The sequence below is a fragment of the Cupressus sempervirens genome, chromosome 11 (genome assembly GCF_028749045.1).
Source record: "Cupressus sempervirens isolate cs-2001-9-10 chromosome 11, ASM2874904v1, whole genome shotgun sequence".
NCBI lineage: Eukaryota > Viridiplantae > Streptophyta > Pinopsida > Cupressales > Cupressaceae > Cupressus > Cupressus sempervirens.
This window is the reverse complement of record NC_143128.1, coordinates 20,809,308-20,953,486: the sequence shown is the minus strand read 5'-3', so window position 1 is coordinate 20,953,486 and position 144,179 is coordinate 20,809,308.

Below are 144,179 nucleotides of genomic sequence, written 5' to 3'. Positions count from 1 at the left end.
TGATTCTATATTGCTCGAAACTTACTAATTATTGATGCTCGACACATACTAAAATTCCGTCTGGCTTGGCACTTGAACTTTCTCAGCATCTATTAGTCACTTGGCACTTGAAACTTGCTTGACACTGTCTATTTGCTCGACATCTAAATGACTTGGCACTTGTTGAATTTCTAGCTCAACACATATTGCAACTCAACATCTATATTATACTCGGCATCAACTTAGAAAAATTCTTAAGTGTGTTGACACTCAATTGTCAAAACCAATTTGAGATCAACAGATAGCATATCCTTTCCCATAATGTTAATATATATGCGTTCATACTTGATGATCTCTTATTTCTTTTCTTTGTAAAGTAATTGTTCAACATTTTTGTCATTTGCTTCATTAGTTAAGGTGCCCCCACTCACAAAAGTATCAAAGATAGTAGTGGGAGGTGGTTCTAACTATTTTTTTTGTTATCAATGATCTTCCATATGACCTAGAAGACAAGGGTAATTCTGTGATACAAAAAGTTTTCCCCAAGGTATATTCTCCCATGCTTTATTCTTTGACATCAAATTTCACATTTGATGACTTGGAAGTGGATGCTATATTTCTAGGATCTTGACTGAGATAAGTGGATATAACTTGATTGTATGGTATTAGATAATTTGTTGATGACATCAGGGTATTGTAATACTGAAAAGGATTGGGATCCCCTTTAATTGTTATCTCTTGTCCACCATGAGGGAATTTTAGACACTGATGAAATGTTGAAGGTATTGCTTTCATAGAGTGAATCTAGGGACGTCCTAGAAGAATATTGTAGGCCAGTTCCATATCTAGGACTTGAAAAGGTACATCTTTGACCACATGATCACTCTGATAGGTAACACAAATGATCCTTTAGATGCCCTTTCTTGTTCATCATAAGATTTGATTGTGATTTTCTTTTTAGGATCTATTGCATTTTTGAAAAATCCCAGTGCAAGGACTAATTTTAAAGTATCAGATTCAATCCACCTCCTCCATCTATAAGGAATCTTCTGATCTTATGAATTTGTACAAGGACTTCAATGTGGAGTGGAGTATTATGAGGTTGGTGAATGACAAGATCATCATTTTTAATAAAGGATATCAAATGTGGCATAGTAAAATGTCCCACCATAGCTTGGAATTGATTTTGATCTAGATTGGTAGGAACTATAGTCTCGAATAGAGCTTTTTTGAGAATTTCTCTATGGGATGTTGATAACTATATAAGCTCTAATATGGATATATGGGCTGGTGTTTTCTTTAATTGGTCCAAAAGGTTGTATTATTTTGATGTTCTAGATGTAGACTTTGGTGCATAGACAATGTTTATTTGAGATACAAATGGTTTAGATGAAATACCTTGTAGTGTAACCTTAGCTTGATTCCTAGTGGTAGCATTAACTTGTTTGGAGTCATCCTTCTCATGAAAGGTAATGTCATTGGTATAATATTGAGAATGATCAAAATTAGATAGGTTTTTAATGTACGTAGAGATGTAGTATTGTAACTGGCTTTACTGCCAGTTTTTTCATTGGAGCAATTTCCTTTATCATGATCTAGAAGTGGATCTTTGAATGTGGCATGTGTCTCATTTGATCTATGTCCATCAACATTTACTTCACTGCTTTCAACTAAGTCTTGTATCACATTCTTTAATCTTTGACAATCATTCATTTTATGTCCTTTGACTCTATGGAATTCAAAATAGTCATGATCATTCTATTGGTGTTTCAAAATGTCACATTTCAAAATACCCAATGAGAACATAATACATCTAGGGGAAACTACTTCCCTTCTACAACATACTCATTCAGACACTAGGGCCAACTATAAGGTTAAAACTCTTCTTCTACTTTAGGCTCTGCAAAACCTAGGTGGGTGTACCTCATATTCATTTATATGGTACCAGTGTTCAAAGCATACACTTGAATTTAAAAAAGTAGATAATACCCTCAATCTTCTAATAATTATGTAGGCAACAAAGACATGAAACAACTAGAATCATGACATATGAACTAGATAAGCTAAGTGAGGGTAAAATTTTTTAGCTCTTCAACAAAAAGGAAAAGAATTTTGACTATATAGATTGATTTCAACAAAACCATGATATGAACAACAAAAAACTTTGATCCTGTAGTTGATTAGTGCCTTATCTATTGGGAAATTTCACAAATCCTTGACATACATCTCTGGAAATCATTGAGACATTTCATGTATCAGGACTTCCTGATCTATCCATTCACCTTGTGGATCAGACATCTGCATCTTTCTGACTCTCATACTCAACCCATCCCTTCATGAAATCTAAAATCCTATGATGATAGACTAAGAATTTACATGACTCCTGGAATCACAAGAAAACAATGTCAACACATACAACCTAGAGCAGAATGTAATTGAGTTTTATGCTCTTTGTTCATAAAATACAAAAGATTATGAACTACATGAATAGGAGACAAGATTCAGGCTGAAGATTAACTTGTTGTTGCACATTTTATTCATTTCCTTGAAACAAATACATAAAGGATGCATGAAAAAAACTTCTAAAACCACTAAATAAACTAGAACTATCTGTATATCACTACTTGCTATTCATTACATGAGAGAAATGTTGAATGGTGGAATCACAGTCATGACAGAGATTTCAACCTAACTGGAACCATCCTTGTGGTATCACAGTAGTGAGAGATGTCCAAGAATTGGAACCAACCATGGTATCACGACAATGAAATTTTTTTCTCTGGAACTAGAACCAACCATGGTATTACAACAATGAATTTACAACAATGAATTTTTTTCTCTAGAACTGGAACCAACCATGGTATCACAATAATGAATTTTTTTTCTTAAGAACTAGAACCCTTACAATGAGAGAGAAAGAGAAAGATATAGGAAAGGAAGAAGAAGGTAGATCTAATCTAGAAGTGACACATGTCCACTTGGATCTCCATCCCCTACTATTGCAAAGCATCTCTCGTCTCTCTACAACCAAAATTTGATAAGAATCTCATCATTGTGCTCCAACAAACCCAAAATATCTTCTCCAACTAATAAGAAACCTTATACACACAAAAATATTAGGTATGCATCAGAAATGCTGATAAATCCCTCATTAAATTGATTTAGAGGTGAAAGAACCATCATAATTTCACCCTTACTGCCTCTGGTGCACACCCAATTCATCATTTTTCCAAAAACCAGCTATGAATTGCTATTCCTGAATGTGGTTGAAAAATGAGCATATGGTACAAATCCCTGAATAATTTGAACATATGGCTTCTTGTACAAAAACAAACTACAAAAATGGAAAGCTCATTCTGAGACCTTTCCGATGGTGTATGATAGCCTTATACCTGTTCATTAGAAATGCCCAAATCCCCATTTGAAAATCAAGTTCCTGACATAACTCATAGGACTGTATTTTTATACAAAAATTTAATTTCCCCTCAAGTCATGACTTTAGGTTATAACCCTATATTTATCTAAAATACCTTGCACCTATTTTCTTGAAGAAAATAATATAAAAATTATTTTTCTATGTATTTTTGCGTCTATTATCCAATCTGGGTCAAACCTATTCGACTTTTTGGTGACACGTGTCACCACGTGATTAGTTGGGCTCTGCACCATCATCTGCCACCTAGGTGCCACATGGCACCTTCTGATTGGTCCATCAATCTACCAACTTTCATCTAACACATGCCATGTGGTAGTCTCCTATTTGATCTCCTTGCACGGTCAACTCACCACGTCATCCGCTTGTTGGGTGCCTTGCCACATCATCGCCACATGGCACTCCTTGATTGGTCAAATCTATCACACCATCAAGTGGGCCCATTGCCATGTGTCAACATGTCACTTTCCCACATTCCTTAATGATCGAGCAACTTCGTAATATAGGAAAGTGATGTTTGTCTGATCTACCATGTGGTGCAATCTGATGCCTCAGATTTTGAACCTACCATGTCACCATCGACTGCCACATGGTGCAATGTTACTTTTTCGCATGCAAAGTCAGTAATTGCCACATCGCTTGTGGGAATGCACAAGCTACCATGTGTCTAGCTTTACCAAATTACCACCTCGTAAAGTGTTCCAAGCCCAGAATAATCTGCCACATGTCACTTTATGAATGGTCCTTGGGCTGTTACTTATTAGTTTCTAGTTTGTCCAGATATCCACATCATCTGTGCACTTTTGCATCCTTGATCTATGTGTCCTATCAAAAGATCTTTACTTCTCCCCTCTAGCCATATGAGTGGGCCTTGCAGGGCAAAGTCTTCTTGTCATAAAGCGTGAAGCTTTAGAAATTTTACTTTAGTGTGTGTATAAGAAAACAAGAAAAGTTCTCTCCACAATGAATATGGGATAAAGCTTAGAAGCTATATCCTAGACTTTGCACTTCTTTTCTCGTAAAACTTTTCAAGTATCTGGTCTTGCAAATTAAAAAGCTCACCCTTGGAAGACATGTCTAGTTCATTTTGTATGCATACACAGGCTCGCCATATAGCACTTATAGATTGAGAATAAGCATGATGAAAGGAGGTCACTTGGACCCCTACAAGAACAATTTATCATGATTAAAAGAAAACCATACAAAGATTTTCCTTTCCATGGGCATCGAGCTCCATTTAACTAAAGATGGTGATAAAGGACGATTGGAATATTTGATTTTGACACTCTAAATTTTACGACTAGGAGATTGGTGTAAAAGAAAAGTGTGTGCAATCCTACTTGCCCTGCCAAACATAAGCTCTGCCATATTCAAAATAATGCTCTTACCTCTTTTTACATTTTTTATCACTGCAAAACTTGATACTGCAGTCCTCTAGCATTACTAACACATATCATACATCTTTTTGTAGGTGGGTGCCCTCAACTAGATACTATAGGATGGGGTGCTAGAAGTCAAGTGCCATGTGTTGTTGTGTGAAATATGTTGGGGCAAGCTACCTACTCCTGTGCTCCTTTTTTTACATCTCCTTTGGTATTCAAACTAGATCCGTACCATTTCCACATGCTATGAAGACTTTGGCTGTGGATTACCTATTAACGACTCCTTCAAATTCTGGCACTCAACACACATCTCCTCAAGGTTCATCTTCCCTTTGAATGCAATTTAAACATTTTATCTACTCCATACCATGGAAATAGCCATTTTTCTCTAATACATGATTTATTTGCTTGTCTTTAACTATGATGGCCAACACCATACTTAGATTCTCTACAAAGGAAGAACACTTTGACTAGATATCACATACTAGCAAGAGGATAGCAAGCAAAGGGGAGTCACAATCTTTTCTAGTAGCCTTGTCAAATTCTATGCTCCATTCACATTTAGCACTTCACTTCTTATAGTCTTTCATTTATCTCATAAAAATACATAACAGAAGATACAATGCATTATGGTCTCGAGTGATATAGGCTTCAGGCTTCAACCCGCAAGTGTTGAGTCTTTAACATATTATCTTAGACAAGAAAAATCTTTGAAAACAACTTTAACAATTATTAACCTTGGGGCCTCTCAAGTGTGGTTAGTAGTTTCTAGAATATCAACTCCCCAACTTAAATTTGTAGTCTACACCTCTTTTGTGTGCAATCATAGTGGTAGTGATGAGATAGAGCCCCATTTTCACTATGGGCATTACATATATATCCAATTTTCTTTGAAATGGTATGTGCATGTGCTGAGACATCAACATGAATAGTATCATTATAATATCTTTTAAAAAACCTTCATTCCTTGATGTCTCATCAGTCTGACAGAATTAGCCGGGCCCCAAAGTGGGTTTGGCTATTTTTTTTTTTCAAACTCAAACACCTAATCTTTTAGACTGACTCACTAAACAATTGGTACTAATCAACATTAAACTCCATCACTAAAATACCAATTAAAATTCATTTTACCATTTTCTACAAACTGTAACTTTCATGCCAAGGGATCACTTGACTGGCCTTAAAAACTGACCGAATCCAACAATTGGGCTTTGAAAACTAACATGTCGACTGTATATTCCATATTTTCTTACCTTTCCAAATCATGTGTCATGATGAAACCCAGGTCAAAAGATATTGACCGTCAAATTTTCCTTTGTGAAATTGCCTACAAGCAAACATGTCAAAAAACATTTAAATGCATTCGATTTTGGCTTCGAAAATAGGTCAAATTGACATGGGGGGGCATGAAAACTGGGGTATTAGTTTACTACCATGAGGAGAGTATGAATCTATGATATGGGATCATGAGGAATAACAGGGTGCATTTGGAAAGTGGTCAAAGTGGGCTACTTGAATTTACAGAACTCGGAACAGTGGCAGAAAAGTGATTTTTACAAACAAAATGGACCTAGAAAAGTGTGCAAATGGATTCGTCAAGACTTGTAAACTAGTAGACTTAAAGTATTTTCAAAGTATAATAAAGGGGTATAATCCATTTGGTATGAGCTATCATAGATTCAAAATTATGATATCTCGAACAAGGGTACTGACCAATCTGCATATCTTGACACTAGTAAAACTTCACAAATTGCAAATGGAATCGCATTTGAAAACTGATCAAACTAATTTTTCATAGGATCAAATATGAAACATAACAAGTCTTTGATCCCTAGAATTCAATATAAAAGGATTTTTCTCATTTTAGTGAACTGGGTTAGAGTTAAAACTAGTCAAACAAGGCCTCCCAGAATTCTAAACAATTAGCATCAGCACAACAATAGTAAATGACCGACTTTGAGGGATTCAAAACCTAGTAAAAATATATCAAAATGACTTGAAATATGAAAAAAAGGTTCTTTGATATGCGTACTAAATAGTCCCAAAGCAATGAGTCATGAAACATAACCAGGTGCAAGATGTTCAATTGGAAACTACACGTCTTGTCGCTGCTTGATGTTTAGGCAAAATGCAGATTTGAATGTTGCTCAAAATGAAACTTCATGGAATGACTTAGAATGGAAATTTATCTTCATGGTACACATGGATATACTGAATGCAAGGTATTAGAAATATTAAACACCTCTTAGGCCTCAAAAGGACAACCAGTTACACATGCATTAAATGCGCTTATAGGGCTTAGATTTTAGGATGGTACTTAAAATCAGGGATGCACTTTTGAGTCCCAACACATTCCACCCTGATGGTTTTACTTTTGGTTCATAATATTTTACTTTAGGAAGTGTTATAAGTTTTCAAGTGATTAACTTCCTCAAAGCTGATTCAAGAGATTCACCTGTAGGAGTAAATGTTTGTTTCTTAGGTATAAGAGATCTTCTCATGAAAGATTGATTATTTTGGACATCTTGAGCATTTTTATTTGTTTGAGGAGTAGTAGATTTGTTCCAAGATTCAGTACTAGTTGTGATGTTTTGACATTTAGATTATCTACTACTCCGTTGCTTACAATGTTTTTGTTCTTGTTCCAATATTTGGATTTATCATTGTTGTAATTAGAATTTTTGTTGTTGGGATTTTAGTTTTTGAGATCTAGTTTGAACTACCATAAATGGAAAATTGTGGATGTTGAAGAATTTTTCTGGATTGTTGATAATTTGGATTTGGACAATGAAACTCTAAGTTTATAGGAGATAGATACTCGCTATGATGTGGAGAAAGAGGTTTCAAAATATTAAATACAAGTAAAGTTTCTAGATAAAGGATGATAAATCTTGATAAGGAAACTCACTAGGATGGAATTTTCCAACAAAAGGAATTTGGTGATGGATGTTTAGGATTTTGATATCTAGACTAGAAGGATGAAAGTAAGGTTCAAACTGGTTTTTCATTATCTAAAAATTGCCAATTTTTGATAGAACTGGAAGGACAACTCAAATGGGTACCCAAGAATGTTCTTTTTTTCTTGAAAGGGTTTTAAAAGCTCTCTATCACAAGTGTGTAGTAATAGATACACAAATAGACTGAACAAATGTGGAGGTAGTAGTGACAAATGCGTATTATTGATTATTACAAATGTGCAAGTACATAAAGCAAATGCACATGCATAATAAACAAAAGTGCAACAATACAATCACATGCACAACTATACATAATAAAAGTGTAGGTATACAAAAAAAAAGTACAAGTATTCAAAACAAATACATAGATAATGGATAAAAGTGCAATTGTTTAGGACAAATGCGTGCCTTTGTTGAATTTTAGAGAATTTTGTTTTGATTTTTTGCAAGAAAAATATGCACATGCGTAAAATAGTATGAATGATTCCTAAAAGTTTTTCTAAAATGCAATGCACAAACACACCATAATTCTAAGTTGGCCAAGACGGTATTTGCTGAACTCCCACTTGGACTAGGTCTAGTTGTGCTAACTCAATGTGGATAGAATGGTAGCTTGGAGGCATAAGCTCCCCCTTACAGTGCACTCACTTCTTGGGCACACCAAGCTACAATTTCCAAGGGTGATGAAATCCCAAGGAACCACCACCCTATTGCAACAAAGCCACAAGAGGTTTGGGATGTCTTTAGGAACCTTTAGCTCCAATAAATAGAAGGTTTTTGGTTATTTACAAAAAAGGTTTTAGTAAGTGCATCCATTTGGAAGGTTATGCATTTGATAGCTTATACCCATTAAGGGTATCCCTTAGTCTATAGAGGTTACACTCCATAGAATTTTGATACACCACATGGGTACTAAGAGAGAATCACATCCCGACATAACAATATTATAACCACTCCATGAAAATTATGTCCCAGAGGATTTTTATTTATAGTGGATCAGAAGAGCTTGGTGTTAGCTTGTTACCACTTGGGTTGTTCTCTCTCACTGGCTCTACTAAAGAAACACTCAGGAGGTAGGCCCTCTAAAGATTAGTAAAAAATTTCTCTTACATCCAAGATCCATAAATGGTAAGGGGAGAGGATACTTCTTCATACTAAAATTGGGAAAACATAGAATGTGGCTACTCCATAAGATACAATTGGCATGATGATCTAATCTAAATAAGACACATGAAAATGAAAAGCATGTCATATTTTAAGCCCAAATGAAGGTTATGATTTTCATTCAACAACCCCTTAGAGAAAACTGCAAACAAAAGGGACAATCAAATATGTTTGAGGGGCCTTCAACACAACATCTTGCAAGACAAACCTAAAAAACTATCAAGAACGAACAACAACTTGTCAAATGTTAGCAATCTGAGATGCAACTAGAAAATTCTATCAAATTCTAACTACTGGAACATATGCATAGTTCTATATAACGAAAGCACAGTAATAAGAGACAAAAGTATAGAAATGAGTTGGGCATAATGAAAATGAACAAAAGCACAGATATACGAAATGAATGTGTAGAATAAATGGATGCACACTTTTATTGAATATATGTGTGTTTCTAGTGAATGGATGTACAAAATGAATGAATGCATAGGAGTACTAAACAAATGCATTTGATTATGAAACAAATGCGCATATATGGATGGGAGTGCAACAAAAATGGATAAATGCACGTGTCTATAGAATGAAAGCATTGAAATGACATGTATGTCACCTTTACACTTAGAAACTTCAAACAAAGATCAAGTTTTGGGGGCTAGGCCCCATGGTGGGTGCCAAAGATGTATACAAAATTATGTGAAAATGCCTAAACAACAAATCTAAGCAAATAAATGCATACACAATGAAGTATTACAAATCAAAAATGGAATTTTTACCTTTCCTTACTAGTTGGAACATGCCTCCATTGTCCTAGTCTTGGGTTTCCTGATTTTGTGAGCTCTCAAATTGTGATCAACTCCCTTCTTGAAGATGCTTCAAGGTGTTGGAGATTGTGAACTTCAATATAAGATCAAATGGAATGATCTTAAAATGACTAAATGAAGATGGAGATGGATGATGAGAGAATTGAGATGCAAATGGATCTATGAAATTGATAACTAGTTGCTTGAGAATGCTTCTAATGCTAATTTGAAATTATAAATTTGAGTATAATTCTAGATGCTAGAATGATGAGAGAGAGGTTCCTATTAGAGACATTGGGTAGACCCTAGCCTAGGTGGCAACATCTGACGGTAGAGAGATAATTAAGGACACATGGATAGATGAGATTGACTTGGTTGGAGAGGTGGAGGGAATCAAGGATTTAGTTGAGTTATGAGAGAAAATTTAGGGAGAGAGGAAATACACTTGGCAGACATATCATCAAGGCCTCTTGAGAGGACTCCATGGACAAGTGTCTCATGAGCTCTTGTTGACTACATGAGGTGGATTGACTGACTCAAAGTTAGTAGAAGAAGAGGGAGAAGACTTATTCATCCAAAGACATGTATTAGAGGTTGAGTTAATCAAGGCCACATCTCCCCTCTCCACCCCATGAAATAGGACAAATGGGTAAGGATAAATAAGATTTTTAATAATTAATTAAAATTAATTATTTGTGCAACTATGAGGTGGCACATGACATGGGTTGACTAGGTGGAGTATAAGAATCAGTCATTTGGGTGCATGGATAATTAAGAAATTTAAATAAATTACTTAATAAGATTATTTAGAAGACTTAGGATAGTGTAATTGACTTAGGTGAATTAGTTTAATAAATTAAATAATTTATTAATACTAATAGAGGAATAATATTAATTAAATATAAAAATATTTAATTAATTTATAAAAGATGAATTAAATTAATAAATTAAATACTTTATTAAAGTTAATAGAGGATAAATTATTAATTAAATATTAAAATATTTAATTAATAGAGAAAGAGATGAATTTAACTTAATAAATAAAATAATTTATTAAAGTTAATAGAGGAAATTTATTAATTAAATATTAAAATATTTAATTAATTAACTTGACAGTTTTTGGGTGTATATGCATCCCTACTATGTTAAGTAATTATTTAGTCAAGCCAAAATAGTTCCTTGACCAAAAAAACTCAATATACTGCCAGTTACTCTATTTCACTTTATCACGCCAATCTTTGAAAATCATTCCAAAACTCAACCAAAACTTAACAAAATCTTTAGTGGCCTTAACCACGTATTCTATATTGTCTGCACTAGCTCTCTCAAAGCCTGCATAAGTTGATATGCTCCCTTTGAAAGTTGTTAAAAAAACTATCTGCTAGTTCCCTCTTTACCAGTATTATACTTAGACAATTTTCTAAGTATACTTGTTCAAAACTTTGCCTCATCTTCTACCATCTTAAACTTAGTAATATGTTGCCATAAATGACAAACCTAACTAGCACCCTTAGCCAAACTTACAACAATCTCCCCCTTTGGCATTAATGGAAACATATGGGAAAAAATGGCTAAGTATGACAAAACAAAAAAATTGCAAATTATGGCCTTGTGAGAATTTATAAAATTGTGGTAAAATTGTGGATCATCTTATATTTATTCCTTCATAAATATATATTGTTCTCCCCTTAAATTCACACTCTTATATCTAATCTTCCCCTTATAATATACATAATAGACTATGCATAATACTTTCAATTTTTCTTCTCTCTCCCCCCTTTATATCAATGACAAAGGTGAGTCAAAACTTATGTACATGTCAAAATATGAGTGTCTACTTCTACCTCTTCAAGCTAAACAATTATTCAAAACTACTATACAGTTAGAAAAAATTGTCTTCAAGTTTGAAAATTCATTATCCCATGTGGTCTTTACTACTTTAGCAATACTGAAAACTCCACTTAATCCATAGGCTGCTAATTCAGTTGCATTAAGGTCAATATAAGAAAATTTCTCATAAGGTGCCTTAGCTTCTAAAAGAATGTCCAACTTCCTTTATATCAAATCCAACTTTGGTGTCAAGTAATCTCTAAGATAATTGAATATCTTCAATATTTTCTCCTTGTCGTGCTCTAGCATCCTTACCTCATTATATGCTTTACCTATCATTTGATCTATCTTAGTGATTTTCATATCGTTATTCTTCATCTTTTCAATCTCATCTTCTTCATCCTTAATATATTTGGTGGTGAAAAGGGTGTGCTCTAGCACATTCAACATACAATGTCTTCCCCTCATAAATACACCTTATCATCTCTTTGATACAAATATAAAGTATTGTTACATCACTTTTAATATTGTCAAAGACTATATTAAAAAGTTTAGCATCATATTTTGCTTGTACTTTGATATTTATTGCCTCCTAAAGAGTTAAATAGTAACAGTCAAACTCTTCAATCACTTTCTCTACTTTCTTCTCAATATTTGACTCAATCAACTATATAGGAAAAGGTAAAGTGTGTTGTATATTTTTAATAGTTAACTCTAACATCGTTTGTGCATTCTTACCCATCTTTCCTGATTTCTCTATTATCTTTCCAATTGAAAAAGGTAATATTTGAATGTATTTTTGAATATCCATATCTTTAGCATTCATACTAGTAACATCTAAAATATTTGCAACTAGTGCTTCAAATGAAGATTTTGAAGTACTACATGTATCCTTACCAACTTCCTTTGTAGGGGTCTTCAAGATTGTAATATGAGTGTCTTGGCTTACCTCCTCTTCTCTTTGTCCTGATTCCTCTCTCTATTCTATGACCTTTGTCCTTATTTATTCTACCTTTTGTTGATCCTCTATTTCTTCTCTTCCAATGCTTGCAGAAGGTGATTTTTTTATCTTGTCATCTTCTTTCTTTTGTTTTGACTCGGGTTGCTATTCTGCCATAACAACAGATATTTCCTTGTGCTCACTATTTTTCCTAAGGTTTGTAAAACTATTTTTTATGGCCTCAACACTAGGTTACAAAGTAATGATACTTGGTTGTGACCAAGTCAATAATGGTGTCACAGTTGTTTGCTCACCTTGCAAAGTGCCTTACTCCTATTTGGCTCTATATCTTCTATCATGAGATCCTTTTTATCACTGTTGTAGTCTTCCATATTGAGAATGATTGAGGAAAATTGTTAAAGAGGGAGATTATTGTATATGTTTCAATCATTATTTTGTCATTGGTGTCAAACCTGCTATTTTGGTAAGACAAGTGCTTAAATGATTTAAGTACTATCACTTAGTTGATTGATGAAGAGGATTTGATCAAAAGATGTAACAATAGCACCTAGAGAAAAGGTTGAGTTATGATATGCAAAGGTGTACAATAATCAGTTAAGATAATGATAACATAATGTATTAATAATCTACTTAAGGTTACAAAGGCTAGCTACACTAAGAAAGTATAGAAGAACAAGTTACACAAAGTTTTCCTACCAAGCTTGACCGAGTGGATAGTAGGTGCCGAGAAAAGTTAGTGCAAGTGGAGCTAAGTAAAAGAAAATTCTAGTGGATGCCAAGCACAATAGTGGATGTCGAGTAAAGTTTAGTTGATGTTGAGCACCAGTAAACTTTAGTTCATGCCGAGTGATTTTAGAGAGGATGCTAAGCAACGCAGTATGTGTTGAGCATCAGAAGCAAGTTAATGTCAAGTTTTTACATTATCTTAAAGATCGTGAATTCAATGAATCTGAGTTGACAAGTTTGTTTTCTTAGATTGTGTGAACTAGGTGGAAGATAAGGTTGATGAGTTGGTGGCATAGAATTCAAGGTAAACTATTTTGAGGCAAATTAAAAGAGGATTGAAGGAGAAGTTTCTAGAAGAGACATGGAATATGGGTATATTCATTGTATCCTACCTAAATCTAAATTGGATGATGAAGAATGAGTAGAAAAAGATCTTAATTTCCTATTTATAGGAATGACCGGTCATGAAGCAAGTTTGTCATGTGTGAGAACCTAAGGAAGAGAAGGAGTTAAGGGTTTTGCTTCATCAAGTGACCTAGAGAAAAGTCTGCATTGACATGTTAAGCAAGAAGGCTTAAGAGTATAAATGCTTGAAGGGTGAACAAGCTATCAAAGCTGGAATGCGTGAAGGCCAAGCAGAATGGAGGACTAAAACAAAGATCTGTAATCTGCAAATGGAGTTGTAAGTTGTTATTAGATCAATCCTTATTGTTACTCTCTAATAATTGTATCAGTCTAAGGTAAAATCCTTTGGATTAAGGTTGATTTAACAATCATTTATAAATCCTTTAACTGGGTGACATTCCAAGTGAATGGTCTAAAGTCCTCTAACAAGGCTGACTCCTAATAGGGTGATTGAAATCCTTTAACAGGGTCACATTTAACAGTGTGTATTGTAACCTTTATCAGGGTTGGCCTTTCACAGGGCATTAGTTTAGAAGAGTGAAAAATAGTAGCATGTTACTGGAGGGTTTTTCCAAATTGGGTTTCCAAATCATAGTGTCAAATGTGTTGTTGAATCTTTTATGTTTCATGTTTACATCTTTGCAAATTGATTTGATAGTAACCTACAAAGTTTTAAGTGATTGCATAATCTTATGGATGCATGCATGATGATAAATGTTTTATGGGTTCACTAAGCTGTGAAAAGTTTTATTTATACATCTAGACCTTGGATAACTGATCCACATTGCCTCTCAGTTATTCTAAAGAATTCCAACATTCCACATTATCTATAGCCAAATTATAATATTGTACTTTGACTGATCTTTGAAAGGGTCCTCTAATGTTTCAATGATGATTTAAACTCCATCAATACTCATGTCAAGCTGAGTAGCACCATTGTCCCCATTGGTAAAACATGTAGGACCTTCACTTGGTGCATCATTAATTGTAGGTTGTAAATTTTTTAGTTCACCAAGTACTTTAAGTATGCATTCTTTGTTTCCTTTATCACTTCCTCATTGAGTCCTCCCATAATCTGAATAGGTCTTGTTTTCTTTCTTAGGAGTGGTTTCAATCTCTTCAAAATATCTTTGTTCTTCTCATTATTATCTAATATACACAATTTATGTACTACATTTTCTCTTATCTTTTTCTCTTCTAATGCTCTTTGTTTCGTAGGCTTTAAACTATTCTATAGTTCTTGTGGAAAGTTCCCATGTATATAAATGAAATATTACTTAAAATTGATCATATATTTAACCATTTTATTCTCTAGTTTCTTATTTTGATTAGGATCACATAAATCTTAATACTTATTGAATTGCTCCAAGTTTCCATCATTTATCCTTCCAATCTTAGGTTTCCAAGATTTGCTCTTCTTTCTACTACTAGATTCAGACTTATCTTGTCGTGTAGTTATTTTCCCTCTCATCCTTGGTTTCTCTACTGGTACATCTTTCTCTCCTACTTGACTCTTCCTCCCTTTATAAATAATCTCAAGCTTAGGCTTTTTAGGTGATGAAGGGTGCTCCCCTTAATACCACAACACACAACATAAACATAGAAACAATGTAAATTAAGAGTACAAAATATGGGCTTCTTATTATCACTGCAAATGTGGAATTATAGAATTACAATATGCAAACCCACATGGGTAGCTTCTTTATAATAGTCTAAAAGAAAAAGTTGTGACTATCACCTATAACTTCCATAGACAACCTACATGCCTTCCTTATATAGGCACTTTTAACTACCTGAGAAGGTTCTAAACACTAAGGCCTAACACTTGAGGCCCACCAACCTCATATTATATCATTTCGTTACACTTTATTACATAAGATTGACTCAAGACAATTTACAAATTACATTTTTGGATGGGTCCACTTCTTGAGACCATAACCAACAAACTATTGACCTGATGGGCTATTATAACCCCATTTTGGAATCCTCGACTAGCAATATTCAATAGATTATGACACTAGCATCCATTAGTTAAGGTTTCACCTCATTTTAGAGAAATTTAGGCCTTTATCACTAGAATTGAAGTTTGGATAGCCAAAATTCATACCAAAAATTTGTAATGATTGCACCAATACATATGATATGACAATAAAACTCAATTGGCAGGTTGATATGTCTAAGATGAACCTCACATATGTAATTAGAACAATGTGAGAACATAATGCCAACTTACTAAAAATAGAAAGCTCCCTCAAATAACAAGATTGAATAGGAATAACTCTTACTAAAAACATAAAAATTGAAAATATAAATATTTTTGGGTGATGCAAGATTGCCCTACACCCAGGATGCTCTTGCATTTAATACCCAGGGTAATTTGAGAAGTGATCCTCTCAGTCAGAGGAAAACCAAGATGATCAACCTCCTCCAATGGTATCTATGATGAATCCTCTACTGGATTCCCTTTCCATTGAAAAGATACTCTTCATATGTTCATTTCCTTGTGCTTCTTCCCTCACGACTTTCCAATATCTCCTCAATCTCCTGCGTAGTTGAAGTAGATGCTAGAATACTCCATTGTGCTTCTGTAACTTCATCTCCATCACCTTACTCATAATATTTTGTCAAATTTGAAATGTTAAACATTAGTGAAATGTTTAGTTCTGTTGGAAACTCTACTTCATAGGCATTTTAAAAATTGTGACTTTTTACTATCTTGCATGGTCCAAAACTTCTTCATTTTCAAGTTATTATATGTACCCATTGGAAATCTCTCCTTCCTCAAATAAACCATGAATTCATCTCCAATCTAAAATTCCTTATACCTCCTTTTCACATCCACCTTAGCCTTATATTGTGTATTGATCTTTGTAATGTGCTTTCTCACCCTCTCATGGATATTCTTCAAATGTTCAGTAAAATCTTTTGCTTCAACACTACTTATTTCTCCTTTATCCAATTGATGAAGGGTGCTCCTCTTAATACCAAAACACACAACATAAATAGAGAAACAACACAAATTGAGAGAATAAGACACAACCTTCTTATTATCACCACAAATATGGAATAACAGAATTATAATATGCATGTTGAGATCTGATTGAAAAGATCATTATTGAGAAAGATTATTGAAAAAGGGAGATTGTTGAAGAAGACAATGTGTTTCAATCATTGTTTTGTCACTAATGTCAAACTTACTATTTGTTGGTAAGACAACTGCTTATGAGATTCAAGTACTATCACTTATTTGATTGATGAAGAGGATTTGATCAAAAGATGTAACAATAGCACCCAGAGGAAAGGTTGAGTTATGATTATGTAATGAAGTACAAGGGTTAGTTAAGAAAATGATGACATGATGTATTCATAACCTACTTAAGGTTACAAAGGTTGGTTACACTTAGAAAGTTTAGAAGAACAAGTTACATAAAGTTTGTCTACCAAGCTTGACCAAGTGGATAGTAGGTGCTGAGCAAAGTTAGTGCAAGCCAAGTAGAAAATTAGTTGGAGCCGAGTAAAAGTTCATTCTAGTGTATGTTGAGCAAAATAGTTGATGTTGAGTGCTAGTAAACTTTAGTAGGTTGCAAGTAATTTCATAGTGGATGTCGAGAAATGTAGTATGTGCCAAGCATTAGAAGGTTGATAATGCTGAGCTGTTGCATTATTTAAAATATTAAAGATTTGATGAATCTGAGTCGACAAGATTATTTTCTTAGATTTTGTGAACTAGGTGGAAGATAAGGTTAATGATTTGGTGGCACAAAATTTGAGGTAAGCCATTTTAAGGCAAATTCAAAGTGGATCCTAGGAGAAGTTTCTAGAAGAGATATGAGATATGGGGTAGATATATTGTATCCTACCTAATCCATTCGAACCCTAAATTGGACGATGGAAAATGAGCAAAAAAATTCTTAATTTCCTATTTATAGGAATGTTTGGTCATGAAGCAAAGTTGTCATGGTCAAGAACCTAAGGGAGACAAGGAGTCAAGGGTTTTGCTTCATCAAATGACCTAAGAGAAGAATCTATAATGGAATGTTAAGCAAGAAGGCTTAAGGAGATGAATGCTTTAAGGGTGAACAAGCTATTAGAGCTGCACAGTATGAAGGCCAAGAAAAATTGAGGATTGAACAAAGATCTATAATCTACAAGAGAAGTTGTACATTGTATTAGATCAAAGCTCTATTGTTACTCTCTAACAAATGTATCACTCTAGGGTAAATCATTTGGATTAAGGTTGACCTAACATTCATTTGTAAATCCTTTAACTAGGTGGCATTCCAAATGAATGGCCTAAAGTCCTCCAACAAGGCTCCCTTCTAATAGGGTGATTGAAATCCTTTAAGAGGGTTAAATTTAACAACGTGTATTGTAACCTTTAACAGGGTTGGCCTTTCATAGGGCATCACTTCAAAATAGTGAAAAGAGTAGCATGTTATTGGTGGATTTTCCCAAATTGGGTTTCCACGTAAATCATTGTGTCAAGTGTGTTGATGAATTTGTTATGTTTCATACTTTACATTTTTGCAAGTTGATTTGACAGTAACCTATAAGTTTTTTAGTGATTGCATAATCTTATGGATGCATGCATGTGTATAAATGTTTTATGGGTTCACTAAGCTGTGAAAAGTTTATTTATACATCTGGACCTTGGATAACTGATTCACCCCTCCTCTTAGTTATTCTAAAAGTATTCCAAAAATTGGTATCAGAGCCATCTGCTTAAGAGAACTAGCTTGAAAGCACTAGAAGCACAAAGATCGAGATGTCTAAAAGAGAAGTACCCAAGCTCAATAGAGACAAATTTCTTGCATGGAAAATTTTGATGAAGCTACACCTTAGAGGACTTGGAGATCATGCATAATATACTATTTCTATGGAACATATTGATCCTACTAGTGCCCCAACTATTGAAGATATGAGGAAGAAGAAAGAACACAACTAGGAAATGTTGGATATTGCCTCTGCCCTAAGGTATGCCAAATTTGATGATATCAAAGGTCTTGACAGTACAATGAAAATGTGGGATGCCTTAGCTACCATTTATGGAGGAGACACCAATGTTCTTAGAGCCAAAGCTGAAAGCCTCAGAGGTAAGTTTGATGAAATGAGAATGGAAAAAGGTGAGAATATTACTCAATATGTTGAAAGCATAAAAGAAGTGGTTAATGCAATAAGAGGAGCAAATGGAAAACTAGATGATGAAACTATTTTAAGCAAGGTTTTAAGAACGCTGCTACCTATATATGCTATTAGAGTTTATACAATTCAAGAACTAACATGTATTCCAGAGAATAAGCTATCACTTGAAGGTTTGGTAGGTAGACTCACTACTTTTGAGCTATCTAAATTTGATAATTGCAAATCTGAAAAGATTGAATATGCTTTCAAAGCTAAAGTGTCATTAAAGGAATCTAATGAGAAGAAGAAGAAGAAAAAGAAGAAGTACGTGTCTAGTGATAGTGATATAAATGAGGAGGATGTGGAACAACTTGAAGCATTATTGGCAAGAAGATTCCATAAAGGTAAAGGCAAGTTCAAAGGTAAGTTATCCATCATTTATTTCAATTGCAATGAAGTTGGTCATATTGTTGCTAGATGCCCAAAGAAGAAGAACTACAGAGGTGGTGATGAATACAAGAGTAGAAGAGATGAAGACAACAAAGATTACAAAGGCAAAGGCAAGAATTATTGCTACATTGTTGAAGAGAATGATTCTGATGAACATGATGATGAGGTGGTATATGTTACAATGAAGGATGAATTTGATGAAGATGATGCAACTACACTTATGACTTGTGTGAACAAGAATGATAAATGGATAATTGACTGTGGATGTTTACATCACATGATTGAAGACAAAAGTAAGTTCATTACCTTGAATTGTTATGATAGAAATAGTGTAAGATTTGGTAATGATGCACCATGTTTGATAAAAGGAAAAGGTTCTATCAAACTCACAGATAAGATTTCATTTGAAAATGCTTACTATGTTGAAGGACTAAACTATAATTTGTTGAGTGTGTCATAACTAAAAAATTTGGGATGTAAGGTTGAATTTGAAAATAAAATTGCTAAGATATATGCCACAAATGGGAAACTAATTGGAAAAGGTGATCAAACTAGAAGTAATCTATTCTATCTTGATATAGAGGATTCTAGTTGTCTTGTTGTAAAATTTGATAATGTATGGCTATGGCACAAGAGGTTATGTCATGTTAATTTTGATAACTTGGTTAGTATCAATAACATGAAGAAAGTTAGAGGTTTGCTTAAGTTGAAGAAGCTTGACAATGTAATGTACAAACAATATCAGTTAGGCAAAATGACAAAATCAAGTTTTAAGAGTAAAACTCATACCTCTAAAAGACTACTAGAGATTGTTCATACCAAATTGTGTGGACCAACTGGAGTGCAGAGCTACAAGGGAGATAAATACATAATTCTATTTGTTGATGATTATTTTAGGATGATGACAGTTATGTTTCTAAAATAGAAATCTGATGCTTTTCAAATTTTTAAGTGGTACTTAGCAAGAGTTGAAAAGGAAATAGGTAAAAGTCTAAAATTTTTGAGATCTGACAGAGGAGGATAATTCACATCAAATGAATTTGAGATGTCCTGTAATGATAGAGGAATCAAAAGAAAAACATCTACCTCTAGAACCCCTCCATAAAATGGAATAGTTGAAAGAAGGAACAGATCTATAATGGACTATGCGAGAACACTCATGATGGAGAAGAATGTTGCTTTGAAATAATGGAGAGAAGCTATAAGTACAATTGTCTATACCTTGAAACATGTGCAAATCAAAAAAGGTACTCATTCAACACCTTTTGAACTATGTTATGGATACTCACCCAATATAAAATACTTTAAGGTATTTGGAAGTAAATGTTACATTCTTAAAGATGTTAGGAATAACAAGCTTGATGCAAAAAGTGAAGAAGGTATATTCCTAGGATACTCTACAAGAAGTAAAGCTTATAAGTGTTTGAATACTAACACTAACAAAATTGTGGGAAGTGCAAATGTGAACTTTGGTGAATATATAGAAGTAAATGAGGCTGAACCTATGAAAAAGCCAAAAGAATACAAATCATTTATATACTTTTATGAAGGAATGCCTATTGAAGAAGATGCTACAAATCAACAACAAGTTTTAGTGACTGTCGAGTCACACCCTATGAATGTTGAGTTGCATTTAGGAACCGAGTTATATTCAAATGTTGAGTTACAATGAAGTAGATGTACATTCTAATTTTAAGATTAGTACACATGAAAGAGATTCTGAACTACCTGACATAGATATACACAGTGGTTCTAAAGTTGAGAGACAAAGTGAAGAAACAAGAGCTGAACCAAGATTGTCTAAGTATGTCAAAAGACATCATCTTATTGCTCAAATCATTAGAGATAAAGATGCAAGAACAATGACAAGAAATAGATTGAGAAGTGAAACATGTTTGTTGAGCATGAAGGAACCCAAAATAGTAAAGGATGCACTCGAAGATGTTGACTGGTACAAAGCCCTGGAAGAAGAGATTGAACAAATAGAGAAGAACAAAACATGGAGTCTAGTTCCTAGACCAAAAGATGAAAAATGTGATTAGTACCAAGTGGGTATTTAGAAACAAGCTAGATGAAAATGGTAAAGTCACACGGAAAAAAGAAAGATTATTTTGCAAGGGATATGCACAAGAAGAAGGAATTGACTATGGAGAGACATTTTCCCTTGTTGCTAGATTGGAAGGAGTAAGAACTCTACTTGCTTATGCTACATACAAAAGTTTCAAAGTTTATTAGATGGATGTTAAATTTGCATTTTTGAATGGTATATTAGAGGAAGAAGTTTACATAGAACAACTAGAAGGTTTTGTTGACGTTAACAATAAGAACATGATATGTAGATTGCACAATTCTCTATATGGTTTGAAACAAACACCAAGAGCATGGTATGAGAGACTTCATAACTATCTTGTGAAGATTGGATTTGAAAGGATTGATGATAACAACAATTTGTACATGAAGACAAAAAAAGGCAAAGGTATTTTTTTATCTAAAATATTTGTAGATGATATCATATTTGGAGGTCAAGATGCTTTATGCAAATATTTTGCAAATCAGATGAAGTAAGAATTTGAGATGTTTATGTTTGGAGAAATTAATTTTTTTGTAAGTTTGCAAGTATATCAAATGAAATACTTAACATGAAAACTTTAGATGTTGTCTATGATTACCATTACTTTAACTTAGTTGCAAACACATAAAATAAAATAGCATGAACACATTTGACACCAAGATTCAACATGGAAACCCAATTTGGAAAAAACCACCAATTGTAACTAGTTACTATTTTCACTCTTCTGAAGTGAGCCCTATTAGGAGCCAACCCTGTTAAAGGTTGCAAAACACACTGTTAGGTATGACCTTGTTAGAGGATTTAATCACCTTGTTAGGAGTGGCCTTGTTAGAGGTCTTGAGACAATTCAATAGAACTACCACCTTGTTAGAGGATTTGCAAATAATTGTTAAGCCAACTCTGTTAGGAGATTTAGATCACTGCTACAATGGTTAGAGAGTAACAATGAGATGACTTGATTTGAATGCAATTGAATTGCTGATTATAGATCTCTATTCTGGCTTGTACTTGATCCTTCTTGATTGAATATAGCTTTTCTACTCCATAAGGATATTCTGCTTATCCTTTACATTTGCTTCCTCTTCTCATTATTAAATCTTCAATAACATCTTCATACTTGCACACTTTGAAACCACATCTTGACCTTATACTTATATCTTTCATATTGTTAAGTCGACTCAAATACAACTTAGAATAATTAATATTCATCACCTTAGTCGACTAGAATCAATAGATAAATTAATTAAGTTTAATATGCCAAAATAAGAAAATCCTTCGTTAGCCAACCCAGCTCGGTAGAAACTAACTTAGAAATGATTTCTTGTGTTAACCAATAGAAGCTCAATTAATACTGTAGACTCACAAAAATCCCTCGACAACCAAGTGAGCTCGGTTAGCACTGGTTCCATCCAACTTTCCCTTATTAACCAAGTGAGCTGGGTTAACACTCATCTTCTGCAGTCTTTCCTTTGACACCTGAGTGAACTTGATAGACACTACCTTCTAAACTAGGTAATCACAGGAATGCTCGGTAGACATAGAAAAATGTCTTCATTGCCTGAGTGAGCTCATCATATACTGACTAATAATAATACGATATTTGTGTAACATTAAAGACAATAAATAATTAATCAATTGTATTCAACAATCTCGCTTGGCATTGATGGCGACACAATATGTCATAACATAATGAAATTTTGTATTTATTCTTGAGAACTCCCTCTGTCAGTATCAACTCTTCTTTTTACTAGATTCTTCCTTTGTTTGCAACAACTTCTGTCAAGTTCTTTCACATAACTTTCTCCCTCTTACAACAAACTTCTCCTTCTTTGAATGATAACAATTTCTATAAGATATGACAATAAACTTCTCTCTCTTTGACAACACATGCCAAAGACAATAATTTTGTTAATATTAATGTACCTTAAGTACTGATTCATTTGCAATATGCCCTTGTCAATTTTGCACCAATTAAATGATCTTCAACTTAGCTTTGTTAATGCATCACTAAATTTTGTTTAGTGAACTTCAGATAGGGGAATGACCCCTAGCTTACCTCTTAGACACATAAATGCATCCTTGGATAATGGCTTGGTAAATATGTCTACAATTTGTTCTTTTGTATTAACATATTCCAATCTGACTTCTTCATTTTGCACCAACTCTCTTAAGAAATGATATTTTATAGCAATGTGCCTTGTTTTGGTATGCATCACTGGATTCTTTGATATATTGATTGCACTGGTGTTATCACAGTATATGACTATTGGATCCTTGATCTCTATCTTCATTCCTTCCAATCAGATTAATTAACTGTTGCTGCCACATATTTTGCCTCTGCTATGGATTAAGATGTACAATTTTGCTTCTTGCTTGTCCAAGACACTAGTCTTTTACCAAGAAAGAATGCCCCACCACTAGTGCCTTTTTTTTCATCAATACTTTCGACCTACTCAGCATTAGTAAATAGCTTCAAGTCCAAATTGCCTCCAAGTTTATACCATAAGCCATAGTCTTCAGTACCTTTTAGATATCTCATGATTCTCTTGATTTCCATCATGTGATTTTCTTTAGGATGCACTGAGAATCTTGCCACCATTCCAACTACTAGAGAAATATCAGGCCTTGTATGTATTACATACTGCAATTTTCCAATCATTGATCTATATGTGGTCTGATCTACTTCTTTGGAATCATCATTTTTGGAAAGCTTATGTCAAGTAGACATAGGGGTTCCAACTGGTCTTGAATCTTCCATTCCAAACTTTTTTAGTATCTCCTTGATATACTTAGATAGAGAGATGTAGCTACCATTTTTGTTTTGTTGTATCTACAATCCAACAAAGAACTTTATTTTACCAAACATGGACATCTCAAATTCTTTACTCATTTCTTTTGAAAATGATTTGCACAAATCATAATTTCCTATAAATAGAGTATCATCAACAGATATTTTTGCCAACATAATCTTCTTGTTTGGTCCTTCCTTGATATAGAGACTACTATTATCATTTTTTCTTTGAAAGCCAATCTGTACCAAGTAGTTATGAAGTCTTTCATACCAAGCTCCGAAAGCTTGCTTGAGATCATATAATGCTTTGTGTAACTTGTAAACCACGTCTCTTTTTCTAGGATCTACAAAACCTTTTGGTTGTTCAATGTAGACTTCCTCATCAATAATTCCATTTAAGAATGTAGATTTAACATCCATTTGGTATACTTTAAATCCTCTATGTGCTGCATATACTAGTAAAGTTCTAACACCTTCTAATCTTGCTATAGGAGAAAAAGCCTCACCATAATTGATACTTTCTTCTTGAGAATAACCTTAACATACTAGTTTTTCCTTGTTTCTTTAAACTTTTCCATCTTCATTCAACTTATTTCTAAATACCCACTTTGTGCCTATTACATTTTTATCTTTGGGTCTAGGAACAAGGGTCCAAGTTTTGTTCTTTTCTATCTGTTATATCTCTTCATTCATTGCTTCAATCCAACTTTCATTTTCCAGAGCATCTTTAACATTTCTAGGTTCAAATTTAGCAAGTAAACATGTACCTTTTAATTTTCTTCTTGTCATTGTTCCATCTAATTTGTCTCCAATGATTTGATTAGGCACATGATGCCTTCTAACATATCTTGCTAACACAAGCTCTTTTGGCTTTGAATGAGTTCCATTGTCTTCATTATGAAATTTAGTTTCAAGCTTGAGTCCTGTCTGTGACTCAGGTCTTTAAGACTCGGTTTGAACTAGCTCGGTAGCCTCTGACTATGACTTAGGTTCTTCAAATTGTGACTTGGGTTGCACTGTCTCCAACTTGGTAACCATTGGAGATTTTGAGGATATAGGAGATGAAGCCTCCTTTCTTTTAGATAGTTTTGGCAGTGTATCAGGTTTATAGTAAACAAATCTTTTGTAATCCTCTGGCTCCTTGTTGCTTTCTTCTTCACTCTTTTCTATAAACTCATCAATTCTAACATGTGCACTTTCTATTATTTTATGAGTAGACAAATTCAAACATTTGTATGCTTTGATTCTATAGGAGTAACCTAGAAATATGCGTTCATCACTTTTTACATCAAATTTTCCTTTTCTAAACTCTTTCAAGATATAACATTTGCTACCAAATACTTTCAAGTAACTTACATTAGGTTTGTAGCCATACCATAGTTGATAAGGAGTTTTGTTTGAGTCTTTCTTCTATTGTACTCTATTCGAAGTATGAACTATAGTGTTGATAGCTTCCTTCCATTATTTGAGAACAACATTCTTTTCAATTATCGAGATTCTTGCACAATCCATGATAGATCTATTTCTTCTTTTAGCTATACCATTCTGCTATGGTATACCAGCGGTTGATACTTGTCTTTTAATTCCTCTTTTAATGTAGAAATTATTGAATTCATTGGAGATGAATTCACCACCTCTATCTAATCTTAAACATTTCAACTTCTTTCCAGTTTCTTTTTCTACTCTTGCTAGGTACCACTTGAACTTTTGAAAGGCTTATGACTTTTCTTTTAGATACATTACAATCATCATTCTAGAATAGTCATCAACAAAAAGAATGGATGTTTTTTCTCCACTTTAACCTTCTATTCCAATAGATCCACATAGGTCTATATGAACAATTTCTAAGACTTCTTTTAACTGATAGTTTTTGCTTTTGGAACTAGTCTTTCCCATCTTACTAATTTGGCAATTCTTGCATAAGCCCATATCAGGTTTCTTCAAACTAGGAATGCCTCTTACTCTTTTATGTTTGCTTATCTTGCCCAGATTATCAAAGTTTACATAACATAGCCTTTTGTGCCATAACCAACTTTCTTCTACTTAAGCAATAAAATATGAACAATTACTGAGATCAAGATAAAATAGATTACCTTTTGTTTGCTTGCTAGAGCCAACTAGATTTCTTTTTCCATCTAGTAGTTTGGCCTATCCATTCATGAATTCTACCTTGAATCCAATGTTATTCAATTGTGCCACACTAAGTAGATTATTCTTTATTCCTTCAACCCAATAAGCATTGTCACATACAAGTTCTTTAGTCAATGAAATACATCATTTTCCTTTTATGTTACAAGGTTCATTGTTTCCAAATCTCACACTACCTCCATCATAATATTCCATGTGCTCAAATTTTGTTTTGTCTCCAGTCATATGATGTGCACATCCACTATTAATAATCCATTTATCATTTTTGCTAACATGAGAGATAAGTGCCATCTTATCTCCTTCATCATCAGGTTCATCTTTTATAGCAATGGACACTATTTCATCTTCACTATTATCAGAATCTTTAGCTATAAAACAAGATTTCTTACCTTTTTCCTTGTAGTTCTTGGAATCCTTCTTAACTTTGTGCTTAATGCTTTTCTTTTCATCTTTGATTTCTTTATTTGGACACCTTGCAACAATGTGACCAACTTCTTCATAGGAAAAGAAGATAAGAGGAACTTTACCTTTATACTTTCCTCTGCCTTTGGAATACTTCCTTGCAACTAGGGCTTCAATAACTTCAAGATCACTGTCTAAACTTTCTTCTAATTATTATTCTTCACTTCCTGATTGACTAGACTTTAATTTCTTACCCTTTTCTTTTAGTGAGAGTTTAGCTTTAAAAGTAGATTCAATGACCTTTGAACTGGGAACATAGTTATCAAACTTATCTAACTCAAAAGCTATCAATCTTCCAATTAAAGCATCCAAAGATATTTTATTATTTCGATCACATCTCATTTCTTGAATAATAGATACTCTAATTGCATAAATAGGAATTAGAGTTCTAAGTACCTTTCTTACAACTATTTTCTCTTCAATATCTCCTCTAGATGCTTTAATTGCACTTACACTTGCTTTGATTCTTTCCACATATTTTGCAATGTTCTCATCTTCTCTCATTTTCATTTGATCAAAATGACCTCTAAGACTTTCAACCTTAGCCCTTCTTACATTTTCATCTCCTCCATATATGTCTTTTAGTTTGATCCACATCTCATGAGCAGTCTTGCAGTCTTTAGCTTCATTGAATTCAACATAATTAAGAGCAGATGCACTATCAATCATCATGCTATTATGATTCTTCTTTTCAACAATATCTTCAATAGACAATGTTCCAGTGGGAATCTTGTATTTAGTATCAAGATATTTGCATCCTGAGTCATTGATGGTAGCCAAGTGTAATCTCATAAGTCCTTTCCATGCTACAAAATTATATCTATTTAGCTTGGGGATCTCTCTTCTATAAGATATCTTAATCTTTAGCTTAGGTCCTTGAAACCTTCTCTGTAAGCACCAAAAGCTCCGATACCAATTATTGGAAATATAAGAGGAGTAAGTAAGAGGGGAGGGGTGAATTAGTGACTACTAAAATAAATCCTAGATCCCTTATATGTCAGTACAAACTACAAATTGAAAACTAAATACTACTGATGCTTAGTAAACATACATAAAATGCTATAACTCGATAATTACTAAAAGTGTTTGGTAAATATTTAACATGCAAAATTTAGATGTTGTCTGTGATTACCATTACTTTAACTTAGTTACAAACACATAAAATAAAACAACACGAACACATTTGACACTAGGATTTAATGTGGAAACTCAATTTGGGAGAAACCACCAATTGCAACTAGTTACTGTTTTCACTCTTTTAAAGTGAGCCCTGTTAAGAGGCAACCCTGTTAAAGGTTGCAAAACACACTATTAGGTGTGACCTTGTTAGAGGATTTAATCACCTTGTTAGGAGTGGCCTTGTTAGAGGTCTTGAGACAATTCAATAGAACTACCACCTTGTTAGAGGATTTGCAAATAATTGTTAAGCCAACTCTGTTAGGAGATTTAGATCACTGCTACAATGGTTAGAGAGTAACAATGAGATGACCTGATTTGAATGCAATTGAATTGCTGATTATAGATCTCTATTCTGGCTTGTACTTGATCCTTCTTGATTGAATATAGCTTTTCTACTCCACAAGGATATTATGCTTATCCTTTACATTTGCTTCCTCTTCTCATTATTAAATCTTCAATAACATCTTCATACTTGCACACTTTGAAACCACATCTTGACCTTATACTTATATCTTTGATATTGTCAAGTTGACTCAAATACAACTTAGAATAATTAATATTCATCATCTCAGTTGGCTGGAATCAATAGATAAATTACTTTAGCTTAATATGCTAAAATAAGAAAATCCTTCGTTAGCCGACCTAGCTCAGTAGAAACTAACTCAAAAATAATTTCTTGTATTAACCAATAGAAACTTAGTTAATACTAAAGACTCAAATAAATCCTATGGCAACTGAGTGAGCTTGGTAAGCAGTGGTTCCATCAAAATTTCCTTCATTAACTAAGTGAGCTCGGTTAACACTCATCTTCTACAGTCTTTCCTTCGACACCCAAGTGAACTCAATAGACACTACCTTTTGAACTAGGCAATCACAAGAATGCTCGATAGACATAGAAACTATCTTTACTGCTCGAGTGAGCTTGGAATATACTGACTAATAATGATATGACATTTGTGTAACATCAAAGACAATACATAATTAATCAATTGTATCCAACAAGAGGGAGAGATATCAATACAAGTTTTTCTTTTGGTATTGTCTTACTGTTTTAACCTAGTCAGTTTGGTTGATTTGGTTGATTAGTTTGGTTTTCCATCAATGCCAAAGAGGGAGATTGTTGAATGTGATTGAAAAAGGGAGATTGTTGAAGAAGACTACGTGTTTCTATCATTGTTTTGTCACTGATGTCAAACATGGTATTTGCTGATAAGACAATTGCTTATAAGATTCAAGTACTATCACTTATTTGATTATTGAAGAGGATTTGATCAAAAGATGTAACGATAACACCTAGAGGAAAGGTTGAGTTATGATTATGTAATGAAGTACAAGGATCAGTTAAGAAAGCGATGACATGATGTATTGATAATCTACTTAAGGTTCTACTTAAGATTACAAAGGTTGGTTACACTTAGAAAGTTTAGAAGAACAAGTTACACAAAGTTTGTTTATTAAGCTTGATTGAGTGGATAGTAGGTGCTGAGAAAAGTCATTGCAAGCCAAGAAAAAAATTAGTTGAAGCCAACTAAAAGTTCATTCTAGGGTATGCCAAGCAAAACAATTGATGCTGAGTAAAGTTTAGTTGATGCCGAGCACCAATAAACTTTAATAGGTGCTGAGTAATTTCACAATAGATGTTGAGAAACATAGTATGTGCTGAGCATCAAAAGGTTCATAATACTAAGCTACTGTATTATTTAAAAGGTTGAAGATTCAATGAATCTAAGCTAACAAGATTATTTTCTTGGATTTTGTGAACTAGGTGGAAGATAAGGTTGATGAGCTGGTGGCACAAAATTTGAGATAAACCATTTTAAGGAAAATTCAAAGTGGATTCTAGGAGAAGTTTCTAGAAGAGATATGAGATATGGGGTAGATACATTGTATCCTATCTAATCCATCTGAACTCTAAATTAGATGATGGAAAATGGGTAAGAAAATATCTTAATTTCCTATTTATAGGAATGTCTAGTCATGAAGCAAAGTTTTCATGTTCAAGAACCTAAGGGAGACAAGGAGTAAAGGGTTTTTCTTGACCTAAGAGAAGAGTCTACAATGGCATGTTAAGTAAGAAGGTTTAAGGAGATGAATGCTTGAAGGGTGAACAAGATCTTAGAGCTGCAAAGTATGAAGGCCAAACAAAATTGAGGACTAAATAGAGATTTGTAATCTACAAGACAAGTTGTAAGTTGTATCAGATTAAAGCTCTAGCATTACTCTCTAACAATTGTATCATTCCAGGGTAAATCCTTTGGATTAAGGTTGACCTAACAGTGATTTGTCAATCCTTTAATTAGGTGGCACTCCAAGTGAATGGCCTAAAGTCCTCCAACAAGGATCACTTCTAATAGGGTGATTGAAATCTTTTAACAGGGTTACATTTAACAATGTGTATTGTAACTTTTAATAGGGTTTGCCTTTCACAGGGCATCACTTCAGAAGAGTGAAAAGAGTAGCATGTTATTGGTGGTTTTTCCCAAATTGGGTTTCCACATAAATTATTGTGTCAAGTGTGTTGATGATTCTGTTATGTTTCATGCTTTACATTTTTGCAAGTTGATTTGATAGTAACCCATAAGTTTTTTAGTGATTGCATAATCTTATGGATCCATGCACGAGTATAAATATTTTATGGGTTCACTAAGTTGTGAAAAGTTTTATTTATACATCTAGACCTTGGATAACTGATTCAAAATTCCAAAAATGCAAGCCCACATGGGTGCCTTCCTTACAATAGTCTGCAAGACAAAATTTTGACTATCACCCAAAATATCCTAGACAACATGTAGGCCTTCCTTATATAGGAACTTTTAATCACTCAAGAAGGTTCTAGAAACTAAGCCCTAACCCTTGAGGCTGACCAACATCATATTATATCATTTCTTTACACTTTATTACATAAGATTAAATCAAGACAATCTACAAATTACATTTTTGGATGGGTCCACTTCTAGAGACCATAACTAGCAAACTATTGAGTTGATGGGCTATTATAACTCCATTTGGAAATCCTTAGCTAGTGAATCTAAAACCATTGGTAGCACAAGTGTCCATTAGCCAGTGTTTTGCCTCATTTCATGTTAGAATTGCTTAGAATAATTGAGAGAGAGGGGGGGAGGGGGGGGGGGGGGGGGGTGAATCAGTTATTCAAGGTCCAAATGTCTTATTCAAAATTTTCACAAAGTGTAGTGAAATTAGTCAACCATTCATCCATCCAAGCTTTAACTTATCTAATTAGAAAGTTACTGTAAATCAATAGACAAGTACAACACTCAAGAAATCAACACATGACACAGTGTTTTACGTGGAAACCCAATTTGGAAAAAACCACCATTAACACGCTATTCAATTTTCACCCTTCTGAAGTGATGTCTTGTGAAAGGCCTACCTTGTTAAAGGCTTACAACACATTGTTAAATGTGACCTTGTTAGAGGATTTAACTACCCTATTAGAAGTGGGCCTGGTTAGAGGACTTTAGAACATTCACTTGGAATGCCACCTTGTTAAAGGATTTACAAATGGCTGTTAGGCTAACCTAAGTCCATAGGATTTTTAGATCTAATACAATTGCTAGAGAGTATTAGAAAATCTTGACTTGACTACAACATACGACTTATCTTGCAAATCTCAAATCACTTCTCAGCTCATACCCTTACTTGGCCTTCAATCTCTGCAACTCTTAACAACTTGCCTTTTCCTTCAAGCTTTGTCTCCTTAAGTCTCCATACTCAATGTACTAGTGCAATCATCTCTTCATGAACACTTGTAGAAGCAGAGCCTCTATGCTCTTCCTTCTCCTAGATGTCTCCTTATTGACACTCTTTCAACTACTTCACAGATTTGGCACTTCAGCAGCAACAATATTAGCAGCTATGTGGTTCTTGGTCTATGACTTCTTAAATAGAAGTCTTGGAGTTCCTTTTCCCACTTGATTCTTCCATTTTCAATTTCAATTTGCATGGATTAGGTAGGATTCATTGTATCTAACCCATATTATGTTTCCTTTAGAAAGTTCTTGAATAATCTTTTAGAATTCACTAAAAATGGTTTACATAAGATTCAATGCCAACAACTCATCATCCTTATCTTCCAACTCGTTCACAAAATTCAATGCAACCACTATATTAGCTTAGATTTTGTGAATCTTCATCAATTAAAATAATGTAGCAGGTCGGCACTATTGAAATATTGGTGCTTGACGCATACTATGTTATCAACTATATTTTTCCTAATGCTCGACACCTAAAGATCACTCAGCACCAACTGGAATTTTTCTGATGCTCGACACTTGATCTTTACTCGGCACTTGAAGATCACTTGACACACACTAGAAGGTTCTATTACCTGGCTTCTACTAAGAATTTTCTTAGCTTCAACTAACTTGCTCGGCACCTACTGATGATCTTAGTTAAAGCTTTGCAGTCAACCTTGTTACAACTTCTTCCTCCAATGTATCTAAGTGTGACCAACCTCTATATCTTTGAGTATGTCATCAATACATTACTTAACAATTATCTTAACTGATCCTTGCACTTCACTACAATATCATAACTCAACCTTTCCTTTAGGTTCTCTTGTTACATCTTGTTGATCAAATCCTCTTCATCGATCAACTAAGTGATAGTGCTTGGATCTTATAAGAAAATATCATCCCTACAAATAGCAGGTTTGACATCAATGGAAAAATAATGATTGAAAACATTCTTTTACAACAATGAGCTTTTTAATTAGATTTCTAACAATCTCCCCCTTTGGCATTGATGGCAAACCAAATTGATCAACCGTCAGACTAAACTATTCCATCGAAAGCTTACTAGGTTAGAACTGTAAGTCAAATGCCAAAAAGTAAATTGTAACATCACATCTCCTACTACTATTTTGATTGATTGATTTCTCTTCTCCCTCTTTGCTGTTGTATCCTTTATCTTTATCTTTCTCCCTCTGTATTATTCATCTTCTGCTATTCTGATCAACCTCTGTATCTCCCTCTTCTTTGATCCTTTATCTTCAACAGTTGTTGATCAATTTTTCACTTCTCCCTCTTTGACAACAATGCCAAAGACATATTAGCATCTTAATATGTAGATGTAGCTCTTATAGGTTCATTTAATAGCTCCCTCTATTACCTTTCTTGTGACTAATTTGAAGTTTCATCACTTCTACTACTTTAGGCATGGATCCCAAAGTAAACATCATTTGCAGCAATGTGTAGAATCTTCATCATTTAGCTCATTTAATGCAGGGCATTCTTGCTTTTTGGTTCAAGTAGCCTTAGCTAGGGTTATCACCCCTAACTTATCTCTAAGGTAATCAAAAGCATTTTTAGGTAGTGCTTTTGTGAAGATATTAGCAATCTATTCCTTTGAGCTGACATATTCAATCTTCACTTGTTTGTCTTCCACCTACTCTCTTACATAGTGATACTTCATTGCAATATGCTTAGTTTTAGCATGCATTACTGGGTTCTTTGATATATTGCTAGCACTTTTATTATCACAATAAAGTGTCACAAGTTCAATTACTTCTTCCTTCATACCTTGCAGCATATGTTTGATCCACACAATAGTGGTGCAGTTTATAGCAGTTGCCACATATTTAGCTTCAGTAGTAGACTGTGAGGTGCAACTTTGCTTTTTGCTTGTCCATGTGATCAACCTCTTTCCTAAGAAAAGTGCTCCTCCACTGGTGCTTTTTCTATCATCAAGGTTACCTCCCCAATCTGCATCAGTGTAAGCTTTCAGTTCAAACTTCTCATTTCTCTTGTAGTATAAACCAAAATCATCAGTTCCTTTCAGGTATCTCAATCTTCTCTTCACTGCCATTAAGTGATTTTCTCTTGGATTGGCAGAAAATATTGCTACTATTCCAATAGCTAATGCAATGTTTGGTCTACTATGTACAACATATTGTAGCTTTCCAATCATTGACCTATACAATGTTTGATTTACTTCAGCAGATTCATCATTCTTGGATAGTTTATGACCTGTTGCCATTGGTGTGCTAACTAGTTTTGACTCTTCTAGCCCAAATTTTTTGAGTACTTCCTTGATGTATTTGGATTGGGTCACAAATATTCCATGCTTCAACTGATGTACTTGTAATCCAACAAAGAATTTGATTTCTCTAAATATTAACATCTCAAATTCATGCTTCATTTGGTCAACACAATCTTTGCATAAAACATCTTTTCTGCCAAATATTATGTCATCAACAAAGATTTCTGATATAAAAATGTCTTTACCTTCCTTAGATTTGATGTACAAATTGCTATTGTCATCTATTCTTTAAATCCTATCTTTACAAGATATTTGTGCAACCTTTCATACCATGCTCTAGGTGCTTGCTTTAATCCATAAAGTGCTTTGTGTAGCTTGCAGATCATGTCCTTGTTCTTCTCATCAACAAATCCCTCTAGTTGTTCTATGTAGACTTCCTCTTCTAGTATACCATTCATAAAAGTAGACTTCACATCCATCTGGTAAACTTTGAAACCTTTATATGCAGCATATGTAAATAATGTTCTTACTCCTTCCATTCTTGCAACAGGGGCAAATATCTCTCCATAATCTAGTCCTTCTTCTTGTGTATAGCCTTTTCAAACTAATTTGGCTTTGTTTCTTGTTATTTCACCATTCTCATCAAGTTTATTTATAAACACCCATTTGGTACCAATCACATTTTCATCAGCTAGTCTAGGAACTAGAAACCAAGTTTTGTTCTTCTCAATTTGATCTATCTCTTCTTTCATGGCCTTATACCAGTCATCATCTTGTAGTGCATCTTTGACTATTTTGGGTTCGAACTTGCTTAGTAGACATGATTCATTCCTCAGTCTATTCCTTATCAGCACCACGTTAAAGGGGAGGGGTCTACAAGAAAGAAGCATTAAATGCTCCACTAGACAACCCTTTTGTGCTTTCTAGAACTCACTAGTTTCTGAGTTGTGGACTCATTTTGGCTTGTGTGAGGGGTTAAATGTTCCACATCTTTGGACTCACCTTGCATTAGTTAAAGCATTAAATGTACCACCTTGTGCTTTTTGATTGCTTTTGGATAGATTTGCTTTGGGGAATTAACATCTATACACACATAGTAATTAGGCCCCCATGAACACTATTTGTGGATCTTGAGGGAGTGGGTTCCTAGTGAAACTCCTCTCTAAGATAGATTCCTTGTAGGTGGGGAGGGTACTTTGAGCATCTCACAGATAAATGAGTCTTCAACTTGTTGATTGAGGCATCCTTTCTTCGGAGAGGTTGATAGATCACTGGGAGTTGATATCATAGATCTTTAAGAGATATTCTTAGTTTAGCATGTCGAATTAATCTATCTTCTTTGATTGGGCTAAAAGTGAAATGGTGTCAAAACCTTGAATCTAGAAGCTAAGTCCCCTTGTGGTACACTATTGTGAGTCGGTCACCTTTAGAGAGGGTTAACCGTAGCAGACAATCCCTCTTCAGGGAAAATCGTGTTGACGAAACCTCGAGCGGTAATAGCCATTTTTGCCATGGTAGTGACAACCGCTATATAAATGTCCCTGTGGAAGAAATCTCCATGGGTGTGGTTCATTGTGGGTTGTCAGATCTCCCTAGCAGCTCTTGAAGATTAAGTTCTCGAATTGTGTCAAAACCTCGGTGTGCCGGGATTGGAGGTCACCCCTGTGAGTCATAAAAGTTGCAGAGTCAAACCATTACTAAAAACCTTAGAGAGGCCAACTTTTATTTTCTAGGGATGTATGCGTGATTGCAAAAATCTTTGAAAACATACACAATTAGCTCTCTTAAGAATTAGCACGTACTAAGTCACTTGATTGTTCATGCGCAAGGTTGCTTTTGCCCTTGCTCATTGTTTTTAGACATGCTTGATATCACCTGCTTGCTGTTCTACATGCCTGTTTATCTGCTTGCTTACTAAAACGATCAAATTTCCTGTCTGTTAAATTGAACTTGTCTCAAAAATCTGCCCAATCTGTTTGAAAAGTCCAAAAATCTTGCCAAAATCAGTCACTGTTCTAAAACTGAACTGCTTTCTCGCATGAAAAATTTTTTAGTCTCGCTCAAAATCATTTGGTCCTTGCGCGAAATCATTTTGTCCTTGTGTGAAATTAAAATGATTTCATGAGTCTTTGCACGACCCTATAAGCTTTCTTGTGCGAAATTAAAAACTGTTACTGAACTTTGCGCGAGACAGAAACTTCTTCGCGCGGCTTGTAAAATTTTTTTGCGCAACCCATAAAGGTTTCTCGCGCAAGATCTTATGTCAACATTTCCACTTTTGGTCTGATCTAGCTATTTGTGATCTGCACGCTGCCCTTTTTTGCGTCCTTTTATCACTCTCTATCTGCAAACAGTCCCAAATAGTGGCATCCTGCTTAGCTAATGACTTGCGATCCATACTTTAACTAGTCTTGTCTCTCAGTTATCTTGCTATTGTCCTTTAGTGCTTGTTGTACTCTGTGTCATGATAGTCATAATCTTTGGCTGTTCTAGCCTTCAAATAAGACTATTCATACCTTAGTATACTGCACTCTTATCTTGCTTTTCTGAGACTACGTTCTAGTGTGGTCCTTGTCTAAGCTGTTGCTTTTTGTCACTATCTATGACTGTGGCAACTTGACTTATGTTCTAAAACTTGGCTGTCACTACTTGAAACATAGTACATCAAAATGGCTAACAACAAATGTGCTAAATCTAATATTCCTAGTGAGGAAGAAGGGATTCTTATTGTAAACTTGAAGAAACAAATCCAATCAATGAGCACTCAACTTCAAAGACTGAAGGAGGAAGATGACACATCATCGAACAAATTCTCCTTGCGAGATTATTCACCTTCCTATAATGTTGAGTCCAAGCCATCTCAAAACATTCTGCAAATACCCAAGAAATCTAGAAATATTTTTTAAGAAAAACCTTGGGAACCTAAACCAAAGTGTGATTTCACCCCTTTGGGAAGATCTTATGAATCAACTTTGGAAGAACTTCTTCAAAAGAAACTCATTGTGTTACCTAAGGTCACTTTGGCAGGAGTTTCCTTTATTCATGAGTAACTATTGTTCCTATCACAAACATAATTTACATAAAACTTCCCATTGTAAGGAGCTGAAAAATGAGATCCAAGATCTCTTTGACAATGGCATAATTCAAAAATCTAAGCTCTTAGCTACTAAAGATTCTACTCTCAAGAAGGATCAACATCATGAAACCATGTCTGGTTCAAATGCAACTTCTACTTCCTCCAACATACATCCACCTTCTAAATTGTCCAATCTTTCCAACACATATTCACCAAAAGAACTCACTACTACCCCAGTTGACTATGTGTACCCTCAAGGACTACCTTTAAAGGAAACTCAAGCTAATCTTGACTTAGTTGCAAAGCTCTCCCATACTACACAAAGCAAAGATCCAAAACCTCCATGTGTTGCTCCTCCTATTATCCCCACTCCAACTATCCCTCCATTGTCTCTTCAAGAGCCTATTATGCAGCCTCCAGAAATATATTTGAATACAAATTCAGATACTCCCTTATCCTTGGATTTGGTTTCATGTCAAGAGGACCACTTAAATCATGAAGAAACAAGTGTTGATCAAGACCAAGATTCCTTCATCCCCTTTCAAATCTTCCTAAATCTCGTGCCTCCATCTCAAGAGCCACATAGTCCTCCATCTCCCATGTCATGCACCTCTACCAAGCAAGATCAAGATATTCCTTCTACCATCCTTAAGGAGATTATAAAAGACTAAGAGAAGGATACTTTTCCTATGTTACCCAAAATTCCTTTTGAAGAGAAAAGTGTTCCCTCGCTCTCTTATTCTACCTTGCTACATTCACTTCCAAACTATGCTCAAGCTTTAAATACTCCTGTCAAAGGTATTGCTCCTATAACAGTTCCTCATAAATCTATTGATGGATTTGGTCATTTTGCTCACTCTAAAGATGTTGATATCCATACTCATGGTCTGTTCACATCTTCTAAATCTATTCTTGGTCCTTATCCATCTAAGCTAAAACCTTCAAGTCTTCCATCCATATTGGGACCTTATGTTCCTCTATCTCTGACTTCCATGCTCAACTCATTACATGTTCCTCCTACCCTACCCAAATATCAACAAAGATACACATACTTGAACTCTTCACATTCACCTTTTCATGAAAACTAGTCATATTGGCCTCATTCATCCATAAATTCCAAGTCCTTTGGAAGCAATTTGGATGATCAACTCAAACACAAGTGCATGAATCCATCCTCAAAAGTTCACTATGTCTCCTCTAACCAACAAGTGAATGTCAAGAAGGAAAATATGCAAAAGAGACCGCAAAGGTCCACTATTGAAAGAGCTCAACCAAAGAAAGTATGGGTTCTTAAATCTGTTATTGAAGAAATGCATTCCAAAGCATCTAATGAAAAATCAAAAGCTATACGGATTCCCAAGTCTCTTTTGAAGGACTTGAATATTGAAAACAAATCAAAGTTGACATTCAAGCTTCCAAAGGCTTCCACTCCATCTTCTTCCCAACATCTTCCTAAAAAGGTTTCAAAACCTTCTACTCCACCCCTCTCCAAAATGGCTTTTCTACCTCATATATCTAAGCCTCAATCTATTTCATCCATATTTCCTCCATCATTCCACTACCCTTCAAGGTGTGTGTCAATGTTGATCTTGCCTAATATGTCATCCACCCTCATGAGATCGTCTAAATCTTATGCCTACTTTCCATCCTTGCTTGTTTTAGTCTTTCAAAACCAACAACCTTATCCTCCATCTACCTCTCATTTTTCTATCATTTCCCTTCCATTACCTTATCAACATCTTTGAGTGTACCTTGCTACGGCCTTGGCTTATCATAACTTATCTTTCTTATAGGAGCACTATTCAAATTGAAGAAGGCTTGAATTCTTTCCAAAAACTCTAAAAATCATAAAAAGGAAAAAAGAAAAAGAAAAAAAGAAAAATGAAAAAGTGCCTTGGTGAAAACCACTTCTTGTGGCACCTTGGTAGCAAAAGTAAAGATAAATAAATCTGTCCTATGGTGAAAACCACTTCTTGTGTCACCTTGGATAAGTACCATGATGAAAACCTGGTAAACAGGCATCATGCGTAATTCTTCCATCCATGACATCCTATCATGATCTTGCTTATCCTTCAGATGTCCTCATTCCTGAAGTTATTCACTCATAACCTCCATAACAAACTTTGCTATCCTATTCAGTTAACCCTTTGGTCTTGATCAATGAAAGAAAGAAGAAAACTTGGTTCTTAGCAATCTCTTGACATGGCCATTTTCTTGGATTACTTACCCGATACCCTTCATTACACCATGAGCTTATATTGTTATATCTTTTTCCCTAGCTTGGGTAATCTTATGAAGACTTTCCTTGAGGGTAACATTCACTTCTTCATACTCCTTGTCTTTCCATCTCTACTTATTCACTCGCTTGCTACTACATCTCATCCTACACCTTGCTAGACACTGGAACAAAATCAAGGTAATCCTTCTTGAGAGCTAGTAATCTCTGCAAAAAATCTAAAAATCAGAAAAAGTCCTGAAAAAATAAATTCTTACCTTGGTGAAAACCTAGCAATAGGCGCCTTGGTAACACCAAAAAAATTAAAAAATCAAAAATACAAAAAAATTCAAAAAAAGAAAAATGAAAAGAAAAATTGAAAAACAAAAAATAGTGCCATTGATGAAAACCTGGAAACAGGCATCATGGTAGCAAAGAAAAAAAAAACTTGCCAAGAAGGTGAAAACTTGGTAAACAGGCGCCTCTTGTTCCCAATGCTCTATCTTCCAGCACATATTCTGGCTATTCTGTACAGTCACTTTTATGCTTTTACTTTCTTGCTTCCTGCTCATGTATCCATGGATTGAGTCTTGTCATAGCTCGGGGGCATTCCCCTCTAGTGTCACTCATCTCGAGATTCTCCTCATAGAATCTCCTTCGCGACAGCCACCAGTGGTCCCCACTGTGTCTGCCTACTATTGCTAGTGTCACTCTTTTCGAGATTCTCCTCATAGAATCTCCTTCATGACAGTCACCAGTCATTCTGACTGCGTCTGCCTACTGTCGCCAGTATCACTCTCTTTTTGAGGTTCTTCTCATAGAATCTCCTTCACGACAGTCACCAGTCGTTCTAACTACATCTGACTACTGTTGCCAGTGTCACTCTTTTCAAGATTCTTCTCATAGAATCTCCATCGCAACAATCACTAGTCGTTTTGACTGCGTCTGACTACTGTCACCAGTGTCACTCTTTTCAAGATTCTTCTCATAGAATCTCCATCATGACAGTCACTAGTGGTCCTCACTGTGTCTGTCTACTGTCACTAGTGTCACTCTTTTCGAGATTCTTCTCATAGAATCTCCATCGCGATAGTCACCAGTCATTCTGACTGCGTCTACCTACTATTGCTAGTGTCACTCTTTTTGAGACTCTCCTCATAGAATCTCTTTTGCAATGGTCACCAGTTATTTCAACTGTGTCTGCCTACCGTTGCTTGGGTCATGTCTCAAGATTCCTTTACGGAAGATCTCTTTTGCATCAGTCACCAATCGTCCTGGCTGTGTCTGTCTACTGTCGCTTAGTCCTTCTTAGGTTCTTCATTGTGAAGATTCCTCTTTGACCTCAGTCACCAGTCGTTCTGATTGCGTTTGCCTACTGTTTTCATCCTACTAAAGAGATTTCTTTCTTACATGTTCTGGACATTGGCACTTGACATTAATCCCGAAAACATTGAACTCAACAAAAAAAAATACTTGTTTGGATATGCTGAGCATTTTCTTTGTTTGCTTTTTTTTGCTTTATTATATCTCCTCAAGCAACTTGATGATGTCATCTTTGACTAGAGAAGTAATGACTGGGAGGCATGATCTTTTTCTTTGCTTTCTGTTTGCGGTTTAGTTCCAATAAGTTGATCTGATCCTATAAGAGGGGTGTCCACTATAAGAGCCTCCATCTCGTATTGGATGGCCGTGTGTACATCGACTCCTTTTATATAGATACATCAATGACATTGGTTCTTCTCCTTGTTTGTTGGAGTGAACTCTTCATTGCTATAGTACATACTGATACTCGTCCTATTAAGTGAACGTATGGGTCACTACGAGTATATCTAGCACACTTCTATCTTAGGTTACGAATGCAAGGGTCGTTGCAGACAGAATGAATACTCAATTCTTAGCATAAGAGGGATCTCCCATGTGTTTGGTGTTCCTGTCATGCAAGCAACATTCAGGTCATCCTAGCGTTTATGCTCGAATGCTTATGTTAACTTGCCACATTAAAAGGGACACATGTTCTGGTCATTCTGGCTTCTTGTGCCTCGAATGCTTACATTTAATCCTGACAAACCAATAATGTATGTTATATTCATATTTCCATGATTGCAATGTCAGTGGGAATTGTATGACCTACGAGCTTTTTTCTATATCCAGTGATGATTAAATATTGAGGCTTGGTAACCAGACCTAGGATTGCATCTAGTTTATGGTTGCATCTAGCCTAGGGTTGTATTTAATATAGTCTTGCATTACATACTTCACTTGCATAAGCATGCGATTCAATTGTAAATCTACTTTCACCTTCTCTAATGAGGGATTGCTGATCTCTTCAAAGTATCATGTTCTTTCATGAACTGCACAAATGATTGATTAATCACCCTCTTGGCTACTTTGGTTTCTCTGAACCCATTTTTCGGGATCGAATTCAAAATCTGACACACTTAAGTGGCTCAAAATGCATTTTAAATTTTTTTTGTGCAATCCAAATCTTTCTGATACTTTGTAATTCTTGGAATCTTTTCAACTCAAACTTGGTCTTTTGGATCTCAAAATCACTTTTGATCTCTTCAAATTTCTTCAGATCATTCTGATCTCTTCATATTTCTTCAGATCATTCTGATCTCTTTATATTTCTTCAGATCATTCTGATCTCTTCATATTTCTTCAGATCATTCTGATCTCTTTATATTTCTTCAAGATCATTTTGATCTCTTCATATTTTGTCTGATCATTCTGATCTCTTCTTTATTGTTCAAATCATTTCGATCTCTTCTACATTTTGTTGAATCTCAGATTTCTTCTGTATCTATTGCTATATTGCTTCACATCTATTTCTGGTGTGTCATCTTTCGATTTTGCCTTCGAGGGGGCAGGATGATTACATCATTGAATACCTACTGCTTGGGGCATCTGGTTCCCATCTTATGTCCTTATCACTTGGGGCATCTCATCACTCGGGGCATTTTATTCCCTTCTATCTAGCATCTTTTCCATCTATCTTATCTTTTCATCAATTGATCAACCTTATAACAACTCTTCTCAGAGTTTGATAGACAGGTATTGGGACAGTTTAAACCTCGACTCCTGAGGATCAAGCCTCGTTCTAGGGTTGATTCTATGACTCATGATTGGACCTTGTTATCCTGTTTCAATCTCGGGTATCTAGGTGTTCTATCTAGATCCTTGAAGGTTAAGCTCTGTTCTGGAGATAATCTTCTAAATGCTATCAATTTCAGATATGTAGATGTTTTGTCTGGATCCTTAAAGATTACGCTTCATTTTGGAGATAGTCTTTTGAATGCTACTAATCTTAGGTATCTAGGTGTTCTATCTAGATCCTTGAAGGTTAAGCTCCATTCTAGAGATAATCTTCTAAATGCTTTCAATCTCAGGTATCTAGGTGTTCTATTTGGATCCTTGAAGATTACACTCTGTTTTGGAGATAGTGTTCTAAATGCTTTCAATCTCGGGTATCTAGATGTTCTATCTGGATCCTTAAAGGTTAAACTTTTTTCTAAAGAAACCTTTTAAATTCTTATCAATTTTAGGTATCTAGATGTTCTGTTTGGATCCTTAAAGATTACACTATGTTCTGGAGATAGTCTTTTAAATGCTACCAACCTTAGGTATCTAGGTGCTGTACTTGGATTCCTTGGGATTAAGCTCTGTTCTAGAGATAGTCCTTAAAAGCTTATCAATTGGTCTCCGTGTCATCACCTTCGGAACCAATCTCATGTTCGCATCATGCTTTCTGATTTTCTTTCAATTGAATGTGCTGCTCGCACATTCATTCAAAGAGGGGCAAAATGTAATACCCCAAAATTGGCTCATTGCCATTATACCAATTCTGGTCTATTTTTGATAATTTCTAAGTCCTATTCTAATAGGCAATTCTCATTCTGTTATTTGCTACTTGACTTAATTGTCAGATGCAGAAAACCCTAATCTGCATTCATCATATTTCTTATTTAATTCCTATAATACTTACTTATATTAGTCGCATTAAACCTACTCGATTTAATTATAATTTAATTATTAAGTATTTATACTTTAATTAAATTAAATTTTATCCTAAGGCTAATGTATTATGGAATTAAATTTATTTAATTTAATAAATACGCCTATCTTGATTAATTAAATTTAATTATTTAATTAAATGAGAAAGGTATTTCTAATTAATTGAGCAAAATTAATTAATTAAATGGAGTACTTACTTTTAATTAATTAAACAAAGTTATTTAATTAAATAGGAAGACATTCCTAATTAATTAAATGAAGTTATTTAATTAAATAAGAAAAGTGTTTCTAATTAATTAAAGATTATTTAATTAAATAGAAAAAGTAATTATGAGAGCATATCTCATTTTATTAAATTAAATATCTTAACAAAATCTCTCTTCAGTTCAAAAAGGGAAATTTCCAGTTCACTATTGATAAAAAATGAGTTAAATGAGTTAACTCCTTTTTCTACTCAAATTAAAATAGTTAACTCCTTATTTTACTCAAATTAAATCTGTTAACTCCCTTTAATTTGGGAATCTCCCTTTATGATTGAACCTCATCTTCAATCCTGACCGTTGATCTGAATCGATCTCAATCGTTGATGGATTCTAGGAAAGTCTATTTAAGAGACCCTCATCTCTTCATTTTGGAGAGGATGAATTTGGAGAATTTGCATCAAATCGCTGCTGGAATTCATACTCACATTTGCTCATATTTTTACATACATCTTGCATTCTTAGTTTAGATTCATCTAGCTTAATAATGCATACATTTTTAGCTTAATGTCTTTTATTTCTTAGATTAATTGCTTGCACTTCATCTAGATTACTTGCACATTCATATAGCTTAAATTGCATTCAAATCCTTCATTCTTACATGGTCTGGTTGCTTAAACACCTCGAATCTAAGGATATCTGACAAGCGATTCCCTTGAGATAGAAGGCAACAGTTCGCTTTGCAGGCTGATTTTCAGATGAACAATCCAATGTTCATTCCGGGATGAATCCGCATACAATGACTGTATTGAAGTGTGTTTGCTAGCAGAGAGCACATATTCACGCATACATCTACAACTTCATCCAATTTTTTCTTCATATCTTCTAAAGCTTCCTCAAGAAGCCTATTTATTTCCTTCTACTCTATGACCTCTTAAGCCAATTTAGCATTAGTCACCATAGTGCTCTTACCCACTGATTCAAACATAAATAATGCCTATCCCAAATCTTTTTGCTCTAATACCACTTTGATGGGGAGAATTCAACTCCAAGATCCAAAAGCACTCTTCCTTTGGGTCCACACTAGTCTCTCTCTCTCTCTCTCTCTCTCTCTCTCTCTCTCTCCCCCCCCCCCCCTTCTCTCTCTCTCATAGCTTCTTAAGGTTTATTTCCTCACCCTAAAACCAAGGGACAATCATTCTCCTATCCCTCTTACTCTTGGATCCTCACCAATCATTTAGAATACTCATTTACCCTTACAAACTCACCCTTTCTACTTAGGTGTTCAACTCCACTCTTTTTGATTATAGGTGACTCCCTAACTAGGTGAGCATTCAAGCCTTCTAAACTTGTTCCATCCAATTTAATTATGGTTTCCTTGGTGTTCATATCCTCCCCTTCATTATTGATATCTTCAATTTGCGTATTAAGCCTTGTAGCCTTTTAGCCCTAATTAGGCCTCCAATTAAGGTAATAAGACTTTAACCCCCCAAAACCTCCTAGCAAGCCCCCAAGATAACTTAGGATGTGGAAATCAATAATGTCCAATTTGGTACCTTATGACTTAGTGAGGAAATTTTACTTAATTCCACCCATTTTTGCTCTTGGTCAACCCCTTTTGACCAATTTTGCAACCCTGAGCAACTTTGGCTCAATTGGGTCCTAATTGAATCCAATTATCTCAAACAACTTGTCAACCCTTGAAAACCCCTCCTAACCTATTTATCTACATTCTATGAACTTTACCAAGTCCTTATTCTCTAGTGGTTTGGCTAAGACCACTTACAAGCCAAAATTTGTTAGGAAAAAGCCAATTTTCTAGGTGCTCCTACATCAAAATTCTTCTCTTGTCATTCCAATGTCTTTAATCATTTTCTTAAATTTTCTTGTTTCCACTTTCTTCTTAATTTCTTTACTATATAACTATTCTCTCACTTCACTATACTTTTCTTCATATGTTCTATCAGAATGAGTTACATCAATCAGGCGAGTGGTAAGTGAAGAACTGGCGCATTATGTTAGTAGGATGTGTTGTCAATGATTGGCATCTAGGTAACATGAAATAATAAAGCATTGCAAGTACAACCACTGGTAGATTGGTATATCAGTGATGATAAAAGAATAAAGGAAGGCATGAAAACATAGTTATCATAGCTCAGTGACCATTGATGTGATGATACAAGAGAAGGTCTGAATGTGACAAGACATTCAACAGAGAAAAACATTGAAATGCAACAAAAACATGTAAGATTCTAGGTCTAGGTGTAGACTTGGAGATGAACAAGATGGCTTATGAGCATAGGCATATATGGATAGGTAGTTACGTGTGTCTTGTGGCTATGTTCACTATGCAATTCAAATTTCAAATTATAGTTTGAGCAAGATAAATTTTAGGGTTTGCATTTGTAATTAGAGGACATGATTTAAAGATCACTTTAAAAAGTCATTTTAGAGGGGTTGGATGAGAAAAAGGAGAGAAGAATACTATTATTAGGAGTAAGAGCCAAATTTTTTTTTGTTTTTGTAGCTATGTAAACTAAGGAATATAGATAGACAAGAACTATTGTGAACAATGTGTAGCAACATACGGGTGCGAAGTGCATGAGAAGAAGAAGGGTAGAGAGTAGAGGAAGCTTACCCAAGCTAGAATAGTAGTGGATGATCTGAGCATCTTCAAGGAGCCACATCAGAGGATCTAATGGTAAAGGTATGCTAGATAGTTATATCTAATACTTTACTTTTCTTTCTAATCATTGCATCCATTATAAACCTTTGATAGGGAAGACTTGTAACAAGTCTTTGAAATCCTCTAACAAAGTGTCTCTTAGAAAGAGATCTAAATCATCTAACAAAGTGTCTCTTAGAAAGAGATCTAAATCCTCTAACAAGATAGCCTTAATAGGTTATTGTGATCCTAATAAGTTACTGACATTCTTGATAGGATACATTCTTAGAAGGAATAAATGTAAGCCTTTAACATGACACCCTTTTTCTTGCAAGGAAAGGCTAGTGGGTACATTAATCCCACCATGGTTTTCACCCTCACACCAAGGGTCTCCATGTAAAAATATATGTGTCATTGATTTATGTTTCTATGTGGGATATTGTGTGGTTTTATTACATAGCTTTCATTATTTCCTTAATAGTAAAAGAGGCTGTGACTAAATGTGTGATAAACCTTGCTACATTACCTAGTAGAATTTTTAAAAAAGTGAGTGTATTGATTAACCCCTCCTCTCAATACTAGTTGGGATCAACAATTGATATCAGAGCACATACCTTGATAGCCACAAGTCTAACAACTTAGGGGAAGATCCAATGGAATCACTCAGAAGACAGTTGGAAGAAGCACTAGAAACTATCAAAGATCTAAAGGAAAAACTAAGAGAATCCCTAGCTAAGAAAAAGAAGTGGATGAGAAAATTGGGAGAAAGCCAAGAGCTCATAAAGAAGCTTGAAGAACTGTTAGTTGGTGTTTTGACCCCAATTTTTGAACTTATAAATTTGTTCCCCTTTATGACCTTTTCATGTCTTGCTCTTCAGTCTCCCATATTCCATATTAAAAAATGATTTGTGGAGTCTTGTTTTATGAAGGAAATGTTTAGATTAATTATCATAACAATGAACCAAAGGACACATGTGCCAAAGTTTAGGTCATCTCACCAATTTTATAATAGCTTTGAAATAGTATGAAGTGGTTTTGAACCACTTTGTACCATTTGAAACTAGTTCAAAAGTTTAGAGGTTCAATGCGGAAGTAATGGTTTGAGGATCATCATTCAAGTTCAGATCCCAGTTGGTTTCAATTTCAGTTAAAGTTCAAAGACTTAAGGCTCAAAATTCTTGGCTGCTAATGAGCTAGCTAGAGCTATGGTTTTTTTTTCGGGATCAATATCAACAATGTAGTTCATATAGTGATAAAATTTATTACCAATGAGCATCTTTTATAATTGGGCAAATAGATCTCACCATATATGGGTATGATGGATGTTTTGATTATAAAAGTTTTTGACAATATTTCTAAGACATCAAAGATGATCATGGAAAAAATAATGCATTCCCTTCGAAACCATAGCAACAAAGAGACATCATGTGGTTTCTACTAGTCTGGTTTTTCACAATGTAGAAATTATGGAAAAATTTAGTGAAAAATAATTTGAATCTTAAAGTCTTGCAAAATAGGGTTTTGTTCCTTATATTTTGAGAATCCTTAGATTGCCCTAGTTCATAGCCTAGTCTCTATGTCTTTGAACTTCTATTAAATTCTCAAGGTTTTTCTTTAGAGAAATTCTCAGAAACCCTAGTGCCATGTCTTGTTTTACCCTAGTTTTGAAAAACCCTCAAAATAGTTTTTCATAAAAAAAATTTTGAAAATATATCATTTTACCCTAAGTTGGGGCCTACGTGAGCATGGTTTTATTTAAAGCTCATTTAAAAAACTTATTGACCATATTATTTTATTGAGAAATGCCCAAAGTATTATTAATTTTGTCTGACCATTGATCTTGTTTAGATCAACGGATATTGCATTCCCACAATGTTGAGATGCAAGGCTTTTAAATAAAGCAGGCAAGTGGTTTTTGGACACGTAGCAAGGTGGGGTCAGGAGTTCTTAGTATATGTTGTGGTTTACCAAATTGAAAAGTGATTGCTGACATGTACTGCCAGTTGTGCTGTTAAGGAGATTTCCCTACCAAATGTGATCAAATTTTGGTTAGCCATAGATCCTTCAAAGATGAAGGGCTAGTGCAAGCTTGAAATAAAGAACTGCTCAAAATTTAAGGAATGCGGGAATGGACCTTTGTACCGCATGTCATAGTGGGGTTGGGAATAGGATAGGAAACTGAGTCATGCCATGCTATATGTCACATATGCTTAGCTGGAAGTACTTATGTTACAAGCATGAAAAGTTTCAGAGATTAATGCAATAGTTAGATTGGTCAGAGCACGAGAATTGAAAGTAGTCATTTCATTGGCCCAAGTAGATGAAGCAACCATAAAGTGCAGATTTTTTCTTACACCGTTGATCTTGTTTTGATCAACAGAGGGTGCTTGCCTGCATTGAGAACTTGAAAGAAATTTAAGGAATGCAGGTATGCGCCATGTAGACATGTGTCCATGGTGATGTCAACATTCCCAGTCAGAAGGATTAAAGGTATAATTAGTGTCATCATTGATCTTTTGAAGATCAATGGCTGGTGCAATCCTACAATATGGAGATGCTTGTTCAATAAGGAAAGTGAAAATGCGCTAGCTTGACATGTGGAAAAAATGATGTCAAGTATTCATTTTCTTAGGAGGTGATATGGGGCTTACTTGCATGGAGGTTGTTAGAAGGCACAAACTCACATGGAGACTTCCTATTGGTTAAAACGACTGACTAGGCCTTAGTCAACTGTAAATTTGTGTAGTTGTTGATCTTTTCTTGATCAGCAATTGGTGCTTACCCACTATTTTAAGATGCAAGAAATTTAAGGAATGTGGGTAAGTGGTAATGCACGTGACCATTTTTTTTTCCATAAGGTTCGTTGCTTTTTGAATTAGAACAACCCGATGTGGTGAAAATCTACAGATACGATTTAAAGCTGATTGCAATTTGGAGGTAATGGTTACTAAGAGTTAAATATGGCGTAGAGCTCATTCATGTGATTTCAATGCTCAAATATAGTCTATGATCTCACCATTATTTGAACTATAGAATTGTAAGAAATTAACAGAGCATAAAGAAGTTTCAGAGCCAGGGCACACAAATTTTATCCAGCGATCTAGAGAGTTGTAGCAGGAATTATACAGAGAAGAAGTGCAAATTTTAGCGGGTAAGTACTCTATAACTCCTGAAAACCAAGTATATGTTGTTGCATAAATTTTAGGGTTTTCTCAAGTGCCCCCATGAAAGGAATTCTCTGGGCAAACTGATTATTTGAAGAGGGCTATGTATGATGATTTCTTGGAACAATTCCCTTTGTCGGTAAATGAAATAACTAAGGGGAGGGAGTTGATTCCTAAACACCCTAGGGTAGCCATAGTAGAGGGAGCTAGATGAAGTCTTTTGTGAAAGAATAAATAAGGTTAGAAATGAAATGGGCCATTTTTTTATGGGCGATGACAGATGAGGAGTTGGTAAAAGTATAGTTATTCTATAATATCATCAGAAACGACTTTGTTGATATAGAGGCAAATGCAAATTCTTTAGTAACTGTAGAAAGAGAAGTTCTAAATTTTTATTGGTGGAAGGACATTTCTTATAATGAGTGGAAAGATAAATTTATGTCTATGGAGCAAATGGAAGAGGATGATGAAGCAGAAGATGATGAGGAGGAAGGTGCAAAAGTAAATGTTACCCTCACAGTTAATGATGAAGACAAGGAAAATCCTCGGATTAAAGTAAGTTTGTAGGTAATCAGAGATGAGTCATCACTTTCAAAATTGATGGTCACTTACTCTGAGGGATCAGATCAATCAAAGAATTAGATGGTAACACTTTTGTTTGTTCAGGTGGAGTAATAGAAAAGGATACCTATCAGTCACATTTTCCCTTTGCTTGTTGCAACTCATGTCTATATAAGTGAGTTTTCAAGGCAATGTGATGGTCTGAAAACTTGTATAATTTTGGTTTTTCTCAAGAAAAATACAGATAGTCAGTCCAATAGTATGTAGGTGTTTTGAGTTTGCTTCCAATTGCACTCTCTGATAACATGGTGAAATGATAGAAATAACAATCTGTTCTGGGCTTTTCAATTGATTTCTATTGGTCATTGTATTAGTCATCTGGAAGGATAATACAAAAGGGTATTTACACTATGTTTGTGTCATCAATTTTTGTCTACCTTTTATGAGTTTTTTTTACTTTGAAGTCTCTTAAATAAGGTTTGATTGGCTGAATGCAATCTAGATGGGTTGTATTCTAGTTTTATTGTTGCTTTTAATTCAGGGAATTATGGAAATGCTTCAGTAAATCAGTAGGGTTTGTGAACTTATAAAAAGGATACTTTGTAAGAATGGAAATGAGTGATTACAATTGATTAATTCATTTATAAGTTATTTGAATCAGATCTCTCACCAATAGTTAATTTTCTGCTCAATGGATAAGGCACTGGTCACATAAGTGAGAAGTGAGCAAGGGTGAATTTTGCTGTTGCATATCAAATCATTTAAAAAAAAATCAAAACCATTTCATTCCATTTAGATAAGTCACAAATGTTGGTAACCACTCATTTTCATATAGTTTTATGAGTCTTAGATAGCTGCTAATTCCAAGAATACTTGTAAACTAATAGAAGATTTATAACTAGATCTGCTTATAGGGGATGCATATAGATCTGAGAGCTTTTAGAGAAAATTGATAAACTGTGTATGTGCCTGAGGGTAAAAGATGAGAATCAAAATAAAACTAAGATAATTTCATACCATAGTTTGCATTAGAATCATCCCTAGGTATACCCGCCTAGGTTTAGCAGAGCCTAAAGAGTAGAAAGCCATTTTTGGTTTTGTTGAAGTTGGGTCAAAGTGGCTTATTCATGTAATTGCTACTAGGAATTGGCTAATCCTTAGATTGTGTGAGTAATTTCACTGTGATATTGAGCATTTTGTTGCACAGTAATTTCAAACACCAACTAAATGGCGACTCTACTGGGGAATACACTCTATGTTGTCATAAACTAGTATATCATTTAAGATTTGTGTTTACCTTGGGTAGAGTTTGGAGTAAGCATTTCATGCTAAAGTTTCCCATGTATTTGGAATTTGTATACATATTTCTTGAGACTATCACTAAATGATTTATCATTTATTCAATTCTTTTTTCCATTCTGATAGAGTGGGTGGTGACTCAAAAGGTTTTAACTAGTGTCAAGATTAAGAAATTTGTTGTCTCAAAACCATGGAAAATAAAAGAAATACACAGGAAAATGTGAGGAAAAACTTGGGAATGAAATTACAAACTGATCTCCCTCCTAGAGGAAGATAGAATTGGGCTGTGAAGGGAGATCAGATGCAGAAAGGAAGCTATTCACAAGAGTAAATAGTAGGGAAAGATAATGCTCACCATTTTTCTATTGAAAAGGTGCCTTTCTCCAAAAGCCTGAGATCTCATCCAGTTTTGTCTGATGATGATTTCTATAATACCCCTAAAATGATATGTCAAGAAAAGGTTGTGCAACCACATACATTTGGTCTTGAGGATAGGAATAGTAACAATATTTTCCAGCATAGCACAAACCCTTTCATGTCAGATTATTCCCCTGAAAAGGTTAAACCTAGACACTTAGAACTTGAAATTTTTAATGATAGGAAAACATTTAGGTCTAAATTCACTATCCCTGATCCTGATGAGAATGAAATTTTCAAAGCATAGCTTGTTGTGCAAGAAGCTATAAATAGGAGATTTCAAAAGGAAAGGGAAGAAAAGGTCACAAAGGCTTATAAAAAAAGCAAAAATTACTTAGGTGAATCACTGCTATGAAGAAGAAAAATGAGATAGCAGCTAGTGCCTGGCAGCCTGAGATTGTGGGACTAGTTGAATAGCTTAAGAGGTAAGAGCAGAATTTGTTGGAAACTCAAAAAATGAATCTAAAGGGACATGTAATACAACAAATTAGGAACTATACTGCTCTAGAAGTTGATAACAATAGAGTAAAAAATGTGGAACCCATTGTAGGGGCTAAGGATGAAGGAAAAAAAAGGAGATTGGTATTAAGATCAATGAGCCAGTAAAGACAGTTCAAATCCATGATTTCATGTCACTTTCTGATATTGAACTGGAAAAGAGAAGAAAAGAAAGAGATTCTTTAGCCAAGAGATTGGAGATTGCAGAAAGTGAGGCTGCTATAGCTGAGATGAACAATAAGATCAAATTCCTAGAAATTACCAAGAAGCAGTCGACAACTATGCCTAACGATGATGATGGATCTAATGATGCAAATTAGAACACTACTAAGGTACCTATTTCTTTCTTGTCTTCATCTTCACTAAAAGTAGATCTTAACAAATCTATTGGTGATGCTAGCACTAGTAATACTATGAATAATAATAAGAAAGATAGTGCTAATCACCCCAAGATTGATTTACAAAGAAGACCTGTTCAATTAGAAGGCTATAAGCAAATATTTTTTGATGGAATCCTATCCCACAAGTAATGAGGAAAAGATTGCCTAAATTTGATGAAAATAATGTTATCTCTTGTGAAGACCATTTAAGGATTTTTCTTGATATGATGAGTGATTATGAGGTTGAAGCTAAAGATGTCATTATGAAGTTGTTTGTGCAGTCATTAACTGAAGATTCTAGAGAGTGGTTCAAGAGAATTCTTGAATTATCTATTGTTGATTGGAAAGATATTGAGTATTGTTTCAAAGAGCAATATAGTGACAAGAAAAATCAGAGCTATATTTTGAGTGAATTCAATAATATCAAGAGGTTTCCTAATGAATCTATTACTAAATTTAACCATAGATTTTAGAAAAGGATGTACAAGCTAATGCAAGCCATGCGAATTGATGACAAGGTATGTCTGATCACTTATCTAAATGCTTTTGATGGTAAAATGGCATACCAACTTAGGGATAAAGAGCCTAGGACCTTAAGAGATGCTTTCAGGATTGCCATTAATATAGAAAATAATTTGAGGATTTCAGGGAGATTAGAAAGCAAAAGAGATGATCCTAGGTTATTTGGGAATAAGGGAAATAGAAAGGAAGAAAATAAAACCATAGGAGGAAAAAAGCAAGAGCCTAGTGAAATGAGTCAAATTCTAAATGCTATAAAAGTTCTAAATCTTCCTCAAATGAAGAATGATAGGAACCCCACTGATAATAGGGCCCCTTATCAATCAAATTTCAATAGACAAAATAGGCTACAAAATTTCCCTTATAACACTACTTGGAAGGAGGGTCAACCTAGTATCCCTCTTCCCAAGAACAACAACAATAAGGTGACCCCTGATCCTTTGTCAAAAAATTATGTAAATTTGGTAGATGATCCTGAGTTTGTTGCTGAACTTACATGGTGCTTTGCATGTCAATTACCCCATTCTCCTAAATCTTGTGTAGTAGCATTGTCATTTGTAGGAAATCAAGCTATAGTAGAAAACTGTCATGAGCAGGAGGAAAAAAAATGATGATATAGGATGTAATATGTTTGAATCACATTATTCTGACTGTGAAGATTATGACAGAGATGTGTATGACCAAAGACAGTTTCAGAATGTCATACAACAACAAGTATTTCTGATAAGAGTGGTCTGGAAGACAATGTGTGTAACATGGTAAATAAAAAGGAAGAAGTAACACTAAGAAAACCTTCTAAGGAAGAGATTGATCACATTACTGCTAATATGATAGCTTAGGTTTAGACTAGAAACATGGCTCAGAGAGATGAAAGTAATAAGGTAGCTAGTATCTTCATAAAAGGGGCTGATCCTAAGAAGGGGGAAATTGTGAAACCTAAAGAAGCTCCTATTGTGAAGGTTAAAATTACTAATAGAAGATGGGAAAAAAAGAAAGGAGGAAATCCTAAAGATATATAGTTTTCAAATAATGTCCCCAGAAAAATAGATGAGAAGGTATCAAAGATCATCACAAAACATGATAAGAGTCATCAAAATGCTTTGAACATTTTGGATAAACAAGATGAGAAAAGAAATGTGACTAATGATGATCCTCTTGGTTCTTCCATAGATATGCTTGCTATTTTGTTTCAGATTACTGTTAAGGTTCCATTTTCTAAATTGCTAAGAATCACTGAACACCGAAATGAAGCTATAGCATGGTTGGGAAATACTGATGTAAGGGTAAGTCAGGATTGTAATGAAAATCATAGTTCCAAAGAAAGTAGTAAAGAAGAAGTAAAGAACAATGAAGCTGAAGGAGTTGTCTCTCAAATTCCTCAATTTTTTTTAGATAATTCTATAAATCAACATTTGGGAAATGTTGAACCATTTTTCTTGAGCATTTTAGTAAATGGTAAAACATTAAAAAATTGCATGATTGATTCTGGTGCTTCCAACACTGTGATGCCTTTTGAAATAATGAAGGAAATAGGCTTAAAGGTTGATACTACTCAAGGAAGATGTTGTGCTATGGATAAAAGAGAAGTGACAATTATAGGCACTATAAACTCTTTTCCATATAGATTAACAACCTGTCCTAACAAAGAGCTTAGTATGAGTGTATTGGTTGTTGATATTCCACCTCAATATGGCATGCTATTATCAAGAAAGTGGAGTGCTACTATGGGTGGGAGTTTACAGTGTGATTTTTCATTTGCTACTTTCAATATTGAGGAAAATTTGATAAAATTCAATAGGGAACCTAAGACTATGTACATGATAGAGGAAGATGACAACATGAAATTTTTTATGGATATAGATATTAATGCATTCAGAGCTGAGGTTTTGACTTTGAGGAAATCTAAGCATAGGTCTCAATTAGAAGTGGAAGTTGACACAAAAATAGACAAGGGTGATCTATGGACTATGTTTTTTGATGGTGCATGTTGCAAAGATGGATCTGGCGCAGGCATTTTGTTGATATCTCCAGTAGCGGTAACATACAATTTTTCCTTTACTTTAAGTTTCCCTTGTACTAACAATATAGTAGAATATGAGGATTTGTTGTTAGGCCTTAGATTAGCTCATAAGCATGGGATAAAGTGTTTACATGTCATAGGAGATTCTGAATTGGTGGTATCCCAAGTAAGAAATGCTTATGTGTCAAAGAACAAAAGATTGAAACAATATAGAAATGCAGTGTGGGACATGATTGAATGTTTTGATACATTTGGGATAATTTGGAAAGATAGGAAAAATAATAAAATGGCACATTTATTAACAAATATAGCAATAAAGCTTGATGATATCACATTTGCTAGTGTGTCTAAAATTGAGATTCAAACTAGACCTTCTGTCCCTAATAATGTTCAGAATTGGCAAGTGTTTGAAGATGATAAGGATATTCTGAGATTTTTGAATTGTGAGCATATGTTGTTAGGACAAGAAATTGATTGTGCAGCCTATGTGGAAAATGTAGATGGAAAAGATACTATTTCTGGGCAGGAAGTTGTGCAATTGAAGACAAATAAAATTCCAAAGGGTTTGGTTGTTTTAGAAACCATTTTTGATAACTAAGATAGGTCATAAATGGACACTAATGGAGATAGTGCCAAGGATTTAGAGGAGGTGAACTTGGGAACTTAGGAAACAACTAAAAAGGTATATATTGGTAAGAAATTGCCTCCTTAAATTAGGGAAGATTTAATAAACTTGCTAAGGAAAGACTTAATAAACCTGCTAAGGAAATATAGACATGTGTTTGCATGGTCATATGATGATCTGAAGGCCTATAGGGAAGATATTTTTCAACATGAAGTCCCTTTGAAACTAGATGCTAAGCCTTTCAGACAAAAACAAAGGCTAATAAACCCAACCTTGGCTCCCAAAATGCAAGAAGAATTGATCAAGTTAAGAGATGTTGGGATCATAAAGCCTATCAGACATTCTTCTTGGGTATCCAATTTAGTTCCTGTCAGGAAGAAAAATGGAGACATAAGGTTATGTGTTGACTTCATAAATCTCAATATATCTTCCTTAAAAGATAATTATGGATTTCCAAATATGGAAGCCATGTTGCAAAGGGTCACTAGTTCAGAGCTTATGTCAATGATGGATGGGTTTTTAGGTTATAATCAAGTAGTTGTTAAAGAATTAGAATAGTTTAAAACTAATTTCACTACTCCATGGGGTACTTATGTTTATGTTAGGATGCCTTTTGGGCTTACTAATGCTGGAGCTACTTTTCAAAGGGCTATGGATGTGGCTTTTGCTGATATTATTAATAAATTTTTGGCTGTATATCAGGATGATCTAACTGCTTATTCCAAGGATGGGAATGATCATTGTATGCACTTAGAAAAGGTATTTATCAGAGCCATTAAATATGTAATATCTTTGAATCCAAGGAAATGTAACTTTGGTGTCACTGAAGAAAATTGTTAGGACATCTAGTTAGCAAGCATGGAGTGAAGATTGACCCTGAAAGGGTAGAAGCAATAGATAAGATTTAGAAACCCAAGAGTGTTAAAGGCATCCGATCATTTTTTGGACAGATCAATTTTCTTAGGAGATTTGTGACAAATTTTGCAAAGATTGGTAGGCCTATATTAGGAATGCTAAAGAAGGGATCTGAGATAAAATGGGATGGTGAACCTAGTATTGCATTTCAAAAAATTAAGCAAGCTATTAAAGTTGCCCCTATTCTCAGAGCTCTAGATTATGAGAAACCAATGCATATATTTTCTTTTGCCTCATTTCACATTGTTGTTGCAGTACTGCTATAGAAAAATGAAGAAGGTTATGAGCAGCCTATTGCATTCTTTAGTAAGTCTTTGCAAGTAGTAGAGCTTAAGTATGACATCAATGAAAAATAGGCATATGCATTGGTGAAAGGAGTTAAGGCTTTTAGATATTACTTAATGGGAGCTACTGTCATTGCTTTTGTTCCTACTGCTGCTATGAAGGACATCTTTTCACAACAAGACGTATCTGGAAAGAGATGTAGATGGATTAATAGGATACAAGAGTTTAACATTGATATTCATACTACTAAACTGGTTAGGGGTCAAGGTTTGGCCAAATTGATGATAGAAGATAATCTAGAGGAAAACCAAATTAATCAGCTTGATGATAGTTGCAAAGACAATCTTTGTGATATGGATATCTCTAACTGGTACAAAGACATAATTTATTATTTGCAAAACATGAAATCTCCATCATAGTTAACAGATAACCAGCAAAGATCCCTCAAGTTGCAGGCTATAAGGTATGTTATAGTGCAAGGTCAATTGTGGTGGAGGAATATGGAAGGGGTACTTTTGAAGTGTGTAGATAAAAATGAATCTAAAAGGATCCTAAAAGAAATGCATGAAGGTGTATGTGGTGGTCACTATATGGCAAAAACTGCGGCCCATAGAATCTTGAGAGCTGGTTTTTGGTGGCCTACACTCTTCAGAGATACTCATGAGTTCATAAAAGTTTGTGATGCTTGTCAAAGTTTTAGTGGAAAGTTAAAATTATCTGGGAATTTTCCATTAAGACCAGTTGAAGTGCAGGCACCTTTTCAACAATGGGGAATTGATTTTATAAGTGAGATCACAAATAAATCTAGTGGTGGTCATTTGTGGATCTTGGTAGCCACTAATTATTTCACTAAGTGGGTTGAGGCAGTCCCTACCAAGAATGCAACAAGTAAGGTGGTGATTAATTTCATTCTAAATAATATTGTGACCAGATTTGGATGCCCATAGAACATTGTAACAGACAATGCTATGTGTTTCAGATCAGAGGAATATAATTTTTTTTGCAAGAAATATGGCATTATAGAGTACACATCATCACCCTATCATCCTCAAGGGAATGGTCAGGAAGAATCAAGCAATAAGAGTATACTAAAGGTTATCAAAAGAATTCTAGGGCAAAACAAGAAGGCATGGGATTGAAAGTTGCCATTAGCTCTGTGGGTTGACAGGGTTACTGTGAAAAAAGCCCTTGGATGTGCCCCGTTTGATCTGGTTTATGGTATACAGGCCATAATTCCACAAAATAACCTAAAGGAGATGTATAAATTTGTTCAACTATATGAAGATGACATCATTGATGAAATGCAACTTAGAATGGATGATATCTTGAAATTAGAAGAAGCAAGGAGAGAGTCTTCTGTTAAAAATGCCAAGTTACAATCACAAATGAAGCATTTATATGACAAAAGAGCTAGTGACAGGAAATTTGAAATAGGTGACATGGTACTGATGTGGAATGCTAGAGTGGAAGATAAAGGAAAGCATGGTAAATTTGACCCAATCTGGCTTGACCTATATAACATTTGTGATAAAAATGGAGAAGATTCATATTTTCTGAAGGATTTAATTGGAGGTATTCTTTAATTGCCAGTTCATGGACAATTCTTGAAGAGGTACTTTTCTTAAAAGTATTTGTTTTCCATGAACAATAGTTTTAGGGTTCTTGGTTTTCCTGTACATTTTGTATATTTTGTAAATCCCTGTAAATATCCCTGTGCAATCTATTTTCTTGTTTCTGTGTGTTGCTCTGTGCTCTCTGAATAAGTTGTCATTGTAGACACCTAAAATCTTTTAGAAAATAAAGTATTTTTATTTTTTGAAAAAGTCCCTGATGACATCATCATTAATTAATTAATTAATTTATTTTTATGCCATTAAATCCCTTTATCTTAATTAAAAATATTTAATTAAGGAATCCCTCCCAAAAATGTTTAAATCTTATTTAAACATTATTTCCTTATTCATTAATTATTTAATTAATAAATTAACCAAAAATCTCAAAATAAATAATTAATTTATTTTTTGCCCAAAACTTGGCCAATTTCCTTAAGACCACTAACCTCTTCCAAAATCTTCTAATCTTTCTTTAATTTTGATTAAAGGCTAATCCCATCATTTTCTACCCCTAATCCCAACTCAAAATATTTAATTAAGATTAAATATTAATCCTCATGTTTATTAAAAATATTTTAATAAGTATCTCCTCAACCCAAACCCTTGAAATAAATAAAACTTTATTTATTTCCTAGAAACCTTATTTATCCTCATCCTAGGAAGTTCTAGACTCTTGTAGAAAGTCTTCATCCTCATCCAAAGCCTAGACTCTTCTAGAAGATGTCAATCCTTATCTTTGACCCTAATCCTAATCCCCCCCATAACCTTGTCACATTCCCTAAACATGGGTTAAGACTTGCTAACCCAAGCCAAAGCCAACAAATATCTCCTCCTTCACCCACCCTCATTAAATGCCATCCACTTGCCCATCTCTAACAAGCCTAATCTAATCTTAACCCAAGCCTAATCCAAGCCTTAATCATTTGCACATTTTTAAGTCAAGCTTAAGACTTTCTTAAGTCAAAATATCTCAAATCTCTCACAAATATCCCAACCATAAAACTTTATGAAGCCCACAAAGCCATAAATGACTCTTACAAGCCCATTCATTGCTCTTACAAGCCATTATGAGGGTCTTTATGAGCTTTGAGCCTCCTTTGTTGATCCCTCAACCTCTCTTGCTCTAACCAATGACCTTGTGACATGTGTCACTCCCTGATTGGCTGTAAGGAAGCACAATCTATGTGCTCTCCTCTCATTTAATCTAAACTTTCCATAAGCTTTCTCCCATCCTTGCATCCTAGCCCTCGATCCCTCAAGCCCTTTGCCTATTTAAGGAATCCTCTCCCAAGCCATTTTAACACAATCACCCATAGTAACAAAGTAATGCCATTTTGATCATGAAGTAAATCGATAATGCCATTTTTGAGAAGCCATTTTACATCAAATCCATTCACCCAAGCCAAAATCCATCAAGAACACCATTGAAGCCTTTGGAGAATCGAGCATACATCCTATCTAATTAGACAAAGCTACTCAACAAGAGATCTTCTCATTGAGAGAGACCATTAATGGCTCATATTCTCAATTGAGAGCTCATCTTAGTCTATCTTGAAGTTACATTTATTTAGTTTTGTGAATACTTTTGATTTGATATTTAGTGTTCTTTGCATTACTAATCCTCGTGTACAATCATTTCCTTGTACCACGTATGTGGTCTATTCTCCCAAAGATTTTGAATTCCTGCATAGACTCAGGTAGTCTATCATCCCCAGACAGAGCTATTGTTGGTCTGATTTTTCACAATGCATAAATTATGGAAAAATTTAGTGAAAAATCATTTGAATCTTAAAATGTTACAAAATAGGGTTTTGTTCCTTATATTTTGAGAATCCTTAGATTGCCCTAGTTCATAGCTTGGTCTTTGTGTCTTTGAAATTCTATTAAATTCTCAAGGTCTGTCTTTAAAGAATTTCTTAGAAACCCTAGTGCCATGTCTTGTTTTACCCTAGTTTTGAAAAACCCTCGAAATAGTTTTTCATAAAAAATGATTTTGAAAATATATAATTTTACCCTAAGTTTTGGCCTATGTGAGTATGGTTTTATTTAAAGCTCATTTAAAAAACTTATTGACCATATTATTTTATTGAGAAATGCCCAAAGTATTATTAATTCTGTGTGACCATTTATCTTGTTCAGATCAATAGATATCGCATTCCCATAATGTTGAGATGCAAGGCTTTTAAATAAAGTGGGCAAGAGATTTTTGGACACGTGGCAAGGTGGGGTCAAGAGTTCTTAGTATATGCTATGGTGTACCAAATTGAAAAGTGATTGCTGACATGTACTGCTAGTTGTACCATTAAGGAGGTTTCCCTATCAGATGTGATCGAAGTTTGGTTAGCCATAGATCCTTCAAAGATCAAAGGTTGGCACAAGCCCGCAATAAAGAACTGCTCAAAATTTAAGGAATCTAGGAATGTGCCTTTGTGCCACGTGTCATAGTGGGGCTAGGATTAGGATAGGAAACTGAGTTGTGCCATGCTATATGCCACATATGCTTAGCTGGAAGTACTTATGTTACAGGCACATAAAGTTTCAGAGATTAATGCAGTAGTCAGATTGGTCAGAGCACGAGAATTTAAAGCAGTCATTTCATTGGCCCAAGTAGATGAAGCAACCATAAAGTGAAAATTTTTTCTTACACCATTGATCTTGTTTTGATCAATAGAGAGCACTTGCCCACATTGAGAACTTGAAAGAAATTTAAGGAATGCGAGTATGCGCCATGCAGACATGTGTCCATGGTGACATCACCATTCCCAATTGAGAAGGATGAAAGGTATAATCAGTGTCACTGTTGATCTTTCAAAGATCAACAACTGGCACAATCCCATAATATGGAGATGCTTGTTTAATAAGGAAAGCAAAAATGTGCCAGCTTGACATGTGGACAAAATGACGCCAAGTATTCATTTGCTCAAGAGGTGATATGGGGCCTGCTTGTGTAGAGGTTGTCAGAAGGCACAAACTCACATGGAGACTTCCTATTGGTTAAAAGGGTTGACTGGGCCTTAGTCATCTGTAAATTTGTGTAGTCGTTGATCTTGTCTTGATCAATGATTAGTGCTTACCCGCTATTTTAAGATGCAAGAAATTTAAGGAATGCGGGTAAGCAGTAATGCATGTGACCATTTTTTTTTTCCCATAAGGTTCATTGCTTTTTGAATTAGAACCGCCCAATGTGGTGAAAATCTATGGATAATATTTAAAGTTGATTGTAATTTGGAGGCAACAATTATTGAGAGTTAAATATGGCACAGAGCTCATTCGTGTGATTTCAATGCTCAAATATAGTCTACGATCTTGCCATTATTTGAACTTTAGAATTACAAGAAATTAACAGAGCATAAAGAAGTTTCAGAGGCAGGGCACAAATTTTTTATCCAGTGATTCAAAGAGTTGCAGCGGGAATTATACAGAGAAGAAGTGCAAATTTTAGTGGGTAAGTACTCTATAACTCCAAAAAACCAAGTATCTGTTGTTGTGTAAATTTTAGAGTTTTCTCAAGTGCCCCCACAAAAGGAATTCTCTAGGCAAACTAATTACTTGAAGAGAGCCGTGCATGATGATTTCTTGGAATAGTTCCCTTTGTTAGTAAATGAAATAACTAAGGGGAGGGAGTTGATTCCTAAAAACCCTAGGGTAGCGATAGTAGAGGGAGCTAGATGAAGTCTTTTGTGAAAGAATAAATAAGGTTATAAATGAAACGGGCCATTTGCTATGGGCAATGATAGATGAGGAGTTGGCAAAAGTACAATTATTCAATAATATCATTAGAAAAGATTTTGTTGATATAGAGGAAAATGCAAATTCTTTAGTAACTATACAAAGAGAAGTTCTGAATTTTTATTGGCCAAGGACATTGCTTATAATTAGTGGGAAGATAAATTTGTCTATGGAGAAAATGGAAGAGGATGATGAAGTAGAAGATGATGAGGAGGAAGTTGCAAGAGTAAATGTTACCCTCACAGTTAATGATGAAGACAAGGAAAATCCTCAAATTAAAGTAAGTTTGTAGGTAATTAGAGATGACTCATCACTTTCAAACTTGATGGTCACTTACTCTAAGGGATCAGAGTAATCAAAGAATTAGATGGTAACACTTTTGTCTATTCAGGTGGAGTAATAGAAATGGATACCTATCAATCACATTTTCTCTTTGCTTATTGCAACTCATGTCTATATAAGTGAGTTTTCAAGGCAATGTGATGGTCCAAAAACTTGTATAATTTTGGTTTTTCTCAAGAAAAATACAGACAGTCTGTCCAATAGTATACAGGTGTTTTGAGTTTGCTTCTAATTGCACTCTCTGATAACATGTTGAAATGACATAAATAGTAATATGTTCTATGCTTTTCAATTGATTTCTATTGGTCATTGTATTAGTCATCTGAAAGGATAATACAAAGGGGTATTTACACTATATTTGTGTCACCAATTTTTGTCTCCATTTTATGAGTTTGTTTACTTTGAAGTCTCTTAAATAAGGTTTAATTGGCTGAATGCAATCTGGATGGGTTGTATGTTGGTTTTATTGTTGCTTTTAATTCAGAGAATTATGGAAATGCTTCAGTAAATCAATAGGGTTTGTGAACTTATAAAAAGGATACTTCGTAAGAATGGAAATGGGTGATTACAATTGATTAATTCATTTACAAGTTATTTGAATCAGATCTCCCACCAATAGTTAATTTTCTGCCCAATGGATAAGGCATTGGTCACATAAGTTAGAAGTGAGCAAGGGTGAATTGTTCTGTTGCATATCAAATCATTTAAAAAAAAATCAAAACCATCTCATACCATTTTGATAAGTCACAAATGTTGGTTACCACTCATTTGCATAGAGTTTTCTGAGTCTTAGATAGCTACTAATTCGAGGAATACTTGTAAACTAATAGGAGATTTATAACAAGATTTGCTTATAGGGGATGCATATAGATCTGAGAGCTTTTAGAGAAAATTGATAAACTGTGTATGTGCCTGAGAGTAGAAGATGAGAATTAGAATGAAACTAAGATAATTTCATACCACAGTTTGCATTAGAATCATCCCTAGTTATACCCACCTTGGTTTAGCAGAGCCTAAAGAGTAGAAAGCCATTTTTGGTTTTGTTGAAGTTGTGTCAAAGTCGTTTATTCATCTAATTACTACTAGGAATTGGCTAATCCTTAGATTGTGTGAGAAATTTCACTATGATATTGAGCATTTTGTTGCTTAGTAGTTTCAAACACCAACAGGTTCACAGTGGAAAACCCAATCATAAATGCCATGGAGGCCAACTATATAACACATGTGCATGAAAGATCTTCAAAACAAAGATGTACTTTTGCATTTGATATCTATATTGTTAGCACTCTTTTCTTAATTATTGATGGGAACTAGACATAATGTTTAGAAGCAAGAAGATAATTTCCAAGGCCTCATTGACTTGGTCATGTCCACCATTTGCTCAAGCTCAATGATTTAGAGGTCAAATTAAAAGACCAAGTTCAATATCATCACACCATTGCCGGTCTTCATCAAAAGGAGAACACTATAGTTGAAACCCATGGTTCATTATTCATGGAAAGTGTTCCCATTTTACCAACTATACTCTTTATGAGTTTTAAATGGTAAAATTTGTGAAGGCTTGTCATAATTTGCATAAAGTCATACACCATGTGCCCCAAAGCCTGGCCGGATATATCCTATGCTCCACTAAGTGAAAAATATATATAGCAAAGTTCTAGTAGTATAGATAAAGGATTAAGCTATTAATATAGATGGGAAGTGAATCTTATGAATCACATGATCACCTAGGCCACACAACATTTTGTGGGAGATATATTGGACCTAAATACAAATAGAAATACATGAAGTTCATAGAGGAGAATATCATGATGCAAAAAATAGTGTCATTTATGTGCAAAAGTCACCATCTCCCTCATTACAGAAGAAGAATAATTACAAGAGAATGTGAATATTAATTTTTTGACAAAATGCTTAATAGTTGGGAAATACATGAGCATGTAACTTCAGCATGTGAAGAGGAAGCCCAAAATTTCTCGACAAAGCACCCATAGATAGTATCTATAGTAGAGAAGATCTAGACATAGTAGGGACAAGGGTTGAGTTTCATCGAATCCCATATTTTGGAGCACTGAAAATGCATCTGAAGTGTTTGATAGAATGGATCAACATGAATGCTGTGAGTAGGAATCCAAGGACTCAATCCTTGGTCTTTCTCACAACACTCCCAATACCAGTGTGTGGAAGGAGTATGAAGAGAAGGCATCTCCTCTAAACTACTCACGGTGAAGGTTTCAAGGAAAGTCTTTGATCTCAAGCCCATTGTCTTTGGCACCCTCAATCTATGCGTCATGTATCTCTACAAGTTCATATGAATCCATGAAAAGCAAGTACACAACCTGCTGGATAGAAGGTCAATCCCTTTATGGCTGAGTCAGGTGCTTGAAGACATAGGGATGCATATGAATTGTCTGTCAAAATGCCAATGTGAGAAGAATCATAAAGAGTGTCAAAGTCAAGTGATCACACCTTGATTCATGATGGTGATAGGGGAAGACATGTTTTGGATGGTGAAACTATTCATTGTAGTAGAAAATCAAATACAGAGCTTGCAAGACTCCATCCAACTCCAAGGCAAGACATTTTGAATATAAGCTTCCATCAATGCAATCGGGTCTCTTGGGAGAAGGCACGGGTGTGAGTATACGAAGGTGGATCACAAGGATGCCACACATATCATCCACATCCACATAGTCAACAATCATCGCAATGAACCATCAAGTATTTGATGAATTCTTAATTCATCATGAACATACGCAAATGACTTGTAAAACCCACAATTATAGGCATATAAAGTTTGCGCAGAAGTAACAAAGTAGCGATTTGTTTGTGTATAAAGTGGATTAGATTAGAGATATATTGTGATGTTTGATGCTCATATTTTAATGAGATCAGTTCAAATAAGACTCATAGGCTCGAGCCACTAGTTCACCTCAAGATCAATTATTTTGAATCATCGGGTGTCCCTTCATAATCCCACGTGGTGGTCTCAAATAGAAATCATTTAAAAAAAAAATTCAATACAAAGGAAGGAGTTATGGATGTAGGGTAATAATCTGCCTCTAACACACTTGGAAATATTATGAAATAACACCTAGCCGCTTCATTCCAAGCAAAATATTTCAATCACTTTGAAAGGAGAAAATGTAGAGAAATTCAGAAGCCACCTGTCTCAGAAAGCATATTCTTTTGATTTGGTAAATAACTTATTGTAGCCTTAATGTTACAAAACATTAGGCCCGATAAAGTTAAAAAGAGAGATACTTTAGAAATTTTTTAATTAAACTGAAAATGAATCATCAGAGTGAGGAAGAAAAAGATGAATGTCATCGGGGAAATATATGAAAATTAAAGGCAAATATCAACACTCACAAGATTCAATTTTCTTAACTGAATATCAAACCTGAAGTTTATTTATTGCAAAATATTGAGAATAAGTAGGATCCTTTGGGGGAACGATGGGGAGTCCTGGTTGGTTCGACTATTTTGATGGATTATATGTTGCAAAAAAGGGGAATCATAGTTTGTAATCAAGCAGGATATTTTTTTAAAAATTGTAGTTGAAGCTGCGAGTTTTAATTTAGTTTTCTTTTTAAGTCTTCTACAAGTATTGAACTATCAATAATATTAAAAAATTATATAATTCCTACTTGAATGAAATTTCTATTGTTTCGAAGATGGTGCACTTCAAATTGATCTTTTTCTTGATCTATGTGTGGATTAAGGCTGAGTAGTGGAATCATATTCTTTTACTGATTTCATTTATTGTATAAGTATTCTTGTGCTTAATCATTTCTTGATTTTTCTAAATGCATATGTGTGTGGAGTGACTGTGGGTTTCCATTGCTATATGTGTAGATTGTTTTATTTCATTTATGTTATAGTTATTTTACCCCTATCTAAGAATAGTGAGGGTAGCCTTCACTTTTAGGTTAAAATCATTTCTTAATCTCATTCTTTGCATATCTAATTGAGGAGTTGTACCTTGTAAAAATTTGAGGGCACTTACACAATCCAATGGTAAAGCGACCCAACTATTGGTATCTTTTTGTGTCTTCATTGTTGGGAAAATAAGGGTTGTTTTGGAAGTTTTGTGTGAATATGAATCTATTTACCAACAAGAACAAAGTTGTTTTGAAGAGTCAAAAGAAGCTATATCAGAACTCATGGCTGAGAATGATGAGATAAGAAAAGGATCAAGGTCGTAAAGAAGGAACACTAATATCCTATAGAAAGATTAGGTGAAGCTATTGATGAGAAAGGGAGTGTTCTCCTAGCAAGAGATCAAGCCTATGAAGAGATAAGACTATCTTAGGAAGCAAGGTAGCAAGATGAGGATATGGTGAAATAAAAGGAAGATGAGATAGATCTCATGAAGGAAGAGCATAGGTATGCAGTGCAAGAAAATAGTATACTACTTGAGCATGATCATGATAAGATAGAATGATTGAATGCTCTAATAGAGGAAGCTAGACAATTAGAAGAGAAAGTTCACTAGATGATGGAAAAACTCAAGATAGTAAAGGAAGAGTGTGATATACTTGCAAAGCCAAGTGAAAACACCTAGAAGGTGGAGGAGCAGTCAAACACTCCTAGATAGACAACAAGCTCTATCGGTCTAGGATTCCAAGAAATTTGCATAGCTGAAAGAGAAGAGTTTTCAAAGGAAAAATACTCATAGACCACAAAGAACAAAGAAAAAGAAAAAAGAGGTATACTATAAAAAAAAATTGCTTGCCTTTACTTTGGTAAAACAAGACACAAGTTAATTGAGTGTTGGTATAGGTGAGCTGCAACTTGTAGACACGAAAAATATAGAGGGCTTTATTATAGTTGTTAGCAGTATGAACATAACACACATGAATACAAAGATCTTGCAAATGAAGCTAGAGTAGAGAAATACTGCTAATATTGTGTCATGCATGGTCACAATAAAAAAGATTGTGGATCAAGTATTGGATCACATCAATCATCTCATAGGAGTAGGAGATAGGTCTTCTTCACCTATGGGAATGATACCCACATTGTATCATAGTACAAATGGTGGATAGGACAAAAAAACCATGCAAGACCATGGAACAACACAAGGAAAATATGTTATTGATGTCATGAGATAGGGTATGTAGTTAAGAATTGTTGGGTAAAGGACAAATCAAAACAACACAACATGGAAACAAGGGACAATGAAAGGCCATTTATGTTGAACAAGTCAAAGGAATTCTCTAAAGTGTGGATCAAGAGAAGATCATAGAACACTAGAATAAAGTTTGGAGAAGTGGAGAGCTCATTAGTAAGTGGTTAGTCCTCCCAATCAAGTTAAGGTAAGGAAAGCTTAATAGGGTTAGGCAAGCAAGATAAGTGTTGTATCAGTCCCCTCATGCAAACCAGTAAGTTGCAACTAGTGACTTAGTGGAAAGTGAAGGCATTACACTTAAAGGTAGAAAATAGATTGTCTCCAAAATCTAACTATTGGATGAACCATCAGATGAATTTTTTTGCATAAAGATAAAGCTAGGTAAGAGGCAAGGTTACCATTTGGACCTCAACACTACTTTTTTTTTTTGGATCTATAAATAGACATAACACCAAGAAAAAATCACTTTTTTCAATCTTGAGATCTAATAGGGATTTTATTTTTAAAACCCTAGCTATCCAAAGAGCATTTATCTGTGTAAACTTTAAGAAAGAAGCTACCAGTTTATTTGAAACCCTAGGTTCTACTTAGAGAAATAGATTGAGAGATCGAACTAGAGACACAACTTATAATGGCACAATACAATGGTCTATTCAAAGTCAAACTGGTCAAGGGATAGGATCTTGAGTCGACTGTCTATGAGCTGATCCTGTTGATCAATGAAAATAAGGACATGAAGGAAGCCCCATCTTGTCTCCCAAGCTATGTAGTACTGATATAACATGTTGGTGACTATCTAAAAAAAATATAGTAGAGCTAGGAATACAAAAATTAGAGAAGTATATGAGAAGATCCGTGCAACAGAAAAATGAGAGGAGGATCTCAAAGAGCTAAAAGAGACAACCCTAGCTCATGCAATAAACATCCAAAATTTATTGAGAGATGAATATGTAAGATTCATGCTCAACTAGGTGCATGATGAATACATGTGGTTGGAAAAGCCATACAAGATCATGACATATGTGATCAAGAGGGTGACAAGGTTCAGTGGAACCAGAGAGAAACCAAGCACTCAAAAGCACACAATAGTAGAAGTAAGATAATTATTTGGATGCCATTATGATGGAAGGATGTGCATAGTAAAGGACATTCCAGATCATAAAGTTTAGTTTATAATAAGGATGATTATACATAGACTTTACTAGTCTAGTCGACCAAACAATGTTCCTGTTGGAGTAATGTATAGAGCATACCAGATAATAGAGAAGAAAACTAAGCTAGATCTTAGTAGTTGGTTACATGGGTAGATGATGGAGAGTCTTAAAAATATTAATATAGATAGTGGTGTGCACATATTCAAATTTGGTGGAATATTGGTAACCGCATTTTTCTACTTTAAGGGAGAGTTCCCTAATTACAAGGAGTTCCTTTGGAAGTTGAGGAATAACATCACAACTTAGATAGAAAGTATGGACATTAGGTTAGGAAGTAAATGACTAGAGAAGCTTGAAAAATATTTCAAGCAATTCCAATGCGAAATGCAAAGAAGGAGAAGAATACCTATCAGTATGACAAATGACTACAGAAATAACATTTTCTTCTTAGCCAACACAGACAATTGTATAGTATAGGAAGTCAAACCAAGAACTCCCTGGTTGATCGAATTTCATTATGAGGTTGAAGAAGGCCCAACTAGAAGTCTCATCATGAAGGTGTTGGAGAAACCTATTGAAAAAAATCAACAAAGGTTTGGCATGATCGATGATAAGAAGAAAAAGATAATGGAGAAAGAAGTAGAATCCTACAAAGAAAAGAAGTAGAAGAAGGAAGGCACATGACAAGATGTGAATAGGTTGAGGAAGTGACAACCAAAGGAAGTGGAGAAATACCACAATCTGATACATGAGACAACTCTTCACCCGAACTTGAACCTAAGTTAGAGGAAGAGGAAGAGGCAACAAGCAGGAAGAAACCTACAACATCCAAGCCTCCAATAGTGAATACTTACAAGAGGAAGGCTATGATGAAAGGAAAGAGGAAACCTTCTACCCATATGGAGGAGGAAGAACAAGAAGAAGAATTGGAGACATAAAGCCTCGAATCCACAAAGGAAGGTAAGAAGTTTTCAATTCAAAATATTATTGAGGACATTGAAAATAATAGAAATGATAATACAATTAGAGAAATATTTTCAAAGTTCAACAAGCCAAATAGGAATAATATTGTACACACAGTACTAGTTAACCTGAGAGTGTTCAATAGAATTCCAAAAATGTTAAAGTCACAAGTTCCAGAGGAACTATATGAGATACTTAAGGAAAAATAGTCTAAATCCACAATGGAATGGATGGGTATGTTGGATGAAGCCCTTATAGACTTAAGAGCCGACCTAAGTAGAAGAGATATCATAGATCTCATAGATTCATGTAGAAAAAACACTAACTTGCCAGAAAATGTAGCACTGATAACTATAGGGTTGAAGAGAGATACATTTGCAAATGAAAAGAAGTTATGGTCTTAATTGTATGAAAAAGAGAAGAAAATACTCAAGAAAGGAGAATGCTAAGGACAAGAAGTTGAAGCCAAACTAATGAGAAAGGAGGAACCTAGGACAATAGGTCCAAGAAGTGCAAAGAAGACAATATAATTTCCTATTACATAGGTTGAACAAAAGACACAAATTAGTCAAGACATGAACAAGGAACCCAAGAAGAGTGAGGAAATGCAATAGGCCTCAATAAAACCATTTGCTACATTAGAGAAACACAAATGTGATATTGAGACAATCGAGGAACAACCTAGTGCCATTAATGTGACCAAGGGGAGAGAAGAAATATAACAAGGTGTCACCTTGTCACGATGAAGCAATTGTACAAGGAGAGAAGGGAGAAGCAATAAAGGAAAAGGAAATAGGTAATGTAATGGATGATACTCAATTACTTATGATGGAAATTCACAATGATGCAGTAGAAGGATAGACAAAGAAGATAAAAGGAATGTGTCATATCCTATAAAACCCTAATTTTAATAATTAATAATAATAATAAGATGATATTTTAAAAGATAATAATATTATTTATTGTAATAAATAATAATATGTCAAATCTAAATAGATAAATTAATAATTAATTAATATTATGATAAACATAATAGTATAAGATAAGGCATACATATAATTTGTAATATCTTATGTTTATTATACTATATCTAATTATATTAATATGATTACACTACCCTAAGAGTTGCGACCACTCAAGCATTCGAGTGTGATATTAAGGAACAATCATTGAGGCTAGAAAAGGGGAAATCATAAGATGAATTTCATCTATTTCTAAGACTAATATGAATGAGAAACCAATTAAAATAATAAATAGAGAATTGTTGGGTGTCAATGGCTAGAGGACTTTCTAGGTCATCTACAAATATCATAAGAAATTACGGATCAACCAGTGATCTTAGAAAGTAGAGAAAACAATTAAAACAAATATGACTCTCTATCATAGAAAACACCAAATGGGATAGATAGGATAAGTCAAACATAGATGATTAGAGTAATCAAAACATGGAAGAAACAAATATCGGGCAAGGCAAGGAGAGGCATCAGATGATATGCAAAGACAATTATTGAAAGTTAAGGTATTGCTATGTTCATATCCAATTCATGATGAATTAGTGATGGGAGAAGGAACAATGAGTATCAAGAATGAATTCATTATTCCTACTCACTAATCACAACAACTGAAAAGAAGACATGACAGAGTGTTGGATTAAAAGATATTATATACAAATTCAAGAGCATCAAATAATATACAAGACTAGGAGTAAGTACCATAGTCAACCTCACAAGGGAAGTGTCAGCCAAGAATTGGAACAATGAGAAATTAAAATAGCGATGACATAAGAGGATTGATATCTAGAATAAAGAAAATGATATTAAGTGAAACTTCTAGACATGCAACATCCCTAATATATCATTAAACTTGTCAATCAACCCTATTCGGATACATGAATAATGATAGTAAAGTTTGAATGAAATTATTAAATAGAAAGCTCATTAGCATATTGACATCAGTACATCAAAATTACTTCAAAACTATACATGGTGATTGGAGGAACAAGAAATGATTCAAGAAAGAGAGAACTTGATAAAGATAAAGGAAATGTCAACTTAATAAGCCCTCTAAGTAGAAACAATAAGGCTTGAATGATAGCCAAACATAGACTTTAGTTAATTGATAAAAGATATAATGAAAAGAAGACTCTAGGGACCAAATTCATATTTAGTAGATACACCTACAAGATGTGTTGCAGTAAGCCACAAAGTTGATATCCAAAGATAGAGGACTATATACATTAGAGGGGCATTCATGGTCATGGACTTGAAGGGGAATATAATATTTAAGAGATATAAACTTAACATACCTAGTGTAGAGGATGATTATCAATTATATATATAAGAAATTTATAGTTCTTATAGAGACCAAGTTAATCTTGGTAGAGGGCATCTAATTATTAATGTCAAGTTTCTCATAAGGAGAACTAAGAGATTAGAGGGCATTTAGAAATGAATGTCAAGATGAGACTCTCAGAGAGAGATTTGTAGAGAATCTCTAGAGATTATATATATATATATATTGTAGTGGTCAAACATATGCATATGTTAGAGATAAGAGACTTGGTAGAGGTGGGATCTCTACCAAATAGAGTTACTAGAGATCCCAAAGAGGCCTAAGAAAGAAGCTCTTTCTATGACAATTACCTAATCAAGATAAAGTCTCACCAGAGGCTTAGGTGATTGGAGAAAGGATCTCTCCTAAAGGATTAGGAAGGGTAGCTTGGGTAGTACTTAGATTAGTATTTAATATTTACTTAAATCTAATATTGCTAATATGTTTTAAAAACAATTTTTGATATTGTATTGACAAATGGTTGCAAGTTACAACATTTGAACCTAATAAAAAAGTGGAGACATCACAGAATGCAAAAGCAAGAAACCTTGCAATCAACTCAATCACAAGAGACACCATCAATAGAGTCAAACTCAACACCATCAAATGGACAAATAAGTGTCAAGAAGATTGAAAAAGGAAAAGAAAAAAGAAAAAGGGATTCAAAGGAATCAGGAAGAAAGAAAGAAAAGAAAAGGAATAGAGGAATCCCAATAATAGGTAGAGTCTAACCACATTAGAAGATGAGGGAGCACTATATGGCACTGATGTAGCCAAAGCTACCAAAATAGAAGTACTCAGAGATCAAGTCAAAGAGATGATCAAGATAACTTGAGGAATGAAATCAAAAGATTGAAACAAATACACTTGACTCATTAAGAGATTCAAGTGGATAAAGAAGAACAAAAAAAATATGAATGAGCCACCACATTGGTAGATGCTTGTGATATTCTAAAAAGAATTATTGAAGGAGAATCCAATAATGAGGATGACAATCTGATTAGCTAGATCAAAGATGTCATAGGACATATCCACAACAAGGAGATTAAGCTCCCAATGATAGTGGAACAACATGGTCCAATGATACCTCTTGAAAAGGAAAAGAAACTTACCTTAGAGAAGAAAGGGGAACTATTGACACTCAAGGATGAGATGGCAGAAGATTTGGAAGAAATAACCCTAGTACAATTAAAAAATTAGGCATGTCACACACCTTAACAAGTGATCTTGAGCATTAAAGGATAAAGGATCAATAAGAACATGACGAAGCTGCCTAGGCCACAAACATGAACCATAAAGATAGGTTAAGTCTCAACCTACGAGCCTTGTTAACCTATGAGATTTATATCTAAAAGGTTTTTCCATTAATGCTAAAGGGGGAGATTTTTGGACTAATCTAGGCAAGTGGTGAGCGAAGAACTCAAGCATTGATTTAGTGGGATGTGTTGTCACTAATTGAAAATTGGTTAACAAGAACTAATAACATGTTGTAAGTACAACCACCAATAGACTATCATATCAGTCATGAAAAATAAATAAATGAAGGAGTAAAAGTACAATGGTTGTAGCTTAATCACTATTGATGTGAAGATACAAGAGAAGGTCTATATGTGACAAGACACACAATAAAGAAAAGCGAAAAAATACGACTGAAGCACACAAGGTTCCAAGTCTAGGTGTAGAATTGTAGATAGACAAGTTAGCTTATGAGAACACAAGGTTCTAGATCTATGGATAGGCAGTCATGAGTGTCTTGTGACTATTCTCATTGTACAATTCAAATTTCAAATTATAGTTTGATCATGATAAATTTTAGGGTTTGTATTCATAATCAAATGATATGATTTTAAGATCACTTGAAAAACTCATTTTAGAGGGTTTGGATGAGAAAAAGGAGAGAAGAAGATTATTATTAGGAGTAAGAGTCAACAATGTCATTTTTGCTGCAACTATGTGAACTAGAGAATATAAATAGATAGAATAGTTGTAAATAGTGTGTAACAATAGACAAGTACAAAGTGCATGATAAGAAGAAGGGTAGAGAGTAGCTGAAGCTTACCCAAGATACTAGCAGTGGAAGATCAAAGCATTTTAAAGGAGCCACAACAAAGGATCTATCAGACAAGGTGTGCCAGATACTTAGATCTAATACTCTAGCTTTCTTTCTAGCCATATAATCTATTGTAAGCCTTTGACATAGAAGATGTGTAATAATTATTTGAAATCCTTTAACAAGGAATCTCTTAGAAAGAGATCTAAATCCTCTAACAAGGTAGCCTTAATAGGCTATTATAATCCTAATAAGTTATTGGTATTTCTAACAAGATATGTTATCAATAGAAATAGATGTAAGCCTTTTCTTGAAAGGATAGGCTAGTGGGTATATTATTCCCATTGTGGTTTTCACCTTCACATTGGGGCTTTCCACAAAAAAAATAGTGTCATTGATGTATGCATCTGTGTGGGATATTATGGTTTTATTGCATAACTTTCATCATTCCTTAATAGTAAAAGAGTTTATAACTAATTGTGTGATAAATATTTCTAGATTAACCATTAGATTTTGTAAAAGTAAGCCTACTGGTCCACCCACCTCTCAATACCAATTGGGACCAATATGTTCTCCATCTAGGGAAATCTTCATCTTTATTAGATTTTAGAACTACTTGTGCATAATCATCCAATTTTTTTCTATCATTTCATATCCCATAGGCTCAATAAACAGTTGTCTAGGCTCAAAAACCTCCATGCATGTATAATCAATTTCTACCATAAAAAAATATTCCTTCCTTGTATTTCTATAGAATAGACTTAGGGATTCAAAATATTTTCTTCATCTTAGTTTGAAAAGACTTCATCATTCTAGATGTATCTATTGTCAATAAAGATTGTGCCTATAACATGATGCAATGTCAATCTATCCTATTGGAACATGGAAATACTCTTAGGTTGTGGGTGAACCTAGGAGGAGAATGAATCTCGAAGTGAAGGGGTGATTTCCCTTGATGAATCACCTAAAACTAAATATTGATGGGAAAAGGGATAAAAGGAAATGCTTGTAAAACTGAAACTTAAAACTAATATGGTGATGCACTAATGAATTTATAGACTCACAACCATAATTTCTCAATGGTATTCGTAAAATAATATCATACATTCACAAATCAATAAGAAAATCCTACAAAAGTAACTCTATGAAAAGATTCATCATCATGATATTTGAAGAGGAAAAAACTTATGTTTTTATAGACTCAAAATCAAAACTTGAAACACAATCACAAATCTACACTATGGGATATTGTATCAACATGAAAAATTCATAAGGAAATTGTCTGAATAAAGATTTAGAAGACAATACTTAATAAAAATTTCACAAATAAATGTTGAACATAGAAGAACAATTGAGAATGAATCAATCTCTATATACAAATAATTAGGAAATTTTCTACAATATGCATGCTCAAATAGTCAAACACGATTTACATGGTGCATAATGTTAGATAACTAGGGGGGGGGGGGGGTGAGTAAATCAATTATGTGCAGTTATATTGCAGTCCCTTCAAACATTTCAATACCATCAAAGCATCATAAACATCAACTACAATAACTTTAATAATTTAGTAGACACATCCAAATTAATATTTAACTCATACATCCACTTCTTTCCAAAATGCTATCAAATTGTTCTTTGCAGTACCAACTATTACTAAATTTCCAATTAATACTAAGTGATATCCTAGTTATTATCAAGCTATAGTAAATTGTTAAAACATGTAAATCAACTTGCAAAAAAAAAAAACATTTACACAATTTTTACAGCAATAATTTTAACATGGGAACCCTGTTAAGGAAAAAACCAGCTTGGATAGGCTATTGAAAATGTAACAATAGATAGGCAATTGGTGGGGGGGGGGGGGGGGGGGTGAATTAGGAACTACTTAATACTTTTCACTTAGATTTCTTTTGCCTTTATTTATTAGATTTTCTAATCTACTGTCATGCATGCACATAAAGAAATAAAAAAATCAACACCATAATAGTTTGGCACAATATTTGGTAACCCAGAAAGCCTCCAATGGTGAAGGTAAAACTAGGGTGGGGATGAAACCCACAATGCTTCACTACTACAATAATAAAGCTATCTTGTTAGAGATTATAATTGATCACTTCTGGTGACCTACTCTATTAGGAGTATAAAGGACTACTAGGTCCACCTTGTGAAAAGGATTTTACAATAGAATGATGTACTCTGTTAGGAGATTTTAAAAAGGACTACTAGGTCCACCTTGTTAGAGGATTTTATCTGATGCAATTGTTAAGATACAATCAAGAACATAATCCTTTGTTTGCAACTTTATTTACTGATACAGATCTTCTATTGAATTTTGTAATTACTTGACTATGATAGATGTGTCTCTACTCCGCCCTTCTATATTGCTTGCTAGCCACAAGACTTAACTGACAATCAATATGTAATTCTTTACACTTCCTTCTTCCATTTCATTCCATCTTCCTTTTATTATCTACTTTTTCATACACACACTTTGATAAAACATTACATCTTTCTTAAATAGCTATCCAATCAATATTTACATTCCATGTCAACTTCAAATGAAAAGGTGCCTTTTCAATAATCAAATTACATCTTCAAGTTGGTTGATGCTGATGCTCAGGTCAAACTATGTACTCAAGTGATATGATGATGCTTGGGTGATAAAATGTACTCAGGTAATACTCTAGCACTCAGGTAACACTTGATGCTCGGGTGATACTATGCACTTGGGTGACACTACTTGCCTTGCTTGCACTAGATGATCAGTTCATGCTGAACACTCGACAAACATTGCTAGCTTGGTTAATACTAGATCTTCTCAATTTGCTTGGGATACACTAAAAACATGTTGACTAAAGAAAAACTTGATTGCAGTATTAATCAACCATCCTGAATAATGACTAAGTGTTTTGGCACTAATTGACAATATGTCTTGCCATAGGGTCAACAATATCCCCCTTTGGCATTAGTGACAAAAACACTTATCATGTGCAATTTTGTCTTTAATCTAAAAAAAAAAACTCTTAATCCAATATTTTTAGTCAAAACTCCCCCTTTCCAAATACTTGGATCTACAACTTGATTTGAACTAAAAATTGTAGCTCAATTATAATTGAATTGAATTTTGATTTTTCAAATTTTTTTTGGTTCAACTATACATCTACTTTATATAGTTCCCTTTAGTTTACTTTCTATTTACATACATATTTCCCTCTATACATTTTCCCCCTTATTTTTGTTACAAATGCCAAAAACATGACTTTACAAGTTTATACCAAAATGATGAAGGAAATTATGATGCACTTTCAAAATTATAGACATTTCTTTACCCCAATTTTCTTTCAATACCTTCAATATGTGCAGCTCAATCTAAAGGTCTACTGATAACTCCATTAAGTGATCTGCAACTGAGAAATTTGTGTCATGAGCCAATATCTTAGCATGTGCAAGTTGTTTCTACATTATATTGATTGTTGGTATCTTTAACCATTGTTATCTATTAGTATCAACCACTTAGTCATTTATGAGGAAGAGTTAGACGGTCATCATTATGACTGAGCTACTCTGCATAGGCCAAGTCATGTACATAAGATAGTATGTACTAAGAAATTTTATAGAATTTGAGTAAGTGTATGGTCACAAAATAATTTTCGTATGTACTAAGAAATTTTATAGAATTTGAGTAAGTGTATGGTCACAAAATAATTTTCTATATGTACCAAGTTCATGATGGACCAAGTAAGTCATTAGCAACTGAGTGAAAAATCCAAGCATATAAGTACCAAGTGATATAGTATGTGTCGAGCAACAACAATGCTAAGCATCAAAATCAGTAAAGGTCGAGTAATGCAGAGTTTACATAAAAGTCAAGAATGGAACAGAGTTAGAGTTAACATAAAAGTCAAGAATGGAATAGAGTTTTAAGAAAAACAATTTCAAGTCAACTTGAAAGATTTATTTAAGTTTTGAAGAGGTTGTTACAAAATATTTAATACTTGAAGAGGTTGTTATAGAACATTTACATGATGTGGATCACATATCCATATGTGTATGTCCAACAACTAGTATGAAGAGGCAAAACATATAACCATCTAGAAGACTCTTCATAAAATATTTAAATAACAAAGATCTTAACCCAGATCGAGAGGGTGATAAAGAGAGATGGTCGAAGTGGTCTTAATAGATCCTTCTAAATATCCTAACAAAATCCTTGGTTGTGAGTATCAAATCCTTTAATAAGGTGAAATGTAAAAATTTCTTAAGTCTTTAACATGAAAAACTCCTCATCAGGTAGATCATATATTATGGTCAAACATTGTAGCCTTAACTGGTTAACTTTATTATTGTAATAGAGAAGATTTGTGGGTGTCATCCACACCCTAGTTTTACCTTCACCTTGGAGGGTTTTTGAGCAACAAATATTGTGTTATGTGTTATTACTTCCATGCATGTGATTGAACTATTTTATATGTTACAAAAAAGTTTACATTTATAGCTTTGCATGCACAATATATTATTAGATGTGGATAAATCTAAGAAAAATATGAAATGTTATAGATTCTGATTCACCCCCCTCTCAATATCTAGTTTACACCTTCATAAATCAACAATTGGTATCAGAGCTCTAGTTCTCTAAAAGAATCTTAGAGGCTTGGAGATTAATTCTTGGAAGATGAAGGCTTTTAAACTAGACAAGACTATTGACAATCAGGTGATTGATATCCAACTCATACTATAGAAACTTGAGAAGGGAAGACTAGATCTAAAGAATTCCTTAAAAAGGAGAAAGGAAATTGCCATCCAAATAAAAAAATACTCTTATGAAGAAGTTGATACTGGAGGACTATTTGAACTAATCAATCCTAATGATAAAGCATCTACTGAATTACTTGAAAGGAAGAAACTCCTCAATGAAGAGATAAGGGCACTGAAAAGAGAACATGAAATCCAATCAGTGAGACTATGTGAAGTGAGTGAAGAAAGAAAGAAAGCTAAAGAAGACATAGCTATGGAAAAAGAAGACAAAAGGGCAATGGCTACCAAACTTGAAGAAAGGATATCAGTGTGCAAAATCTCACAAATGGATCTAATGAGTCAACTAATGACTACAAATCAAGAACTAAATCACAAGGATGTGGATATAGCAAACCTAAAATCATACAATGAGATATTGAAGAATAGACTAAAAAATGAGAAGAAATCTATGGAGGAATTCAACAAACCAAAGGAAGTAATGAATACTTTGAAGAACTTATGAAGTCATCAAGCTGATCTAATTGGTTAGGACATTTATGCATTGAGAAAGAAGAATCATCTAGGAATGGAGAAATGAGAAAAGTAAAGCCAAAAGATTAACCAACATGTTATCACTATGAATTTTTTTGCAAATATCTATTGAAGAAAACATGGTATGCAAAATTCTAAACCTAAGTTTATTGGTTATTATTTTACTGCAAGAAACAAGGACATCAAATACATGAGTGTAGGTCAAGACTAAGGAATAAACCTAATGAGAGCCAATTATAACCTATTTATTGCCCTATTTTAATCCATTTTATGCACTTACCTATTCACTTCCTTATTCCATTTCCATTATATTCCATCCCATTTTATTGTTTTACGTTGCATATGGATTAATATTTATAAGTAATATTTAATATTGTTTTGGGATTAAATTTTGTAGAATTTTTTATTGATTGCTTATACTAATCTTTATTATCATAGTATATTTAACTTCCTGTAGCTCTTTCATTAATATAAAACTCCAACTTTGACAGAAGATGCATTTGTTGCACATATCATTCACCCCACACGAATATGTGGAGAGGACATTGAATACTATTGTAGGATGCATTTTCTAGCTGCATAGTTTTTATTAAGAAAACATATTACTACACTACTCATTGCATCTACATGGAATAATAATGGGGAAACATTCTCTCCACATAAAACTGTCACCTTCCCCATTTCTCAAACATTATAACAGATTTCTTCCTTCTCTAGGGATAGAAAGAAAGGAATTATTGACCATTCTATATTTAGATTGATGGTTGCACATGTAAATAATGTGTACGATTGGAGTAAGGAATTGAGATAGCAAATATTATAGCTGAGATTCATTTCAAATATCACATGGACAACAAACTAAACAATCCCAATTCTATTGGAATAGACTACTTATTCATTGCAAATCATAGATTTGTAATAGCTTTGTTATGTAATCACCATTATTGATGTGTGTGTGTGTGTGTGTACACACACACACACACACAGACACACAGACACACACACACACACACACACACACACACACACACACACACAAGTAGCAAGAGATATAGTGCAGGGGGTGTTCAATCTTGTAAAAATGCAGATTTCTGTAGAAAAGAGGCAGATTTAAATAGATAGTTTTTGGCAAGGAGAAACTATTGTAAGTAGGTTGGAATGAAATTATTTTGAAAAAAATAAAAGCAGTAGATTCTGGCATGGTTATAGTAGTGTAGAGTTTGTCTTCTCTACTCATTGTGCAAACTGAGGAGTTTGGGCATGCTCTTTGGTAAAGCACGATGACTATTTTATTTAGTGTAGTTTATTTGTTACATAGTGTTATGTATTCATGTCTTTTAATAAATTAGATGTTCAAGTTTTCATCATTTTATTGATTTCTAGATTAGTTTATTTATATTCTATATTAGTTAATACTTTGAATTATTATTGATATTATCTTATTACAGATTGATGTTTTTGAGTTTGCTTTATTTTTGATGTTCTTGTCACTAGGAAGTGACATTTTCTATTGCTGGGTTCTACTTGGCTTTTCATAGATTCAATTTCATGTGTTGTAGATGCATTCATAAACCCTCATCTCACAACTATCATCCCTTGCTGGCATACTGCTCAAACACCTTTCGCAAGCTTACGCTCTTGGATTGACATGTATAGACCAGCTGAATTCCATCATAAATCGTTAATTCTTTCATAACATTTTCCCTAGTGTTGGCCTATCATTTTGGTGCCATTTTTGGGGAAAGGAATCAAAGGCATATTAGTTTGATGATTTGAGTTAGGAACAATGCATTAGGGTGAAAACTTTTGCAATTGCTAGCGTTGCTTAAGTAACTAATCTTAATTTGCATTGCATAAATCATATAGATGCATTGCTTTAGAGTTTTGTTTTAGAGTTTGCAAGTAGGCCTTAGAAATTAGATTCATTAGTTGCTTTAGAAGGTAATTAAATTTTACATTATCATAAGTTGTTGTGAGTTATTGTTAAAGACAAGCATATTCTAAAGAAAAATGTTAAAAATGATGCCTTTTCAATGTTGTTCAAGTATATCAATTTTGGTTGAAAAATGTTTAAAAAATGCAAAATTTGAAGCCAAGACCCCACAAGGGGTGTTGCCTCTTGATCCCACTGGTGGCTACCACCCCCAAACCGTTGCCTTCAAATTTGAAAACAAATGAAGAAATTGGTGGGGAAATCACGCTAACCAAAGGTGACATTTTAATATCCTCTCTACCTAATGAATGCATCTTAAAAGATATCGATCTTCCATTATCACAAGTATGTACAAATAGTATCTCTATGTCTGACCAAGAAAATATCATTGAAGAATTCTTAGAACAATGTGATTTTGATGATAAAAATCTAACCAATTGTTGTTCTAATTACTATAGGGAAGATGATCAATGTATATGCTGGAACAACCATGAGTGCATGGTGGATGAGGAACAATTTATTTGTGAACCTTACAATGATAAGGGTGGAAGTGACCAAGTATTCCTTATTATAGATGAACAATCTCAAGCACCAACTCAAGAAGATCATGGTATGCATTATGTTGGTAACACGCATTGTCACTTTATTTCATTACAAATCCAACATGTTTCTTCAAAACACACTTCTTTACATAATATGCATGATAAATGGAATCAAGAATGCTCACAACAACCCATATATCCCTCTTATATTCTACCATATCCATCCTTACCATCTTCATTTCACCCATCCTTCTTATTTCCATCTACTTTATCTCCTTCACACTTCTTACCATATTTATTATCCCATTCACATTGGACTCCATTCTATCCACTGAAGACAACTATATTGCCTCATACAACATTTCATAATAAGGTGGTTGGAAATACATATATTATTGAGCTTTCAAGGATCCCTGTACAATCTAATAATTTGCTTGATGTTGATAAATCAACATTGGAATATATCAATGCCCTTAAGGAATGAGATTTTTGTTTAATTAATTTAGAAGAACAATATTATTTATTGAATTATAATCAAATTTGCTCTTATTTTCCACTTAGTGAATTCCAAATACCCATAAATGAGCCCATACTTCAAATTGCATTAATTCTAATTACTGGACTCATAAATAGGTGTGTTAATATTAATCATGCACTAAGTCATATTAAACCATATACATTCCATATTCCACAAACACACTACCAAATCCTCCAAGATCTATATTTTATTACTTCTATACTTATGTATATTGTTCTTTGGAGTCCTATGGTTAAATTGTGCATTCCTCACATACTTGTTGATCTAGGACCAATAATTGATTAAGCATTATCATAAGGGATTCTATGCACTAATGACCAAAATGTTAAACCTAGATGATTCTCATTCCTCATTGTTGATTCTTCCCATTGTCCTAAGAAGACCAAATAAATTATGGATGATTCATTTATTTAACAAGGATCAAAGTATTAATATCCATATATTCTTTATTCTTGGTTCTTGTATCTTACAATGATCTGAGGTGACTTCCCTCTACTTTTATAACCTATAGTTATTTGGGAATCCATCCATCAAATTATTGAAATATTTGATTCAATAAGACTCAAAAAATTCTAAAGATGTGTTACTCTCTATTTGGTTTACCTAATTTCTTTGGTTATCCTAATGATTTTGTGACCTTGTAGCATGAAGTTAGGTTGAGGGGGAATCCCTCTAATTTTCTAGTTCTTGGATGATTTCCAATCAAGATTCATTGATTGTTTCATTGGCCCTTTTTAGCAAACTTCACCATGTGACATCTAAACAATTCAAGGTATGTATTCTTATGTTGATTGACATTGGTATAATAATTGTAATCACATTCTTTTTATCAAGTGTTTATTTATATTAATGAATCTATCTACCATTTGTATAAATGCATTACTCACTTAATGGTAGGGTTATCAATTGGATATTGCTACACTTGATATGCCTGGTTTTGAGAATATGGTTATAGGTCTCTTGCTGTGGTGCGACAATCTTCAAATGATACTAGTTAATGATGCTTCTCTACACAAGCATTGCATAACACACTATGTTAGCTTTGCTAACATTTTGTGGGCTTGCTAGCTATCTAGCACATATAAGTTTTGGTTGTGCTTTACTATTGGAGCTCACATGCATATTTTGGTATAAGGTGTTCATTACCTTGAAATGAGATTTCCTTTCTTTGGTGATTTTTCACATGGAGGAAAATATACAACTTGGTCTATGAGATTCATGATTATTTTTGAGTCTAGAAACACTTTGAAGATATTGTAGATCATCACACTCCTTCCTTGAGTTGTGCCTCCTCTCTAAAGTTCTATGGACACATTAGAGACTATCATTGGTATTTCACTCTATGACCTTGCCCTTGTTAATAAAGGTGTGTTTATTTTAGAAAATGGATATCTCACATTCTCTACAAGGATTGGATATGTAGCACAACTTCATGTTAGGTGATCCATTTTTTATCAAGTAGTATGTCATATGAGTATCCTCATCCTTGTGAGTATTTATTTCATCCAAGTGTCCCAGTATGTTCTAAATCTCTTCGCACAGTTTTCAAATTCAGTGGCATGAGATACGTAGATCAAGGTTGATAGTGCAGTGTTTCAATATTCCCAACTTTGTGGAGATTATTCCTGGTCATTATTTCAAGTTCATTATGTAATCAAGTTTCAATAGTGCCTTCTGTGAGGTCATCGACAAAACTCAACTTTGGATGGTATCTTTTTCATCATCCATGTTAGGATTTCATTTCCTTGGTCATTCTATGTAGTTGTTGGAAAATTGAAAAAAATCAATAAAATGAAAAAAAAAACTAGAGAGAGAAAAAAAAGCAATAAAAGATCCAACAATGAAAACCTTTGATCGTTGTTGGCTAGTTAATATCTGAAAATTGGTTTTCGGCTGATGTTAACTACAAAATAAATCCTTAAATGGTGAAAACTATTTTTATAAAGCCATTAAGTGGCGAGTGATTGAAAATTGGCTTATCAACGGTTACTTGTCATTATCAAAATGTGAAAAAATGAAAAAAATTGAAAAAAAAAACAAAAAAAAATTAAAAAATGCAATAATTGGTGTTCCTAGTTTTTTTTTGCTAATCATTTTTTTCAAGAACACTCATTGGTTTCAATGGTTCTTTCCTTTTTGGCACCTCCTGTTGCTCACTCTTGTAGCTCTACTTCTATTCAGTGTGATCCTCAAATATTTAATCATCCCTAGTACGTGTTGCATTATCTATTGAGGTGTTTCAGTGGATTTTGGTACCTACTGTATGATCTCCAGTGCTTCATTTGATGATGGTGGCCCCATAGATTGCCTTGTTTGTCCCATGTTTTATGGTTGCTTCTAGTGGTCTTGTCTTTGCTGCTTTCAGTCAGATGGTGGTCTTTTGTGGTGTTGCAATGCAGTTCTGGATGCCTTTCTTTGTTCATTGTTGATTAATTCATTGCTTTTGGTGGTGATAATTGCTGAGTTACTCTATGTTCCTGCCTTGGTCTCTCTACCCATGCATGTTGGTTAAACAATCAATTTTTTTTTTCCTTATTTTATCTCTTAACTTTATTTTTATTGCTTATTATATTGATCATTGTGCAACACCCCTTCCTAGCCTCTCTTTATTTCTTGTAGATGGTCAACCTTTAAGTTGGGGGGAGGAATGTCACCCTATTATTTTCCATTTGTCACCCTTACTAGACCCATCATACTATCCATTATATCCATCATACAATAGCCTTTGTTTAATATTTCATCTCTCCTATTTTGCCCATTTAAACTCCTCATGTGCACATTGAGATACATTTCTCGCATATGAATCCTTTTGAACCATGATGCTATAAAAATTTAAAATGAAAAGAGAAAAAGAGAGAGAGAGAAAAGAGAAGTTGAAAGCGATATCCCTATTTAAAAAATAATAATAATAACAAAGCTTTTCATGTGAAGCAAAGAAAAGGATTTGTGTTTATATATGAGTTATCATGGTTAAAAGCCAAAATCCATAAACCTAAAGTGCTTCCAGTTAAAACCAAAGACCTCTTGATCATAATGATTGTACACGGATGTGCAATACACTAAGTTGGGGGGAGTGATGAGAGCCAATTATAACCTATTTAATGCCCTATTTTAATCCATTTTATGCACTTACCTATTCAGTTCCTTATATTTCATCCTATTTTATTGTTTTACGTTGCATATGGATTAATATTAATAAGCAATATTTAATATTAAATTTTGGAGAATTGATTATTGATTGCTTATACTAATCTTTATTATCATAGTATGTTCAACTTCCTATAGCTCTTTCATCAATATTAAACTCCATAAACTTTGACATAAGATGCATTTTTTGCACATATCATTCACCCCACAAAAATATGTGGAGAGGACATTGAAGACTGGTGGAGGATGCATTTTCCAACTGCATAGTTTTTATTAAGAAAACATATTACTACACTACTTATTGCATCTATGTGGAATAATAATGGGGAAACATTCTCTCCATAAAATTGTTACCTTCCCCATTTCTCAAACATTATAACAGATTTCTTCCTTCTCTATGGATAGAAAGAAAGGAATTATTGACCATTCTATATTTAGATTGATGGTTTCACATGTAAATAATGTGTACAGTTGGAGTAAGGAACTGAGATAGCAAATATTACAGCTAAGATTCATTTCAAGTATCACGTGGAGAACAAACTAAACAAACCCAATTCTATTGGAACAGATCGCCTATTTGTTGCAAATCATAGATATGTAATAGCTTTGTTACGTAATCACCATTATTGCTGCATATATATAAGTAGGAAGAGATATAGTGTAGGGGGTGTATAGTCTTGTAATAATGCAAATTTCTATAGAAAAGAGGAAGATTTAAATAGATAGTTTTTGGCAAATAGAAACTATTGTACGTAGGTTGGAATGAAATTATTTTGAAATAAATAAAGCAATAGATTTTGGCATGGTTACAGTAGTGTAGAGTTTGTCTTCTTTACTCATTGTGCAAACTAAAGAGTTTGGGCCTGCTTTTTGGTAAAGCACGATGACTTTTTTATTTAGTGTAGTTTATTTGTTACACAGTGTTAATAGTTTTATTATGTATTCATGTCTTTTTAATAAATTAGATGTTTAGGTTTTCATCATTTTATTGATTTCTAGATTAGTTGATTTATACTCCAGATTAGTTAATACTTTAAATCATTATTGATATTATCTTATTACAGATTGATGTTTTTGAGTTTTCTTTATTTTTGATGTTCCTATTGCCAGGAAGTGACAGTTCCTATCGTTGGGATCTACTTGTCTTTTCATAGATTCAATTTCACATGTTGTAGATGCATTCATAAACCCTCATCTCACAACTATCATCCCTTGATGGCATACTTCTCGGACACGTTTTGCAAGCTTACGTTGTCAGATTGACACGTATAGACTAGCCGAATTCCATCATAATATTTTCCCTAGTGTTGGCCTATCAACACCTGCTATACCTAGATTTGAAGGACATTGCTATAACTGTCAGAAATATGGGAATAGAGCATTTGAATGAAAATTAGAAATAAAAACCTACTAGCCAAATCAGAGAAAGAAGAATTATGCATCTAACAGTACATGTTCCAAATGTCACAAGTTTGGACATCAAAGCAAGAATTTTAGAACTCAAGTACATTTAGGAAATTAGAAAAAAGACAAAGGAAAAGTGGACATTGAGCAAGTGAGGAATGAAATGAACTAGAAATAGAAAAAGAGAACACAAGATGGAAATAGTGGAGCTAATGGAGCTCTGAACAAGTGCCAAGTACATAGAGAAGGAAGAACATTAAACCCTAGTCACGATCATGGTGTAGAACCAGAATCAGTATACAAAGAACATTAACAAATAAAGTAAACAATCACAAACCAAAAACTAAATTCACATATATGCTTAGACAAAGAAAGAGAACAAGAAGTGCAAACCTCACAAGAGAAAACACTCCATGCTTTCTTGATTCTGTAGATGTGTCCTTTTGCTGTGGATGCATGCTCAAGATGCTCAAAAGCTGCTTCAATGGAGATGGGTAATGGAAAATTGGTAGCTTTGTGAGCTCTCAATTTGGCATTATAAGGGTATGGTTGATGGCTTTGGTTCTCAAAATAGCATGGTAACTTTAGCTCAAAGATTGTTGATGAAATGGCTTGGGATGGGATTCAATTTATAGGCTAAGGGGTAGAGGGATGGAGGGCTTAGATGCAAGGATGGATGAAGGCTTAAGGAGGGCTAAGATGCACTCAAAGGGGAGCACATGGATTGTTCTTGTTTAGCACCAATGGGAAGGTGACACTTGTCACAAGGAGGATGAGTGTGAGAGGGTAGGGTAAAGGGTTGGTTAAAGTCATGATGAGTGGGGTTGAGTATGTAAGAGGGATGTAAGAGGAATGAGTGTGGAAGAGGGAAGAGTGTGGAAGATGGGTGTAAGAGTCATGAGTGGGCTTGTAAGAGTCTTTATGTTTTGTAAGAGCACTCATGACTTAGTGGTTGGGTTTTTTTGAGGGGAGACTTTGGTTTGGATTAGGAAAGTCTTAAACTTGTTTAAGGAATGTGACAACATTAGGGGGTGGATTAGGCTTGGGTTTAGGATTAGATTAGGGATGTTAGAGATGTGCAAGTGGATGGCATTAATGAGGGTGGGTGAGTTAGTGGCTAAGCTTGGTTAGTATGGGTGGATGAGGTGGATTAGGCTAAATGGAGGATTAGAGATAGGTTAGGGGTTTTTGAATTTGAGGATTTCATTTATCAAATAGATTTATTTAATAAATGGGGATTTTTGGAATTAGATAGAAGAATAGGATTTAATTGATAAATAATAGATTATTTGATTTATCAATTAGGACTATAGATGATTAATTAAATTAATCAACTAGGGGATGACAAAGGATTAATTAAATAGAAATTTAATTAATAATGCCCTTTTTAGATAACTAAATAGGATTACTAAAATAGTGTAATCAAATTTAGGTGTCTACATTTTGCCCCTCTTTGACATAGTGTTAAGACAACACTATTTCAAAGAAGTTTGAATGAAGAGGACATGAGGAAGATGTTTTAGCAACGAGGTTGCCCCAGTCTCGGATAAGAAGAGGAGAGACTAGACTTAGATGATGCCCCCTCAAGAAGGTGGCGGGGAGAGAAATGAGGGTCGACGACTTCTTGAAAAGTACAAGAAATTGAGACGAGCTGAGACGCAGGTTGGCAAAGGGGCTGAATTAGCTCAAACTCTCACTACGGGAGAATGATAAAGGGAAATCAGAGGCACAATAGTAAAGCAAGCTTAAGACTTTCCAGGATTGGGGGGGGGGGGGGGGAGATGGAGGAGCGGAGCGCTATAAAAGGAATCCATGATAGGGAGATGGATGATAGAATGATAAAGCTGATGCAACAGGATTTCAAAGAGTCAGATTGGCGGAAGATGGGTTTCAGAGATCCCTAGGACTAGGATTGTGGATCTCGAAAGATGAGGCTTGGTGGATTGATTTGATTGGTGGATCCCTAAGACTGGGATTGTGGATCCCTAAAGCTAAGCGTGAGGAGTGATTCAAAGAGATACTGATGCATAAGCTGGGGTAGGAACGACAGATGTAGGATATGGATGGGGGATAATGGAGATGAAGGGAATCCATTGAAGCTTTTTGAGCGGGGGGATACTTCAAAGAGAAGTACCACCATGTAGTTGAGCACTAGATTTTCTATAAGACTATTGGTTAATTGCCAGGGTTACCAAGAACATCAAGGCCTTTTTACCAACCGTCCAGAGGACTGACGAACTGACTCAAAAAAAACACACAAGGATTGCCCCAATATCACACATGAATCCCAGAGGAAGCAGCGTGGAAACGACACTAGGTAACCCACAAGCAGAAGAAGAAAACAAGAAAAAGACCTGATCAAGACCTTATGCTCTAATTGCCCCATTCGCAGCATACCATGATATGGAAGATCATGGCAACCTTGAGGAGGGAACAAGGAGATTGCTTGGAAAAGATATTTCAAGACCCAAAAGGGAAGATCCCAAATCAAAAGAAAGTGAAAATCCAAAAGAGAACTGTTTGCCAACGAGATGGGTAGGACGAGGTACTAACGGACCAAGATTAGACATGAGGAAAGCTATATCCTACAAGGACCTATCGGAGAGCACCTAAGCTGATGGATTGGGATGAGTGATGCGTCTGGCAAGCTGAACTAAGAAGGATAACACTTTGGTGACATGAGATCTAGCTAAAGGATGCATTGGAATATCTAACCAAGGTGTGCGATGTGTGCAAGATGTTGACCAAGGATGAACTAACACGAAAGCCGGATAGATACAATGATACTAAGCTAAAGAGGATGTACAAGCTGATAGACCAAGATATGTTACAAATGTACAAGTTTGTTCATGTTTTGGTTTTTTGTGAGATGGAAATGTTTGTGAAGGATGGGGTGTCTATAATAGTTGATAGGTGGATAGGTAGATGGTTTGTGAAAAGTTTAAGGAAAATGGGATTCTGTGTGTGCATGTGATAGGATACAAGCTAGGATACAAGATCATTTACAAGATGGAATATGGTACAAGCTTTGGACAAGATTCAAATATATACAAGGTATGGTACAAGATTTACAAGGTATAATACAAGCTTTGGTACAAGATTTACAAGTTGTACAGGAGGTATTGACAAGCTCCATCAGATTTTGGATATTTGATTGGAACACCAAGGGAACAAGCAGGTGTTTTATGGGATGGTGGGTGGATGGATGAGGGATAGGATAGTGATAGATAATGGATTAGTCTTTAGCACACAAGGCACCTGAATTACCTGGTTTTCACCAAGGTACCTATCCAAGGCACTTGAATTGCCAAGTTTTCACCATTGGACGCTTATTTCTCTTTACTATTTTTTTTTGTATTTTTTCAAAAGCTGGGTATACCAAGGATCTTCAAGCATAGAACATCTTGAGATGAATGATGTTAGTGGAATCATTCAAGAGTTCTCCTTCTGGTGTAGATAATTGATAGGCTCCGGAGCCAAAGGAGGCAGTAACCACATAGGGACCAAGCCATGTAGGTTCAAACTTGCCTTTCTTTTCTCGATCTGCTTGGACTTTCATATTTTCTTTGAGGACCATGTCACCTGGTTGAAAGTGTCGTGGGAGCACCTTCTTGTTGAAATTCCTTTTGAGACAAGTTTGATAGACTGTGAGATGGTCATAGGCTTGTTGTCTCTTCTTGTCTAAGAGATCTAGCTGGGTGAGTCGAGCTACTCTGTATTCTTCATCTGAGATTTTCCCTCGCAAAGATATGCATAGTGAGGGAAGTTCAACTTCTATAGGTAATACCGCTTCGACACCATAGACTAGGGAGTATGGAGTTGTGCCTGTGGATGTACGGAAGGAAGTTTGATAGGCCCATAGAGCTGGATTTATTTGAAGGTGCCAATCACGGCCGGAATCATTGACAACTTTCTTTAGGATTTTGAGGAGGGTTTTATTAGTTGCCTCTGCCTGGCCGTTACCTTGTGGGAAATATGGGCTAGAAAAGTGGTGATGGATGCGGAGGGAAGTGCATAATTCTTCCATGTTGAGATTTTCAAAGTTACCTCCGTGGTCAGTGAAGATGGTGGATGGGATGCCGAAGCGGCAAACAATGTGGTACAAGATGAACTTGGAGACTTGAACTCCTGTAGCTGAGACTAGGGGGACTGCTTCCACCCACTTAGTGAAATAGTCTGTAGTTGTTATTATCCATTTATGTCCATTAGATGAGAGAGGGGTGATAGTTCCAACTAGATCAAGGCCCCAACAAGCGAAAGGCCAAGGTGGTGCAATAGGCTGTAGATCTTGTGCTGGAGCGTGCACAAGATTTGCATGCTGCTGACATGGGAGACACTTTCTGACAAAGTCACAAGAGTCTTCTTCAATGGTAGGCCAATAGTAGCCTGCTCTAAGGATTTGTCGTGCTAGGAAAATACCACTCGTGTGGGCACCGCAAAGTCTGGAATGTACTTCTTTTAATGCCATCGCGGCCTCATTTTAATCTAAACATCGAGAGAGAGTATTGTGATAACCTCGACGATATAGGGTATTGGCTATGATAACATAGCGGGATGATTTTCGGATGAGGTTCTGGCGTTGGGTACGTGTGAGGTGAGGGGATATGATACCATCGTTAAGGTAAGCATGAATTTCATGGTACCAAGGGGATTGGGGACCAACCAAGATACAAACACGATTTGAATCCTCATTCGCATAGGCAGGTGTGAGGAGCTGCTAAACTAAAAACTCATACTGCATAGCTTCTTGGGGAATTTTCAAGAGCGAGCCGATAGTGGCCATGGCATCTGCTGCCTTGTTTTGCATTCGAGGCACTTGTGTAAACTGAAGCTTTGTAAAATGCTGGGTCAGTTGATCAACTAGCTCTTTGTAGGGTAATAGCTTTTCATCTTTGGTTTGATATTCATTTAAGACTTGTTTGATAATGAGTTGGGAATCACCAAAGACTTGTAACTCAGTGATATTCCATTCTGCAGCTATCTTTAATCCTGCTACAAGAGCTTCATATTCTGCTATATTGTTGGTGCTAGGGAATTGTAGCTTGAAGGCTTTTGGAATGTAATCTCCTTGAGGTGTAACTAATAATATTCCTGCCCCTGATCCATGAGAGGTGTATGAGCCATCAAAATAAAGCTTCCATGGGGGCTGTTCTTCAATTAGGCAGATATGCTCATCTGGAAATTTTGTGAGCAAAGGATATGCATCTACTAGAGGTGCATCAGCTAGGTGATCTGCTATAGCTTGCCCTTTGATTGCCTTTCTGTCCACATACTGGATGTCAAACTCACTTAGTAGCATAACCCATTTGGCCAAACGGCCTGTAAGTGCTGTTCTGGAGAGCATATACTTGAGAGGGTCAATCTTGGAGACTAGTTGGATGGTATGACTTAGCATGTAGTGGCGAAGCTTTTGAGTTGAGAAAACAACTGCCAAACAAGCTTTTTCCATAGGAGTGTAATTGAGTTCATAACCAACTAGGGTTCTACTGATATAGTAGATGGCTCTCTCTCTGCTATAATCATCATGTTGTGCTAGAAGTGCCCCTAGAGCAGTAGGTGTTGCTGATATATACAAGATCAAGGGACGACCAGGAACTGGTGGAACCAAGATAGGGGGATTGGTGAGATACTGCTTGAGCTGATCAAAGCTGCGCTGACATAAAAGATGCCACTTGAAGTTCTCATTCTTCTTTAGCAAGTGTGAAAATGGTGTACACTTATCTGCAAGTTGGGAGATGAAGTGCCGGATAGATTGAAGTTTTCCCTGAAGAGAGCGAAGCTGTCGTAGTGTCTGGGGAGGAGGCATGTCTAAGATAGCCTTGACCTTTTTGGGGTCGATCTCTATACCCTGTTTAGAAACTATGAAGCCTAGAAGCTTGCCAGATGTGACCCCAAAGACACACTTCTTGGGATTTAGCATGAGATAATATTGGGCCAACCTATCAAAGACTTTTTCCAGGTCAACAAGATGATCCATGAAAGTGTCAAATTTGACCAGGATATCATCCACATAATCTTCCAAAATGCTATGGATAAGATCATGGAAAATGGCTGTCATAGCTCTTTGATAGGTAGCCCCAACATTCTTTAGGCCAAAAGGCATCATGGTGTAGCAAAAGGTTCCCCAGGGGGTAGTGAATGCTGTCTTATGCTGATCCTCTTCTGCAATCTTGATCTGATTATACCCAGAAAATCCATCCATAAGGGACAGGATTTCATGTCCAGCTATAAGATCTACAATCATATCTATGTTGGGCAAGGGAAAATCATCCTTTGGACAAGCTTTGTTAAGATATCTAAAATCAGTACAGATTCTAATGTCACCGGAAGGCTTAGTGACAGGGACCATGTTGGAGATCCATTCTAAGTAGTCGATAGGTCGGATAACCTTAGCAGCTAACATTCTTTCTAGTTCAGCTTTGACTAGTAATGCCACCTTGGGGTGCATTTTCCTAAGCTTTTGTCTGACGGGCTTGATCTTTGGATCGACTGCAAGATGATGAACTACAAGCTTTGGATCGAGTCCTGGCATGTCCTGATATGACCATGCAAATCGGCCAATGTTCTTTCGTAAAACCTCAAAGAGGAGGTCAGCTTGGTCTTGTGATAGGGATGCAGCAATGTGAACAATTCTAGGGATCTCTGAAGAACCAATGTTGACTTCTCTAGTATCCTCTATTAGAATAGAAGACACCTCTGGTCGATTATCTTGAGGAGGCAATACTAAATCCTCATGTTCTGCTTGTGGCTCTGGATTTTCTTGCTGAGGGGTTCTCTTCGTTGCCTTAACTAGTCCCAGATTTACCTTAGTTCCAGTTTTGGGTGTATCGAAACTAGGTTGGGGATTTTCTCCAAAATACCCCTTGGGATCTAGCTTGTAGATGTAGGCAAAATCTGGCTTTGTCTTCTTATGAGGAGTTTCAGCTCCCATGAATCTTAGAAGCGCTTCCTCTGATGCAAACTCATCAATATGTATGACACTTGGTTGGTCCCAATCTATGAGTTATGGATGAGCAAGTGGTAGGTCAATGAGATGGATGGATAATTCTCAGAGAACAAAGTCTCCTAGGAAGATTTGGTCTAGGATATCGTCGTAGGCTCTCTTTTCAACTTCCTTAGGAATGTCTTCGATTTCGACAAGGTCGCGGTGGATGTTCGAAAAAGCGTGACCATTCTCGTTGGTGCCCCCAGTTGTGGGTATGCCAAAGCCAAGACCTAACTTTATTTCCCAATCATGTGCTTCGATGGGACATTGCATGCCCCTTTCTTCTGGTCCTAGTCCACCTCCTTGATAGTTCCATTTTTTAGTGATGAGCTTATGTTGTTGGGGATACTTCTGGCTGAAGTGATCAAGGCGTGCTTGATTTCTTGGAGGTGCATCCTTATGTAGCCAATTGTTGATATCTGGAGTGAGCTCCTCATGAAGAGGGGTTTTTGAGGATACAAAGGTGGTTGGGCCAAACTGTTTGTATCGAGGAGGTGGAATATCCTTAGCTTTGTGATATGTTGGCCGTCCATGGGTATGTGGATCAAGTGGGATTGCTCCGACAGCAAATGCATCTGATAGACTATATTCTCCACATCCTTTGTTGTTGATCTTTACAGTAGATAGGGTGGAGGCAAGGATGGTTTCTGCGTCATTACAAGTGTGGGATGAGCTGGCGATGGCTGTGCCGATGTCTATTCCAGGGCAATGGTTTGTATATGAAGCTTCAACCGCATTGCAGTAAGCAAAGGGTTCTGGATCGGCATAGATGGTTACCTCAGTGCCTTTATGCAAAAATTTGATGCACTGATGGTAGATGGATGGAACGACCTTCATAGAATGAATCCATGGGCGACCGAGGAGGATGTTAAATGGTAGGTTTAGATCAACAACATGGAAAAATGTCTCTTGAATGACTGGCCCAACCTTGATTGGTAGCAAAATAGTCCCTTCTGTGGTCCTTTCCAAGTTGTCATAAGCTTTGATGGTGATAACCTCATTGATCATATCTGCCTCAGTATACCCAGCTTGTTTTATGAATTTTAGGGTGCAAATGTTCAAGGCTGATCCATTATCTATCATTACTCTTTTCACGGAAAAATTGGATACCATGATGGCTATGCAAAGTGGAAGGGTGTGATCTGGCTCAATCGCGGGTATGTCGGTGGGTTTGAAAGATAGGGTACATGAGGATGAAAGGTGTCACACAAGATTACGAAAATCAGTAGCATTGATATCAGAAGGGACACGGGATTCTATGAGAGCACTGTCAAGGATGTCTTTGTACATAAGACTAGTGCGGAGAAGGTCTAAAATGGATATTTGGGCTGGCATGTTCCCAAGGTGTTCCAAGATATTGTACCGGCTTTTTGATGGAGCTGATGGTGTTGATGAAACTGGTGGGCCTGCGATGTTAAATCGCGCTCTTCGAGTGGTGACCGCACACTCATTGTCTGGTCCTCGGATATTGATAACATTGACAGAAGGCTCTTTCTTAGATATACAACCTATAAGGCTACCATAGTCTATATAGGATGAAGTGTGGTCATTGTTCTTCCCATGCTGTTGGTTTGGCTGGTGGTTGTTGGTGTTGTTTTGGATAGGTGCTTTTCCAGGATTTTGGTTGTTGTGTGGAGGAAAAGCATTTTGATAAATCTGTAAGCTCACATTGGGAGAGGTTTGGGCACCAACAGTGATTTCCTTCTGATCAATGAGGTCTTGCACATAGTCTTTCAGTTTCATGCATCTGAGGGTGGTGTGACCATTTACCCAATGGAACTTGCAATACTCATTGTCCTTGTACCATGCAGCTTTGGATTGGCTTGGATCAATTTGCTGGGTAGGAGGAAATTTGATGAGGTTTTCCTTAGCCAATTTCTCAAAAATAACATCCAATGGCTCACCAAGGGGTGTATAGTTTCTAGGTGCAGGTTGGAATCTGGGCTTTTGCCCTGCAGCTACATTGATGGCATTAGCTTGATTGTTAGACCCTTGAAAGTTGGGTCTTGTATTGTGGTTTTGATAGCTTTGGTTATTTCATTGTTGGTAATTGGTAGCTTGTTGGTTGTTTGTTTGATATGGTGGGTTAGACTGGTTTTGAGAAGGACCAACGATATTCACATGTTTGGTGTCAGTAACCCCATCTGTTGCAACATGCTTGTTTTTGTTCCAATACCTAGACTTGTCATTAGAATGTGATTGATTTTGGTTGGCCTCTTTGTAAATCTTTACCACACCATCTTTGATGAGTCCTTGCTCAAGGATCATTCCTTTCTCTTTGATATCCTTATAGGTCTGCAAACAGTTCATGGTCATGTGGTGAGCCAAGCTGGGATGTGCATTATCAATAAACATTTTCACCACATGGCGTTCTAGCAAGGTGCAAGATATGCGGGTGGTAAGGGTTTTCCATCTTTGCAGGTATTCGACAAGGCTTTCTCCACCTTTTTGCTTGGTGTGGACAAGATCAACTATTGATAGCTCTGTTTCAACAAGATGGGCATATTGGGCTACAAATGCCTCAGATAATTCAGCAAAGTTTTTAATTGTGCCAGAGGGGATTCTATAAAACCATTCAAGAGCTAGTCTAGCCAAGCTTTTGGGAAAAAGGCGCAAGAGGAAGACATCATTGTATGCCACGTCCTGGCAATGCATGAAAAATTCTTTGATATGTGTGACAGGGTCTCCTTTTCCTCTGAATTTGTTAAATTTAGGTACCTCAAAGTGTTTGGGAAATGGTGTCGTGGTAATGGCTCTGTCAAATGGGTAAGGACACACATTCTCAAACTTGAATGTCTTTGGATCATTCCCTTCTTGGATGGCTTTCAGAGCTATCTTCATTTGCTCCCACTCTAAATTGATAGGTGATGGTTGGGGTGCCCCAAATGTAGGAGTGCCTTGAGGTAGGTATGTGCTGGATGGGGCCATTGAATATGGATGGTTATGAGGGATTTGCTGATAGGGATTGTACATTGTTTGGGCAGCTGCATGGTGGATGACGAGTTGTTGAGGGGGAGGTGGCACATATTGCTGCATGTGCTACGAGGCTTGCTGTTGATATGGGATTTGAGGTTGGGATTGAGGAACATAAGCTGGCTGTGGGGTAAATGGATTGCTTTGTGGAGGTAAGGTATAAGATGGTTGTGAGGCTTGGGGAAAGGATCAGAGGGCTTGTGGGTTTTGACCAATATATGTGGGTTGTGCCCCCATTTGGGATGGCATCTGCAAATAATTGGTGGTTGGCTGGGGTGGTGGATTACCTCCTAGAAGTGGCATTGAAAAGTAGTTGGTAATTGGAGGTAATGGATTAGTTGGTGGTGGAGGTGGTGGGAATTGAAAGCTTGGGAATGGAACTGATGGGGTTTGATAGCTTTATGGCTAGATTTGGAAGCTTGGTAGAGTGGTGGTGGGAGCTGGGGTCACTTGGGAGCTTGGTAGAAGATTGGCAGTAGCTTGTGGGTTTTGATAGCTTTGTGGAGTGAAGGTAGTAGCTTGTGGATTTGTGGCTGGTGGTATTGAGCTCCCGAGAACTAATGGAAATGATGGGATTGTGCTTTGGGCTGTGGTGAACAAGCTGGGGGTGATGAAAGGTTGATTACTTGGCCCCATGGGTGGCATCCCGGTTGTATATTGCTAAGGTTGGCCAAAGATGCTAGCACTAATTTGGGAGATGGGTGGATTTGGAAGGCTAGGTGTGGGAGCAGCAACAATAGTGAAGGGGGTGAACGGTGAGATGTTTTGGGTAAAGGGGGTTTGGAGTGGAGAGGTATGAACAAAGGATGGAGTGGTGGAGGCTGGGTTGGCTGGCGGTATGGAGATTTCAACTTGGGTGGATGATGGTATGTTTGGGTCTGTTGGGTCATATGGATTGGCTGGAGGCTCTTCTTTTGGAATATATTGAGGATAATTTGGATCATAAGAGCCTATGGGTGGTGGTAGCTGCCCAAACAATGGGTGAGATGGATCTGATAATGGAGGGGGTCTTCCAAAGTCAAAGGTTCCTACATTGTCCCCTCAAAAATTAGCCATGATTGTCTCTTTGTTTTTGTCTATAATGGCATTTACCAATACTGCATTTCCTGGTTGGTTCATGAAAGCTTCAATGTCAGTAGGTGATGGCATAGCTTGCTCTGGGCTTAAGGATGGCTAAGTGCTCAAGGGGGGTGAGGCTGTTTGATCCAAATGATAGGGCTCCATTGTTTCTTTCTTCTTGGCTAAGCGAGTGACGGGTGGCATGAAAAATGCTCCTAGGGATGAGATGCAATAATGCTGATGGATGCAAAAGGGGGAAGGCTTTTCTATGCAAATGATTTCCTAGGTTGAGGCAAAGCTATATGACAAAACCTAAGGAGGATCGGGTTGGGGATTCTAACTTCAAAGATATGTTGTCAAAGCACAAAAGGTCTGCTTTCCTATGTGCAAGCTTGGTGGTGATTGTGTCAACTTAAGGATAGACTAATGATCCTTTAGGAAGAACACGAGATTGACCACTTGCGAATCCCAACCTTTAGCTCAAGGTTATGAGGGATAACAAGTGACAAAGCCAGATTACCTTAGACAAAGCTCTGTCAAAGGGATAACCTTGGTGAGATTGGTGGATTTGGAAGATTTTAGGAATGGCAAACTTTTAGCAAGGTGACAACAATTTTGAAAGCTTAGATGTGCAGATTTTTGATTACTAGCTAGATGGTATGATTCTAAATGAGATGGATGAGCTAATAATGCTTAAGGGGATAAGCTAAGATGGCTGGCTTTTCTACAAAGATGACTCTAGAGTGAAGCTTATCCAAGAAGATGTGGAGAAACAAGGGTGTCTAATCATAGAAATCATGCCTAGTTGGTAAGGCATAAGCAGGATTAACTCCTGGATGTTGGCTAAATTTGATGGTGCGCTCTAACCAGGCCTCTTGAAGTGCTTCGTCGGTAGCTTTGTCCTTTGCTTTGTGGAGTTTGGAAATTCTTGGGCTTGGTGTTATTTCTTTTCTCTTGGCTGAAAGTTCTTGGTATGCTAGAGATGGCTTGAGTTTGACCTTGTGAAACTTCTATTTGGGTTTGGGTTGTTCTGACATAAATTCCTCAATTTGCTTGGCTTTGGGAAAAAACTCAGTTGTTTTGCTTCAACTTGTTCAACTTCCAAAATAGGCAGTGACTACGCTAAGTGTGCCCTAAGCTAGGATTGACCAAGTTTGGCAAACATTCATTCAACAAGTAAAATAAAAACAAGCAATAGATAGGAACACGCAGATAGAAGTTTGTGGTTCTCAGAATGTGATACTTGCGCCAAGGAGTGTGTATGTTCTACAAATGTTTCGATCAGTCACTCCAAACACATTAACATCCTAGATGGTTTTCTGCAAGGCTGACAATTGGTTTAGCTAGGGAGTCCTCGATATACGCAAGGTACGTGAGGCCCAAATCCGTAGATGAGACCAAAAGGATGTCACACAGCCGAGAGGAGCGGTAACCCACTTCTCCTCTTTCACTTCTCAAGGGTATAAAGTTCCTTGAGGCTTAGCTCGAATGACAAAATCTTGATCCCAAGAGAGGTGTCTTTCGATTCACCTCCCAATTCTTATACTTCGCCAGAGCGCTGGAGTTGAGGTCGTCCAAGGGGTGATGAAATCCCCAAGCAGGCCTCCTAAAAAGAAACAAGGTTTTGGATCCTAATCTTATGCACCCAAGATGGCCTCGAAAGACGACAAGGGGAGAGAAGACTCGGATGACCTTGGGCTAAAAAACACGCTTGTTCTTTTACCAACTGACTCTTATGTGTGCTAATCTAGACTTTGCAAGCACTCGTGTTTAAGAGACAATGTTCAATTCCAACTTGAAGCGCCAAAAAAAGTAAATCGATCGAAGAATGCAAACAATAAGAAGAGTTAGGGTCAACAAAAGCAAACTTGCACGCCCGGAGGCCCTCCACGTCAAGTATCGATTAATTTTCTTTAAGGCATTCAAGATTGAGTGTGAGTTTGTTTTAAGCCCAAAACAAAAGTGTATGAGATTTGATTTCAAGCGTGCGCCCGAAGGCTCTCCACGTCAGTTGTTGTTCAATTTTAGTGCCCAAACTTGAAGTGTGATCGATTTAATCTAGAGTTTTGGCCATTTAAGAATTTTGATAAAGTTAAAGCAAACGTTCAAAGACCAAGTGAGTGAGTTAGATTGTGGAACATTTAACACCTTTTTCAAGTAGACCCATCCCCATAAATGGCGCTGAGATTGCAACCAATGGTTAATATTTGATGGGTGATTAGAAAAGAGGTGAGTCCAAGGAACTACTCAAATTGATTTTTGTAAATTTGTATTTTAACTTAACAAAGTTTCTTAAATGTCCAAAAATCAAACTTTACCTAGATTGCATGTGAAAAAGAGATTTGTAATGGTTAATTGATCCTTGGCATTCAAAATTGGATTTTTTTTGTTTTAAGCATGCATTCCAAAGAAAGTTGATTTTAATCCATGACATTCAAGAGTGTGTTTTTGAGCAACATTCATTCAATGAAAAATGTGTTTAACCATTCAAGTTCATTTTTTTTTTTTTTAGCAACATGCATTCAAAGACAAATGGTTAAACATTCAAATTCATTTTTTAGCAACATGAAAACCTGAAAGAAACATGGTTAGTGGTTCCATATGTGCTCCAACCTGCAATGAGACAAAAAAAAGGCAATTTAGTTAGTTAGCCAAAATCTTCAAAAATGAGAGCTTAACTAGTCTGTCAAAATACGAAGAGGACAAAAATAGATTTGCAACACAGAACACAGGTGACAAGCAGAGACGCCGATTTGCGTAGATGCGAAATTTTGTAGACGACGATTTTCGCAGACGCAGATTTTTGCAGATGTCGATTTTTGCAGACGCGGATTTTCGCAGACGTCGATTTTCGCAAACAGAACAGGTTGCAGACGCCAAAACTGGGCCAAAAAAGCTAAAAAATGCGAATTTTTTTTTTTTAGATGGTATTTCTTCTTCCTAAGTGTGTTCTTTAACCTGCAGAAACAAGCAAAACACCCTCACAACACACTCAAACAACAACAAACATTAGATGGTTAGAAAAATGACATATAGATGATTAAATGACCCATAGTGGGGTCCCACCAGGCATGCCAAAATGTAGAACCAGAATCAGTATGCAAAGAACATTAAAAAATAAAGTAAACATTCACAAACCAAAAACTAAATTCACATATATTCTTAGACAAAGAAAGAGAACAAGAAGTGCAAACCTCACAAGAGAAAACACTCCATGCTTTCTTGATTCTGTAGATGTGTCCTTTTGCTGTAGATGTATGCTCAAGATGCTCAAAAGCTGCTTCAATGGAGATGGGTAATGGCAAATTGGTAGCTTTGTGAGCTCTCAATTTGGCATTATAAGGGTATGGTTGATGGCTTTGGTTCTCAAAATAGCATGGTAACTTTAGCTCAAAGATTGTTGATGAAATGGCTTGGGATGGGATTCAATTTATAGGCTAAGGGGTAGAGGGATGGAGGGCTTAGATGCAAGGATGGATGAAGGCTTAAGGAGGGCTAAGATGCACTCAAAGGGGAGCACATGGATTGTTCTTGTTTAGCACCAATGGGAAGGTGACACTTGTCACAAGGAGGATGAGTGTGAGAGTGTAGGGTAAAGGGTTGGTTGAAGTCATGATGAGTGGGGTTGAGTATGTAAGAGGGATGTAAGAAGAATGAGTGTGGAAGAGGGAAGAGTGTGGAAGATGGGTGTAAGAGTCATGAGTGGGCTTGTAAGAGTCTTTATGTTTTGTAAGAGCACTCATGACTTAGTGGTTGGGTTTTTTTGAGGGGAGACTTTGGTTTGGATTAGGAAAGTCTTAAACTTGTTTAAGGAATGTGACAACATTAGGGGGTGGATTAGGCTTGGGTTTAGGATTAGATTAGGGATGTTAGAGATGTGCAAGTGGATGGCATTAATGAGGGTGGGTGAGTTAGTGGCTAAGCTTGGTTAGTATGGGTGGATGGGGTGGATTAGGCTAAATGGAGGATTAGAGATAGGTTAGGGGTTTTTGAATTTGAGGATTTCATTTATCAAATAGATTTATTTAATAAATGGGGATTTTTGGAATTAGATAGAAGAATAGGATTTAATTGATAAATAATAGATTATTTGATTTATCAATTAGGACTATAGATGATTAATTAAATTAATCAACTAGGGGATGACAAAGGATTAATTAAATAGAAATTTAATTAATAATGCCCTTTTTAGATAACTAAGTAGGATTACTAAAATAGTGTAATCAAATTTAGGTGTCTACACATGGAAACTTCATCAATTACTAGAATGAGTCAAAAGGTTGGTAAAATTCAACTGGTGAAGAGTGAAGCCTATCCTCGACCTAAATTTTGTGCTATTCCAAAGATTGTTGTAAAATGAGACTCAAAGGGTGCATTATCCTTGATACCACCTAAAGTCATCATGATTCATGATGTTAGAAGTTGTTACATATGCAAAATTGGAAAAGTCAAAAACTATGAAATCAAGGAAGCTTATGAGATGTTGTGTAGTGAAGGAATTTTGAAAGATGAATGTCAAATTGTTGAGAGGAAAGGGTTAACTCAAGCCCTAGAATTTTTTAGAAACTTCAGAGTGGAATGGATCAAAATTTTATTAAGCAACATTCATAATATGAAATACTAGTTACATAATGAACTAATAGAGATCACGAAGATGATGATGCATAGGGTTATAGGTTATCCAACCCTAGATAGGAAGAAAACCATGCGATGATTGAGCCAAGATGAAATTAAAGCTAATATAGGAGCTGAGTGGAATAGACGAAGTTTATCCATTACAAAATTTTTTAATCCAATCATAGAATTTTTAGTGAGAGTCATTACTCAAAAATTCTATCAATTAAGAAGATTTAATAGTGTGTCATGTATGGTTGTAGGCCAAGGATGGAAGATTGTGATGAAAGATCATGAGTATGATCTTGTCAAGCTGCAAATGTTACAACTAGCATAAAACCTATCATCAATAACAAAGAATTCAATGTGTAAGTTTAGTTCCCTAATTGTTTGTACATTATTTTATACATTATTTTATATTCAAAATTATTTTCCTGGTATAAGAAATGTTGTATGGGAACAAGATAAACTAGTAACAAGGCAAATCATAAGTTTACTACTCAATTGGGAGATAATTTTTCTAATGCAATGAATACATGTTTTGATGAATTCAAGTTGAGAATGAGAATTCCAGAGGAATTGGCCACAAAATATTATAGTGACATTTGTTTTCTTGTTGATATAGACAACACATTTGTGCAAGCAATTAAGCCAAGGAAGACATGGTTGCAAAGTTTTGAATATGAAATAGATAGTGATGTTGTGAGTGAAAACATTGATGCATTATTAAAAGAAGAGATAGATGACGAAGGAATACCCCTTCACTGAAAATGAAGAGAAAAGAAATAAGGGACAATTCACCAAATATTGAGGTTAGTCTAGATGAAAATATTGAGATGTCACAATTTGATTTGGAAAATCTTACATTGAAGCAAAAACTCTTGCCACAAGAAATTTTGAAGAAGAAAAAGAGATAGGAAGAAATAAGAAGAGAGCTAAAGCAACAATAAACATTACAAGATGTCAAGCATATTTTTGTTGAAGCTTTTGAGATATAAAACTTAGATAAAGAGAATCTATAACTAATCAACTTGTAAATATCATTGATCAAGTAAGTGCTAAGAATTTTGAATCCAATGACAAGTTAATGGACTAGTTTGTAAGAAGAGTTAAGACCAAGGTTATGGAAAAAGTCTTCATAACTATAGCTAAGAAAAAGGTGCTATTGTAAGATAAAGCACATATTATGATAGATAATATACAAAGAGTACACCATATGTACACAATTTTGTCACATGTGCCAAGATTTACAGGTAATATTTAGGCATAGGTAGATAAGACTCAGGCTGAGATGAAAGCATCCAAAAATGTCATCTCAGGGTCATCAAGATCTATCACTAATCACTACACAATTCTACTGAATGCTCAAAGCACATTAGCTGAGCTTCAGGCAGCTGACATCATCATGAGATCCAAATTGATCTCAATTTTGGCAATGATGATACCTCATTTGGAGGTCATGCAAAGATAATTGAAAATAGCCCAGGATCTTATCACATAAGATCATAACTTATTAGTGGCTGAAAGTTTGATTGATTTAGCTATAAAACTACAACTATAGAATAAAATTTTGGAGGCTACAAGAACTACATGGAATCATGCACTGGCCATGATTACCAGAGTTCATAAGGAATTCAATGAAACACATAGATTATTTCAACTCTTTCAACCTCAAAAACAATGACATAAAGTGTTCAAAAACAAGGGGGAAATGTATATGGAAGAGGGAATGTATTGAAGAAAAGAGGAAGAGATATAGGTATATTATAAAGGTTGTAATGAATTGATTATTCATAAGTAAAAATACTTAGGGGAAGAGCTCCTTTTTTGTATTGATATGATAAAGTGATGTAAATATGACAAAGTTTTTTTTTCCACTAATGTCAAAGGGGGAGATTGTTGGTATCTCTAATCATTGTTGTCTATTAGTGTCAACCACTTAGTCATTTACAAGGAAAAATTAGATGGTCATCACTATGACCGAGCTACTCTACATAGGCTAAGTCATGTACATAAGATAGTATGTATCGAGCAATTGTATAGAAGCTAATTAAGTGTATGGTGATAGGGTAATTTTCTATATGTACTAAGCTCATCATGGATCGAGAAAGTCATCAATGACTAAGTATATAAGTATTGAGTGATATACTATGTACCAAGAAACAACAATGCCAAGCATTAGAATCAGTAAAGGTCGAGAAATGCAAAGTTTACATAAGAGTTAAGAATGGAACAAAGTTAGAATATATAGTCCACTGATATAATTGAGAGGGGGGGGGTCTGAATTAGTTATCCAACTAATATCATAATTATCAACCTTTAACAATCTTAACATATGAGCAATATAAACAGAAACCACAACAAGATACTCATACACAATAACACAAGATATGTTAACTAGGGAAACCCTTGATTAGAGGGAAAACCTCGGTGGGGATGGTACCCACAAGATTATGTACTAATATAAATATTCATTATTAGAGGATGGACCCTATTAGGAGTCTATGAATATATTCAATACATATGAGTCCCTGTTAGGAGACTTTGAATCCCTGTTAGGAGATTCCAACCCTGTTAGGATTTTTTGAAGATAGCTGGATCCACTGCTCAAGCAACTTCAAGGGCAAGACCAATGAACCCATTGTCCAAATGATCTCTATATTATTCCTTGTAGAATAATAGAATTGATACTATACTATTCCTTCCTCTTTCTCTATCCTATCAATCGAACCTCTTGTCCTTCTAATCTTGTAACCAGATCACAAACTACACGTCCAATAATCCCTTGGATCATTTACACACATTTCTCAAATACTCTACTCCTTTTTGTACTTCACACTTCTTACCACAATCACAATACTTCCATACTTCATACAACTAAGGAAAACATCTTTCCTTTATACCATATCTTCATAATAATTCCTTGAGTTAGCCTTGAGGCTTCCCCAATTAATTAAAATAAGATAATTAAATTAATTATAATTACAATAGTATTTTTGGCTCACAGTATATACATAACTTCACAAGTGTGATACCAAAGCTTGTGCACTCACTGACATCACCAATGGACTATCCTCTGTCACTGCCTAACTGTGCATCTCTTCATTTCATCTCCTATGAAAGATAGCCAAGGAACATTAGGAACTGCTTTCCTAATACTCTATCTCTAAATTACTCTTTGTAAATTAGGTACAACTTCCATACGTCATTGAATCAGACTCTACGCACTTAACCATGTCATCAGGACATTGTGTTGTATATGTCCATAACTGTACATTACTAGACAATTAAACCATTATCCATACCATCATGATCTTTGTCTACTACTCTGCTAGTCTTTAGAGAAATAATGCTATGTTGACATTAATGACAAACACAATCATGAATGCAACATGTCAATACTCTCCAATTCTTAGGATACTCCCCCAATGTAGTATCATCAACTTTCATGCTAACAATCTCCCCCTTTGGTATTGATGGCAACATAGATGAAAAACATCCAAGTTCCAAAAATACCAAACAGTGTTCTGCTACTCCTACTACTGACCAACATCAATACTTCTCATGCATACTCTCCCTCATGACTTAGGAGATGTTTTTCATGCATATTCTCTATCCCATTAACATCAATGTCAAAGGTCTCAATCTCAATCTCAATTTTACAACCAATTGTTACATATCAATTGTTACATTAGCTACTCTAAGTCATCAACTAGCTCGAGTGTTCAAAGACACTATTCAATACCAAATACCAAATAGAAAGAGTTCTCAATGACCCAATACATACTAGATACTCCCCCATATGGGAAGCATCAACATTCAGTTCAGTCAAACAATAATGCTCAATGCCACTAGACTAATGTACTATCTACATCATCTACTCCGAAGTAGGAAGGGGCATAACCCCAAGCATACCTCTCAAGTACTCAAAAGTATCTTTAGGTAAAAGCTTCATAAAGATATCTACAATTTGATCCTTAGTACTTACATACTCCAATCTAATCTCCTTTTCTCTTGCTTTCTCTCTCAGCACATGATACTTAATAGATATATGCTTAGTCTTAAAATGCAATACAAGATTTTTAGACATACTCATTATACTTGTGCTATCATAGTAAATTATAATAGGTTCTTCAATCTCAATTCTAATATCCTTCAACATTTGTTTCATCAACATAACTTGGTTATAGTTATTTGTTGCTACAACATACTCTACCTCAGTTGTACTCTGCAAGATACAATCTTGCTTCTTTCTTAACCAAGAGACTAACCTTCCTCCAAGAAAGAATGCTTGACCACTAGTACTCTTTCTATCATCCATACTGCCTTCCTAATCAACATCAATATATGCACAAAGTGTGAAATCATTTGATCTGTCATACCAAATTCTATAATCAGATGTCCCTTTCAGATATTTGAATATTCTATTTATTACTACAAAATGATATTCCTTAGGATCAGCTTGAAATCTTGCTATAATATCAATTGCATTTGTTATATTTGGTTTGGTGCAAGTTAGATATTACAAAACTCCAATCATTGATCTATACTTCTTTTTCTCTACTCTAGGTGTCTCATCTTTGTTGGATAACTTGTGACCAGTTATCATAGGGGTACCAATAGCTTCGTAACTTTCCAAACCAAACCTTTTCAACAAGTCTTTCAAATACTTTGTGAAATGAATATGCCATCATTATTCTATATAATTTGCAATCCCAGCAAAAAATTCATTTCTCCTATCATGTTCATTTCAAATTCATTTTTCATTTCCTCAGCAAATTTATCACTAGCCTCATCATTACCTCCAAAAATGATGTCATTAACAAATATTACAATAATCAACAAACCATCTTCAATTTCTTTTAAATACAAATTATTGTCTACCACACATTTAGCAAATCCAAGTTATGCCAAGTGACTATCCAACCTCGCATACTAGGTTCTTGGTGCTTGCTTCAAACCATAAAGAGTTTTTTCTAGTTTGTATACCATGTCTTTGTCTTTCGATAAAGGAAAACCTTTAGGGTGCTCAATATAGATTTGTTCTTCTAGTTGTCCATTTAGAAAGGCTGATTTAACATCTATTTGATAAACCTTGAATTTCTTGTTTGTTGCATAGGCTACGAACATCCTTACTACTTCCATCCTTGCCATTGGTGCATAGGTTTCCTCATAATCAATGCCATCTTGCTGTGAATAACATTTACAAACAAGTTTTGCCTTGTTTCTCACAACTTCTCCTTGCTCATTCATCTTATTCCTGAAAACCCATTTTGTTCATATCACATTTTTTGTCTTTTGGCCTAGGAACCAATTCCCATGTATCATTCTTAACTATTTGATCCAATTATTCCTTCATGGCTTGGATCCAATGATTATCTTTGATTGCTTCATCTGCACACTTAGGTTCAACTTGAGATATCAGACATATCTCCTCATTTACTCCATTTCTTGTCATTATGCCTTTGTCTTTACTTCTAATTATCTGCTTAGGAGGGTGATTCCTTGTCATATTCTTTCTAGGGGTAGGAGTTGTCATCTCAACCCTTATTTATTCTCTAGGTTTAGATGTCTCCTCTCTTATTTTCTCATCAATTTGCACATCATTCTACAAGTCATTTTTAGTTGTAAAGGAAACTTCAACATTCTATCTAACAATTCCAGAGTTATCCTCTTCTTCATTTGATTTATAATCTACCATCTTTTCTTGGTTCCAAACTTCTCATCAATTCTTACATTTGTGCATTCAACTATTGTCTTAGTTCTATATTTAAAGAATCTATAAGCCTTAATTTTCAATGAATATCCAAGGAACATACCTTCATCGCTTCTTGGATCAAACTTACCAATGTCATCATCCCTCTTAGTATAACATTTGCTTCTAAATATGCTAAAATATTTGACTGATGGTGATTGTCCAAACCATAGTTCATAAGGTGTCTTATCCATACCTTTTCTAATCTATACTCTATTCAGGGTATATACTATTGTATTAATCTCTTCTCTCCAGAATGTCTAAGAAAAATCATTCTTGAATAACATTGCTCTAGCTACTTATGCCAAAGACTTATTTCTTCTCTTAGCAATCCCATTTTTCTCAAGTGTTCTAGGTGTAGATAGCTATCTTTTGATTCCATTTTCTTCACTTGAATATGATAAATTCTGTAGAAATAAATTCTCCTCCTCTATCTGATCTCAAACACTTAATCTTAGCACCAAATTCATTCTCAACTCTATTCTTAAATATCTTAAACTTCTCAAAATCTTCAGATTTATCTTTAAGAAATGCTACCCACACCATTCTAGAGAGATCATTAACAAAAATCATAAAATAACTTTCACCCATAGAATCCTTTTATCCTAGAAGGACCACTCAAATCAGTGTGAACAATTTCTAGCTTCTCTATGGTAGTGAACTTCTTGCTAGGGAATGCTACTTTCTTCTACTTAGCCAAAATACATTCCTTACACACAACATTACTAGGATTAACAATCTTAGGAGAGTCTTTGAATACAAATGTGCTACTAACCTTCACAATATTATCAAACTTTATGCGACAAAATCTTCTATGACACAACCAACTGTTATCCACTTTAGCTACCAAACATGTCATCTTAGTAGGATTTAATTGAAATACATTTGATGGGGACACAACCCAAGAATAGAATGGACATAACAAAAAGGGAAATTGTATTAATTGAGAAAATAAGCTAGTACAAATAGTACAGATAAAATAAACTTCAAAACATGCCCTAAGGGCTTACAATAGCATAAATCTGGAGATAATTTCTCCTTTCAGTACCTCCTCTCAAACTCCACTCCGAACTGCCTTTTACAATGCCAAAAATCTCCTTAAATAGACCCCGGAGGGTTAAGGACTAGGAGTGCATTCTACAAAGTGCTAGTAGGCATCCACCGACCAAATAGAAGGTTCCAGAAGCTGCATTAGAAGTCAGTGCAAATCTAGAAGAATCCAGAAATGGTAACCGAACTTCCAAGAGGCATAACTTTTGAACCGTAGCTCCGATTGATGAACCGTTTACATTTTTAGAAAGATCTCGAAGTGCTCTATAGCCTTGTGGATGAGCTTTTCTTGTATCCTATTTTTTGGCCCTTTTTGAGGTCATTTAATGCCCCTAACCTGACTTTGAAGCATTCTTAGGAGGTCTCCAAAACTCGAAAAGCTGCAATAACTTTCAAACCGTGGGGTCTTTTGACCTGATTCTTTTTTTGGAATGCTCTAAGTCACAATTAAATTCATTTGGCCAATTCACACCTTCTAGGTCACCAAAATGATGGCCAAATTGCATGCTCCTATTTTTTTAGGATTTTCTAGCACACTGATAGTTGAAATGTGAGAGTTGGAACCTTTATTTGACCCAAATGGGTGTCCAAAAATAAAAATACATGAAACATAAACTAAGTCTAAGTACATTTTTTTTGGGTGACACAGGATTGCCCTTATACCTCTGGATGCTCCTGCATCAACATTACCTCTAGATCTAGTGCCAGTTCTAATCAACTTGCCATCTCTATCTTTGATAATGCAAGTTATCTCAATAAAATGCAACTGATAACCCTTGTCCACCAACTATCCAACACTTAACAAATTATGCTTCAATCCATCAAAAAAATAAACATCACGAGTGTTAGTTTCACCATCAAGAGTAATGGATCCAATTCTTGTTATATGATAGGCTACATTGTTACCAAATCTAACAATTCCTCCATCATGATTCTTGAATTTAACAAACTTATTCTTGTCACTCGTCATGAGCTGTGAACAATCACTGCCAATTATCCAATCATATTTCTTTTCCACTTGGGTAACTAGAGCTCTTTCTTCTCTAATCTCTCTATCAAGATCATCTTCCTTGATAGCCACAAATCTTAATTCATCATCACTTTCACTTTGACCTTTTTTATCAGATTCTTCATCTTCATTAGCATATAAAAAATTTCTATCTCTATCTTTTTTAGGGTTAAAACTTCCCTTATAGTTTTTCTCTCTTTTAGGACATTTAGATGCATAATGACCAAATTCATTACGAGTCCAAAATTTAAATATTTTATTACCATATTTTTCTCTTCTCACTAGAAGGACTATTCCTTCCTCAATATTCTTGTCTTCATTAGCTCTACTGCTACCAACAAAATCTCCTCGTGTGCATGCGCTCCTTGCCAGATTAGGTCGAATGTTTAGGGCATTGAAAGTTATTTCAACTCTTGCAAGTTCTCTAGACTATCTCAGATCTACTTCTACTAATTCCAATCTTCCAAGAAATGTCTCCTTTGTGAAATCCTTAGTGCAGGGCATTACTAGTTGTATCATTTGAGCTCTAGGCTTGAATGGTGGTGTCAAAATTTTCAAGATCTTCCATACAACTTCATCATCTTCTTTAGTTCCACCATAGGATCAAATTCCTGCATAAATTTTTGATATTCTACCAATGTAACTTCTTATAGATTCATCTTCCATCATTTTAGCATCTTGAAATGCACATATCCAATTCTGTAATCTCATTCTCTTTGCATGATCATCACCTTCAAAAGTAGATTCTAATGCTTTCCAAATTTCATGAGATGTTACAAGTGACTTTACCTGACTGTATTCATTCTTTGGAAGAGATGTCAATAGATCTTCTCTTGCTCTCATGTTACACACAATAGATCTCTTTCTTCCTCACTACATCCTTCAAGCTTTTCTTCTTCAATGATTGTCTTCTCATTCTTTGTCAAGATCCAATATCTTGGACTCATGCACAACAGGTGAGTCTTCATCTTCTCCTTCCAACTATTATAGTTTGTCCCATAAAATATAGGACCATCCTTTTTGAAAAGATTCACCATTGATCTCCCAAAGCTATTAAGCTTATCCTTCAAGGACCTGATGCCCTTATACCAATTGTTAGAATATATAGTCCACTAATATAACTAAGGAGTGGGGGGGGGGGGGTGTGGTGAATAAATTATCTAACTAATATCATAATTATCAACCTTTAACAATCTTAACCACATGAGCAATACAAATTGAAACCACAACAAGATACTCATACACAATAACACTAGTTATGTTAATTAGGGAAACCCTTGATCAAAGGGAAAACCTCAGTGGGGATGGTACCCACAAGATGATGTACTAATACAAATATCCATTTTTAGATGATGGACCCTATTAGGAGTCTATAAATACATTCAGTACATATGAGTCCCTACTTTGAATCCCTGTTAAGAGATTCCAACCCTGTTAGGAGTTGTGGAAGATAGCTAGACCTACTACCCAAACACCTTCAAGGGCAAGAAAAATGAACCCATTTTCCAAATGATATTTGTATTATTCCTTGCAAAATAATAGAATTGATACTTTACTATTCCTTCCTCTTTCTCTGTCCTGTCAACCAAACCTCTGCTCCTTCTGATCTTGTAACTAGATCACAAACTGCACATCCAATAATCCCTTAGATTTCTTACATGCATTCATCAAATACTCTTTTTCAAACTTTGCACTTCTTACCATAATCATAATACTTCTATACTTCTTACAAACAAGGAAAACATCTTTCCTTTATACCATATCTTCATAATAATTCCTTGAGTCAGCCTTGAGGATTTACCAATTAATTAAAATAAGATAATTAAATTATAATAATTATTATAATAGCACCATCCACTTACAATCTATACAAAACTTCACACATGCAATACCAAAGCTTGCACACTAGCTAATATCACCAATGGACTGTCCTCTATCATTTCCTGACTGTGCATCTCTTCATTTAATCTCATATGAAAGATAGCCAAAAAACATTAGGAACTACTTTCTCAATACTATGTCTCTGAACTACTCTCTATAAATTAGGTACAACTTTTGTACATCTTTGACTCAAACTCTACACACTTAACCACATCATCAGGGCACTGTGCTGTACATGTCCATAACTGCGCATTACTAGACAATCAAACCAATTTTCATACCATCACAATCTCTATTTGCTACTCTACCAGTCTCTATAGAAACAATGCTATGTTGACATTAGTGAAAAAAATAGTCATGAATGAAAAAATCAATACTCTCCAATGTTCAGGATACTTCACCAATGTAGTATCATGAACATTCATGCTAACAAGTTTTAAGAAAAATCATTATCAAGCCAACTTGGAAGGTTTATTTAAGTTTTGAAGAGGTTGTTATAGAACATTTAATACTTGAAGAGGTTATTATAGAACATTTACATGATGTTGATCACATATCCCTATATGTATGTTCAATAATAAGGATGAAGAGGAAAAACATAGAACTATCTAGAAGACTCTTCATGAAATCTTTGAATAGTGACAATCTTAACCTAGATCGAGAGGGTGACAGAGAGAGATGGTTAGAGTGGTCTTAATAGATCTTTATAAACCTCCTAATAGAGTCCTTAGTTGTAAGTGTCAAATCATTTAACAAGGTGAAACCTAATAGTTTCTTAAGTCTTTAATAGGACAAACTACTCACATGGTAGATCATATATTATGGTCAAACATTGTAACCTTAACTAGTTAACTTTATTACTGTAGTAGTGAAGATTTGTGGGTGTCATCCCCACCCCAATTTTACCTTCACCTTGGAGGGTTTTTTGGGTAATAAATACTATGTTATGTGCTATTGATTTCATGCATGTGATTGAACTATTTTACATGTTACAACAAAGTTTACTTTGTAGTTTTGCATGCACAACTTATTATTGGATGTGGATGAATTTGAGAAAAATATGAAATGTTATAGATTCTAATTCACTCCCCTCTCAGTATCTAGTTTACACCTCCATAAATCAACATCCATGTGGGGAAGTATCATACTCTAAATATTTGTTAATGATGCCCTAATCCTAGCTTCTTACCTTGGTAATTCAGCCTGTAAATCTATTAAAAATATAACCTTCACAAAATGATTGAAGCTAGTACTTGGGTCAAGTGCTAACTGATTAGCACTTTCCTTCAAATCCTCATCAATCTTGACTAGTTTCAATCTTTTATTTCCTTAGTGAAATTGGATGTATCACATAATTTTTTGAATAAGGTTACAACATTATTTACAACTCCTTCTACTGTAGCAATGAGAATGGATAATTCCACTTGACATGTGGCAATCATCTTAGCTAGATTTTCCAAAACTTTATTGTCAAATTTCCTTTTTTCTCTTTGTAGAAGTTTTTCTTGACCATCTATGTCTTTATTGAACTTATGTATAGTATCAATTAATTTCTCTATAATAGGGGCATTATTGTTTATCTCTACTTGCATTAAATCCAAGAATATGTCCTTGATGTCTTTAGGAACCTTTCCTCTGTCTCTTTCTACCTTAAGTTTTTTATATTGAGCCCTTTTTCTCTAGGGTTCACTCAGGATTTCTTTTTGTTTAGAAGAGAGATTTGATTGATCACTATTTGGAATCACAATATCCTTGTCAATATCAATTTCTTCTGTTGCCTTTGCTTTTTTTGTAACCTTGACACTCAGTTAAAGTATGATTTCTTTTCCTTTGCCTTCATCCTTTTCTCCTCACTTGATTGAATCTTGTCTTCTTCTTTATTTTCTTTTCCTTATTTGTTAAATGTGTTTACATCCTTATTGGTTTCTTGCTTGGTTAAACTTGGCCCATAAGTAGTTTGAGTCTGTTACTTGGTTCCTACTTGGGTGGATGTAGAACTATCCTTTTCCTACTCTATATTTTGTGCCTTCTTTGCACTTGATGAAACAATAGCTTGGTTTGGAGAAGTGGGGAGGTAGGCTATTAACTCAACTTCCTAAATCTTAGAGTCAGATTCTTCTATTGTTTGTACACTTGGTGCTGCATCCTCATCTTCTTTATTATTTACCTCAAAAATAGTTTTCCACATATTTGTTGTGGACTGTAAAACTTCTTCTATTTTATTTGATTTTTTTTGGAAACATTTAAATCTATGAATTTGCATGTTTTCATGCTTGGTCATAACCTTCTTGACTTCTTCTTTAGCAAAGTGAGGCATAACACTTTTCAATGTTTGTTCTCTGATGTCTCTTTCAATATTTACATCATTTGTCCATCTACATGTCACTGCCTTAAGTAAGGCATTTGGATCTTGCCTTTTTAATTCATTTGGTTCATATTTCTATTTATCCTTCTTCTCAACCAAAGAATCTTCTATTTCCTTCTTCTCCTCCTTGCTTCTGGATTCATATCTGAAGCATTTGAATCCAACCATATGACTTCCTTCCCCAAATTCTTTCAACTGCTACTCAAAGGATGGTGGGGGCTTCTTCAATTTGATATTCTGTGCTTCTTCTTCCTCATCCTCATCATCCTAAAGCTTTAGGTTTCTCCTTAGCCTTGTATGCTTGGTAGTAGTGATCAAAAGAGTAGCTACCTTCTTAGGTGTAGCCTTCTTTGGTGCTACCTTGATCATTACTTTTCCCTTCTTCTTTGGAGGTTCTTCTTCCTCCTCAATGGACTTTCTCTCCTCATCCTCTCTTCTTCCTTGCATAAGCACGAGAGGATCATCCTTCTTGTCAAATTTCTTCCGAATATTTTCCATTCTTTTCTTTCCTCTCTTCAATATTTGAGGAATCTCCATTTCTAGAGATATTATGGTTTTGGCCTCTTCATAGGTGCCAAAGTAAGTGGCCTTAGCATTAGTTGGCTCATTCAGTAGAGCCTCAATGATTTGCTTGGTATCATCAATATTTACTTCATATCTCAATGTTTTTACCCATGTAATCCTAGGTATGACAACTTGAATATGAGTTTTATCATAGTCGACTAGGAAGAAAATATATTGTTCATATTGATCAACCAACTATTGAGGGATCATATATTTGTTATGCATCTTATACTTATAGTTCTCAAATTATGCATCCGTAATTTCGTCAAAATTTTCTCCTAAATCATTGATGAATACATTTATCTGATATATAACTGGTCTATCCTTGTTCCAAACCACATTACCCTTGGAAGGAAAGAACTTTTTCACATAGAAAAATAAGCATACCAGTAAAGAGCCAAACTTACAAACATTCTTCTTTGATGCCTAAATGCTTTCCATGTTCTTGCTTAATTGAATCAGCTGTAACTCGGCTAGATCATAAGATAGATTATTCTTCACAACCTTGAATGCTAGGTCAACTGCCTCATAAGGTATGTTGTTGGGTTTACTCAATTTGTAGATTTTGTGGGCAATGACATGGATGCCAAACTTTATTTCACTATCTATAATATTGTTGCATTTCATACCTCTTCCATCCCACTCTTCTAAGGTTTTCTTTACAAGCTCTCCTCGAGCTAGGGTTTTGGTTGTTAATGGTCTATCCAACATAGGGTAACCTATGACTCAATGGATTATTTTCTTTATGATCTTCACTAGTTGCTCAAGAAAAAAAGACATATCATGAACCATAATAAAAATGTATCTAATCCACTTAATTTGGAAATTTTGTGGCATATGTAGTGCATGATTGAAACCATTAACTTCAATGTCTATGCTCAGGTTTCAACAATTCATTCTCACACAGTGCACCAAATGATTGAATATTCATCTTGAATGTACCTAATTACTAAATTGTGCAGTGGTAAAATGACCTAATATCATGAATTAATAGTACCTTTGGAAGGATGATCGAGTGAGCTCCCATGGGGTCTTTCTCCTTAGCTACTGCAGGATATAGCTTGAATTTGGGTGTATTGCAAACTACATTCTTCACCAACATTTGATAACCCTTCTTTTTCTTTGCATAAGAGGTGGATTCCATTTCACCCAGTTAATGAGGGTTTTCAATGACATATCACCTTTGTTTAGCAACATGATAATTTCTACTCTAAATTGTCTGGGGGCTCAAAATTGCTTTGCTCAAATTGATCTTTGAATTCATGGTGAAAGAATAAACTCTCAATTTTCCTTAAACTTCAGGGCCTAATAAATGCTTTTTACTTGGCATGTGAGATAACTTGACAAGAATTGTTCATCGTGAAGCTCAGTTAGAATAGTTCCCAACTTGGCTCGACTCGTTTATGCTTGATAGTTTGGCTACAACTAAGATTCTTCAACTTGATTGAACTTAGTTTCCTTCACTTGTCTCTATGCATCTTAGTATGCAAATTTGGACTAATCTTTCTTATCTATTTGGAGCTAATGTAAGATCTTCTTTGGATTCACAGTTCCAACCATCTCTTTGTATGCTCAGTTGGAGGTGGTTGCTTCACCCAACTCATTGGTTTGGGTGATAATAGCTTCATTGTCTTTCCTTTTGTTTTCCTTTAAATTTCCTTCCCCATTGATTCATACGAGTTTTGATCTCTTCAACCTTTTTTTCCCTTTATTTTCTTCACCAAAATTTGTTGTAGCTTGATTCATATAGTTTCTTCCCAAATGATCAACCTTTCTACATACATAACATCTCATATTAGTATGTCTTTTCTTGAAGTGAGTTCTTACACAATTTTCTCCAATGTGGCCATATTCTCCACATAGATAACATCTTCCCCATGTGTTGTAGTCCCAACCAATAATTGCTCCGTATCTAGTTCCATTGCACTGATTATTTGGATTCAACTATTTTGATATGCACTTAAAGGATTTGTGACCATACTTCTAACATGTGTAGCAATTTCCTTCAAATTTTGGTCTAGCTCTACATTAATTTTCCTTGTGTCCATGATTGTTATAATTATAGAATATCCATTGAACTTGGGCTTCGTAGTATTACTCCAGGAAAATATTTTATGTATTTCCTATTTTAACATAATTGTTAGATGTAGGATTTTTGTTCTTTTGTGCTCCTTATTTTGATGATTCTCCTTGTCTAGTTACTAAAGTTTTAGTAAACCCTAAGCCAATACTGCCTTTGTGTTTTTTCTAAGTTTTTTTATACAATTAATTCATGCTTTCTTGTGACCTCAACCTTCTTTCATTGAGTTCCTTTTCAACTCTTAGATCATTCTTGAGTCTACAATTCTTTTTTCTTAGATTGGTGATTTCATGATTTGCATTATTTAGCTAATTTACCATATTTGACTAATGTTGTGATAGCTTTTGGATTTCATTGGTCTTTTCTTCTAACCTTGTTTCAAGTAATTGATTATCTTCTTCCACTATTTCTTTTTCATTTACTTATTTTTTCTTTTGTTCCATGACTTCACATATCCTGACCGAGTGACTTACCTATTCTCTTTTCAAATTTCTTAATACTTGTAGAATGGTATTCCTTCCTAGTAGATCTTCTATGACTGCATCTACTTCTTCTAAACTTATTTCTCTATAGAGGTGTTCTATTCTTTCTTCTATGTATAGATTGTCATTCATTTGTATTGCTAACTCATTTCTTCTTTTCGGAGAGTGCGTGAGTTTCTCTTTAAGTTTTTAAATTTGATCCATAGCTATATGTAGATCTAGTTTGTCATTCTCAATAGATTTTTCTAACTTATACACTTCCATTTCCTTAGATATTTACTCTCAAGTTACTAAGCCTCTAATAGGATAACCTTGGCTCTAATACTAATTGTTGGAAATATAACAATACATAGGTGGCTAGGGGGTGAATCAGGAACCACTTAATACTTTCTGCTTAGATTACTTTTTCCTTTCTTTATTAGATTTTCTAATCTACTATCATGAATAAACATAAAGAAATAAATAAATCAACACCATAACACTTTGACACAATATTTGGTAACTCAGAAACCCTCGAATGGTGAAGGTAAAACTGGGGTGGGGATGACACCCATAATGCTTCACTATTGCAGTAATAAAGTTGGCCTATTAGGGCTTATAATTGATCACTTCTATTGATCTAATCTATTAAGAGTATAAAGAACTACTAGGTCTACCTTGTGAAAATGATTTTATATACAATTAAGTATGTACTCTGTTAGGAGATTTTACAAAGGACTGCTAGGTCCACCTTGTTAAAGGATTTTACTTGGTATACCTATTAGGATGAAATAAAGAACATGATCCTTTGTTTGAAACTTTATTTGATGACACAAATCTTCTACTAAAATTTGTAATCACCTAACTACATGATAGATGTATCTCTACTCTACCCTTCTATTCTGCTTGGTAGCCACAAGACTTGAGTGCCAATCAATCTGTTATTCTTTGCACTTCCTTCTTCCATTTCATTCTATCTTCCTTTTATTATTTAATTTTTTATACACACACTTTGACAAAACATTACATCTTTCTTATATAGCCTTCTAATCAATATTTACATTCCAAGTCAGCTTCAAATGAAAAGGTGCCTTTTCAATAATCTAATTGCATCTTCAAGTCAGCTGATGTTGATGCTTGGGTCAAACTATGTACTCGAGTGATATGTTGATGCTTAGATGATATAATGTACTTGGGTAATACTCTGGAACTCAGGTAACACTTGATGCTTGGGTGATATTATTCACTTGGGTGACATTGCTTACCTTGCTTGCACTAGATGCTCAGTTCATGCTAAACACTCGATGAAGACTACTAGCTTGGTTAACATTGGATCTTCTCAATATGCTCGGGCTACACTGAAAACATGTTGACTAAAGGAAAGCTTGGTTGTAGTATTAATTGAACTTCTTGAATAATGACTAAGTGTTTTGGCACTAATTAATAATATATGTTGCCATAGGGTCAACATAGGCAACCCAAAAATTCAACTCTTCATAAGTGATCTCTGATTAGAGACAACCTTTTTAAAGGTTACACTTTGTTAAAGTGACTTTTTTAGAGGGGGCTTGAGTACCTAATAGTCCAAAAATTTGATTTTTTTCTCAAAAATCTTCACCATATTTCAAGCATCATATCTGAAACCATAGGAATAGGGTCCAACCACTATGGGGAAGGGAATCCCAACTATTTTCTTCATGTTTGAACACAAGGTGTTCAATTTAAGAATTTGTCAACATATTTTGAATGGAACCACCTCGTCCTCTGGGTACCTAGTTAGTCTCTTGGGAAAACCATTAAAGGCACCTATCCACAGATATGAGAAGCTCAGATATTGGATAAATGAGCATCCAAATTGGCTAATAGTCAAGATTGCCTCTGGTGAGAATATCCTTTCAGGGTATCCTTACAATTCTTGGCATAGCCTCATTGTGAAGGCATCATTTACTACCCCATACTCTTCAAAACTTCTTTGTAGCTACAGATGTGGGTAGAACTCATATACCTTTGTGTGCTCATCATAGTTCTAGATGCTAGGGAGGCTAGACCATAAGTGATGTGTATCCAAGGCATAAATTAGATAGGAGGACATGAAAAAGTTTTTAAATCTTTTCGCTGAGTTCATCCATGAGGTGAGCTCATCATAGATAATCTATGCCTAGTCAATCTACATACCCTCAACACATATATCTTGCACTAAGAAGAAATGGTTCTCAATGAACTCTAAGATCTCCTCTTTTCCTTTGAGTCTAAGCAATAGGGAAAGAATATCTACTATCTCTCTCTTCAAATTTATGCCAACCAAGGCCTTAGACATTTTACTCTTCTTTGAGCAAGGAGTTTGAAACCATGTTCTCTACATGTATTCCTATTTGAGGGTCTTCTTCTCATTGAACATAGATGCAGAAGAGCCAAAGTCAATATCACAATACTCCTCTTTTACGACAATGCCAAATGTAGACTGCATTAGTGCCTTGTTGATCGAGATGAGGATGGATTGATCAAGAAACATAATCTACTTTATTTCTAGGTCATATCTCTCTTACATTCCCTCACAAGCTCTAATGCATGTAATTCCATTAAAAAAAATAGCTACCTCAACCAATCTCCTCTCTTTAAGATTTTGAGTGATTGGGTGAATAGGCTAAGAATCGAGTCTCCTATGGAGATCACCCAAATTGTAAAATTTAAATGATGTATCTATTAACTCCTTCAACTAGCTTTCTAGGCCTATTAACTTATCATAACCAACAACTTTGAATTCCATTTTCTATGATTGCACAGGATGAAGTTCTCAATAAATAGCCATTTTAAAAATACTTAGGAAAACTAATTTCAAGAAATTCTAATGAACTATGTATAGGAATCTAAATGTTTGTGCCACATGAAAAAAATTAAGTTTGGCCAATGATTATAATGACATGATTTTCATTTAATTCCATAATCAATGATTATTTAAACTTTTTATTTTCTTGTACACAAAAACTGATAACCTCTGAAAGCTTATTACTTTACATAAAGTCACATTACTAAAAACTACTTATTGAAAGAGGTTCTTTAGTTCCATGGGAAGTGCCTTATTTTGCTTTAGAATCTAAAATGTAGATATGCTTGATAACTTAACCAATGTGAGGGAGAGAGAGAAACTTAGATTTTCTGCAAAACCACTTCCATTCCATTCGAAATCACATCAGGAGGAGTGAACCTTTGATAGCTTGCACACTTCATTTTTGCACTTTCTGCCCTAAGCATTTAACACTTACTCCTTTATATTGGGGTCAGATCTCCACCAATAATTTTTTTGGAAGTATCTTTTAAGAATTTTTGAGGAATATTTGCACTTTAAAGTCACCCTTGTTTTCATTTCCAGAACCTTTAGAGAAGTGACCTTTTCATTACCTGGGGATGAAAAAATCCTCTCTTAGTAACATTTCCTAAAATGAAGTAAAGCCAATAATACTTTTCCCTTTATCTTGATCTGATGGCTTTAAAGCTAGGTTTTGAACATGCCTCACTGATTAAGAGCTCAAAATAGTTCTTTTGACATCTTGACTTTATTTCTTGTATGTAAAGACTTTGATTTCACATAGATCATTGTAACTTTAGAAGTAGAACAAAACATTTTTGCCTCCATTAGTGCATAGTGGAAAACTCATAGACCTACTTTTCCTTGTGAAAGCATATTTTACCTCTACAACATGAGTGGGCTTCTTCTTGGCTTTGATCCACAACTTCATGGATCTTTCTATCATGACATGATCATGTACACAACTTGTTTAATCATTGCCATGGCTTTCATTCTTTGAATACACACTTGATTAATTATTCCAAAGGGGAAAAATTACTTGATTGCTCAGAATCCATAAGAAAAAGGATGCTGGGGAAAGATAGTAGATGGTGAAACATAGAAAACCTACTTCTCATTAGGATGATGCCCAAACATATCCCAACCATACCTAGAACACCTAGACCCCTTATGCACCAAAAAATAGAAAACCTGCATATAATGATGAGTAAAGGTAATACAAGGATACCTATCAAATATAGAAAGCAAGGTACTTGGGAAAGATGAGAAGTAAGTAAACTAGAGGATACTTAGACATTAAAAGATTGGACACAGACCCATCAACTACTTGAACTTTTTAAGGGTAGAACTAAAATTTGGTAACAAACATCAAGTATAAAACAAACTTCAAAAGGTGAGTTCCTACTCCCTCCTTTTCCAATTCAGCATATCTACATACACACATTAAGGGTCTTTACGGATTTGGACATCTTTTCCTATTCTTCTAGATCTAGTTTGCATTAGTGCTCTTTGTTTTCTCGGTATGCACTTATCTCTCTACACCTAGTCTTCTAGAATTGACACAGAAAGGTTTATCTTCCTTATCCTCCCCTCTTCTATATCACACACTTGGACATGTAAGTGGGTTTTGCAATGAACTTAGGTTTTATATCCTTGATTCATATTTCCTACCATATATTAATTGGTGAATCTGACTATTGACATTTCCACTTCTAATTTGGTGTTAGATCTTTTATTTAACATTAATATTTTATCTACCTTTTTACTCTTTATATTCTATTAGTTTTGAGATCATATCATTAGTTTAGACCTATTAGTGGCTTCTAGCCTTGTTTTGTGTATGAGCTTTACTAGTTTTAGTCTTGCCTAGAGCATTCTCAGTAGAAGTCTTAGACTCATGACTCTTTTTGATCTAGATTCTTCTTCTCCTCTTCTTCAAAACCTTAGTGATCCTATGGTTCCTCATGATCCTAATACTTCTATAGAGCATGAATCTTCCCATTCATCTCATGATGAGGATGAGGCTTTAAGAGTTCCCCTGAATGATTTGATAAGCTTGCTATTGAAATTGATACAATGCATGATTTTATTTTACAAGAAAAATACATTATCAAAACTATTACTACTTTTGATGCTCTTAAAAAAGTGATTTGTAATGATGAACATGGTCTCAATCTTTTGTGCCATCTTACCTTATCCATACTCATGTTAAGCCTTTGAATCAAGTTGTTTCTAAAGTAGGGATGACTCCTCTTATTTCTACTCTTAAGACCATTATGTCCATTATCTCTAGAATTTCCACTTATGCTCCTCCTATTATGACTACTTATGTTTTTGTATCTAACCTTGTTAGTGGTCTTCTTGTTCCTTCTTTTCCTATGAGTGTTCTGTCTATTTCATTACTGACTTTACAACCATCATATAATTATCCTAAACCTTCTACTATTGTTCCTAGCATTCCACATATAGTTTCTTCTATTCCAACTAATTCATACACTTTTCCTAGTGTGTCAAATGTGCATGTTCCATATGTCCCTTCTAATGATTTCATGATCCTTAGTTTAGCTTAGACGGTGTCCTATTTACAACAACAACTAGCTTCTTTCATTAAAACTAAGTTTAATACTCATACATGAAATATGGTAGTACTTTTTATTTTGATATTATAAGCACTGTTGCTCCTTTACAATATGATATGCCTCACCTTGAAACTTACAATGGTAAATGTGACACATCTTAAGACTTCCCAAGTTCTATATGTTGACTATGCTCATGACGATAAGACTTTTGCTAAATTTGTTTTCTCACACTTTATATGACAAAGATTTTCAATGATATTTCTCTTTTCCTCCTTATTTTATTAATTTATTGCATAAACATTTTAATTCTTTCATACAAAAATTTCAGAATAATATTGGTCCTTCTATTTCTTTGTGATGAAGGGTGCTCCCCTTAAAACCATAAACTCATAACAGAAAAAAAAAAAAAACAATCAATGCGAGAACAAAATTTGGACTTCTTATTTGTACCAAAAATGAAAAATTACATAATTTTCAAGTACAATATGCTAACCCACGTGGGCACCTTCATTACAATAATCTGCAAGACAAGTTGTGAACTATCACCCAGAGCTCCCTAGACAATGTTTGGGCCTTTCTTAAATAGGCAATTTTATGTTGCCCGAGAAGGTTCTAGACATTGAAACATAATACCTAGGGCTGACAGACCCTAACAATACATATAGAGTCAACCAAATACATCTTTGACAATTATTTTAGATATTTTGGGTAGCTCAACTTTGAAAGGCGATAACTCACGAACCGTTGCTCCAATTGGCTATTATAACCACTTTTTAGAAATTTGAGCTCTTGATCTACAAGATCAAAATGATGCTAGCACCCTTCCATTGAGTATTTGGACCTCATCTAAGGCCTCCAATGGTGAGCCTGAATATTTTTCAAAAAATTTTTCTGCCAAAAATCTGCAATAACTTCTTCGATACTTATGCTTGAGCAATGAGATTTTTATGGTAGGCTTACAACTCTAAAATGAACCTTCTTGTAGAAAATGAGAATATTCCAAGCTCATGTGACAAACTTACTAAAAATAGCAAGTTCCCTTAAATAGTAACCACCCTATCTACTAGTCCATATTAATTTAGAAAAGAGTGAAATATAAATATTTTTGGGGTGACGCAAGATTGCTTTTACACCTGGGATGCTCCTACATCAGACACCTGGGATAATTTGAGAAGTGACTCCATCACATCTCAGTTGTTTAGAGGAAAGCCAAGATAGTTAACCTCCTTCTTTTCTAGCCATGATGAATCCTATACTAGCATCCCTTTCCATTGGACAAGGTATTCCTCATAAGTTCTATTTATTGTACTTTTGCCAACACGACTGTCCAATATCTCCTCAATCTCCTTTGTAGTTGAACTAGTTGTTGGAATATTCCACTGTGCTTCTATCATCTCCATGTCCTCCTTCATAGTACTTTATCAAATCTGAAATATTAAATACTGGTGAAATATTCAATTTAGTAGGCAACTCCACTTCATAAGCATTTCTAGAATCATGCCTTTTCACTATCTTACATGGGCCAAACTTCTTCATCTCCAACTTATTATATGTATGCAATGGAAAACACTCCTTCCTCAAATGAACCATAACTTCATCTCTGATATGAAATTCCTTATACCTCCTTTTCACATCTACCTTAACCTTATACTATGTAGTCATCTTTATGATGTGCTTCCTCACCTCCTCACGGATTTTCTTCAAATGTTCAACAAAATATTTTGCTTTAGCACTACTTGTCTCTCCTTTATCTAATTGCCTCAATTTGAAAGCATTTCTAGGACTACTCCCATATACAATATGGAATGATGATTTACCAGTACTCCTTTTGACATAATTATTATATGCAAATTCTGCCTATGGTAAAATTAGATCCCATCCTTTTGGCTTGTCTCCAACCAAACATCTCAACAAGTTTTCCAAAATATGATTCACAACTTCTGTCTATCCATCAGGTTGTGGATGATGTGATGAACTAAACTTCAAATCTGTCTTCAAATTCTTCCACAATGTATGCCAAAAATACCCAACAAATTTTTTATCTCAATATGAAACTATACTCTTTTTTAGGCCATGTAGTCACACCACTTCTCTGAATTGTTCTGCTACATGAACATCATCACTATTCTTCTTGCAAGGAATAAAATGTACCATCTTTGAAAACCTATCAACCACCACAAAAATAGAATCATGCCCATGCTCAGTCCTCAGTAATCCAAGAATAAAATCCATGCTGACATCGTCCCACAACTTCTCTAGTATAGGTAATGACTGATACAATCTTGTATTCTACTTCACTCCTTTCACCATCTAGCATACTCTACAACTCTATACAAAATTCTTCACATCTTACTATAACTATGGCTAATAATAATTCTTAGCAACCAAAGCTATGGTTTTATCCTTGCCAAAATGTCCAACCAATCCTCCACTATGCTTCTGCTTGATGAGATTTTTTTTCATTGGACTTCTAGGAATGCACAATTGGCTTCCTTTCAACAACATACTATCCTGGATCATGAAATCGAACCACATTGTCCTGTCAAGTGTAATAGGTTCTGTACAAGCCTTCCACACTTCATCAAATTCAGGATCAATTGGATACAAAGTATTGAGTTCCTTGAACCCAACCACCTCTATCTGCATTTCTATCAGCAAAAGTTGTCTTCTACTAAGAGCATTTTCAATTTTGTCAGATTTCTCACTCCTGTGTTTCAAATTAAATGTATAACTCTACACAAACTCAACCCACTTTAAATGGCTTTGGTTCAATTTTCCTTGACTATTCAATTATTACAAAGCTTGATGATTAGTATACAAAACAAACTCCTTAGGAAGAAGATAGTGTCTCCACTTCTTCAATGCTTGAACTATAGCATAAAATTCTTGATCATAAACATAATATTTTATTTTTTGCATCATTCAACTTCTCACCAAAATAAGCAACAGGTGTACCTTCTTAGCTAAAAAAAACTCCTATTGTAGTACCACTAGCATCACAGTCTACTTGAAACACCTTGTTAAAGTTAGGAAGTACTAAAATAGGCTACTCAGAAGCTTTCCATTTCAACAAATTAAAACTTTTATATTCTCCTACAGTCTACTTAAACTCTTTCCTATCCCCTCTCATTGTTTCAATTAAGGGTCCACAAATACTGCTAAAACATCTTATGAACTTTCTGTAAAATGTAGTCAATCCATGAAAAGATCTTACCTCTGTCACACTCTTTGGAGTAGGCCATTCAAGGATATCCTTCACTTTCTCTAGATCCATTTTTACACCTTCTACTAAGACAACAAATCCCAGGTACACCAACTCCTTCTTTACAAAACTATACTTCTTCAAGTTTATCATCAACTTTTCTTCCCTCAACTTATCAAACACCCTGTGAATATGGATCAAATGCTCCTCTAATGTCATACTAAAGATCAATATATCAGCTAGGTAAATAATGACAAAATTACCTAGAAATTCCTTTAGTACCTCATTCATGAGCCTCATGAAAGTGCTCGGTGCATTGGTTAGCCCAAAAGGCATGACTAACCACTCATAAAATCCTTCCCTTGTCTTGAAAGAAATCTTCCACTCATCACCTTCTTTGATAAAAATCTAATGGTATCTGCTCTTTAGATCTATATTCATGAAATACTTAGCTCCACTCAAATAGTCCATAATATCATCCATGCTTGGCAATGGAAATCTATACTTGATTGTGATCTTGTTGATAGTGTGAGAATCTGTGCACATAATCCATTCTCCATTTTTCTTTGGTTCTAATACTGTTGGTACATCACATGGACTTAGACTCTCTCAAATCAATCCCTTCTACAAAAACTCATGAACTTGTCTATTCAACTCTTCACTTTCTGCCAATGTCATTCTATGCACTACTTTGTTCGACAAACTAGCTCCTAGAACCAAATCCATCTGGTGACTGATATTCCTCATTGGGGGAAATCCATTAGGTACATTATCTAATACAATATTAGAAAATTCCCCCAACATATCTGCAACTTCTGTAGGTACCTCATCTACTTCTTCTTTACTATCTTTTGGATTTATAGAAAAACACACATGCTTACACTTCATACCTTTGAGAAACTCTTTTCCATCAACAAAAAACATTCTGGAAGCACTACATATTTTTTCTTCTTTATCCTTCAATGGTTTTAACTTATGTTTCACTCCATCCTTGGTTAGAGTGTAGGTATTTTCTCACCCATCGTGTACAACATGCCTGTCAAACTGCCATGGCCTACCTAGCAACATATAACATATGTCCATAGGTATGATATCACATAGTACCTCATCATGGTAGCTTCCAATCTTGAACTTCACTGAGCACTGCCCATTGGCCATAACCTTATGGTCATCTTGCACCCAAGCAATATGGTATGGATGTAGGTGTTTCTGTCTCTTTAGCTTCAACTTGGTGATCATCATTTCTCACACCAGATTGTTAGTACTTCCATCATCAATGATCACATCACAACACTTATCTTCACATCTACACCTTGTGTGAAGAAAAATCCTTCTTTGATCATGTTTATTCTCACCACTCAGTAGGACTCTTCTGTTAACTAGAACTTCTCCTCTTTTAGCATCTTTAGAATGTGAGGATCTGGCATCTTTATCAACATGTGTAACTCTAGCCAAGCCTTTGGTTCTTTGATTTGTCCTTCCTTAGTGCTAAGTACATTTAAATGCTCTATACCCTTCTTCTCCATAGTGAAAACTATAAGAGTTGAGAATCAGACTCCGATAATGCGCCAAGATCACCTGCAGTGCAAATAGCTTGCTGAAGAGAAACCTAGGGAGCAAAGAGCTTGAAGCAAATACTGCACAAGAATATTTCACAATAGAAAATTAGAATTGCTATGTGAAAATGGAAAATGGAATGAATTTACAATGAGTGAGAGACTGAATAAAAAGGCCTCATGGAAGCTTGTAGAACAAGCTGGAATGAGGTAGGAGATAAGGTTGACAACTCAGCACATATCCACAAAAGGTGGAAAAGATAAGTATGCTAAAGGGAACAAACTCCCATGTTGTCAACAACTAACCTCAACTATGCATTAACCTAAGTAAGCTTAAGCAATAGAATAAATAATTAACAATTAATTAATTATTTACTCTAACACCCCCCCTTAAGTGCAACTTAGGGGAATGCCTTAAGTTCTCAAAATAAAGAAAAAAATGAAAAATGGGTCCCAAAAACGAGGCCATTTTAGGTACCAAGTACGATGCAACTAAATGCAACCTCTGTAAAATGGGGAAAGAGAGAAAACCACTCAGGAGAAACTCTCCCCCAAAAAGAGGTAAAAAACAACATGCTGAAAAAAACATGAAGGAAGGAAGGCCTCAACAATTCCCCCCAAGGACAACTTCTGTAACCCCAAGCATTGACCATAGCTGAAGAAAGCGAGACGATGCAAAAGGTTTAGTGAAGATGTCTATAACTTGACCGGTGGTAGGAATGTACTCCAATGCAATAACACCATCTTGGATCAACTGACAGATGAAATGCATATGCAACTCAATGTGTTTGGTACTTTGATGTTCCATCAGGTTGCAAGAAATGTGGATGACACTCTGATTATCGCACCACAACATAGTGGGATGATCAGGAGGAAAGCCAAACTCAGTCATCAACTGACGAAGCCACAAAGCCCTCTGACTAGAAAGAACTATGTAGCTCGGTACTCAGCCTCTGTAGATGAAAGTGCTCGAGCATGCTGCTTCTTGCACAACCATGTGATGGGACCAGAGCCAAGGAAAAACAAAAAGCCAAAAGTAGACTTTTGATCATCAACATCACTAGCCCAATCTAAGTCAGTATAGCCAATAATGTGTGGAGTCCCCATAGTGTAATGAATGCCATACATAAGTGTGCCCTGAATGTAGCATAGAATATGCCTAGCAGCTTGCCAATGACTCTCATGAGGGTCTTGAGAAAACTGAGAGACTAGGCCAACCACAAAAGAAAGATCAAGGCGGGTATGTGTCAGGTACAATAGGTTGCCAACCAATTGCCAATACAAAGTAGCATCCACTGTAGGTGAAGAGTAGGAGGTAGACAAAGTAACACCCAATTGAAATGGTGTAGGAGCAGCCTTACAATCAGGCATGTGAAAGTGATGAAGCATATCAAGAGCATACTTCTACTGATACACAAAAATGCCAATGGGAGACTGATGAATCTGAAGACCAAGAAAGTAGTGCAGCAAACCAAGATCAGTCATCTCAAACTAGTCCATCAATTCATGCTTAACATCCTTGAGCATGGATGATGAACTACCTGTAAGGATAAGATCATCAACATACAAAACAAGAATTAGAATCTCATCACCAAGATGTTGAATATACACTGTGGGATCGGAATAGCAGCAAGTGAAGCCTGTAGATAGTAGAAATGAGCCCATCTTCTCATACCAAGCCCTAGGGGCTTGTTTGAGACCATACAATGAATGTTGAAGCCTAAAAACCAAGGTGGGATCCTGCACAAAACTTGGAGGCTACTCCATATAAATCTCCTCTGTGATATCACCATGCAGGAAGGCACTTTTCACATCCATTTGATAAACTGACCATCCCTGTGAAGCTGGGAGGGATAAGACAAGGTGAATAGAATCCATCATGGCAATAGGGGCAAATGTCTTGGAGTAATCAACACCCTTGACTTGTGAAAAAACCTTCACAAAAAGATGAGCCTTATACTTATCAATGGAACCATTGGAAGAGAACAAATCCACTTACAACGCACTAGTTTTCTCCCCTTAGGAAGAGAACAAAGATCCCATGTGTGGTTCTTCATCAAAGAAGAATATTTCTCCTCCATTGCACTATCCCATTTTGAATGTCCTGTCACCTTCGCAAATGTCTAAGGATCAATACTAATAGCATGACTAAGTAGACTGGAACCTGCAGTGTGAGAACGGGTGCGATAGGATGTAGATGGGTCACCAGCTAGAGATCCTGCAACCTCAATAGTAGCTCGAGCCCATTTAGGCATCTAGGGAGGATCTTATGGTGGAGATATATTGGGATCACCGTGATCATCAACCTCATCATCCATGAAACAAAGTGGAGATAAAGAGGGAGTAGTGGGAGCTGGAGGAGGCGCTGGAGGTGAGGAATGAACTACAGGAGGGCTCTCATCAAATTGGACATCTTGTCAAAATAGGACCTCTCTGGAATTAGGATCAAATAACTTGTAAGCCTTTACATCCTTGCAGTAGCCAAAAAAATTAGTGGTCGGTTCTTTGATTCCATTGCTTTCCTCTGAGCATCAGGTATAAATGCATATGTTGTACTCCCAAAAACTCTAAATGATGACACATCAAGCTTGACATGGGACCAAACCTCCTCAGGAGTCATATGTCAAAGTGCCTTGTGAGGCATCCAATTTTGAATGTAGTTGGCATAATTGACTGCCTCTGCCCAAAAACATGAATCCATGGACCTAGACTGAATCATACAATTTTCCATCTCTCGAAGGGTTCTGTTCTTTCTCTCGGCCACACCATTCTGTTGAGGAGTGTAGGGCATTGAAAGCTGATGCTGAAGACCATGTTCAGAAAAAAAATCTCTAAAAGCTTGGTTCACATACTCCCCCCCATTATCCATGTGTATGCGCTGAATAGAAAGTCCAGATTGCTTCTCTACAAATGCCTTGAAAGCTCAAAATGAGATGAAGGCATCAGACTTGTACTTAAGAAAGTACACCCATGTGCGTCTGGAGAAGTCATCATGAATGTAAGAACATATGTAGCACTCAAAAAAAGGAGTAGGAAATGACATAAGGTCACTATGAATCAACTCCAAAGGTGCTAAAGCACGAGTGGCTCATCCATGTGGAAAAGAATCCCTATGTTGCTTGCCAAGTGCACATCCCTGACAAACACCATTTGGACAGGAAATCTGTGGAAGCCCAAGAACAAGTGCCTGTGTGCTCATCTACTAAAGATATCTATAATTGACATGCCCAAAATGTTCATGCCAAAGTTTGCGTACCGAATCTACATGTGCAACTAAACATGAACCCGTGTCATCAGAAGACTCAAATCCATCAAATCTGTAGAGGCGTGATGTAGAGTCAACACTCCTAATGGCCACGATCATCTCTAGATCATGCAAGTCCTGAATAACCACATCATGTGGTGAGAACTTGACTATCTTCCTAGAGCCAAAGTGGCAAATCTAATAGATAGATAGAAGGTTCATCAAAATATCAAGAACACAAAGTACATCCTGAAGAGAGCCCTCGACCAAAGCAATAATGCCAGAACCCAAAACTGAAAGTTGCAAAGAGTTCCCAACTGCAATCTATGTGGTGGCACAAGGAGCAAGTGAAGTAAGCAACTTAGGAGTGTTTGTTAAGTGGTGAGAAGCCCTGGAATCAAGAATTCATAAAGGCACTGAAGTCGTAGCTCGTGTAGAAAGAGCATGACATTTCCCTATAGGTGGAGATGAAGACTGAGGAGCTGAAATGTGATGCTCCTTCATGGCTTCCTCTAAAGCCTCTAATCATTTCCAATGCCTGGAAATTGAATGTCCATCTTTCCCATTAAAACTACAGTTCTTACTTGATTTCTTCTTGGTCTTGGAGGTAGACTCACCCGACTTTGAAGAATCTTTACCCTTGGAAGGGTTTACTAGAGGATTAGCTAGAGGATTAGGTTTTGATGTGTCTTTCTTTGATTTACCTTTCTTCTTTGATTTCCCCTTAGAATTTTGAGCAACCAATGCTTGGCTAGAAGGGCCAGAGCCATCCACCTGCTGGATCTTTACCTGTTCCCTAGTCAACCTGTCACAAAATGTCTCAAATGTAGGCATCCTATGTCTATCTCCAAGGGCATCCATGGTGGAGTAGAAAGTAGAAGAAAAGACCTGATACTACTCCTTTAGCTTTGAGAGTATCAAAAATATGCACTCATTATCCATTTTGTTCTTCCCACATCCCTGTAAAACTACACGCAGGGATTTGAACTTCATCAGAAAGTCCTCGATGGTGGGAAAGTTTCTTGGTGACAAAGAAGTCAATTCTACATCCAACTGAAGTGCTCAAAACTCATTCACCTATCCAAACAGAGTCTGAAATTTTTGCCAATAAGCCTGTGGAGTAGCCAAACCATCTTGGTGAAATAGAAGACTATCTAAAATGTTGAGTGCAATTAGCCCCATGGCTTCATCCATCTTGTTCTTGTGCTATAGAACCTCAAAAGGTTGCATAAGAGTAGATTGATTCTCATCCAGACAAGACCATAGACCTCTTTGGTGCAGGAGCATGTCTGCGATAGGAAGACAACCTACAATATGACTAAAATGCAGGGCATAAAGCAAATATCAAAAAGTTTTGAGTTTAAAATCTAAAATTTGAAATGTTTGTGTGTGAGTTTAGAGTTTTATATTTTAAAATAAATGTCCTTTTTTTTGTGGTGGAAATGTTTAGGTGGCATTCTTATAAGCCTACCCAACATTATCCACTTAGGACTTAGTATGAGTTCATTTTAGATTATTTTGGGTGTGTTAAAGGTTTCTAATTTTTGAAAATGTTTATGGGAAAAATCAAAAGGGAGAAAATGATGGATATTCCTAAAGCACCATGTGTAGGCATTCAAAATGTAACCGCCACAAGAAAGCTATGATGGATTTTTGGGAGTTAGATTAGAAGGTGAATATTCCTAAAGCACCATGTGTAGGCATTCAAAATGTAACCGCCACAAGAAAGCTATGATGGATTTTTGGGAGTTACATTAGAAGGTTTTTCAAAAAGAAAAAGAGTGCATATTGTAAGAGAGATATTGGAAGAGAGATTTTTTGGAGAGAGATTTTTTTTTTTTTTTGGGAGAAAGTGAATAGAATGAAGTTCTTGAGTTTTCCTGTAATTTTATTAAGTTTCTAGTGTTGAAGAGATGTGATTGTGTAGTATTCTACATACATTTTTCTATCTATATTTAGATCAACAATTTGGAAGAAATCTGAAAATCAGATCTTAATAGTTTAATATTTTTTTATTGTTCATTTCCTATTAGCTGGATCTCTCTGTTGTTTTGAGAGTGGTCTTTGCATGGGGGTTTTCTAAAGATCCTCCAATGGTCTTTGTTAGCCATTGGAGGATCCTCTGTAATTTCATGCATTTATTTATTTCTGTATTGTTGTCTCATATCAGGTTACAGGAAAACTCAGTTGTAATGCAGATTTGAATGGGCAACATCTTCATGTGTTGACCCTCATTTCATTAAATTTATATGCATTTGCTGAAATCTACATTCATGCATGTGAAGCTTGAAGTCATGTATTTGATTTTTTAAAGGTTCCAAAATCCCTCTGCATCATTTTTGGTATCAGAGCCCAGAAAAAGATCTAGGTAGGGAAAGGTGATTTGGTATTTGATTTTGAAGTTATATGGGGTTCCATGGAGGAAAGAATCAAATCACATATTTGTTTATGAATGCTGAAGGAGAAGGGATACAAAATATTTTTGGATTGATTTGTTATTAAATAACTTGGATGAATCAAAGAAAGTTAATCACTATAATTTGAAAGAGAAATATCCGAAGTTGAAACTATTGCATGCATGTCAAGATTCCTGATTTCGGGTAGTGTGGTGGAAAGCCTTTCCTTTTTTTTTTATGAAGTATTTCATTGTTATGCATGATATATTTTTGGAAATATCATTGAATATACTCTCATCTGGTTCAAGTTTGGTTCATTTTCATTTACAAATGAGCAAGTTATGCACAATTCTGTGAAGCTGGTCTGTTCAGATTTTAGATTTACAGTCCAAAGAAAAATTTATAGAAGTCACGTATGGTTTCATAGAGACCCAAAAATTGGTGGGAGGATATTTAATTATGTTTTGAACAACTTTCATTCTTTCTAGAAAAATTTATCTCATGATTTGAGGGGTCCAACAAACCCATTTCTGAAAACTGTCTTATTTACTGTCACTGTTGCTACAGGAAGGCGACAGTTTGGAAAGTCTTTTCTTTCTTGATTTTCATGGTGTCAAGAAGGAATGTGGTTGAAAGAAATTCAATTTTAATATTTGAAAATAATTTCCTAGCTCTAAAATCAATAGCATTGATTTGGACAATTTATTTTGGTCGTGGTTAAAGTATGGTTAGTTTTCTTTAGTTGAGGGGATAAGTGTTTGACAAAATTCCTGTCACTATGAAGACACAATTACCACTACTTGGAGTCAATGAGTGAAAGAAAAAGACTGATTTTTTGGGTGGAAAAAGATTTTTTTTTTTAAAGTGTCCTATGTTGCTGAAGCATTCTATGTTCATGTAGCAGATTATGTTACTGTAGCAAAATACAATGTGCAGATTGTGAAGGTTTCCATATTGATGAGTGTGAACCTTTGAAGCAACCCTTCAAGTTGAGTATATCCATGAAAGGTTTCCAAAGTGTAGCTCTGCATCATAATGGAAGAAGAAGAAGTAGAAAGACAAAGCTATAGCCAAAGAAATTCTATATTCTGAACAAAGTGCAAGTGCAAGAATAAGGTATGCAAAGTTATAGTTGATAGTGGTTCCTTTGAAAATATAATCTCAATAGAAATGGTTGAGAAATTGAATCTTCCAAGAGTACCTCATGATTTACCTTACAGAGAATATGGGTTAGGAGATGAACAGTGGATTGATGTTTTTGAAAAATCATATGTTTCTTTTAATATTGGACCATATTTTGATACCATTGAATGTGATATTATACCTTTAAAAGATTGTCACTTGATTTTGGGAAGAGCATGGCAATATGATAGGACAACCATATATGATTGTAGAGAGAACACATATACCATCAACAAGAATGGGAAGAAGATGGTTTTTCTTCCATTGAAGGATGATGAAACATGGAAGGAATCAAGAAGTATAGGTCTTATTGATAGGATAGCATTTCCAATGCATGATAAAGTGAAAGAGGAAGTGAAAGAAGTTTTGGTAGAGGCAAATGAAACTACAGAGAAGGCAGCCATAAAGAGTGCAGATGTATGTGAAGTTGATACAAAAATCTCAACAATGATAGATGTAAGTTGTCCTTTGGAAGGGAAAGAACATGAAGAGCAGAAAGAAGATAAATTGCAGCAAGAAGCAGTGCAACAAGTAAATGTTGATGAGAAGAATAAAGAGGAAAGTCCTATGGGATTTGAGTGTGATAAAGTTATGGTTGGAACAGTAATGTGTCCTTTGAAAATAGAGATGAGTACAATGCTAAAAGGTACTCCTATTAAAGAGAGTTTGGAGGAAAATAATGAAGCCTTCAAAATGCATGGTGTGGTGAAATGTCAAGAGCAATGGCATGAGGATGGAGATAAAGATTGTGTAGCAGCAAGTTCTGAAGAAGAATCTGATTTATGGGAAGAGTTTACAGCCATCATGGAAGAATGGCAAAGGAATGGTGGTAGTATGGAGACTCAGCATGAAGAAGTTTCCAAAGAAGAGGTATCAGATGATGTTATGGACAAAGAAGATGAGGCTGAATATATTTATGACAGGGCAACAAATTATTTTTGGGACATAAAATTCAGAAAAAAAATTCAAGTGTATGCAGCAATAATAAAAATTCATAATGTGATGAAGTTACAAGTGTATGTAGCAGCCATACAAATTAAGAATATGATGAAGTGGATGCATAGTGAGCAGCAAATAATTTTTATCTTACCAATGGAAAAAAAACCAAAGGTAAAGATGAAGGAGAAAGAGAAAATTCAAATGATACAAGTTCAACAAAGGCCAAGTTTTCTAATGAAGGAAAAGTACAAACCAAAAGTCAAGATGAAGGGATCCATATGTTTTTCTAATGCTTTGTTTTGCAGGTGTTTCCAAGGGACTTGGAAACTTTTGAAATTTGGGAGTATGGTGCAGGAGCACGTCTGCGACAGGAAGACAACCTACAATATGACTAAAATGTAGGGCACAAAGCAAATATCAAAAAGTTTTGAGTTTAAAATCTAAAATTTGAAATGTTTGTGTGTGAGTTTAGAGTTTTATATTTTAAAATAAATGTCCTTTTTTTTGTGGTGGAAATGTTTAGGTGGCATTCTTATAAGCCTACCCAACATTATCCACTTAGGACTTAGTATGAGTTTATTTTAGATTATTTTGGGTGTGTTAAAGGTTTCTAATTTTTGAAAATGTTTATGGGAAAAATCAAAAGGGAGAAAATGATGGATATTCCTAAAGCACCATGTGTAGGCATTCAAAATGTAACCACCACAAGAAAGCTATGATGGATTTTTGGGAGTTACATTAGAAGGTGAATATTCCTAAAGCACCATGTGTAGGCATTCAAAATGTAACTGCCACAAGAAAGCTATGATGGATTTTTGGGAGTTACATTAGAAGGTTTTTCAAAAAGAGAAAGAGTGCATATTGTAAGAGAGATATTGGAAGAGAGATTTTTTGGAGAGAGATTTTTTTTTTTTTTTGGGAGAAAGTGAATAGAATGAAGTTCTTGAGTTTTCCTGTAATTTTCTTAAGTTTCTAGTGTTGAAGAGATGTGATTGTGTAGTATTCTACATACATTTTTCTATCTGTATTTAGATCAACAATTTGGAAGAAATCTGAAAATCAGATCTTAATAGTTTAATATTTTCTTATTGTTCATTTCCTATCAGCCGGATCTCTCTGTTGTTTTGAGAGTGGTCTTTGCATGGGGGTTTTCTAAAGATCCTCCAATGGTCTTTGTCAGCCATTGGACGATCCTCTATAATTTCATGCATTTATTTATTTCTGTATTGTTGTCTCATATCAGGTTACAGGAAAACCCAGTTGTAATGCAGATTTGAATGGGCAACATCTTCATGTGTTGACCCTCATTTCATTAAATTTCTATGCATTTTCTGAAATCTACATTCATGCATGTGAAGCTTGAAGTCATGTATTTGATTTTTTAAAGGTTCCAAAATCCCTCTGCATCACTCTTGACATGAGAAGCCTAGTCATTTGTGCCTTCCAGGTATGGTAGTTGTGTGGTGTGAGATGGGTTATAGATGAATCCACCATTGAGAGAAAGAATAAGATGAAAGTAGAAGGGTCTTAACTGAAATAAATTACAAAAAAGAAAGATAGCCCCCACCACAAACGTACAAGAATATCTCCCAAATACCACAAAAAAACTATAGAGAGCAAAAAATTGGAAAAGAACCTAGATTTGTTGATGTGGAATAGGAGGAAACACAAGCCTCAACTTTGACACCAAAAATGGGAGCTTAAACAAACTCAAAATCTTACAAAACTAGCACCAATGTCTCCGTCTCTAAGTCAGCTTTTTGACGCTTCTTTCGAATCAGAAAAAGACCTCTATATGCTCAAATTATAGCCAAAAAATTGACTGCTACTCCAAAATTGCAACTTGCTGGAAAATTATAGACACTGGGTTAAATTTGACACCTGTATGCCTGTCATGAGACTGTCGCTAGAAAATAATGTCAGCCATCGGTATGATGATGTCAGCGATCAAAAATATGATGTCAACCTATCAAAAAATGATGTCAGCAAGATGAAAAATGACGTCAGCAGGGTTCCTGTGAAGGTGACATTAGCAACAAAAAGATGATGTCACTCTATCAAGAAATGATGTCAGCTATTGGCATAGATCCACGTGTTAGTCAGTGGTGTGTCCATGTGGTGGAGTTGAGGTTGGCGGTGGTGATGGCGCTCAGGAGGAGAACCCGGTGGTGCCGTTGGTGGAAGTTGGCATTCGGTGGCACGCTGGCGGTGGGAACCTCCGGTGGTGCTGTGGTGCTAGCCGCTAGTGGAGTGTTGTGTAGGAGGTGCACTGGTGGCGTGCAGGTGGCCCCACGATGGCACATGTCTTTTAATTTTTAAAAATTTTTTTTTGCTCCAATATTTCATACGACTACTTGGGAGGCCAAAAATTTTTCCTCCAAAAAAATGCCTGAAGCCAAAAAAAAAAAGTTTTATATGAATCTTAGTTGTAAACGGTGTTTCGGATCCAATGGCAGCATCTGTTTGGGCTGAAAATGCTCCAAAAATTTTCTCTACCCCTGAATTGAAGAAAAATTGCATAAACAAACTAGGGTTTGTGACTCCAAATTACGGCTTCAAAAATCCTTCAAACAAGAAGTAGCTGGAGGCTTTGATACCATGTAGGAGTTGAGAATCGGACTTCGATAATGCGCCAAGATCACCTGCAGTGCAAATAGCTTGCTGAAGAGAAACCTAGGGAGCAAAGAGCTTGAAGTAAATACCGCATAAGAATATTTCACAATAGAAATTAGAATTGCTATGTGAAAATGGAAAATGGAATGAATTTACAATGAGTGGGAGACCGAATAAAAAGGCCTTATGGAAGCTTGTAGAACAAGCTAGAATGAGGTAGGAGATAAGGTTGACAACTCAGTACACATCTACAAAAGGAGGAAAAGATAAGTATGCTAAAGGGAAAAAACTCCTGTGTTGTCAACAACTAACCTCAACTACATGCATTAACCTAAGTAAGCTTAAACAATAGAATAAATAATTAACAATTAATTAATTATTTACTCTAACACCCCCCCTTAAGTGAAACTTAGGGAAATGTCTTAAGCTTTGAAAACAAAGGAAAAAATGAAAAATGGGTCCTAGCAACGAGGCCATTTTAGGTACCCAAGTACAATGCAACTAAATGCAACCTCTGTAAAATGGGGAAAGAGAGAAAACCACTCGGGAAAAACTCCCCCCCAAAAAGAGGTTAAAAACAACATGCTGAAAAAAAAATGAAGTGAAGGAAGGAAGGCCTCAACCAATTCCCCCAAGGACAACTTCCATAACCCCAAGCATTGACCGTAGCTGAAGAAAGCGAGGTGATGCAAAAGGTTTAGTGAAGATGTTTGCAACCTGACCGGTGGCAGGAATGTACTCCAATGCAATAACACCATCCTGGATCAACTGACAGATGAAATGCATATGCAACTCAATGTGCTTGGTACGCTAATGTTCCATTGGGTTGCGAGAAATGTGGATGGCACTCTGATTATCACACCACAAAATAGTGGGACGATCAGGAGGAAAGCCAAACTTAGTCATCAACTGACGAAGCCACAAAGCCTTCTGACTAGGAATAACTGCAGCCCGGTACTCAGCCTCTATAGATGAAAGTGCTTGAGCATGCTACTTCTTGAACAACCATGTGATGGGACTGGAGCCAAGGCAAAACACAAAGCTAGAAGTAGACTCTCGATCATCAACATCATCGGCCCAATATGATTTAGTGTAGCCAACAATGTGTGGAGTCCCCATAGTGTAATGAATGCCATACATAAGTGTGCCCTGAATGTAGTGCAGAATACAACTGGAAGCTTGCCAATGACTCTCATGAGGGTCCTGAGAAAACTAAGAGACTAGGCCAACCTCAAAAGAAAGATCAGGGTGAGTATGTGTCAGGTACAATAGGCTACCAACCAACTGTCGATACAAAGTAACATCCACTGTAGGTGAAGAGCAGGAGGTAGACAAAGTAACACCCGACTAAAATGGTGTAGGAGCAACCTTACAATCAAGCATGTGAAAGTGACGAAGCATGTCAAGAGCATACTTTTGCTGATACACAAAAATGCCAGTGGGAGACTGATGAATTTGAAGAACAAGAAAGTAGTGTAGCAAACCAAGATCAGTCATCTCAAGCTGGTCCATCAGTGCATGCTTAACATTAATAAAACCATAACTATAGTAGGTGATAAAATAGTTGCTGCCTCTTGGAGTGCCACTACTTCTTCCCCTATTTTTTGGATAAACTATAAGTTCACTTCTCTCTTTGAGTCTCTATATTTCATTATCACTAGGTTGGCTAGTGCTAATATGATTATGCTTCCTTCTATTAAACCACTTTTTGCTTCTACTACATCAAGTCCATAGGTTAATCCTCAAGCTTTTTTTTCAATTTCATCACTAGCTTGGACATGGTATTGAAGCCTATTATTATTTGAAACATAAGATTTGAGATTTGATTGATGCTAATGCTTTATTTGTTGAGGGTCAATATAATGGGAAAAAAATTGTGAAACTTCATATTAAAAATATTCAAAACTATACTAATAGTTTATCTCAACACACTACAAACACTATTGTTCAACATCCTTCTTTTTTTGTTCCTCCTCAAGTGAATGTTGTTTATAATAATTTATGACAAGAGAATGATAATATTGTTAATGCTATAGAATGTGTAGTTCAACCTCCACCTCCACCTAAGGAGGAAATTCACTCTACATCTAATGATCAATCCAAACCAAAATGTAAGCGTTCTAGAGTCCTTACTATCTCATTCAGTAATTCTAATAAGTTTAAGGCTTAGGATGGCCCTCTCTATTTTACTACTCAGATTGCTAAATATCAGGTTCTTATGGGTGTCTTATTGTTCTTACTTGTATGGTTAACATCATCCCTTAAGACCATATTTTAATAAGTAGAAACATTGTGACTTCTATGACTTAACTCACACTTGAATTCAAACTTGTAATGTTTTCTTGTATCCTTTGCATGCTTCCATTTGTTTTCCTATTGAGCTTTGTGGTAAAGAAGTGAATACTACCTTTGTAGTCATTCCTATTTATGACCAGTTTCAAGTGAAGCTTGGCTTACCTTGGTTGACTTCCATACAAGCTACTGCTTCTCCTATTCATAAATTCATTAAATTTACTTATGATGGTGAGATTAATAAGATAATTCATAGTCTTTATCATCCTTCTAGACCTAGACATTGTGCTAATCTTGACTTATTTTTGCCTTCTCTTCCTAGTACTCCTTGTCTAGACTATATGTTTTGTTTGTATCAAGAATATAAATATCAAAAGATTACCAAGTTAAGTAAGCCTTGTGGTCTTTTTCATACAACATCAACACCTATCTCTTCTGATTCTTCTATTTCTAATGGTAAACCACCTCTTCCATCTCTTGACCCTCCTAGTGTGGTTCCTTTTTCTATATATCAACCTTCTATTGTTCTACCTCTTATGCCATCACAAGGTAAGGAATATATGGTTGTCAATCTTCTTTCATCTTCTCCATGGATTTCTAATAAAACTAAGCATAACCAACATGCTCAAGAATATCAAAAGAACTATGAAGCTCATGCTAAAGCTTGTATAAATGCTTCTCACTAGTCCATGCTTGTTAAAGAGGATAATAATATAAATATACCTATTTTGGATTTTATTACTATTAATTTAGATTAGGAGCATACTTTAGATGATGAGCATGAGATTATTGATATTGATGGATTTACCTAACATGCTTTCTACGTAGCTTACACTTACATCTGCATCTGAGTATAGTAACTCTCATGATGGCCCTTCTTTGGATCTAGCTATTGTTCCTACTATGTTAGAAATAGATCCTCTTGCTAGTTATCTACCTTCTCTTATTACTATTGATCAAGAAAGGGGATGAGGGAAACATTATTGAAGTGAGTTCTCTAGTGTAGTAGATTTTTGTGTATTTACTTTGTAGTGCCTGCTCCTAAGTTACTTTTTTTGCTATCATTGCCAAACTCTTTTAGGCCAGTTTTATGATTGATTACTAGTAGTATTGTTTTGAGATGATTAGATATTGTTTTACATTCAGTTGATTATATGATGAGGTTACTTGGTACTCTATATTTCATGTATGCATGATGATTATTACAATGTTTTCAGTTATTGATGATGACTAGTTAGATGGATTATCATATGTTTTTTTATTTATAAATACTTATCCCATACTACATGTGTATGGTGTGTGTGTTTGTTTTCTTTATGTATGGCATTTCTGATGTGGTTAAGCAAGGGAGTCATAGTCACCTGCTATTCGGGATCTACACGATGCACCACTTCCTGCCATTGCCTGTTTAGCTTAGTATATATTGTGTATGTACATGCTTGGATTTTATGTAGGTTGTAGGTACTGGGTATCGACTTCCTTGAATTGCTAGGATGAGCGTACCCTATCGTATTATCTCAATGGTAAGAGAGGGGAGATAAATTCTTAAGTCCAAATCCTAAACCTTTGAGCCATTTGTCCTAACTGACAATTAGGACAAGTATATGAGTCATGTACCCTCCGAATGCATCAAATGAAATTAATTCATGATTATAACCCTTTAGTTTGATTTGGTATGTGTTTTACTATGATGGGTTTTCATATTTTACTTTATGAGTCTTTGGTGAATTTTCTATTAATTAAGTCTAATTAAAAGATTAAAATTAATGATTTAATTTAATGGAAAATTATTATGATATCTTAATATTTAACTATATTTAATTAATTGAGAAATTAATTAAATAAAAGAATTAAATTTGAACATAAAAGTCATAAGTATAAATTTGGAACGTGATAATATTTATTTAATTTAATAATAATATATTTAGAGATCATTTTTAAATAAATGCTAAATAATATTATTATTTAAGTTAATAAATAGTTATCAAATTTCATGTTTGAAAATAAATTTAGTAGTAGGAAAAGAAATTAATTTATTAAAAATTTCATGATTGCAAGATGCGTGCATGAGATTTAATTGAATAAATTAATCTAAAAAGAGTCAAGTGAAAAATTAAATAAAGTAAATTAATTAATTAATGAATGTGCATGGGAAAGATAAAAGAAAGATAAACAAAAGTTAATAATGAGTTAAGAGTTGTGAGCAAGGATTTCTCTGAGGTGAATGCACAATTAGTGTCTCGATTATTGGGAGAGAACTCCATATCACAACTTAGGGGTTCATTTTCAATTCACTGAAATTTTTGGAGAAGGAAGAAATTTTTGAAAAGAAGAAGGTTCTGGAAGGAGGAATCTTCTCTACAGTTTTCTAGGGCATAGCTATTAGCATTAGTGTCCAGGTAGACGCTTGTGATTTTCACATATCTTAAAATGCTCTTTTCTTTCCTATCTTCATCATGCCTATTGAGTGTTTTTCTGAAGAATTCTTGTGATGAATGTTTTCAGTAATATGCATTCTTAATATGAATAATTGATCATTTGTTTATTTGGAAATCAAAGGATTTGTATAACCCTCTTCAGTAGATTAAAGGAATGAGAAATTTATTGGGTAGGGTTTGAATTCAAATGGAAAATCTCCTTAGAGAAAATAAATTAATAAGTGGGTACATTGTATTCCTCCTTCAGATTAATTCTAGGCTTTGATAAAAAAAAAAAACATTTAAAATAAGTTTGTGCCCTGAATTTCATTATTTACAAAATGATAATGAAATAAATCTATATGGGAAAACATTTATTTAAAAAAAAAATGTTTTTTTTTTAAAAATTAAAAAATATATTTTGGAGGGTGAGGGAATTACCCTATACCCCCCCTATTGTGGCTCTGCGACAGTACACCTACCATTGCAAGTACTATGATGACAGGTACTCTATACCTGCTACCACACCCTACAACGGCAATAGGGTACTGCAGCACAAAGGTCGCAGGCCTATGCATAAGTCGGTGGGCTTAGCAAAAAATGCTTTTAAATTTTATTTTAGTTTTTAAAAAAGTTTTTAAATGTTATTAAAAATTAATTTATTAAAAGATTTTAAATATTTATAATTATAAATTGTTTAATATTAATTTTATTAAATAAAATTTATTAAAGATTATTAATTTATAATAAATAATTAATGGTATTAAAAAAATTATTAAATTATTTAAAATAAGTTTAATAATTAAATGTTATACATATTAGTTATTTTAAAATAAATTTTAATTTAATTTATTATGAGTATTAAATAAATGGGAGATTTTTTAGAATTAGCTGATGATTATTTAAAATTCCAACTTTAGTAGAAACACAATTATTTTGTCAGAATGCAATATGAAATTATCTTAGCAAGTTTAAACGAACTTATAATATACCCTTAGTAAATTTTAGAAAATTGATTTCAAAACATATTGGGGGGGGGGGGGGGGGGGGGGGTAAATCTTGTTTTATTTAAACAAATTCATGGGTTAACTATAGGGTAAATGGGGAATCCTTTAACTCTGAAATGAAAACTGAAACCTTATATTTGACTTGACCATGTGATTTCGAGAATGAACCAAAACATGTACGTACATCTTGTATTCTATATGTTGTCTGTATTTTTGGGTTTGGGGTTGACTAGATTGTTGACCAGTTCTAGGATGTCTACCAGAGGCTCAGG